The sequence below is a fragment of the Anoplopoma fimbria genome, chromosome 17 (genome assembly GCF_027596085.1).
Source record: "Anoplopoma fimbria isolate UVic2021 breed Golden Eagle Sablefish chromosome 17, Afim_UVic_2022, whole genome shotgun sequence".
In the NCBI taxonomy this organism is placed as follows: Eukaryota; Metazoa; Chordata; class Actinopteri; order Perciformes; family Anoplopomatidae; genus Anoplopoma; species Anoplopoma fimbria.
In genome coordinates, this window is record NC_072465.1 from 5,514,138 (window position 1) to 5,656,291 (window position 142,154).

General features: G+C 41.2%; 7 protein-coding genes and 8 non-coding genes across 19 annotated transcripts; 8 read left to right on the forward strand and 7 right to left on the reverse strand.

Moving 5' to 3' along the window:
* The first annotated feature begins 2,134 nt into the window (after positions 1-2,134).
* Positions 2,135-34,072, forward strand: fgd5a (FYVE, RhoGEF and PH domain containing 5a). 2 transcript variants are annotated; one of them, XM_054617044.1, is made up of 21 exons: positions 2,135-2,423; positions 4,307-7,088; positions 13,104-13,221; positions 14,203-14,261; positions 14,600-14,630; positions 17,827-17,981; positions 19,044-19,200; positions 23,331-23,421; positions 24,015-24,065; positions 24,278-24,336; positions 25,056-25,127; positions 25,299-25,367; positions 28,001-28,084; positions 28,172-28,251; positions 28,377-28,473; positions 29,280-29,417; positions 29,651-29,753; positions 29,895-30,031; positions 31,431-31,559; positions 31,928-32,079; positions 32,645-34,072. In XM_054617044.1, exons 1-21 carry the CDS (start codon positions 2,414-2,416, stop codon positions 32,679-32,681), a joined length of 4,611 nt encoding a protein of 1,536 aa, XP_054473019.1. In that variant the 5' UTR covers positions 2,135-2,413; the 3' UTR covers positions 32,682-34,072. The 2 variants fall into 2 exon arrangements, with proteins under 2 accessions (XP_054473019.1, XP_054473020.1); XM_054617045.1 differs by having other exon boundaries at positions 31,431-31,532.
* Positions 30,302-30,373, reverse strand: trnae-cuc (transfer RNA glutamic acid (anticodon CUC)). Its single transcript has one exon. It is a non-coding gene; the product is annotated as a tRNA-Glu (tRNA).
* Positions 34,073-35,168: 1,096 nt separating the features above from the next.
* Positions 35,169-35,240, reverse strand: trnae-cuc (transfer RNA glutamic acid (anticodon CUC)). Its single transcript has one exon. It is a non-coding gene; the product is annotated as a tRNA-Glu (tRNA).
* A 1,667-nt stretch (positions 35,241-36,907) lies between these two features.
* On the reverse strand, positions 36,908-36,979 carry trnae-cuc (transfer RNA glutamic acid (anticodon CUC)). Its single transcript has one exon. It is a non-coding gene; the product is annotated as a tRNA-Glu (tRNA).
* Positions 36,980-37,622: 643 nt separating this feature from the next.
* Positions 37,623-37,694, reverse strand: trnae-cuc (transfer RNA glutamic acid (anticodon CUC)). The gene has a single exon. It is a non-coding gene; the product is annotated as a tRNA-Glu (tRNA).
* A 1,009-nt stretch (positions 37,695-38,703) lies between these two features.
* Positions 38,704-38,775, reverse strand: trnae-cuc (transfer RNA glutamic acid (anticodon CUC)). Its single transcript has one exon. It is a non-coding gene; the product is annotated as a tRNA-Glu (tRNA).
* Positions 38,776-43,282: 4,507 nt separating this feature from the next.
* On the forward strand, positions 43,283-62,017 carry LOC129105230 (protein kinase C delta type-like). Its single transcript, XM_054616130.1, has 17 exons — positions 43,283-43,487; positions 52,693-52,814; positions 53,078-53,350; positions 55,567-55,735; positions 56,784-56,815; positions 56,914-56,999; positions 57,351-57,480; positions 57,612-57,712; positions 57,839-57,923; positions 58,134-58,255; positions 59,125-59,298; positions 59,421-59,512; positions 59,650-59,712; positions 59,896-60,034; positions 60,348-60,536; positions 60,681-60,809; positions 60,963-62,017. Exons 2-17 carry the CDS (start codon positions 52,706-52,708, stop codon positions 61,119-61,121), a joined length of 2,052 nt encoding a protein of 683 aa, XP_054472105.1. The 5' UTR covers positions 43,283-43,487; positions 52,693-52,705; the 3' UTR covers positions 61,122-62,017.
* trnae-cuc (transfer RNA glutamic acid (anticodon CUC)) lies at positions 53,766-53,837 on the reverse strand. Its single transcript has one exon. It is a non-coding gene; the product is annotated as a tRNA-Glu (tRNA).
* A 1,995-nt stretch (positions 62,018-64,012) lies between the features above and the next one.
* Positions 64,013-80,837, forward strand: sfmbt1 (Scm like with four mbt domains 1). Of its 3 annotated transcripts, XM_054616733.1 has the most exons (22): positions 64,928-64,990; positions 65,689-65,760; positions 68,162-68,219; positions 68,316-68,410; positions 68,908-69,151; positions 69,961-70,049; positions 70,803-71,055; positions 72,093-72,190; positions 72,339-72,440; positions 72,665-72,824; positions 73,018-73,100; positions 73,812-73,938; positions 74,652-74,765; positions 74,945-74,987; positions 75,091-75,161; positions 75,285-75,424; positions 76,274-76,383; positions 76,776-76,951; positions 77,643-77,821; positions 77,983-78,204; positions 78,661-78,789; positions 78,946-80,837. In XM_054616733.1, the coding sequence occupies exons 3-22, from the start codon at positions 68,195-68,197 to the stop codon at positions 79,084-79,086; spliced, it is 2,601 nt and encodes an 866-aa protein (XP_054472708.1). In that variant the 5' UTR covers positions 64,928-64,990; positions 65,689-65,760; positions 68,162-68,194; the 3' UTR covers positions 79,087-80,837. The 3 variants fall into 3 exon arrangements, with proteins under 3 accessions (XP_054472707.1, XP_054472708.1, XP_054472709.1); XM_054616732.1 differs by lacking the exons at positions 64,928-64,990; positions 65,689-65,760 and adding an exon at positions 64,013-64,089; XM_054616734.1 differs by lacking the exon at positions 65,689-65,760 and having other exon boundaries at positions 64,947-64,990.
* Positions 80,838-81,432: 595 nt separating this feature from the next.
* On the forward strand, positions 81,433-94,683 carry stimate (STIM activating enhance). 2 transcript variants are annotated; one of them, XM_054616577.1, is made up of 9 exons: positions 81,433-81,512; positions 82,014-82,407; positions 84,002-84,050; positions 84,150-84,245; positions 84,390-84,511; positions 84,834-84,946; positions 87,379-87,456; positions 87,752-87,895; positions 91,939-94,683. In XM_054616577.1, the coding sequence occupies exons 2-9, from the start codon at positions 82,197-82,199 to the stop codon at positions 92,050-92,052; spliced, it is 927 nt and encodes a 308-aa protein (XP_054472552.1). In that variant the 5' UTR covers positions 81,433-81,512; positions 82,014-82,196; the 3' UTR covers positions 92,053-94,683. The 2 variants fall into 2 exon arrangements, with proteins under 2 accessions (XP_054472552.1, XP_054472553.1); XM_054616578.1 differs by lacking the exon at positions 81,433-81,512 and having other exon boundaries at positions 81,527-82,407.
* Positions 90,871-90,943, forward strand: trnar-acg (transfer RNA arginine (anticodon ACG)). Its single transcript has one exon. It is a non-coding gene; the product is annotated as a tRNA-Arg (tRNA).
* A 2,085-nt stretch (positions 94,684-96,768) lies between the features above and the next one.
* Positions 96,769-96,840, reverse strand: trnae-cuc (transfer RNA glutamic acid (anticodon CUC)). The gene has a single exon. It is a non-coding gene; the product is annotated as a tRNA-Glu (tRNA).
* Positions 96,841-99,807: 2,967 nt separating this feature from the next.
* LOC129105525 (inter-alpha-trypsin inhibitor heavy chain H3-like) lies at positions 99,808-108,403 on the forward strand. Its single transcript, XM_054616599.1, is given in 23 exon segments — positions 99,808-99,883; positions 99,886-99,920; positions 100,190-100,219; positions 100,440-100,463; positions 101,037-101,191; positions 101,327-101,431; positions 101,573-101,735; positions 101,945-102,055; positions 102,196-102,324; positions 102,585-102,701; positions 102,790-102,958; positions 103,075-103,200; positions 103,551-103,732; positions 104,486-104,671; positions 104,759-104,898; positions 105,115-105,275; positions 105,456-105,482; positions 105,566-105,619; positions 106,107-106,220; positions 106,384-106,585; positions 106,684-106,856; positions 107,752-107,863; positions 107,980-108,403. Coding segments are annotated over 23 exon segments (2,730 nt in total). The 3' UTR covers positions 108,119-108,403.
* Positions 108,404-109,419: 1,016 nt separating this feature from the next.
* LOC129105427 (inter-alpha-trypsin inhibitor heavy chain H3-like) lies at positions 109,420-120,149 on the forward strand. Its single transcript, XM_054616447.1, has 20 exons — positions 109,420-109,689; positions 112,466-112,623; positions 112,707-112,811; positions 112,903-113,065; positions 113,250-113,360; positions 113,483-113,611; positions 113,753-113,869; positions 113,954-114,122; positions 114,688-114,813; positions 115,248-115,429; positions 115,543-115,728; positions 116,362-116,501; positions 116,660-116,820; positions 117,037-117,066; positions 117,202-117,369; positions 117,768-117,881; positions 117,972-118,173; positions 118,599-118,774; positions 118,880-118,991; positions 119,110-120,149. Exons 1-20 carry the CDS (start codon positions 109,582-109,584, stop codon positions 119,249-119,251), a joined length of 2,799 nt encoding a protein of 932 aa, XP_054472422.1. The 5' UTR covers positions 109,420-109,581; the 3' UTR covers positions 119,252-120,149.
* Positions 120,150-123,359: 3,210 nt separating this feature from the next.
* Positions 123,360-133,998, forward strand: LOC129105577 (inter-alpha-trypsin inhibitor heavy chain H3-like). The gene is made up of 18 exons (XM_054616672.1): positions 123,360-123,484; positions 125,326-125,361; positions 125,445-125,468; positions 126,061-126,218; positions 126,302-126,406; positions 126,498-126,660; positions 126,924-127,034; positions 127,158-127,286; positions 128,201-128,317; positions 128,402-128,570; positions 129,129-129,254; positions 129,680-129,861; positions 129,975-130,160; positions 131,818-131,957; positions 132,116-132,276; positions 132,485-132,514; positions 132,648-132,845; positions 133,077-133,998. Exons 1-18 carry the CDS (start codon positions 123,398-123,400, stop codon positions 133,235-133,237), a joined length of 2,283 nt encoding a protein of 760 aa, XP_054472647.1. The 5' UTR covers positions 123,360-123,397; the 3' UTR covers positions 133,238-133,998.
* The last annotated feature ends 8,156 nt before the right edge of the window (positions 133,999-142,154 follow it).

Below are 142,154 nucleotides of genomic sequence, written 5' to 3' on the forward strand. Positions count from 1 at the left end.
ATAGCTGTAGTCTCAGAGGGGAATAAAAACACTCATCCATTGAGTCCAGTGTCTAGTCGCTGGCAATGCAGGTGTTTATAGATTGTCTCAGCTCTGGGAACAAGTTGCTGACCCCTTTCCCTGATCCCTTTCCTGTTTGGCATTGTGTGTGCAGCCGAGTTGAGGGGAGATAGAGTCGGTTTGTGCCCTGCTACTACGGCATGTTTTTCCCTAATGTCTCCATTCCCCTTTTCTCTTCCAGTCAAGTCATGTTCCAGGTGGGGTGACAGAGCACAGCACGCAGCTACAGGCAGTCCAGGAAATTTGTGTCCCCCGTCCAAAAACATGTTTTGACCGTCTGTGCCACATCTGGAGGGATATTTACTCCTAAAGCCATTCTTTTCTGCAGCCACATGACACAATACTCTTGACAGGTTCTATTTGCGCACCCTGCAGAAGCAAAACATATTTTGCACAAATGTAACAAAAAAAAGGTTGTGTGTAGCAATTGTGAGAAGAATACTCTTGAGAGAGAAAATTTGGCACTGCCAAAAGTCCAGAGCTGAGCTATCTTTAGTTGTCCAGTTAAAAAACAAAAGGTTACTTTATGGCAGCTATAAATGTGCTACTACTGACACATTCAAAATTGTCTTGGCTTCAACACTCCGTAATGGTTATTACAGTGTCTCATTGTAACAAGGGGAAGCAAAACAATTGACTCACAGCGATTTCATTGTTTTGGTGATGTTGTAGCATATTGCAAAATACATGATTCAGCATCCTATCCACACAAATAAACAGCTTAATTACTGCAGCAAACACAATGGGCGCATCTTCAATAGAAGAATATCCTCTTCAGTGAAACGCTAAATAATTTAGAAATGGTATCATTATATTTAGTATTTAATGAGATACTGCAAAGATACCATGAGGTGATTATGACATGAACTCTCTCTAACCACCTCTTTGAGTCTAATAGAGCAATGCACCTGCAGCACAGCTTAATCCTTCCTGCACCAAACCATCTGGAGTGGGAATTTTGCTGTGTGTAAAATGTATGGGTCTGTATGCCGCTGCAGCAGCCAGGACCAGAGCCCCGTGGTGCTACAGCACTGTTGATTCTTTTGTTGAGCTTCTCAACATTTCATCTCTGCTAGAAGAAATCCCAGAAGTCTGCTACATTGTTTGACCTTCAAGATGCAGGTGTTTAACCAGCATTGGGAGCTGACAAATGAAAGACCCCAAGTGGACGACGATCAGCCTCCCCCTGTGTTGCGCAAGGTGCCTCCGTCCTTGAAAGCCCACAAGGAGTCCCAGACTAAAGCTGGTCAAAGTTTGTCCGTTCCTGGAACCATCAGGCTCTGCACAGCACCAGTCAATCAGCTCTGTTAGAGGTTACCTAAAGGGTTAACGCCGCCAACCTTTCCCATCTGTTGCTAAGGAAGTGTTGCATGTTGTGCAGGAAACAGGGAGAGCGGTTTCCTGTTATGAAGAGAGGTTTTTAAAGGCTCGCATTCATTCAATCATGCAACAGATGCCGGGCCAGGAAGCCCTGCCAATAGCAAAAGCTTTGGTGTCCTAGAGAAATTGTGTTTGGAAACTGCTTTAAGGAACCTTTCTATGCACCGTTCTGGTTCAGGAAATAATAGCATACATGGGCAAAAACAGGCTGGACAAAACACTGAGAAGGATATGCTTTATTTCTGATGAACACTGTATAATCCTATCTACACGTGTTCCTGTCCTTCCAAGCATTAAGATGTGATTTGGGAAAAAAGTATATTTTTTGGTGCAAAAAAAAAACACAGCTGCAGATTTAAAGCTCCCCATCATCACAATGAAACATTTAGGCTTATAGTCTGATATTTATGGTCCAAATCTCTCACCCTCAGTGGATTTGGTGTTAGGCTATACTGAATATGGCACCGATGTCCCACATATGTATAGTAGTGCCCTGAAACAGAACATGACCAGATGTGAATATGCAATATCCCAGATGTCATGATGTACATTGCAAAAGTGACACACACACACACACACACACACACACACACACACACACACACACACACACACACACACACACACACACAGAGTGGGTAGTGCTGTAGGCTGGTCCTGCCTCAAAGCAGCACCTCCCGTTTCCACACAAGAGAGCACCAGTTTACTGAAGCATCGGCACTGGAGGTGATGCACGCCGGCTGAGAGCTCAGCTGCAACTCTGCGAAACCCGGTCGTCTTCCAGGAGTGGACTTTTCACTGGAGAAAATCAAAAAAGCAAGACAACATGATCCGAAACTGTTCCTTTACTGCTTGATTTTCCCGCAATGTGTTTGTATCTGGATTAAGTTTCCCACGTCATTTCGAGCGACGGCGGTCGGTGTGGGCAAACATGAGGATAACTGTCGGTTCCCGTGGATGATGATGCCCCAGAATGAACACAGGTTGGTTTTTTAATATTTAATGTTCATGTTAAGATGCCAGAAAGAAAACTTTACATGATTAACAGCAAACAAAGTGAGGCAGCGTGAGTGTATTTGTGTGTGAGTGATTGGGGACGCTGGTAATTCTTGAAATTGGTTGATCCTGTCTCAACACAGCTGTTTATTTTCCACCTGTTTTACATACAAATTGATATCCAATGCAACTTGATGCAGAACTGCTGTATGATTTATTCCATAGGTAAAATAAAACGTCAGATTAATCATAATCAAATTTCATGGAAATGATACTGCTAGTTTTCCCATAACAACAATGCAAGTGGGATGAATTATATACACAGAAATTTGTAGTGAGTTTAAATCCATAGCATTGGATAAATTGGCTTTCCGTGGAAGACTCCACTTGGGAAATTTCTTTTAGGCTTAGTTTAGTAATAGGGTTAAAGCTAGGATTATAATCCATGTTTGTGAAATTAGACAGAGAAGGTCACCTGTCTTGCAAGTGCAGTGCCCTGTGAATTTATTAAGTGAAACATGTTGAAAATAGTTATTTTGTATGTGTTTTCTGTTGAAAAAAACATTTCTTTAGAAAACAATGTCTCATTATGTCCACACTTCTTGTCACATTGGATTTTAGTCAGATTGTTCAGACTTAACGTGGGGCATTTTATGATGAGGACACGATCTGAAATCATATCCTGTGAGTTTGGCACAACCAAGGTCCCAGTGTGTATCTCTTCCTTTGTTTTAAAACATTTGTTTTAATTGAATTCTTGTTGCATAATTCATATCCTGTTGTTTGCAGTTGGGTGCTTTGTCAGAGCGGGACCCTTGTTTTCCCTTCCAGATTTATTGTTCTTTGAGGCACTCAAAGGACCTTTTCAGAAAAAAAGTGTGTGTGCCTGTGTGTGTGTGTGTGTGTGTGTGTGTGTGTGTGTGTGTGTGTGTGTGTGTGTGTGTGTGTGTGTGTGTGTGTGTGTGTGTGGGTGTATGTGTGTGTGTGCGTGCTGCAGTGTGAGTATGTTTCGTGAGAATTGGGAAAGAATGACGAGAAGGTAGTTCATTTGTGTTGTGAAAATCTGTACTTCTAAAAAGATTCTTTGTAGAGTGATGGGGGCCATGGTGTTAATGCCCCCCCACCCCAGAGAAGAAATTATGTATAATTGTGGGCGGAAAGCTATATGGCATAGAAGGGCAGTTTCTTCAAAAGCTCATATTAGACAGAGAGTGAGAGAGAGACACTCAGAGATAGCCAGAGTGCACACAGGGTTTAATAGGATGTGCGTCAGGGCAGGTACTAAATAACAGGAAGAGACAAGGGGTGTACACACTTTATTAAGTACAGGGGTGTGTTTCATGACAATTCTAAATGTTTGAAAGCACTGCTCTTTAATGACTACACAATTTGTAACTGTAAACAAAACGTAAAGTTTAATTTCAAAGCAACACACACAGACGCTAAGTGTCAAAATTGGGATGTTGTGTATTCAGATTGAAGCTGCTAAATCATCCTTCATGTTGCCATTTCAATATAATTAAATGAATATAAGGACCAATAACAAATTATCTTTAAAGTTTACGATGGCAATTAGCCATCATTTGTTAAATCTGCCATAAGCATCCAACCTGCATGTGCCATTTCCCAGACAGGGAGATGTTATTGTTCCTCCTCTAAGTACCCTGTGTCTCTGTTGTTTTTCCTGCTGATAATGTCTCCTGCAGCATTCTGCATGTCACTGACTATTGAACATGACTTGACTTCCTTTTAGAATTCTATAGTAAAGCAGGACCCACATTTTCATCCTTGTGTAAGCTGATATAAAAAGATGGAAATATAATTAAGTATCTTTTACTTTCTTTACATTTTTTTTACTCTCTCTGCACAGATTTTCAAAATCCACTGCAAGGCCCTCGACCAAAGGTTCGCAGTCATCTGACCATCAGAGTGCAGTCCAAACTGATGTCCCGGCCGTGTCCCCCTGTTCGTGGTCCAAAACCTCTTGTCGCCCCAAAGCCCGGACCCCTGTGTGAGCCTCATGCACAATGGGAGTCCTGCACCCCACAGAGCCTGAGTAACGGAGACCTGGCTCACTTTGATGGGGAGACGGAAGATCTTCATGAAATGGCTGCGGAGAACCAGGACAAAGAGGAGAAAAGCGAGGATGGGGTCAATGACATGGACACCGGGCACAATGACAAAGAGGACATAGCAGAAGGAGAAACTGAGGAGGAAACAGAAAAAGAAGTAGACATATTAGATAATGATGGCGACAGCATTGGCTCTGAGGACACAGTGAAAGCTGATGATGGTTCTAATGTTGATACTACTGAGGATGAAAACACTGACAATGACTCGATCCAGCCTGAAGGTGGTAATCACACTGATGATGAGAAAACATCAACGCCTTTACTTAATCCTGCTGAGACAAAGGATGAAACGGGAGAGGAGGCAGAAGAGGAGGAACCAAGTTTTAGTGAAAAAACTGACATTGTTTGTGGCTCTTCAGGACACGAACATGTAGAGGAACAGAATCTTTATCAACAACAGTCCCTCAGTCAGGGTGACAAGGACAATGATACTGGACATAATGAGGTAGATAGTGAACAAAATGAGGACTCTGTCCCCTGTTTAACCACAGATGAGACTGAGCTGGAAGCTGGAGGATTTGCATTTGGATTCAGTGTGCTTCCAACTGTAACTGAGGAGTATCCCTACGATGTGATTGGACCCACAGATGATGCTAGTGATACATGTGAGTCAGTTGACCAAGCTGAAACAGGGGAAACAGAGGTATGGCAACCAGAACGGGCCACCAAGGACCTCTCTGGCTGTTTCCGTTTCACATCCAGCACTGAGGATGTGTTTGGGCCTTATTCGGTCATCGAAGCTGTTCGACCAGATATGACCGGCACCGCTGACCCAGAGTGGAGTCAGGATGATACCGATGACAAACCCTCGAATGAACTGCAAACGACAGGTGCTTCTGACCAGGAACCTTTCTATGTGTCATCAGACGACGTGGACAAGCTAGAGGATAAGCAAGTCCTCTCAGAACAGGGTGAGATTGAGGAGGGCACCGAGCAGTCGAATCAGCACAAAGACAAAGCAAAGGACAGCGAGTCAGCAGATGAGTATGCGGACATTGATGATTCACTCTGCTTTCAAGCAGAAGATAGGCAGCTGGAGTGTGTCTCATCGGAGGATTACGTTGAGATAGGCGATGATGACGAAGAGGAAGAAACGGAAAAGAAACATATCAAAGGGAAAAGTGCAAAAGAGAGAACAGCTAAACGAGAGCAGGCTTTCCTCAGCCAGCGATCGAGCTGCCAGCCTCGCCTCAGGTTGTGCAACATCACAGTGCCATCAGACCTAGATGCAGGCCGAACCCCAGAGCTCACCAACAGGGTGGTGTTTGCCCACACCACTGAAGCCTTCGAAGAAGACATTGAGGAACTGGACTGCCATATTGTGCCTTACTATGAGGACTCAGACTCAGACAGTGAGGAGCATATATACGAGGAGGCAGGGTTTGACTCAGAAGGGGAGAACTTTGTGACAATTGATCGGAAGACTATTGTCACACGGTCACGCTCTTATTCTGGGAAAGTTCCAGGTTATGTCCCAGAAACTGTACCAGAGGAGACTGGGACGGAGTGCCAGACTCATGACTACTGCACAGTGGCCTTAGATAAAAACAACGAACCGCTTAGCCATTCACAGCAGCCTGGGGTCAAATCTTTGATCCCGTCTATGAAGTCTCAACGTTTATTGTTTTATTCCCGATCTGCAGAGGGTTCAGAATTGACCTTGACCACTCCCACAGAGTTCAACCACTCTCTAAAGGGTGACAACAGGGCAAAGAGGAAAGATGATAGTCTTTCTCTCCCATGTGTCATAACCTCTTCTGGAAGCTTCTCCCAGCGTAGCCATCAATCATCCAGTGGTGTTTCCACACCAACCTCTCTAGTAGACATCCCACCCCCCTTTGAGCTGGCCTACATCACTAAAAGACCAGTCACCAAGAGTTCCCCATCCCTCCTGATCCAGCATGAACCCAGCGACATACCTAAGAAGAAGAAGTCCTCCTTCAAGCGCTTCCTGGCGCTCAAGTTCAAGAAGAAGACAGATACAAAGGGTTTTAGCGATGGCAGTGTGCGCTCTTCTCGTTCTTCCTCAGAGTCCAGCCACCATGGCCCAGCGAGAGTCATAGAGCTTGATCGTAGAAGCACCGGCAGCTCACCTCAGCTTCAGAACCGCATTGTAAACCCCCAGCAGCGTCCTTTGGAACTGCCATCCCCCTTTTTCCTCTACAAAGACAACCAGAGGAGGAAAGGTGACCCTAAAGCTTATGGCAGGAGCGTCTCCAGAGTGGAGTCCTTCGAGGAGCGTTCGCGGCGCTCTGCCATGCCGCTGCCTTTGACCAAACCCCGCTCCATCTCCTTCCCCAGTGCGGACACCTCAGAATATGAAAACATCCCGGCCATGAGCTCAGACTATGAGAACATCCAGATCCCAGGCAGACCCACCAGATCCCACACTGTCACTGAGTTTTTCGAGGACCCAAATCGCACTACAGTCGCATGCAATGAGAATGATGGCTATGTGGATATGAACAGTTTCCCTGGGATTGACAGCATAACCAACACATCAAAAGAAGACACAGAAAGGTATAGTAAAAGCTCTATAAAGTTAAAATGGTTTGTATCATCACGTGTTAACCCAAAATGATGGATTCACCCAAGTTACAAAAAACAAATATTACATTACCTTATGATTAACCTTTTTTGGTATCTAGTCACTTGCCCAGGTTTTGAGATACCTTTCTCTGAAATGTCTGCAACTCACTGGACCCAAAATACCCTCTAAATGAAAATTGTTGTTGAACACTTTACATGTAATCTTTTTTCAGTGTTTTTACCTTCCCAAATTTGACTCCATTCAACTTAATTGTATTGGGGCTGGAGCAGAAATTTCAGAGATCTTTTCAAATCTGGGCAAATAAACCCGGATTACCTGCATGACTGCATACCACAAACCTGGGTGTACTGACCCTGTAATGTATTAATGCACCATCCATAACTTCATAATGATTAGAGATAGTTGAATGAAACCATTTTCCAGCAAAAGTGCCAAATATTAACTGGTTTTGTCTCATCAAATGTGAATATTTGCTTGAACACATTTGGGTTTTGATTTTTGGACAAAACAAGCTATTTGAAGACATCAGATCAGACCCTGGGTAACTGGAATGGCCATTTTTCACAACATAATGACCTATTCTAGACCATACAATTAATCAATTTAATCTGCACAAAAGTCAGTAAAGAAAACAGTCCTCAGTTGTAGCATTAGATAAGATGTCTTTAACATAATAAGCCTAAAATGTGTTTTTGTTTCTGAATTTATGGTTTACAGCTAATCTTTTTATACATGCCAGGATTAAATTAAACAGCATATCCTGCATGTTCACTTTGTAGTCCATAGAAGAGGCAAGCGTGTTTATCTCTGGAACCACTCTTAAAGTAGTCAGCTGATTGGTTAGGCCTGGTTCTCTCTCCCCCAAAAGGCAATCCTGACCCCTGAACAGCTGACAAATATTCCTACACTGTATCTCAGATGAGCGAAGTACACCTGGCTGAGTAGAATCTGATCTCCCTCTTGTAGAAATGTGTTCAGTGAGAGATGAGCAGCTTGCAGTGTCAGGCATCGCAGGCTTTGGAAAGATGGACGATGCTTGTGGGAGAGCTTACTCCTGTTTCTCATTTGGTGGATTAAGAGGTCGCATCTGCTGCCGCTGCTTCCTATGCAAGTCTGAGGTGACAGAACAGGTCATAGCGATTGGGTAGCTCACTGAGCGCAGGTTACTCCTCACACTAGAGAAAGTCATTACGGGCTGCAATTAAAAGTGAAGAAATGTGGGGGAGTTCATTTCACACAAGGAGGTGAAGAAGGGTGAGGAAAAATGTGAGAGATAAAAAGGGGGGCGATGTGTTAATATGAAGGTGCAGAAGAGTAAGAATACAAGGAGAAAAGCGATAAAGTCATATAGCGGATGGGGGAGGGGGAAGTAAGAACAGGAGAAAGGGAGCAGGAGCAGCTCTGGTGTAATTGCTCTCCTGTACCTGACACTTATTGTTAAGTTTAGGAGGGCTTTTATTAAAGTAGCTCTCTCCTGAGTGCTTCTCTTTCATTGGACCCTTAAGGGGCCGCAGGATTTACTGCAGTGTGTGATGGAGTGAGGAATCACCGCGGTCAGACTTTACCAAATTACCCCGGCCTACACCTCAGCTTTAGCCACTACGGGCTAAAGTCTTTCCCCAGTTTTAATAAAATAGTTGTGTTTGATGACCTGTGTGTAGTCATAGAGACAGGCCAATACCAAGAGCTTTTCGAAAGGCTAAAGATAAGGGGCAAAATGCTTCTTTATTTGTTTTTATTTCTTGTGCCACCCTTTGTTTATATTTTAGGTGCAGCTAGCCTATTTCTATTTTGCACATACTGTCTTCATAATTATTATTTCATGTAGATACGGTTTCAGCTTAAGTTAAAATCATTTATACATCTTTTCACACCCATAAAGCTTGTCTCCTCCAGTCATTCTGTGCAGCACTAGACACTTTACCATGATTTCTTCACATTTTATTTACAATGTACTTTACACTTACCGTATATCTCAACATTTGAAACCCCTCCATTTCCCAGACAACGGCCCCTCAGTGAGGGCTCTTTTTCTCCCAGTGATGTTATCGGTGGGGATCATTGTGTGGTGGAAGTCTCACACCACTCACAATGATGCAAAGAACCTATCTGTCCTGTCGCCTTGCCTTCACCGCATTCCCCCCGGAGACGCTTTTGTTGCCAGGGCCACTCTTTGGTGTGTCTATACTGGGCTTTTTTATGTTTATTTGAGAGTAAGTGTATTCATGTGTGTACACTCAGTACACTCAGTTATGTGTAGTTAGTGTAGTCGTTTGTCCCTGCCTCTGTGTGTACATCTTACAATAAACTCTGTCCTAAGCTTGACATCGCCGCTGTCCCATAGCTCCATAGATGATGGCAGTGATTTATTGAGAACACATTCAATAGTCAACGTGGTCTAAGACCCACAGAGGAAAAAGTGGATGTTTGCGGTGAGAAAAATGACCGAACGGCCCCAGGGCACTGCACACAAAAGGACCGTGCCTACAGTAGCAGACATGCATTTTAAGGAGAACTCACAAAGCTGCTGTTCCTAAGGCTTGGCTTGTTTCCACTTTGTGTGATTAATGTATAGCACCATTCAGACACTACTTAAGCACAAACATGCAGAGTATGCAACGAGACACATTCATTAGCAAGCAGTGTACAAAGAAAAAAGAACAGGCACACTAATGATTCATCTCAAACCCAACCCAGGTGTTTTTGTAGGCGCGTGTGTGTGTGTGTGTGTGTGTGTGTGTGTGTGTGTGTGTGTGTGTGTGTGTGTGTGTGTGTGTGTGTGTGTGTGTGTGTGTGTGTGTGCATATACGTGCATGCACATAGCAGCACTAACTTACAACTTGATGAGGCTCCTGCTGATAATGCAGTCTCAGCAGAATTGCCCTCACCAAGTATCCTTGTAGCAACAAATTAGGTGGTTTAGCAAAGAAAGCCCAGAATTAGTGATTGTGCTCAACTTAGAGTCCATTAAGAGTTATCTATGTCAACTTTAAGCAGTTCTCGGTAGAATTACAAGAGGAATGCAGATGTGTTGTTGCCCCTAGTAGACACAGCTATGGTGTTCAGCGCAATACTGCTAATGTATGCAAAATTGTAAATCTCTAGCTTACCCTTTGGTGTGATTTTCACTTCAAACAGTTCAACACAAACCTTTTCAGAGTGATGTCAGAACCCTGCCATGGCCTCTAAAACAGCTCCTCCACCCACTGTTATGTTAGCGTTAGTAGTGATGAGGGAGCCATCTTAAGTACATTGTTGTACTGGGTGGTGGCTGTGTGCTGTGTGGCGAGGTGGTGGACAGGGCGTGTCGTTGGCTCGCCAGGCCTGGTGCCATGCGCTCTGAGGTCATTGCCAGGTCATCCCCGGGGAGGAAGTGTCCAGCCTAGGAGCTTCCCACCACTCTGTTTACAGGAAATGCAGGACGAGGGCGGGGCTGTGGCGGGAGGCAGGGAGGTGGAGACAGGAGAGGACAGATATGGCGGAGGGAGGAGAGGGGGGGTTACCATGGTGGGGTGGGGGTTCCCACAGACTCTCCCTTGAACAACAAGAGGAGGTGTGGTACCACCAGGAATGCCAGGTCTGCTGTTATTGTTGCTTGCGTTCATCAGTAATGCCTCCAGCCTCCCACTTCATACACACCCAAAGTACTCTAAGTACAGTGGCATAATGTGTTGAACAAGTGAGCAGAAGTTATAACACTGTTGCATGTAAGGCCCTGAATAACGGGATTGTGGGATTATTATTACACAAAGACGTCAAAGGTGGGACAGGAGCAGTTGAAGCGCCAGCGTCTTCACAAATCACATCATCACACACTGTCACAACCACAGCAGAACAACAGCCATAAGCTACATCTAATGATCATCACTAAAAGGAGCAAACAATTTAAAACTACCCCCAATCTTCTATAGTTAGCAGGCTAATGAGCCAATTCAGCTGCTCCTATTTCCTATAATAGTGGCATTACAAGTTGAAAAAGGCCTGTCTGATTGCACTTAATACATATTTCAATCCTGACTGTTTAGCTCAATTGAATTACATATTACAGGCATCATCAAATTCCCAGGAGAATGGTGGAATACAGGTCTTTTTCACAGAGAGTCATTGTGTCCTCCTCTGAATCTGACACGGTAGATTTAACTCTGCCATGTTATAAAAGACATTGCAATCTGCAATCACCTTAATGTTCTTGTTAAGGGGCTTCATGTTTTACCGTATAACATATATTATCATCTGAAGGTATCTGGAGCTAAATTAAGGCTTTATTTGGGATTTTATTATTAGTAATAGGCTATGTTGGTATAGAAGAAATTAAATTATAAACTTTAAATGTTATTGTTTTCCGTCAAAGAAAAGTGGATGTAATTTAAAGAACAAACTACTCTATTCCAACTATTTGCCGTAATTGTTTTTCAGTGGTCTGTTTGGCTTTTCTGGGAGACATTATTATAAATTGGACACAACCTTTCATTACAGCACAGAAGTTTTCAGAGATTGTGCTGTAGATGGTCGAGGGTAAAAGGGTAAAAGGGTGAAGGTGAGAATACACGGTGCATCTTCTTGAACATATGAAAGAATTCCCCTCACTAGCAGTTTAAGAATGAGTTCAAAGACCCATCCTCCTGCCCTCTTTCCCTCCCGACATTCCCCAGGTTGATCTGTCTGCTCCTAGGTCAACCATGAGTAATGGCCTGTAGGTGCTTTCTTCATCCCACCCAAAAGGGCTGATAGGTGTCTCTGTGTGTGGTTGTCTGTGTGTAATGTGAACCTCATCATAAGTGCGACTGAATGGAGATGAAGTCTGGTGGGTAACTCTGTTAACCTTTGGCCCTCTAATAGCCGTCTACTTCCTGCACACACAAACACACACAGGAGGCTGTTTAAGACATCAGGACAAAAATTAATTATCATGAAAATGCCCTGAAAAATTCCTGTAAGACCTACGTCACCACTTCAAATTGCTTGTTTTGTTGCCAAACAGGCCAAAACTGAAATATATTCAGTTTAATATCACCTTAGACAAAGAAAAGAAGCAAATTCTCACAACTGAGAAGTTGGAACCAGAGAGCATTTGCCATTTTTGCTCAAAAGGAGTTAAACCATTAATCCTTATAAAATATCACCCATTATTTTTCTGTTGATCGACTGATTGATACATCAGTTAGGTCGTAACTTGTTTGACAATTTAAGGGCAGACCTTATAAAATACTATTTTCTGATGTTCTGTAGTCTTGTTTCTCATATTCTTTGCATGCCTGTGGTCAAATATTTACAAAATTACACGATTAAGTTTAAAATCAGTTTGTTTGTTTTAATCAAATCAAAGAACAAGAAGGTGTTTAACAGACTCTTCACAGATGAGGTAGAAATTTGTCTTTGCAGCTATATAATCTTTCCATTTTTTGTGAAACAGCTATATGACAAGCTCTTGAATAGCTGCCTTTAGAATACCTGTTATCCAGTTATCATTGTGGCTATATGAGTTTGGTCAAACATACTGAATAGGTCTTAATGGACCAGAGTACATTAATAATTATCACAGGTAGCATTTAAAGGGATTACATGTGAAATGACCTACAGCGTGCCCCCCTCAGGTACAGACCCACACTAAAGGATTACCAGTGTACGAACCCAACTGCGCCATCTGTGACAAGAACTAATGATGAAAGAGATTACAGGGGGCCACTGGAGGACTCCATATGATGGGAGGAAATGTTCAGAGACACACACAGGAAGAGTGTATATTAATAGTATAGGGGACTTATGGCTGAGTGTTTTGAGAATACGCTGGTACTTGGATTTACTGTGAATTTGCTATTTGGAATTAGTGTCTTCAATATCTCCTTCTCATCCCCAACTGATGTCTTTCTCCATGGTTAAAGCAATGCTGTTCAAAACGTGCTGTATTTTAAATAGTGTCATAGTATTTAGTATTATTATTTACCATTTTGCTGTGTTCATACTGCCTTTTCTTCCCTTGGCAGTACCTACACAGAGCCTTTCCCAATAAACCCCATCTCCGCCGGGCTGTCAGCAGATGAGGACCACGGGCGTACGTCAGAGGAGGAAGAGGGAGTGGCTGAACAGAGTTATGACAGACAGGTGAGATATGGCACACAGAGACAAATGAAATCATGGTAGAAGTGGTTGAATCAATCTTTTGAACTACCAACTGGCACAACAATTCAGCATGATGAAAAGATGCTGCTGCAAGTCCAATTTATTGGCCCTAGATTGGATAGTTTTTATTGGGTAAATTGAATAAAAATGACATCATAGCATGTCAGCAACAGAACCTAATGATAATAACCGTGCACATTTCTATTGGAAGATGATTTTGAAAGCTATGGCTTACATTCACCAGACTACATTGCTGTATCGCCTCAAACTACCCAGACTTCCGTACAGTAAAAGGCAGCCATTTTACAGTAGCTCAGAGATGGACTCCGCCCGTCCTGCTACCATAAAAATATCAGGCCACAGCTCCCATCATGTGACATGCATTTCCTTGTTTTCTTCTTCTTTAAATAAAAACAATACACTCAATTGAGGGGGGAAAACAGTGTGGAAAAGGGCACCAGAGAGACCTAAGTTGTCCTCAGGAACAATTTAATTTAATGGAACTGTGTTTTGTTTTTATTTTCGAGGAAATGAGGATCAGCGTGCTTTTGATGCAGCATTTGTGAAATGCCCCACATAGGAAAAAATAACACTAACAAAGCACAGGAGCCTTGCCGGTAAACCCCTTAATGGCTTCAATGTTATGTTTTGGCTCGGATGTTTTGAGACCCTGTGATTAGCCTCTCAATCAATGGGCAGCATTGCTGTCGCCACACAGGCAGCCTCTCATACATAATGCATCTGCATTTAAAAGTCCCGTATTTGAGAAAGCCGTCATGTCATGCAGTACTTTAATGGAATAATCAGTCTTATTTTGACAGGAGAAAGAAGTGAATTTGCTTTTTCACCAGGCTCTGTGTAGATGTTCCTATGAATGTTTGAGAGGCGTAAGTGCCCACAGAGAGACTTTAAACATTAGCTGTGTTCATTCATCTACCGCTGTTCTCTCTCGCTGTCACCCAGATTGATGGCCGATCTCGAGCATTCTACGTCGCCAAAGAGCTCGTGGACTCCGAGAGACTGTGAGTATCCCCCGCTTGTGGATTTCCCAATTTGCACACTTCCCCTGCGTTTCTTTCATCACACAAAAACATCTGATGTTTTGTCTCTTTGTGGCCCAGTATCTACTCTCCCATTCCACTCGACTGTTTCTCCCCTGCTCCTTAGCTAATTCATCGTGTGCACCAGCCTTGCCTTTTCCCTGCTACACACTTAACCATTCATCTGATGCGGTTTTCTCATCATGCATAATTTAGATCATTTAATGAGTCTTGTAGAAAGATTAACGTAGTTGTGTAGAAAGTTGTGAATTACTTTCACAGTGTAATTAAATCTTGTGTTTCACTCATTGTGTTTTCAGACACTTCAGTGCCCTCAAGTACCTTCAACAGGTAAGAAAAGCCTCGCTGACACCACAGAAGTGGGTCACGTTGGCTTTAAATGTCTCCTGCCCATTAAACCTTCTCGAACCCTACTGATAACATCATCCTGTGTGTCTGCTCCCCAGTCTCTGTCTCCGTCTCTCCCCCCCCCCCCCCTGTTGTAAGGCTCTGCTCAGGTTTATCAGTGTTTTTGCAGCTAGATCTACTTCCTGGTCCTGACAAAGTTGACATGTTGCACTCTGGAGTGGTCAGTTGTAAGATGACGCAGAGAGCGTACACCAGGCGCTGTTGCTGGTATTGTCCTTGTATCCTTACTCAACTGATATGTGTATACTGATACTCGGCTCAGCTGGCAAACTGCCACCTAAAGGTCACAAAAAGGCTGTGGAGGTCTTTAATAGTGGTTTTATTGGATGCACGGTTTATAGCCCTGTAGTGCTGCAGTAATGAGACCTTTTACCTGGAAATCTCGGTTTCTCAAATTCAGTTGGTTTTATGAATGTGTTTTTGGTTAGATAATTGAAATAAGGTCTGTGGTAAACACAAGCTCAGAATACGTTAATTTCATGTTCAAATAGCATGAAAGTTGTGCTCATTTGTGAAGAGTAACAGATTCACAAAATGTGTAAGTATCATAAACCCCACAAAACTGTGTTTGCCACATAGTTTATTTTCTGCAATAATTCAAAATCCAAATTATTTATTTTTTGCTTTTTGTCGAGGGAACCAGTGCGCTGCTACCGTCCCACTGGTTTGGCCTACAAAAACATGTCCTCCATGCAGCACTCTATTACCTGGTTGGCCATAGAAAAAGGGTTTTTCTCTCAGGAGAGTAACAATCGTAGTTAATGCAGGACAGAGGATTTAAAGGTGAGCTGTGGTAAGCTTCTCAAGGTCGTCATTGCACCACTACCAACGGTTGTCATCTATTTCTATCGTTTCTCACTCACTGCCTGTCAAAAGAAAATCCGAAACCCGATAGAGTTAGAAACAAAGAAGGATATTTACCAAAAATACAACAAAAACATTTATTTAATTCTAATCAGAAAGGAAAGTCATACAGGAAAGGTCAGATAGGTAGCAGCTTTTGAAGGATGGCGTTGAAAAGTTACTATTAGGGTGATGGTTGCCAGCACAAATCTGACAGGTCGAGTCATTGAACACAGAGAAGCCCATCAGTCAGCCTGAACCTTATAACCTTGAACAGGTCATAACCCGAATGTCTTATGTGTCCCCCTCACCATGATTTATGAAAGCCTGATGTGGGTACAAAAGCAGCTGTCCAGTGTAATGTGTGATGTGATGCCATTAAACAGCAAGTAATGCAAATATTATACAATGGACGGCTCTAATAATCATAAATCTGCAATCTCATCATGATGTTCAATTATACTAATTAGCTGCTGCATGCCAAAGCACAGACAGAAACATACGCTGCAAGTCAATATGGGCATCAGTGCCGCAGAAGTGACATTTTGATAGCGTAGCCTGAACCAATTGATCTATTCTTCATAGTAAATTATCTGTTTTCACAAATTTCACACAGAGTAACCTTGGCTTGCGCTCCTCTTCAGTGTTACCATACCGTATAAGTGAATCTTTTTGACACCTTTCTAAGGTGACATTGAAGGCTTTTTCATCATGCTGTTGCATAATGCATTGGTGCAGTGTTAGGGTCTTATTATTCTTCAAACTTCAAAACAGTGATGTGTCGACATATTAGTTACTGTTTGATATACAGACTGATGTCATAATTAGCATGGAACTGAGACATTCAGCTGGGAAATACTCCAGCGGCACAACATGCACAAACACTGGGGGGGAGGGGGGGGACGACGACGACACAGGAGCAGCATTAAGTGAGAGGCACACAGGGGCTATTGTTCCATTGTTTGATAAGGAATAACAAGAATACAAAGAATTTCCAGACCTTGTCTCCACATAGGAAGGGAAGCCGTGCTCCTCTTTTTAAGGACTTTCCCTGTAGCAGCTTAAACATATGCGGCTCAGACTTATATTGTTTTTTTCTCGTTAGCCAGCCCGTTACCTATGAACTGATTCTCTGTGCTGAGTTATGACCGAGCATGACTGTATGCTCAACCAACTGCTTAACGTTGCTTCTTGACCTGCCTTACGTGAGGGAAATAGGGATAAGGTGGAGAAATTGAGAGCAAAGCTTTTCTCATTCATGGATCTGTGTGTGTGTGTGTGTGTGTGTGTGTGTGTGTGTGTGTGTGTGTGTGTGTGTGTGTGTGTGTGTGTGTGTGTGTGTGTGTGTGTGTGTGTGTGTGTGTGTGTGTCTGTGTGGGACCTGGGAGACAGAGTCAACCAGAGCCGTTACTGTTCTTCTTCCCGACAGATGTGATGAATGTTAACTCATATGCCATTTATTGTGCAGGATGAACGGCATGTTCTGAAGCGCCCAGTGTCACCACATTATTTTGCAGCCGACTGGGACAACTCTATTTGTTTTATGTCCGGGCTTTACTCAGAACTGGAATAGATGGGCTCAAGACACTTATCCCTTACAGACACACAGAAGCTTTATATATATATATAAATATATATATGACGTTAGTTGGCCAGACAGCTTGGCCCCACAGGGAAAACAGAGATTTTAGATAAAGCATGTTAACACACGATTTCACCTACTTTCATCCATTTGTTAATAACCTCTGCACCATAATTCCTCATATAAGTCCTCTTAGTCTCTGACACTGCAGCTATTTATGCCAATTGCTTATGTTTTATGTGTGCTGAATGGACTTCAGTTGACCTAAATTCATTGTATATGAGTGACATTTGCAGCTTGTGTCTTCAGTGAAATGGAAAGTGGGGACTATGTACAAAACAGCATTGTGTCATTGAGCACCAAGGTCTTTATGCAACAACACCTGGTGTGTAACTCTTGTGCAAGCAGTGCCGCCTTTCCTGAAAGCCTGGACAGAACCCAAAGCGGCGAGGAGGCACTGAGGTGATCTAAAGGGAGGGTGGCAGGAAGGATGTTTAGGAGGATCTGACCTTCCTTCCTTCCTTCCATTTTTCTCCCCTTTTCTTTCCTCATTCCTCTTTGCCTTTCATGTCTCCTGCTCTCCCTCACTCCTTCCTTTAATCCTAACAACCATTTCCTCCATTCCTCTCTCTTTCTACCCCACATTATTGTCTTATTAAAAAGCTCAAATTCTCGTTTGCCTTCCCTGTGCAGGACTTTAGGTCCGCAGTGACAGAGGCATCAGTGGGTGAGGAAGAGGAGCCTGTGCTGGAGGAGCAGAGGTTAGGAGAGATATTGGGCATGCTCCCCCAGGTCTACACCCTCCACAGCAGCATCCTTACTGAGCTGGAGGAGCGCATTAGTCAGTGGTAAGAAACACCATGGACATCACTGTTGGTTTGGATGGGGTCAGTTGTTGTGCACTACAGTTGCTGCTCAGTTTTCAATGTGGTAGATTTAGTATGTAGCCACAATACCCATGACACTCAGACAGATGTACGCAGTATGCAGAGGAAAGAGACTGCAGCTACAGCCATCATTCATTCTCTATTGAGGTCACAATAATCACTCTACACATACAAACATATCTTAACCCTGCTTTTAAATACATGTCAGGATGATATAATGATTTGAGAGGCCATTCTTTAACCAGGAGGCCTCGTATGTCGGCAAACTCCACTTCACTGAAGTGCTTGGGAGTCAAGTCATTGAATGCCGGTGGTGTGCTTCTCAGATTCTTGCTTTTTTTTTTTTAAGGGAAAGTTTTACATTTTCGGAAAAATAACCATTTATTTGCTTCCTTGGAGAAATGAAACATTCTACACCACTTTTATGTCTGTGCACTAAATATAAGAGAGCCGGCTAGCTTAGCTTAGCATAAATACTGGAAGTAGGGCAAAACACTTAGCTTGTCCCTAGCCTAAGTCCTACCAGCACCTCTAATGCTTTGTGCTAAGCTAAGATGATTTTATATAATAAATAGACAGATATGAGAGGTTTAGATCTTTTCATCGGACTCTAGGCAAGAAAGCAAATAAGCATATTTTCCGAAAGTGTCAAAGTAATTCCTTTAAACCAAAACATCATGCTCTAGTATCTGGAGTTTCTAAGCAATAACATCTTTCTAGACTCAACAACTTGAGATGTTCCACAATCATAAAAGGGAGGGATGAGAATCCATAGAAGACGATAATGTAGCACGGCCACAATTAATAGAGTTTTTTGTAAACTCTCTAACTCCCCCAATTTCAAACTGAAAAACTAAATGTTTGTTCAAGGTTGTCGAGCATCATTATTGAAAATGTTGGAAATCTGGGGGAGAATTAGGCTGGTTGGGGTTCATGGGAGGCACAGCACATCACAGACTTTGGAATTTTACATGACATGACTAAAGACAATGTACTTTATCTCTGATTTTCCTTTCTGTGAAGGGAGGAGAGCCAAAGGGTAGTTGATGTGATCCTGTCACGTCGGGAGGACTTTCGGGTGTTTGACACCTTCATCTCAGAGTATGATCGCAGCATGTCTTTACTGGAGGAGAGCTGCAGAGACAACCTGGCTTTCGCCAACATCGTCAAGAAATTTGAGGTAAAACACTGAGCAGTCAGACAACAACCTAACAGACAAGGGCAGTTAGTCTTTGTGTCCGTCCTGGTGTTGTTATGTTTTATTATTTAGCATACTGAACTTGGGTACGGAGCTCAGCTCAACAACATAAGATCCCCCCTTCAAAGGGTAACTGGAAGAAGTATTTTGACAGTCACATATTCAAATCTCGGCTTCAGTTTCTCTGTTTGTGGAGGGAAAGTTAAGCCTGGTGTTTGTTTCCAGGGAGCACTCACTCAGCAACACGCAACTTAGATTTTGTCACCGACCTTCCACGGGGTTATAATGGCCTTTCCAAAAACCCCTCAATCCCGCTCCTCTACACAGGATTGACCTTTCCACTGTCATGCTCGCATATTTTAACCCACTCAACACCAAATACTCATTCTTTGTCCAGCGTGGATCTCTTCATCCCTTTTACTCCCTGGAGAGCAGTGAAGTGGGATTTCAGTGAGGGGATCAAAATTCACAAAAAAAGCTCATTCTAAAGCCATCCACAGATTGTGTGCCTGGTCGACCTGAGTAACAATTTATTCTTATGTCAAATAGGAATGGGTATGGTCCAAGCAGGTAGCAATGCAATTTACTATTTCTTAACTAAGAGACAGGATATTAAGAGAGGCAATAGTTAAGACCACAGAGACACAGCAATAGATTTCTCATTTCCATGTGGCTGGGTCCTGTTCCAAGAATTGATTCCCAATTCACAGAGTTTAAAACCGCTGTGTAGCAGCACACAGGTCACCCTGAGTAAAGCAGTCTAGAAAGGCTAAGAAAGACTAAATTAAAGTTAACCAGGCTTCTGTTTATGTTAAACTTAAGGTTTCACAAAGCTACCTGCTCAGCTAGGCACCTTTCTCCCCAAATGTACGCATTACCAGTTTCACGCTTCACTGTGAGTCGCTGACACAATGGTTCCAGGCATTTCTAGTTTGATAAGTAAAGCCATCGGACAAGGCACCAACTGTCTCCGCTCATGAATATTCAGATGCAGCTGCCCCTTCCCAGCAAAACTTTGACTCAGCCAGACTTTAGTGGAGCTAATGTAAATAGGAGGGAGTGGAGGTGAGAGATGGAGACTCTAAACCGTCACACTGACCTTTAGTATCTTACAAACACCTGAACAAAGTCAGCTAATAATGTTGCCCTTGATAACCTCCATCAAAGTCAATAATTTGCCTCTCCATTTTAGCCTCATGAAGTTGGTTTAATATCTCTTTTCTCACACCATAAACCACTCATTTATATTTGGAGTAGCTATAAAAGGGTTGAATTGCAAAGAAGGATAAATGCATGAAAGGATATCATCTTGTTTAAGGACATAAGTTGATTTTTTTCCTCTGCAGAAAGGTTGTTCTGTTTTGTTCCTACTCCTCATTTGTGTCCATGTAAAGACTGCCATTCATCTTACACCTCTAAAATTAACACCCAGAGGCATATTCAATAACCTTTTCTCAGTCCGCTGGCAGATTCACCGCACCTGCCACTGCATACACACTGCAGATTGTATTTACGGTTTTCATATTGCATATAAGTGTATAATCTAAGGCCTGTACTCCCCAACCTCCCATACCAGGACATTGTGGTTGTATGATGGATGCTGCGTTGAATCAGAGCACTGCCTTGGGAATTGCAAGGTGTGTGTGACCCCACTGTAATGAGTGAGAAGGAGGGCCGAGGGAGAGCAAGGAGGATCATACGGGTCATGGGATACACTATATTTACTACTGTGAGGGACGGCAGTCATTTATCTGATGGCTGTGTGACGCCTCACAAGTTATTATACTTCATAGGAGTGGAAATACTAATTTGGCTGTTTTAATTAACTTATTGCAATGATTTTTGTCAATTCATCATCAATCACTCCCATTTCATCCTCTTCCTTTGTTACAAGACTTAAACCCTTAGCTCCCTCAACACGTCTCTCTCCTCTCCACCCTCCTGCTCCTCAGCAAGCCAGCAGTATAAGTGGTAGTAATTTCATTGTGGATGTGGTGATGACAGTGATGAAGTAGCCACAGACCCTGATCAGATCAGAGCTAGACCCTTACAGGCCTTAAAGCCTCCTCCCCACAGCCATTTGCTTGTTTACCGCACCGTCTACAAATATAGGCCAACAGAGTGCGATGTGTGTGTGTGTGTGTGTGTGTGTGTATGTCTTTTTGTGTGACAGTGTTTGCTCCTCGTTGTATTGGTGTCCGATCATGTTGCAGGGGCATGTGCATACACAAATGATTTGGAACTTTAAAAAAAAAAGAAAAAAAGAAATTATGTGCTTTGGAAATTTTCCAAAAGCACTTAATCTTGAGTTTATATTCATGCCATGGTCGGAGTTTGTGCAAAGTCCTGTGTGTTTTCTCCTGTGCAAGAGGCTGTGCAGCAGGTGGACGGAGAGCGATAGAGGGAGAGAGAAATGGAGTGAATTCCTTGTAAAGGCAGCTGGGCAATGAGGCAGACAGAAGCTAATTAGAGAAGCAGCCTCCTTTACAACTCCCCAATTAGATCAGTTGTGTATGTGTCTGTGTGTGTGTGTGTGTGTGTGTGTGTGTGTGTGTGTGTGTGTGTGTGTGTGTGTGTGTGTGTGTGTGTGTGTGTGGTGTGTGTGTTTGTGTGCAGGCAGAAAATCAGATGGCTGTGACAGAGTGTGAAAGATGTGTTTGTTTGTCCGTGCATGTGTGTGTGTGTGTGTGTGTGTGTGTATGTGTGTGTTTATCTCCCGGCACGAGGCATCACACTCTCCCTCTTTTCTCCTCCTCCATTTGGCTCGCTCACCCAAACAAACCACACGCTAATTACCATCTCTGGAAAGCCACTTCCTCTGAACAAGTGTCAATTGGATGACAATTTACAAGCGACACTTGAGGAGAGCAGGAAGTGCTGAAGCAAGGCGGGTTTAATAATGGAGAGCTGGTTATTATTGTTCTCCATGCATCATGCGGTGATCAGGAGAGAGGAGGAGGGGGGCGGAGAGGAAAAGTGAGAGAAACTCAAACAGAGGCTGTTGCTGAGGACCGAAGTCAAAGGATAAAAGGATGATGAGGCGGAAAAAGAAATAAAATGAGTATTCACGAGAGCCTGCTCATTAAAAGAAGCTCTTGGTTTTTCTTTGCCTCCTGCACTCCAGATTGTGATAATGAAGACAAAGAGTGGTGTGTTTTCCACTCGCCTCCCATCCCTCCCCTTTAGAGGCCAAGTCAGTGTTATCTCATCGCCAGCCCAAGGTCTGTGTGTGTATGTGTCTGTGTCTGTTTGTGTGCAGGGACGCATCATCAATAATATATTGTATGTGTTTGTGAATGGGTCCAGTGTGTGTCTTCTTGGGCTCTTGTGTGTGTGCAGTGTGTGCAGTGTAAATAAGATGAAGAAGCTGTTTCCCGCAGGGTGCTATCTGTGCCTCTCTAATGAAGGTAGGACTTCATTGGATTAGAAAAGACAGCGTGTGCATGTGTGTGTGTGTGTGTGTGTGTGTGTGTGTGTGTGTGTGTGTGTGTGTGTGTGTGTGTGTGTGTGTGTGTGTGTGTGTGTGTGTGTGTGTGTGTGTGTGTGCGCGCCCTGTCCCCCACTGCTCCTCCACCGCCCAGGGCATAAATACCTGTCAGAGACAATTAGATCCTGATTGATTTTCTAAAGCTCTCTTTGATTGAGCCCATTTCTATCCCCTTTCACCTGCAAATGACTTCTCTGAGAAGAAGAATGGGAGTTGTTCAGGTATTTTTTTGTGTGTTGGAAAGATGCATGAAGGTCAGCCAAACCAATAGTGTCCCCATGGTCACTTGTGACCTTGACTTGCAGCAGCGTATCATAGAGGTTACCTTCACAGAGCTGTGGTTTTCAGGGTGCAGCTCAGGGACGCCCCAAGGTCCTCGGATGGAACACCAAAATGAACGAGATTGTTTTATTTCACCATAATTTTATTTAGCAGAAATGATCAGATGACAGTTGTGTATTCAGTTAAACAAAATCAATAACTGACCACTTATAAAAACCCTTTTTTATATAGGATACAATGTGTCATGCTCAAGCATAGAATCTGGGTCTTTACTGTATCTGTCAGACATTTCGTCTGTTTTTGATATCTGTATATTTACCTCAATTTCTTTGTGTGTGCGCAGAAAAAACCCCCAGAGGAAGCTGAAGTCCCACTGAAACACCAGCTGCTGCAGGTTATTGTGAGAGTGCTTCAATATCGAATGCTTCTCACAGGTAACACACAAACACATGCACACACATAATAATCGCTGTTTCTGATTTCATATTAATCTGTTGTTTACTGTGTTTTACCACTGATTTTATATGATGTAAGAAAAATGTATTATTATTATTATTATTATTATTATTATTATTAATCTTTAAAGCAAGCCTGTGTCATTTTCTGCTCAATAATGGACATTGAGGCCAATAGATGCAATTCTAGGATAATAATAACTGCTAAAACTCAATACAACAGTAGCACATGAAGATAATAGTGAACTATTTTAATAATTCAGAATTCTGTTGGTAATTTTAACTTTTTTAACTTTTAACTTGAACAAGAACGAGAGAGTACATCCCCGTAGTATAGCTAACATACTGCACTTAGGATCGGTTTTAAAGTTATTTTACTTGTGGTAGCACCTTTTTTTTAATGTATGCGCCAAAACAAAGGAATTATCTACCCAAGGTTTTAGGAAATGCAAGCTGTATGAACATAGACATGTACTTTTACAGACAGTTATAAAATGTTCTCCATTTTTCTTAGTAGGCGTCACATTGCATTTAAATGGTATTTTCATGTCTTGAATATGTGTGTTCTCTAGATTACCTGAACAACCTCTCTCCTGATTCGAAAGAATACGAGGACACGCAAGGTAAAAACTTCAGAATATATCCAGATATTAGTAACCAGAACCATAATGCTGATGTTTTGTAAGTAGTCAAAGACATAATGACACACACACATACGCACTGCAGGTGCTCTGTAGTATCAGGCCCTATTTGTTGAGTCACAGTCACTGAGTGTGTCTGAATTGAATTGGGCTGTGCATAAATCTCTCTCTTTCTCTCTCTGTTTGTGTTGCAGCTGCCTTGGTGATCGTGTCCGAGGTGGCGGACCTGGCCAATGACAACCTGAAACAGGGGGTGAGTTTACTTTGGATACGCTCCATGTGTTTAGAACATTCAGACTGTTTAGCTCCTGTTGGGTTTGATATATTCACAGCCCAGCGTGTCGTTCTAGAGCCACCTCTTTATATTCGGCCCGGTAATGAAAGAGCAATTTTCGGATGGAGATCCAAGCGTGAAGAAGTTAGACAGCTGAGCTTCTGCTGTGTATGAATCCCTCTTCTAAATGACTCGCTGGAGTGAAGGAGAGGTCTATTCCTCTTTGGCGGCGGCCTCTGCAGCTCGTTGATTAACGCGAGGAGTGAGGAAAGATGATGTCATCAGAAAGTCCCAGGTGTATCATTACAAAGGGAGCAGTGTAAGGGTGGACATGACTTATTCTCCCCTTCAAACATGAGCCTGTTCATGGAGATAATTTACAAACCCCCCCACTGCCACTGTTTTTCTCACCTCTCACTGTCAAGACTCCCGTTGGCTCCCCTCTTCTGTTTATCACACTCTCTTTTTTTTCTTCTTCTATGCACATGCAGCGACACACACGCACAAGCTGACAGACAGTGGAAACACAGGCTCCCTCTATCTCTCTCCCTCCGCCCGTTCAGTTTTCAGTATCACATCCCTTTCCGCCTCCCTCCCTTTCATTCACGAACAAACAGGGACCGTTTCATTCTTTGTCTCCTCTTCTGTCCATCACTGGATAATCTCCCTCCATCTCCATGCTCTCTCTGCTCCCTCAGGAGAACTTGCTGCGTCTGGTCCACATAGAGTACAGCGTGAAGGGCAAGAGGGATCTTCTGAAGCCCGGAAGGGTGAGCACCATGTGGCCAGTGTTACTGTCTCACTCGCAAAACACACATTGTACTATGCTGAAGATTATTTGGAGGCCTTCACAGGGTCTAAAACATTGTGGATGTAAGCTGCAATTTGACAAACATGCTTTTCTTGTACTTTTTCTTTGTGCATTTTATTTCTTTTGGCAGATGTTTGTCAAAGAAGGCACTCTCATGAAGGTCTCGAGGAAAAGCAGGCAGCCGCGACACCTGTTTCTGGTAATATTCTTCCCAGATAACTCTGTCAGACACATTATTAGACTGTGTTAGCTAGCGTTTAAGACTTTACATTTTTTTTCACCTTCTGTTCCCTCCAAAATAATTGTTCAAGATTTTTAGGAAATATGTTTATTAGCTCTCTGCGGTTAAAAATGAGCCAACAGCAAACAGTCGATTAGCTTTGCTTAGCATAAAGACTGTAAGCTGAGGGAAACAGCTAGCCTGGCTCTGTCCAAAGAGCACCTCTAATGTTCAATAATCGCAGTTTATTTCATTTATGTTAAAATTACAATTTGTGTTTTTGGAAGGGGTTATGTTCCTGGATTTTTCTTGGCCAGGTGCAGTGACTCCCTGGAGTCTGTAGTTCCACCTCACGTTTTTGTACAATTTATTCAAACGAGATTTAACATTTTAATTAGTGAACTTCAGAGGTGTTTTTCACCTTTGGATAGGCCAGGCTAAATGTTTCCCCTGTTTCCAGTCTAAAAGCGAACCACCGTCTGACTGTAGCCTCAAATTGAACAGACAAATATAAGAGGAACATCAATCTTCTCATCTAAATCTCTGCAAGAAAGTGAAGAAGCACATTTCAGAAAATTGCCACACTGTTTCTTGTAGGTTGTTAAATCATTCAATGTCTTACAGTATATTCTGTATTAGCTTGTTCCATCTCTTCATTGGGGCTACAAGGCTTTTGTTTTGTTTTTTATAACCACGTTCCCAAAATTCAACCTCACATATTTGGTATCTATGGACACTTTGGGATTTCTGCTAGAGATTAAGATAAAATGATGTGGGATTTAACAATATTTGGATGAACACCATGAGTGTGTCATGACAAAGGGGTAAACAGTTGTTACATCAGTGCACAACAGTAGAAAACACCAGCCCTATTAGTGAAGCAAACACACAGCTAGCGTGGTCTATGAAGATATGGGGGAATGTTGGGTGGAGGTCGGTCTGTGAGGCAGGTTAGGTTGGGAGAGGGGGGGAGGCCAAGGCTGTGAGCGCTCCACTTGGCACCACACCCATCCAGAGAGGGCCTCCCTCTCCGCTCCTCTCCTCTCCTCCCGTCTCAGGACTTGTTTTCCAGGGCCCCACTTCCTTACAGGATGTTTGGTGTGGGTCACTGGATGCTGGCTTCCTGTGTATTGGGAGGGGACTGACAGCAAAGTGAAGGCCAGACACCCTGTAGAATGCAGGGAGGAGGAGGTGGAGGACGGGGGTGGCGGTGGTGCTACACAAACACATAGCGTGAAATAGAGAAGCCCACTCTATTGTTCCATCTGCAATCAGTGATGTGTCATGTTATGAATTATGCTGGAGCTACATTTTCGCAGGAGCAGCATTTACGATTTTGGCTTTTTCTAGCTCATCCAAATAGAATATAACGTGAAGATATAGATTTATGTATCTCTTTTTTTTTTTTATCTCCAAACAGAATTGCAGTTGAGCGATAACTAAAAAGGGTTGGTGGTTGATACTTGTAGACTTTTAGGGTTATAAAGCCATTTGCTTCCTTGAAGTTGACGGCTTCAGTGGGTCAGGTGTTATTTATGGGCTCTTAAGGAAAGAGAATCCAGACAACAGTGGAGATGAAAGCCATCACTCACCTAAGCGACAGAGAGAAGCTGCGGCCATGTCACAAGCCTGGGCTCGGAGTAGAAAGAGAAGCGAGGTGAATGAGTGAGGGAAGGGATTAGAGGTAGGATGGAGGTAAAGTATGAGTGAAAGAGGCAGGTGAAGCAGGTTAAGGCTTAGAGTATGAGATGAAATTCAGCGGTTAAATTAAATGTCTTAGTTGCCAAGGGGTCAAGTAGGTGCATGTTGTGTCTCATCTGGGAAAGTCGTTTCTGAAGTATTTTAACTTGGCACTTGTTTGGGTTTCTGTGGAAAGAATCTCTGTGTAAATCGGCGGCGCAGGGTGGAGCAGACGAAACTGTGGTGGCTGCAGCCCAGAGGTCGCAGGCAGGGCCCGGGCACACACACTGTTTAGTCTCCAGCCAGCCATGCTGCCGAACCCATAACTGCGTCCGTTTGTGTTGTTGTTGTCGCTGTTGTTGTGGTGAAGGTGGCCGGTCACACCCAATCCTGGTTCTGAGGGAGGGCGAGGAGAGGCCTGGAACCCGGAGCAGGGTGGAGAATTCCTGGATGCTGCCTTTACGGCCCCAGCGGATGTTTAGAGCACACATTAGGTGTGACCAATGATGTCATCTCTTTTGTCTGGGAAGAAATGAAATGCCTCACATAACACAATGGACTTCTCAGTGTGTTCAGGCAATCACAATACTTTCGGTCTGACAAGCAAATAAACACCTATTTAGTTCATGGGAATGTTGCACTGAAGGGTTGCACAGACATGTGTGAATGCTGTGAAAGGAAACATGATCTCAGTAGTTGGGCCCAGAAAAGTTGCTTTTAAGAAAGAAAGAATAAACGAAGAGGTGTTTGCTGTATTGTATATATTTATCTCAAGGTAACACCTCCGCCTTGTGGTAATTTGGGGGTATTACAATCTGAATAACTGGGAAACGAAAGTTTCACTCATATTTGTAACTTAGATTTTACAATCTCATTTATCTGCTACATTCTTTTAACTACCTTGAAATCTTTCCTCTTTCTACATTTATCAGATGAACGATATAATGCTGTACACCTACCCTCAGCAGGATGGGAAATACAGGCTTAAGAACACACTATCTCTGTCTGGGATGAAGGTACATTCATTTATCTCTTCTCTGACAATCTCCAACGTCATCTATGTTCATTGCCTGACCTGTGATGTCATTTTGCCCCTCATACAGGTGAGCAAACCTGTTCTAGACGACGTGCTGAACTGCCTTAAGATTGAGGTGTCTGACATCACTATAACACTCTCAGCAAGGTGAGCATCTGAAGCCAAAAACTTTGAACGTGTGTGAATTTGTTAATGACTCGCCCGGGACTCCTTTTTCTCCAGTCCAAAGCCTTCCAGATCAGGTGTGATTGTTTGTCTGCTTCTGTCTTCAGCTCAGTCGGAGAGAGGGAGGACTGGTTCCACACGCTGAGTCGAGCCATAGCAGACCATGCTGCAGGACTCTGTACGTTTGGTGGGCCCTGCAGTGAGGTAAGAGAAGTTAAGAAATGCTGTTTGGTGAAGCTAAAGCCATTTTTGATATGGGTTGGTTCTTAAAAGATTACTTTTGAAATGATTTCCGCAAAAATGTAGTTATATTGCTTTATCTAAGTGCAATACAGTTTTTCTAATTGACACAAAAACTGGTTTTCATCTATATAATATTCAAAACTAGAAGCGTGTGTGTGTGTGTTGTTTGCTAAACACTGCCATCAAAATACCATCCTAAATCACCAATTGTGTACACCCAGAATGCACCTGTGAAAACATCCGTAGTCAATTATGTCACTTAGAAATCAGCGCTTGAACACTTTAATGGTATTCAGGTTTGCTCTTTGGTGTGCACAATAATGGAGGCCAATATTTTGTTACAGTACAATACAGTGACTAGGTTCCTGTCAACTTCAGTTTAAGTAATTGTTTCTGATACAATTGTCTTTGTTTCCCTATTGCATTTATGTTCATAGTCTATATTTACAGAATACTACATATGAAAATGCCAAAGACTCTAGATAATAATAATATTTCATGCTTAGCACATTGTTGTGCAGGAGGTTGTTGTTTAGAGGAGTTTATATAGTTTTGAATTAAGTGTTTAACTTCTACACGAGTTGTAAAATATATAATTATTCTGTGCATATGTTTATGGTTTTGACATAGAAGGCCCTAGTTTCAGAAATTGTGTTTTAGCAATTGCAGAAAAACTGTAATTAGGTGTGTTTTACATATATTGTCTGCTTATAAAATCGCAACATCATTAGATGAGGCAACATCTAATACGTTATATGTTTCCACAGGCCCGTGAGAAGTTGTGGATGGCCCTGGGTGAGGCTGCCCCCGTACTGGTGCCAGTTTCTCATGTGATGATGTGCATGAACTGTACCTCTGACTTCAGCCTCACGCTGAGACGACACCACTGCAACGCATGCGGCAAGGTCAGATACCTAGAACTGCAAAAACTATTTTGACTCTCTTGTGTTTCACTGTGTAGTGTGTAGTTGTAGGAGATTACTGACCTGGACTAGATGTAGAAAGGAAAGGAAGAAAGAAACTGCTATGTATCCAAAAAACCCATGATCCTTGGTTCCTTTAAATAGACTTTTAATTATTCAGTGAGAGTATTAATTGCTTTTGGTTGCAAATCTTTGAATCTTGTGTCTGTGAGCAGGTGGTGTGTCGTGCTTGTTCCAGGAACAGATACCCGCTGAAGTACCTCAAAGACAGGGTGGCCAAAGTGTGCGACCACTGCTATGCCGAGCTCAGGAAAAGAGGTGACTCTCAGCTTTTCTTTTCTTTCATTTGTGGTAGGGCCCGCCGGGTTTGGCAATACAGCAGAAAGAAAAACATCTTGGTATGACTCTTCCTCCTTGATATGGTATTAATTGTATGTGTGTGTGTGTGTGTGTGTGTAGTGGGCAGCGTGTCGGGGGCGTGCGGTAACTCCAGCCCTCGGACTCACCGGGCCAGCCGTCCCCTCTCTGCTGTCTTCCAGAGTCTGCAGCCCCCGAGTTTGTGGAAGAGCAGGAAGAGCACCTCCTCTCTCAACCAGGTGACCTACACTAGTCATCTGATTTGAGCATCGCACATAAAATTCACTAACTCAGGTTCTACAGTACAGTACAGGGACAGAAGTTGAGGACTTACAGGTTTGACTTGAGTGTTTTGTTGGTCTGTAAACATGTTCACTTTCAACATAACTGTCTCCTGCATTAATTAATTCAATCAGTTTCTTTGGGTAAGTCAATGTTCCTTCAGGGCCGATGATCCACAAACTGTGTGTATGGCCTTTAATTATGTATCCTGAAGTGTCAAAATCTCGTTCCCTGACCGGGAATCGAACCCGGGCCGCGGCGGTGAGAGCGCCGAATCCTAACCACTAGACCACCAGGGACCTGATCGGGAACTATTAGGCTTGTCTACTGGAATCCATTTCACGTATGATAATTGATCTGCTTCAGGTGCTGATGTTTAGAGCAAAACAGCGACCAGAAGAGTTAACTATCTTCCTCTAGAGCAGGGGTCTCAAACTCAATTGCCTTGAGGGCCAAAATTTAAAACTCGGACAACGTCGAGTGCCAAACAGGGTCAACATTTTATAAAACAGGATAAAAAGAATTTGGGGTACATTGCAAAAGAAAACATATTTAAGTGAGCTACAAATGTATTCTCTGCACATGTGCCAGAGCCAGATGTTTGGCATCAATTTCGGAGCTGCAAAGTCGGCATATCGCCGAGTGAGTGCGCCCAGTGTATCAGCAAATTGCGCAGTCGGGAACACAGCGGTGGAGACGTGTTTTGTCAGTGTTTGGCAACACGGAAAGTGACCCAAGTTTCCTTGCTGCATCTGAGTCTGCCATAGATGCAGCTTGGCTTGGAAAGCTCTCACTGCGTCATACATGGCAGTGATCACACGTGCCCTCCCTGAAGCTGGAGGTTTAGCGCAGTGAGGCCAGTTTAAATTCTTCCTCAAATATGTAATTTCCCGTGGTTGTGCCATGCAAAAAGTTCCTCTGTAACGCATTAACTCGAGTCCACTCCACGTATGAAGATTGACAGCTGTGCAGTATCAGTCACGTCTGTTATGATGCACATGATATTTTCTCGCGGGCCGGTTATAGTTGTTCCGCGGGCCAGATGTGGACCGCTGGCCTTGAGTTTGACATGTGTGCTCTAGACCCTTCATTTTTATCTTCAAAGGTTGGACAAATAAAACAGTATAGTAATGTAATACTGCACCTGCAACAAAAACTACATGTGACATCCTTGTTGTCAATTCTGGTTGACACAGTCAGAAAAAAAGTGGAGATGGTTATTTTGTTGTTTGTGGTTTTGTTTTGCTGGGTTACATTTTATTGCAAAAGGTTTTGATTATATTATCCAGTCCCTCTGTCTGTGTATCTGCATTCATTGAGTCTCTTGTGTGTCTAATGTGTCATGCATTTCATCAGGTGTCGCTTACGGTGGAGGGATCCACCATGAGCGGCAGCCTGCAGCGCCGGAAGAAGAGCAAGAGGAAGTGGAAGCGGCTGTGGTTCATCCTCAAAGACAAGGTGCTCTACACCTTCACAGCCCGTGAGGTGAGGGGGCACAGAGTCTCCCGCACCAGCCCCAAAAACACTCGCACACTCTATCGATCACTCAACCACAGAGGCATTTCCTCTCAACCTTTGTCTAACCATTTTCTTCTTCACATCTGGCCAATGCAGCGCAGAATTATTTAACACTTACATTGCCACTGTTCAACCTTTTCCTTCAGGGCAGAACACTTCATTTGATTAATGAAGGGACTCTCTGTGCGCTCTCTGTTTCTCTGACATCTGGGTGTTGCACTGCTTTTGTCTTTCTTGAAGCATGACATTCTTGTTATTCTCATATTGCTGCTGACAGTGAAATTGGTGGTTTTAACTTGTATATCTGTTTAATGTCTTCACTCTGGTTCCTTCAGGATAAAGTGGCTTCAGAGAGTGTACCTTTGCAAGGCTTCACTGTCAAGCTAACAGAAAGGCCAGAGGGAGAGGAAAGCAATGTGTTCCATCTCTACCACAAGAAAACCCTATATTATACATTCAGGGCCGACGATCCACAAACTGCACGCAGGTGAGCATGTGTATATGGCGGTTAATTATGTATTGCAGCTGAAGTGTCAAAATCTCATTCCCTGACCGGGAATCGAACCAGGGCCGAATCCTAACCACTGGACCACCAGGGACCTGATCACAACTCAGTATGGGTAGCAAACCATCACTCAGGATGACCCATGTAGGTCATGTTATAGTTGGTTATAGTTTAAAGATCCTTTTTAAAGATGTGTAGTGGTTTTGTTGGACGTTCATATTTTAAAACGGATAGTCATGTAAATGATGAGGAAAAACTCTTCATAACAAAGTGAGTTATAGGCTTTTAATACTGTGTATTTAATTCCATATTAAACAATTCAATGTTGTATTTCCATTAAGTTTGGTTAGAGCAGCTTGATATTGGTCAAGGTCTACAAACACTGGATCCTTTTTTACAATGTAAACAGTAGTGTCTTTTTGTGAGACCCTCCATGCATAGTAAATGCAGTATTCAGGGACTAGATAAGGAACTCTGTCGTGTTAAATCAGTAGAGTGCCCATCAAAGTGTTCGTTGTCAAAAGGTCTCATGTTTCTTGTCTTTCAGATGGGTCAATGCCATGGAGGAGGCTACTGTTTTATAGCACCCGCTCAGTAAAATGAACACGCCCTGCTGTCTGTGACTGCTAGAACTCCTCTGTGGAGCACAACATAGCTACCTGCTGCTTCTGAACTCAGACCACCATCGAGAATTCATCACATGTGACCTGCTGTGTGGAATATTATGTGACAATTCAATCACCAGATAAGGCTGCCATCCAACTGTAGGACAGTAAAGGTGGGGGATGATGCTATCTGGGGAGTGAAAAGTGGAAACTTCTTGTAGGAGAACGATCTAACATATGAAACCTTTACGGGTTGCAGTGCGCTGGTCTGCAGGAAAATGTTACATCTTTCATTTTATATATGTGAAACATTAACAGCCATTGTTCTGTCAAAGGTATAACATCACAAACAAACTTTGCTTTGAAGTAGTATTTGCAGCCATTAAAAAAAAAAAAAATTGGTCACCTTTTTAGAAATTTGGTATTCTGAATATATAATATATCATATTGCAGATATGAAGTGAATTATAGGGTTTGTTTGTATAGAAATGCTGTTACATGATGTTCTGAGTAAGAGGTCATTTTAATCATCCCAGTGAGTGTACATTAAATTTGTTGTGAAGTTTTACATAATGTTACTATTATATTGAATCTACAAAGCTATGGAATGACCCTCGGCATGACTCGACAGTATTTCTAAGGATGAACACTTTCAAAGATACTCTCTGTTTGACTCAGTAGGTTTAAAAAAAAAAAAAGTCATACAGTTCTTAAGTGCCAATTGATTTCTTCCAGTTGAATGCAGTACAATTTGCAAATTGATGATGAATGTGCCTGAAATGAAATTGTACCCCTTTTTTCGTCTTTATATTATCAAAGTACTGTACTACTGTCTTGTCTCCAGAAGAGACCTTGATAACATTAGCTTTTTATCTACTCGCATATACTTAAAACCTCTAGTATTTTGAACAGTTCAGTTACAGTCCAGTAACATAAGAAAATACTTTTGTGCCATTTATATTTCTGCTCTTTTCATGCTGTATATACACTGCTGGAATAAATCCCACTTGGAATAAATGGAAAACACATCGTCATACTACCTATGAACTGCCAGTGTTAAGAGTCTCCATGTCTTCAGCAGTAGTGTTACACTGAAGTTTCACTCTTCTAAACTGCTTAACATAACCATAGATTTTCTTAAATAACCTACCTAAAGGCTTTTTTCAACTCCATTCGGACGTCGACTTTACTACATGTGATCTTTCAACTGTCAAACTAAATTATTTCTAAAGCACACATATGTTCATCAAGTACTGTTTGGCTTTTCTACCTGTTTCTTATTTCTATAATGGACTGTACCTCTTGCATATATTGCTTTGTAAATGTTTGTGTATATAGATACATATAGAAATAAACTCCTTTAAAAAGTGTACTTGACGTGCTTTCACATTGCTGTGCTTCCTGTTCTTGCAATTGAAGCTGTTTCTTTATTATCCGTTACAGAACATAAACTGAGTGGAAAACAATAACATGAACATCTGTACAATGATACAGCAGCCCCAGTATACGTCCCCTTTTTAAAGTGCAGTGTTCCTTTTTTTGACGAGAAAAGGTCAGATTAAAGGCAGTAATTTGAATAAACAAGATTGCATTTTACAAGTCAGTCTTTCTCATCAACCCTTATATCTATATTTTATTACAATAAAACACAATTTAGTATAAAAACACTATATACAGTCATTCAAACAAGTGTCTGACTCTATCTCAGCAGCTATAATTATGAGCCTGACAACAGCAGTACTTACGGAAGGGTTGATGCTATGCATTGTATTTATTTGTACAGGTGTTTGTGTTGCTGTAAGTGATGCATTCTGGGATGACGCTGAAATAAGAACATGCTGTACCTGTTTGTGTGCATTGTTTGTGTCATTAGCTCACATATTAGTTCAATGTATTTTTTCTCCAGCAGAGGGGAACAGTACTTCATGCCGTTTACTATTCCTAGTCCTACTAATCCAACTACTGCTAGTTATTTAGGCAGCACTGTTTTCTATCATTAATGGAAAATCAATAGAAACTTCAATTATCATTGTTGTTATGGAAACATGCATAGCTTTAGACAGTATAGGAAGGGAAACGAGAGAGATTATATTTGTCAAGTCATTTAAACCTAATGCTGGATCAGAATTCAACCAGATCTCATTCCATTAAATTTCACTACAGTGATTTGAGGTATTATTAAGGTGACATATTTGTATTGCCCAGAGGGATAATTACTGGGAACTGTTGCCTTAATGCTGATATAATTTGGCCAAATATAAAACACACATTCCCATCCTCTTCCAGTAGAGACCATAATGAGCCCCTCAGACTGCTGGGTAATATGAGCAACCTCAGATAAGTTATACCAAAGGCTTCCACCAAGTCACACAATGACGGTATGCGACTAAGAAAGCAGCGCTAGCATGTGTTAGCATGTGTGTATGGCTTTTAGTTGTGTATTGCAGCTGAAGTGTCAAAATCTCGTTCCCTGACCGGGAATCGAACCCGGGCCGCGGCGGTGAGAGCGCCGAATCCTAACCACTAGACCACCAGGGAGCTGATCGCAAATCAGTACGGTTAGCAAACAATCACTCAGGATGACCCATGTATGTCATGTTATAGTTAGTTATAGTTTAAAGATCCTTTTTAAAGATGTGTAGTGATTTGTGTGGAAGGAATCCAACGTGTTTAAATTCTCATGTTGGGGAACAAGATTTATGTAACATATGAAACCTATGTACGAAGTGCACTTTACGGGTTGCAGGAGAATGTTACATCTTTCATTTTTATATGTGAAACAGTAACAGCCATTGTTCTGTGATGGGTATAACACCACAAACAAACTTTGTATTGAAGTAGTATTTGCAGCCAGTAAAAAAAACCATATTGGTCACCTTTTTAGAAAATTGGTATTCTGAATATATATCATGAAATACACACTGCCGATATCAAGTGAATTATAGGGTTTGTTTGTAAAGAAATGCTGTTACATCATGTTATGAGTAAGAGGTCATTTTAATCACCCCAGTGCGTGTACATTGCATTTGTAGTGAAGTTTTACATATTGAATCTACATTACATTACATTACATTACAGTCATTTAGCTACAAAGCTATGGAATGACCCTCGGCATGACCCGACAGAATTTCTAAGGATGAACACTTTCAAAGATACTTTCTATTTGACTCAGTAGGTTTTTGAAGGTTGTTTTTTTTCTGGGAACTGTTGCCTTGATGTTGATTTAATTTGGCCAAATATAAAACACACATTCCCATCCCATTCCTGTAGAGACCATAATGAGCCCTTCTTTTCTCCAGGCTTTCACTTCCGAGCTCTGGTCAGACTGCTGGGTAATACAAGATTATATTTGGAGTAGTGTGGCGTCCCCTTTATGCTGCAAATCTTTTTAGACACACATACACACAATTAACACACATATGCATAAGATGACATTTCCGTTGATTTTCTTATATTACTGCTATTCATTTTCCTTGGAATGATGTTGGTGATTGTAAGGATGGCATATCGAGGTGCAATATCAGTGCAGATTTTGTTTAAGATTCAAACAACTCTACATTTTAATGTAATTTAATCTTCTAATTATTATTCATGAAAACAGTGGCATGGAGAAATATAAAAATGGGCAAACGGAACACCAAGCCTAATCTTTTACTCTGCAGGAAATGTGTCGGATTTCATTTTGGAAGTAGTTTGCAAGATTTCTGATCATTGTTGTACTTTTTGTGCTTTTTCTTTTCATTACTGTGATGACAAGGGGTTATTTTCAGCAACTATATGTATTATTTCAAAGGTCTATGATGCTTGACAAGATATATTATATTTGTCAAGTCATTTAAACCTAATGCTGGATCAGAATTCAACCAGATCTCAATCCATTAAATTTCACTACACTGATTTGAGGTCATATTAAGGTGACATATTTGTATTGCCCAGAGGGATCATTACTGGGAACCGTTACCTTGATGCTGATTTAATTTGGCCAAATATAAAACACACATTCCCATCCTCTTCCAGTTGAGACCATAATGAGCCCCTCAGACTGCTGGGTAATATGAGCAACCTCAGATAAGTGACTAAGTTATACCAAAGGCTTCCACTAAGTCACACAGAGACGGTATGCGACTAAGAAAGCAGCGCTAGCATGTGTTAGCATGTGTGTATGGCTTTTAGTTGTGTATTGCAGCTGAAGTGTCAAAATCTCGTTCCCTGACCGGGAATCGAACCCGGGCCGCGGCGGTGAGAGCGCCGAATCCTAACCACTAGACCACCAGGGAGCTGATTGCAAATCAGTACGGTTAGCAAACAATCACTCAGGATGACCCATGTATGTCATGTTATAGTTAGTTATAGTTTAAAGATCCTTTTTAAAGATGTGTAGTGGTTTGTGCAGAAGGCTGCCATCCAACGGTAGGACAGTAAAGGTGGGGGATGATGTTATGTGGAGAGGAAAAGTGGAAACCTCATGTTCGAGAACGATCTAAATATTTACGGGTTGCAGTGCACTGGTCTGCAGGAGAATGTTACATCTTTATATATGAAACAGTAACAGCCATTGTTCTGTGATGGGTATAACACCACAAACAAACTTTGCTTTGAAGTAGTATTTGCAGGCAGTAAAAAAAAAAAATATTGGTCACCTTTTTAGAAAATTGGTATTCTGAATATATATCATGAAATACATTGGAAACTGTTGCCTTAATGCTGATATAATTTGGCCAAATATACGCACATTCCCATCCCCTTCCAGTAGAGACCATAATGAGCCCCTCAGGCTGCTGGGTAATACGAGCAATCTCACATAAGTGACTAAGTTATACCAAAGGCTTCCACTAAGCTGAAACCACCAAGTCACACAGTGACGGTCTGCGACTAAGAAAGTAGCATTTGTGTATGACTTATAATTGTGTCAAAATCTCGTTCCCTGACCGGGAATCGAACCCGGGCCGCGGCGGTGAGAGCGCCGAATCCTAACCACTAGACCACCAGGGAGCTGCGTCGAATCCCGTAAGGATAGAAAACCACTTTTCAAACCTAATTTACAACGATACATTTATCTATACCTTAATTTGTCTCGGACGTCTCTTTTCTTCAGGTCCTAAAACACTATGAAATAATTCCATGGTGACATATCTGCAATTGAATTCCTCAGTATGTTTAACTTTTTATTCTATCTGTATTTGTGTTCTTTAAAAGCAAGATGCTTTGTCAAACATAATTTAATATATTTGTCATCCAGCAGAGGGCAACAGTACTTCATGCCGTTGACTATTCCTAGTCCTACTAATCCTACTAGTCCTAGTTATTTATCATATCGAGGTGCAATATCACAGATTGTGTTTAAGATTCAAACAACTCTACATCTCAATGTTATTTAAACTTCTATTCATGAAAACAGTGGCATGCAGAAATATAACATGGGCAAACTGAACACCAAGCCTAACCTTTTACTTTGCTGGAAATGTGTAGGATTTTATTTTGGAAGTTGTTTTCAAGTCTTTCAAAGGTCTATGATATATCTAATATAGTGATAACTATATATTATATATATATATTTATATATTATATATATATGTATATAATCTATTATATATAAACAAGTCATTTAAACCTAATGCTGGATCAGAATTCAACGAGATCTCATTCCATTAAATTTCACTACACTGATTGACCCAAGGGAGGCACTCTAATTTTAGGTCATATTAAGGTGACATATTTGTATTGCCCAGAGGGATCATATCATGAAATACATTGAACCGTTACCTTGATGCTGATTTAATTTGGCCAAATATAAAACACATTTCCCATCCTCTTCCAGTAGAGACATATATGAGCCCCTCAGACTGCTGGGTAATATGAGCAACCTCAGATAAGTGACTAAGTTATACCAAAGGCTTCCACTAAGCCAAACACAGACACAGACGGTATGCGACTAAGAAAGCAGCGCTAGCATTTTAACATGTGTATGACTTTTAATTGCAGCTGAAGTGTCAAAATCTCGTTCCCTGACCGGGAATCGAACCCGGGCCGCGGCGGTGAGAGCGCCGAATCCTAACCACTAGACCACCAGGGAGCTGATCGCAAATCAGTACGGTTAGCAAACAGTCACTCAGGATGACAATGTCATGTTATGTTAGTTTAAAAGATCCTTTTAAAGATGTGTAGTGGTTTGTGTAGAAGGCTGCCATCCAACGGTAGGACAGTAAAGGTGGGGGATGATGTTATGTGGAGAGGAAAAGTGGAAACCTCATGTTCGAGAACGATCTAACATATGAAACCTTTACGGGTTGCAGTGCACTGGTCTGCAGGAGAATGTTACATCTTTATATATGAAACAGTAACAGCCATTGTTCTGTGATGGGTATAACACCACAAACAAACTTTGCTTTGAAGTAGTATTTGCAGCCAGTAAAAAAATGGTATTCTGAATATATATCGTGAAATACACACTGCAGATTATAGGGTTTGTTTGTATAGACATGCTGTTAGATGATATAAGAGGTCATTTTAATCATCCCAGTGCGTGTACATTACATTTGTTGTGAAGTTTTACATAATGTTACTATTATATTGAATCTACAAAGCTATGGAATGACCCTCGGCATGACTCGACAGAATTTCTAAGGATGAACACTTTCAAAGATACTTTCTATTTGACTCAGGAGGTTTTTGAAGACAAGTCATACAGTTTACTGGGAACTGTTGCCTTGATGTTGATTTAATTTGGCCAAATATAAAACACACATTCCCATCCCCTTCCAGTAGAGACCATAATGAGCCCTTCTTTTCTCCAGGCTTTCACTTCCCAGCTCTGGTCAGACTGCTGGGTAATACGAGCAATCTCAGATAAGTGATTTAGTTATACAGAAGACTTCCGCTAAACTGAAACCACCAAGTCACACAGCGACGGACTGCGACCAAGAAAGCAGCGCTCGCATTAATATTTAAAGACAAAGAAACAGCACAAAACATTTGGGTCTGTTTCTTTTTCAACATCTGCAATATTAATGAGTGAGAGTTTGAACACAGCAGGCCCGATGTGATAGCTCACCAAAGAAAAGAAAAGGGATGTGGCTTTAATTAATTGGCCAGTCTTTTGAAACATTCAAAACTGGTATTTGATTTGCTCATTAATACTTTTAAAAGACTGTCTATTCTGATAATAACAAAGGAAGGATATGGAGTGGAGTGGAGTGTTTACTTTACACAAAGGTCAAAACCTAAAGATCATTTCCAATTAGATGAGTGAAGAGAAAGTGACTGCATGTCATACAGAAAGTAGGCAGAACAGAAAATAGGAAGATTGGGGTTGCTCTAGATACACGATCTCAGGAGAGTCAGTGACCCAATACTCACTTGAAGTACCAAAAGCGAGGGAGAAGTGAGAAAGGCACTGTGGAGAGTGTGGAAAGTTAAAGACACCTTGCTCCACTTCTCCTCTTGAGCATGAACTCCGTCACATGGGCTCTTACTCATGTAAAGGCATTCACAAAACCTTCCCCTCGGTAGCCAGGGAACCAGAGATGCACAAAGTGATTAGGTAACCGCCTGCTTGTATGAATCAATAGCCTTCAATTTCAGTAGTCTTGGCAAATTGTCAGAAAACGACCTCTTAAAATAGAAAAAGGACAGCTTCTCCTTGATCACAATCGAAAACTTTCAAATCCACATCCAAGAGGTCAAAAAGAAATTCAAGACAGAGGCCCCGTATTGCATTTCCAAAATCCTTTAATATGCAGTCACAAAAGTTCAGAAATCATCTGAGAGATCATTATGAGTGATCAATAGGAAAAGCAAAGAGGGTGTGGGATTGAATTCCCGATAAGACAGTAAGATACCTACTGTATGCTGGAATGTCAAAGGAGCCAGTCTTCCCAGGTTGAGTATGAACGACAGTATAAAATAAGAACATTAATGGACACAGCAGGATGTATTAAAGCCCTGCTGATATTTCAGCTCAGGGTGTTATCTGCACAGCATTTTAAAGCAGAGACAGCACAAACACTTGTAGATGTTCTTTTATCTCCACTCAAGAGGAAATTCACTTTGAGAGTGTCTAAAGGAAGAGAGTAAGGTTACGTTGCTTTTAGAGAGATAAGCCACCCTCCAGCTAAATGTAAGAAGACTGTTGAACATGTCTTTGTCTACAAACATGCAGTTATAAGCCTTGGAACATAAAAATGTAGTATAGGAAAGAGAAGGGGACTGTGAAAGGAAAGAAACTGAAAACAGCTGACGCGAGAGAAGGAAACGTAAATGAGGACAGATGGAGAAAGGCAGAGTTACTCCGTGGCATGTCTCTTGATGAAAGGACTATTTCTCTCCTTTTTTATAGATTGTTTTTTTTTTTCATCCCACCCTCCCTTTCTCTGTTCCTCTCATTACTCACTCTGATGTTTGCCCTGGCACTGCCGGGATGGCAGGAATGGGACTGTCTGGGTCCCCTGACCGGATACAGGTCTAATTCACAGGGAAAGTATCAAGCCAGTAGTTTCATACAGTTTGCTGTTACACTTCATGCTAACAGTGTTCTTACAGTGACATTACATAACCCACATTCTTTACAACAGTTAGTTTTTTTTCCCTTTCAAAGTGAACTAACTCAAGCTGGAATTCTTAGAGCAGACAACGATGCCAGGATTTAAACTTTAAAGCTGCATTGAGTAATTTGGCTTTTTCTGCGCACCCCGGTGTTAGCGAGAAATAATCTTTGCATCTGTCAGATGACGTGTGACACCAGAAAACTATGCATCCCTTTGTCCTACATTACCTCCTTCAGAAGGTGGTGATGGTGACAAATGTTTATTTTGCTTACTCATGTTACGGGGAAAGTCTTTCTTCCCTTATTTGATGAAGCTCCTGTTGAACCAGAATGCTGGGCAGGAAAGACTACACGGAGGGGTCACTCGAGTGCAAAGCCAGAGGCAGGTTTATATGATGGGAGTGGCAGGCAGGGGACACTGATGGAAAGTCTGCAATAGGTTTATTGAGGGGAATATTTCATTTACAACTACTGGTGATGCATGAGGTCATGGGTGAAGATAAGATAGTTTTGTAGGAAGTGAGGGTAATGGAAAAAGTCACACCTGGACTTGTTTTCCTGTCATGGGCCTATACGGTTTTTTTATGGATGTGTGTGTGTGTGTGTGTGTGTGTTAGATACTGGAAACCTTGCTAACATGGTACATTATGGTACACATGGTAATTAGTCTGGATTAAATCTTGAAATTACTAAACTGTAATAAATGCTTGACTGCAAATGTGTTTTCAGTTTTCAAAGCTCTGAGTGGTGGGAAATTGTCTTTGTAGTAAAAATCTATTGTCCTTCATTTGAGTTGTTGTCCCATGTGCCAAAAGCTTGTGGTGGGGATGACGTGACGAGTAACTCCAGAGTATTACTCAGTAATCTTTATCACCATTCAACACTGCCACCTATTCTGTACGTCATTGTTGTGTCCCTTTTTGGAGCTATAAATAGCTCTTTGGGAGTTGAGACAGGCCTTCTAAATTCACTGGCCCATTCTCTCTTACAGTCATCCAGTTTTGGTGGGTGGGGGCTGATGACTCAGCACCACATGGATCCCTCTGCTCTGCTTTGTGTGGAGGTGATGTGGGTGTGGCCAATATGGAAATGTTTGGCTGTTTGGATCAACCCACAACTAAAGTGTCCCTGAACCTGTGTGTGTGTGTGTGTGTGTGTGTGTGTGTGTGTGTGTGTGTGTGTGTGTGTGTGTGTGTGTGTGTGTGTGTGTGTGTGTGTAAGAGAGAGAGAAGGAGGGATATAACAGACCAGTTACATTACATTACATTACATTACAGTCATTTAGCAGACGCTTTTATCCAAAGCGACTTACAGGAAGTGTATTCAACATAGGTATTCAAGAGAACTACTAGTCACCAGAAGTCATAAGTGCATCTCCTTTCTTAAACAAGCATCTCAAAGCATAAACCAGAGCAAAAGTATAGTGCAGAGGCAAATTACTACGAAAACAATAATTGCAACAGACTAATCCGAATATAGTAAGTGCTACAAACTACTACTTTGGTTGTGGGTCCGAGCTTGCATATTTAATGGTTTGCTGGTTATCCTGACTTTTTTTTTTTATACTGGAGGGGAAAAAATAGTTGGAGGACATTAACACTTAATATGCAACTGCACAGCGTCACATTCACTTCATTGGTTTGCATTTCAAAACTGATATGTTGCCACAATGTCAAGTTCGAGACAAACTGGTTTCCAATCTTGTCGGTTCAGTCCTTCCAGAGAACTCTGCAGAATCAGAGCCTTACATGTCAATAACAAGTTCAGTCCTCAGTTCTATTTGAATGACTTCATGCCCCGTGAATCCACTGCAAAACCATATAGTCTCACTTCTGTGAATTATGGGTGTGTGTGTGTGTGTGTGTGTGTGTGTGTGTGTGTGTGTGTGTGTGTGTGTGTGTGTGTGTGTGTGTGTGTCAACGTGTATGTTTGGGAATTCACCTGGCTGACGTCACACGTGAACTGCTTTGCTTTGCGCGCTGCCACAGAGCCGCAGTACAGTCAGTCACAGACAGGGAGAGAGAGAGAGAGAGAGAGACAGAGAGACAGAGAGAGAGAGAGAGAGAGAGAGAGACACTGAAGTCACAGCAGCCGACTTGAACACTTCCTTAACCACCATTGAAGACTTTTGCAGTCAATTCTTCGGGACAAAACTGTGGTTTGAAAAAAAAAAACCGAACCGGCGACCAAAAAAAAAAACCCCCCTTGCGACGAACAAGACGCTTTCCGGATCAGCGGAAGAGGTAAAGTCACAGTTGATCGTGAACTGGTTTAACTTTTTTTTGTGGTTGAAAAGAAAAAAAAAGTCCTTGGTGTTGTTTGACAGTTGGGACAACAGCACTTGATCGCACGGTGCTGCGTGTCAGGAGTCAGCCTGTCTTTACTTTGGTCTCATGGAGAAGCAGAAGCTCGACTGCAGACCTCGGTGAACATAATTAAGCCAGCAGCAGTAGTAGTAGTAGTAGTAGTAGTAGTAGTAGTAATAATAGTGGTGGTAGTAGTAGTAGTAGTAATAATAGTAGTAGTAGTAGTAATAGTGGTAGTAGTAGTGGTAGAAGTGTGCCTGTCCGTCGGGAATGAGAGGGGCTGCTGTCGAAGAATGTTTCCCTGTCTCGCCGTGTTACAGTTGTAATGTCGCTGGGACTAAACTTACCTTGTCTCCCCTGTTACTGGGGAAAACAATGTCCAACACAACACTGGGAAACCAGTTTGTTTGCTTCAGAATCTCGTCTAGCGCAGTGTTGTATCATATAACAACAGACAGGTCCTGTTCGTTATGTAACGAAAGAGACCTTTGAAGAAAAAAACAAAAAAACACGTTGGCGTTCATCATTGTGCCAACGATCACAATGAACACATACCACATTAAAAGAACATTTAAATGAACCCCTTTTCCCTTTTAAACACTTTAACTCTAGGCCTCTAATGTCCATTAGTGTGATTCCGGCTTTGTATACAGTGATTAACTATTGACAGTTACATCTGATCCACATCTTTGATTCACTTTACACGAAGTCACAAAATGTGGAGATAACCCTAATTTCTTAAAGTTCAAATGCAGATAGATGAATTTTCTGGTATGGTTTTGACAGAATGCTTCTCAGTGTCACAGTCTTTACAAAGGCAATACCAGATGATTACCAACAGCACTTTGCACAATGTGGTCCCACTTGAACCGGAGGCCGGTTTGCCTTGTTTAGCTGAGCCTGAAGACATATGTCAAAGGTCCTCATCATTGCACTCAGGTGTAGCAACTAGAATTTCCATCACATAAGACCCTTACCGTCCTTCAAACCACTTTTCCGGGTAAAGTCAGTGATTGAGAAGCAGGTAAAACACAATGAGAACTATTTGTGGCAACAAAAAGAAGGTCCATGTGTCAGCAGGATGATTAAATAAGTCTCTGTTTGAACACTACCCTGCATTCTTGTGGGTGTAAACAAGTCAGACTTCTGAATCCACAGTAGCCAACGTGACTTGCCAGCTCTTCAGATACTATAAGCACATTATCCTATTTTTGAAATATTCCTTCCATCACTTGCGAAAAAAAAGAAGCTTGTGTCACAAACTACCATACAATTCTGCCTTTGTGGCAAGACTCTGTATCCTGTTGTTATGTTCTGGAGGCGATTGCTGCTTCGTGAGCGCAGGTAACACTATCTGCCTGCATCTGCCTGCGGTTACTGATGTGTCAATATTGGCTTGTGGCTTCATGAGCTGCTCGGAGGACACGGTTGGGACATCTGCTCAGCAAGGTGTTGCCCATGCATCACTGATCCCTCGATAGTACGAGAGTCGTATAAAAAAAAAATGCTGGACTAATTTAGACAATGTTTAAATTGGTATTGGGCTTTATTGTGTGTATCATTGACTGATCATTTATTTTAAGAGAGGACTGCAGAGTCGAGGAAGCTCAGATAGGTACGGCAAATAAAAACATTCAGAAACCATCAACTAGTCATTAGAGCTGGGTATTGAACCTGTATACTTTGTAAGTACCATCTAAACTGTGAACATTAGTACTACTGATTCTGAGTGTTAACTTTAAACTATATTATTTATTTTATTGAGATATTTACAAATTTGAATACATTTATTTTCTTCAGGTTTTCGCATGTTAAATACTCAACAAAGTGGTGTTGATTTCAAACTAAAGATACTTGAGTGACAGCATCATTTTGGCAAATGCATAAAATAACAGTATAGCGCAAACATTTGAAAGGGACTGATCTGCACTGCAACACTTGTGTTACAATGTACAAAATGTGATGCTTCTTAAAAGAGCACCTGCTGTTATGCATAACTACACACACAGGCAGCAGACACTCACAGAAACACAGTAGTTTGGCATGCATTTGGTAAATCAGCACTGGGAGATGATAGTTTGGCTCATTACTTGCCCTTGGCCTCTTGTCACTATACTTCTTTCTATCTGTCCCACACACAAACATGCACACGCACGCACACACGCACACACACACACACACACACCACATCATGCTATCCTGTCCTGCTCTCCTTGGTCAGACGCTATTTTGTCTGTCTTAACCAAGGCCTTGTGAACTGTGAGCGAGGCAGAAATGGACACCACTCTTAATGCATCGGGAGACGAGACACACACACACACACACACACACACACACACACACACACACACACACACACACACACACACACACACACACACACACACACACACACACACACACATAGTAGCAGCCGTATTCATTCCATGCTGGTATAGCAGGTTTGACAGTGTGCCAACAAGCTCAGCGATACTCAGGAGGAAGGGAGAGAAAATCAGAAAAGGTTCCACAGAAGTTTGTGTTCCTTTGTACTGTCAGTCTGAACAACCAAGCTTATTTACATCTTGTGTTGATTTTGTATTAGGTTTATTAAAGACACAAAGTGAAATTATAACACTATCACTGGATTCATTTATGTCTACAGCTATTCATCTGACTTTGACCTTGAACCATCAAAGTCAGCTCTGGTCTCATTCTACTTCAAATCTCACTCACTTTTTCTTCCTGTCCTACTTTGTCCTGATTGCTGTGTGTATGCACTGAGCTAGAGAAAGAGAAGGAGACTTCTTTTTTTTTTGCCTGTATGTGTTGGTGTCTCCCCAGACAACATCTGTAATATATCTGTTGACATGACCTCTGTGAGTGTGTGTGTGTGTGTGTGTGTGTGGTAGTAGGTGGGCGGGGCGATGGGGTGTTAGACATTAACCTTGGTTAGTGGAAGAAAGGAAGGCTTTCATTCTTTCAAGCCAGTCTCCACTGAAATTCATTAAAGCCTGCTTTGTTCAAGGTTATTAACGTGTGCACGCGCACAAGTACATCTATGTGCTTTTTGAGGCGGTGTTCATGCGGTAATAATACATGCCACCATGGCTCATTGAAAGCCAGTTTTGTGAGAATAACGTTGCATTGTTTGAATTAATTCTTCAAAATCAGGAATGAATAAAAAAATCTAGTTATTGTTTGTGCTCAAAAGTTACCCTCTCCTGTTATTACCTCCACCAAGTTAGAAAACTTCTGAAAATCATTCAAATGGTACATTTAGTGGATTGTGCAGACTTGACAGAGGCATAGTAGGTGCTTTCTAGTCATCCAGCAGATAACCCACAATCAACAGTGCTTTCACAGTTAAGAACAGTCCTTCTCCATGATCAATGTTTGATTTCCAAATACGGAGGGACTGTTTTTGTTTGAGCTATCATAAAGAGCACATTCATGATGCAATATATGTTTATTCACACAACTACACACCAGGTTATTAGGTTTCAGTGCGAGTGCGGCCTGGATGACTCCGCTTGTTCAGGTACATTATATTCGTGTGGAGCGTGTTTGTTCAGCTCTAATTTGCCAGGCGAGGCCATTGCCTGGCCCAGCTCCATCCAGCTAGGCTGGTCTGGGTCTCTTTCACTCACCCTTTTTTTCTGTCCTGTCTTTGTGAGTTGACAGCAGTCTCTTGAATTAACTGTGAAAGGGGCACAAAGTGGGAGGATAAGGAAACCAAAGTTTTTGTAATTCTTCAACTGAAGGTGTTTTGATCCCATGGGGTGCAAGGAAGGGATTGTGATTGTGACATGTAGTTTTGCAAGACTGAAATTGTCAAAACAGGTGGATCTGTTACCTGTGTCCTACTTTTTCATATTTTAGCGCTCAATATATTTCTCTGTTACCGAGGCTGACATCTTTTTCTTATTCTTTTTCTTTACAAAGCTCTCTCACGGCCTCATGGCGCCCTTTCTTAGTAGATAAACACTTGCTAATGTACCTGTATTGAAAGCATATATGTGAAGATAATGAGGCAGTAAAGGCAAAATACATCAATGTACTGAGTCTAAGGGGCCAGTTTGCTGCTGGTGTTGATCATTTCTCAACATTTCTCATTCATTTGAGTTTATTCAACTCTTCTGATATTCTGATTTAACAGCGGGCATTTTGGCTTGTCATAGTAGGAAAAATCCTAGGTGTGAGTTGTAACATTAACGATGGCCTTTTTTTTGTCTCAGTAAGCTGTGACTGTGAGCAAGCATACACAATACCCGAACCCTGAAATCGCAACAGCCAAAAGATATCCAGCCATGTTCTTTTTGGTTTTTTTTAATAAGACCTGTGCTATTCCATCTGTGACACGTTCAATGACGTCTTCCATGAAAAAGGCCTATTGAGTCAGCAGAATTTCAACCTGGGTATTAAAAGTATAAATAGACCTTTTTCACTGCAGACAGTTTGACAAGTTACAGTAGAAAAAGCACAGGTGTAATGGACAACATTAATAACGGCTGCATTCCCTTTAGGTGAGACTGTTTTCGGGAACCCGTTGTTGTGCTATGCTGGCTCACTGGAATGGCTTACTGCAAAATTGAATGACACTTACTGTTACTGAGCCTTCGTTAGAGTTATTTGTTACACCTGTGCGTTTCCTTATATGACAAGTCAAAATGTCTGCTGTAAAACCGGTTTGTGACCATGTTTAGGTTTAAGTGCCTTTAGCCCTGTATGTCTTCTATAATTAAAAAAAAAACAAACAAAAAAAACATCACTGCTGCCTTTGGTACTTAGATATACAGTCTAAACGTGTTGTGCAGTCACGAGGTACTTGTACATTGACACATTTCTGTTGCCTCGTACTCCGGCACATTGAGAATGTTTACCTTCCCATCACATGAACAATGTAGGAACTGTAGCCCATTCAATATCTAGACTCCCAATTCAAGGGGACATAATATAATCGGAGTTACCATAAACTCAATCTAAATCGTCATGTTTAGTATTTGGTTCCTTTGCAATCAATGACATCAGTAGACACTTAGTGTCATTCCTGCTGATGTACTAACAGGCCTGTATTGCAGCCATATTCACTTCTTGCTTGTATCAGGGGCTTTTTGCCTTGAGTCTGGGAAGGAAAACACTTACTCAGTTGGACTGAGGTCAGGTAACTGACATCAGGGTAAAGAAAATCCCACTCTCCGCCCATAAAAACTGATTACCTTGTCTACACTTTTAAGATTGTTGTCCTGTTGGATTGTCCTTGATTTTAAGAACTGTATAGTAAATAATGGGCTACAAGTTCTACACTGTTCCACTTATATAGATGCATGCAGGGCATGCTCTTTTTGATGGAAACAAACCTTCCTTATAATTATGAAGCAAAGGGGTTAAACGTTCATCAGTGTTGTGTTGTCAAACATTCATACTGTAGAATTAAAGTTTTTTTGAGACAGAATCACTTTCAGCTGTTTTGCAGGCGACTCTATGACTGACAATAATAAGTGCAATTTCCATATTGGGATTGATACTGTATATTAGAAAACTTATCTAATAATCTATTTCTCGTATTTATGGTTTTCCCAGACAACTCTGCTGGTAGCAGAATTCAAGGAGCTGGCGTTGTTGTTGCTCTCTGTGTAATCGTGCCTGTCTGCGTTTATTCCTACTGATTAAAGGTTGACATCCAAAATAAATACCCAACCTGCTAGACCGGCTTCATCACTTCTTGCACTCAATGACATCTCCACTAACTCAGGGCATACCAAACCCTTGACTAATTTGTGGTGCTTTGCTGTACATGACTTTGGTGATAGTCTATCTATTGTAGACAGTCACGCATCTCTGTCTCCAGCATTGTGTTGCGTTTAATGAATGCAATGTAATGGAATATTGGAATGTGCTTCTGTTGCTGAATGTGCTTCTGTTGCCCCGTTCATCACATGATTAACTGTTCCAGGAATCCGTTTTTGAAATTGTCAATATTCAATGCTGTTTCTGAAATAGTAGATATATAAAATAGTTCATATAACTTCCTCAGAGCTGATAAAATGGGTAACAGGGATTTTCTTGTCAAGTCAAACTGGCATTTAATAACATGTTGTAGTTACTTACATTTTTGTGGCAAGTTTCTTGCATACTGTGCCTTCTTCCAGTCAATGTCTCATTTATGAATTATTTTGAGAGTTAACACATAAAAATAAACTTTACACTGACACTTTGCAGTCCTTTTCAGTCTAGGACAAAAGCCGAAGAGAAGCTCAAGCTCCTTGAGGCCACACACATGAGCAAAATCCATCTCACTGGAGGTTGACTTCATTCTGGCTGTATCTTGTGAAGGCAAATCTGGTTCTATCATTGAGTCTGATTTCTCCTCATGACCACTGGCTTGCCTTCCAGTGTGTGTTTTTTTTTGTTTTTTTCTTTCCCTCCCTTTTGCTCTTTTACTCAACCCACCCCTTCCCCAATTGCATGTGCTCATTTTTTCCACTCCCTTGAGAATAAAGGCTCTCTTTTCTATGTAGCGCTGCCTGTGTATGTGTAGGCCTGCATAAGAGACTTTTTGTGTCTAAAGTGGAGAGGAAATGGACTCTAAAAATGTATGTCTAAGTGTGTATTTCACATCAGGCATACTCCATAGCTTTGATTAATATTATTTTTGTGTTTCTCTTTGTCTGTCTGTCTGTATTTAAGCATGCGTGGGCTGTATTATGAGAGCTTGGATAGTTTCTCAACCCTCCTAACCTCACTCAGAAACAGTTGCTTGTTTAGGAGTCTTTAGATCCCAAACAGGCTAAAAGGGTCAGTTGAGGCCTACAAGGCAACAACAGAGACGTGTTAATCTTCTGAAAATACACAATTTCCAAAATGTAATTAGCTGAAAGATGTTTAGCTAAAAGTAATAGATCCTTATCCCAAAAATACAACATGTGCTCTTTATACTGTTTTCATATGAAAATAACGTCTTTACTTCAGCTTAATAATGTGGTCCACTCTTTCGTTGGTCCAGTTTTCCTTTGCTGTAGCCCATGACGTATGACAGATGTGGTGATCTGCTGCAATCCTTAAATGTTTCCTTTATCGTCCATCTTAACCCCATTTAAACCTGGGCAGGGACTTGTGATTTTGGAACAGTACATGGTGGTATGATGGCTCTGTGGTAAGCTCTGTCGCATCACAACACAAAGGTCCTTGGTTTAAATGAACTGGCTGAGGGCATTTTTGTGTGGAGATGTTGGAGCGTGGACTGTGTAGGTTTCCTCCAAAGTCTTTGAATTAGAAAATTGCTTGTCTGGACTTTGATTTCACTTACATTTGAAAACGGATGTTATTTTTCTAAGCTGAAACCAGTATTGAGATGTCCAGTGTTAGTCAATCACTTCCCCATTCAGATTCTTCTTGCTTGTTTGGAAAATCCTGCCAGCAACTTGGCAGATCACAAGCCTGCCTCTGTTGGGCCCCTATGCCTCCTACACACTACATATCCTGAGTGAATTTACCAAACATTATGTTCAGCAGCACACATTCATTCTACTGCACGTACATTAACACCTGGGATCTGTTCAGTGCAGTCACGTCTCGTACTGCTAAGCAGCTCCACATACTGATTTAGAAAATTCAGCATACATGAACCTACATCACTGCACGCACCGGTTCAGTCACACGGGGCCAGAGCTTGACATTCAGCAATGTGAAAATGAACATGGACACAAACAAAACGTACCCTTTATGGATGATTGATTACGAAAGCAAACACGGTTGGGGCTGCAGTCCATTTCTGTCTAGGAGTTTATATGAGAGAAGGACATGTCTCCGTGCATTTTACATCTGGGAATTACTGATTACTTTACACAAATTTCATAGAGAAGCTAAACATCATTGTGTAGAAAAATAAGAGGCTGTTTGCCTTTAATCACAGGCGTGCCATGTTACTGAAATTACTATTAAACCAAGATTATATTAATGGAGCAAAAGACTTAAGCCACAAAAGATCAAGATAAGAAACTTAAAAGCTCACAAAAAAATGCAGTGTGGAGGAATTCTGTGGGATTTTGTTGCTGCTTTAGGAATTTGGATATAGGCCAATATCCCCTCTTGGTCCTACTAGTCTGTGATGTAGCATATAAGTTCAGTTGGAAACAACATTGATAACATTTCAGTAAGTGATTGTGAATGCAGTTCCATTGCAGAAACCATTCATTAACACTTTGTACTGCTTTATAGAGGGACTCTGCCACACTAACTGATAAGGATTGTGTTAGAATGTATAGAAGGAACCAGGGCAGCTAGGCGGGTTAAGAATGACTGGTAGGACTGCTGTTCGAACACCACAATAGGCACTTTAAGAGGAAGTGTACGGAAGACATGGAAACTAGTGCTGAACAAATCTATCAGTGGAGCAATTCAGCTTAGATGATGCAAGCGGGTGGACACTTTTGCAAGATGTGGTTTCTGTTTCAGTTTTGTACTTTTGAAATTAAGTGTAGAACGCTGACACAAATACCTTTTTGTGTAAGGTGAATATCTTCACAAATGAGTTGAAGTAGGTAATTTGGCTTTGTCAGCATAATAGATCTAATCCTGCATTTTTCAAATTTGGCCTGATCCTAGTATAGACTGATTCAGAACTAAGTAGAGACAGTTAAGCGACAGCATTATTTGTGATGGAAAATATCCCACAAAATCACTGTGAAAATTGAAGAGCAGCAAAGAGACTGCTTATCTTTCACCCTCGGTTTGTCTTTTTCCCTAACATTGAGAATGTTTGTCTTGTAAATGTGATCCTTTTTTAATTTTCTTTTTCTCTCTGGAAGTCCCAAACTGCACATGAGAGCAGGATAAAGGAATGAGTCAGTTTCTTCTTCCCTCATTGATGACAGGTAGTTTCCAAAGTTATGTCTTGAGTTGAAACTTCCTCTGTGGCTCACATCTTGACACAGTTGGCCACAGGCTCTCTTCCTTCTTGTTTTAATTGCAGAACTTAAGCAATACAAGTACAAGATGAATATGACTGTCAAGTAATTTCAAGTCAATTTTGATTATATAACCCAACGTCACATATCACACATTTTCCTCAAGGGCCTTTACAATCTGTGCATACAACACCCTCTGTCCTCTGACCATATTGTGTGTGTGACGTTCTAACTGTGGGTCTTTTTTCTTGAAGGTGAGGAGTCACCATGGCACCCTTCCTCCGTATCGCCTTCAATGCCTATGACGTTGGCGTTCTGCCTCCGCTATCTGAACCTCCCATCTGCGCCATCAAGATGAAGGAGTCTGTCAACACAGGTATGTACAGATGCACACACACACATATGCAGTCATAATTTAATCTAGATAGGAGAGCTCCACAGTGAGCAGGGAGACCTGACGTTCCAAGTTCAATTGCTTTAACATCCACCATCTGCTGGACTCACAAATCCACAAGCAAACTCTCTACCGGCTCCAGCTCCAGGCACTTTGAGCAGTAATCGCTCTGTTGCTGTGACTTTACTGAGAGAGTAAAAGACAGACGTTTTATTCCAAATGATGACCCTAATCTTTTTTCACAGAGCGAGGCAAGACCTTGGTCCAGAGGAAGCCCACCATGTATCCAGCCTGGAAGTCCACTTTTGATGCTCACATCTATGAGGGGCGTGTCATAGAAGTGGTCCTCATGCGGAGTGCTGAGGAGCCATTGGCCAAGGCCACGGTTGGAGTCTCTGTATTGGCAGAACGCTGTAAGAAGTCCAAGACCAGCGGCCGTGCTGAGTTCTGGGTGGACCTGCATCCTTCAGGGAAGGTCCAGATGGCTGTACAGTTCTTCCTGGAGGACACTGATGCAGGTAAAATTGCTGCATCTTAAAGCCCCTAGTAACCTGGTTCAAATCGTTAGTATTATTTGAACATTAGATATGGATGACTGCATAAGTCTGTTAAAGTTCAGAAAACAACATTCTTTGGTATATTTGATTGTATCAATCAAACATCTAATCTGCTTCATCAGGACGATGTGAGTGTGGTTTAATCAGGTTAACTCCACAGTGGCCCAGCAAATTAAGCAAGCAACTCCACAACTGTTATCACATTTAGATTAAAATATTGCTGTGCTGTTTGGAAAAAATGTGACATCACAGTCACATCTTCTAGATGATCCCAACCCAGTAGAAACCATTTAGAACAGCACAGATATAAATCTCCATTTTTTTCCTTTTTTAAATTTCTAAATTATCTACACGAAACCATGGCATCAAAACTCTGTTCCCTGACCGGGAATCGAACCCGGGCCGCGGCGGTGAGAGCGCCGAATCCTAACCACTAGACCACCAGGGACAGCTGTTTACAGATTTAATTATGTCGACTGGCCATAGCTCTGAGCAGAAATTCCCTGCCCCCTCTCATTTTTGTTCCCATACCCACCAGTTTCATGTAGATTGACAGAAAATCCCTCTCCTTAGATGTCTATAAGTGCCCTCTGCTGGCGGAGCGGATATCCTATCTATTGTTAATTTCCTTGCACTTTCCAAACACAACCACGGCTAATCATGTTAGTTATTGTGGACCTCTCTGTAGAGTACAGAGTCATCATTTTCTGAGCCAACTGCCCTGCAATAAACTGCCTACCTCAACCTGCCAAGGGTTAGTCTCATGCTGGCATGTCTCAAGTTAAGCTTGTCAGCTGACTACAGGTGTGGCCATATAGCCAATGCACTATCACAGTCCTTCAAGGTCATATAGGCAATTAGTTTAGATCTCCGTTGTCTATCCTTTCAGGAATGGGGGAAATTATTGAGATATTATGGTGTGATAAGGACACTTTATTTCAAAATCATATAACTAACATTTTCTGCTTTCCAAAACCTAATTCAGTTTCACTTCAGCTGTAAGAAGCAGAAGTTAAGCCTAGCAGTGCTGGCCAGCCGTGTTGTATTCAACTGCTCGCTCACCACCACAGACAGGGAACCCCGTCTATGGTTGTCACTGGTGTTGGAGTGGGATCGAGTGAGATTCACGAACTGGTTCTGTTCGGGCGGGAATTTCTGTGTGGGAGTGGCACAGTCGGGGGTTCACTATTCAGGGTTGGAGAGGGGTGTATGTGTCTGCTGTTATGAAAGAGCTCCATACTCCATCAGCTCCCTCCTACACTCTCCACAGGTTTCCTGAAAAGCAGCCCGGAGTATTTTTAGGCATGTGTGAACAGCCCTCAGTGCTGTCTGTCTTCTCTCTCTTGCCCTCTCTCTTTTACTCCCACTGTTTTGGCTCAGCTCACCAACGCGCTGGCCAAACATAAACAGTGGCAGAAAGGAAATTAGTTTATCTTGCTCTCCTCATCACTCCCAATTTTCCTTGTCTATCTATTGTCTCTTAAAGGCTACTCCTTTATTTTAATTGTCCCTCTATCTCTCCTCTCCCTCACCCCCCGTCCACCCATTTACGATCCTAATCTCTTTTTGAGTTTTTCTTTGTTTACCTCTCTCACGCCTGTTTTGCTGTGGTCTCTGGGTAACTTTTGACCCCACCCCACTGACTTGCGTCAGTCGAGGCCCCTTATACAAGATGGGATTTTTCTTTGTTTACCCTGCATTAAGCAGCAGTAACGGTGGCCTCCTTCTATAGCTAGTAGGGCTTTTAGACTAAATACCCCTTGGCTATTAGAGCTGATGGCTAATTTATGAAAATGTACACTGTGACGTCATTTAAGGAACTTCAATAAAGCTCATCAGCTAGATTGTAAAATATTTGGGACTCCCACCTCACTGCATCCCTGATATCCATCCATTCCATCCATTTTCCGTAACCTGCTTATCCAGTTAAGGGTCGCAGGGGTGCTGGAGCCGATCTCAGCTGTCAATGGGCGAAGGCAGGGTTCACCCTGGACAGTTCGCCAGTCTGTCGCAGGGCTGACATATAGAGACAAACAACCATTCACACTCACATTTTTCTTTTTCTTTGAAAATAAACAATAAAAAGTGTATTTGGATAATACTGCACTTTAAAGCTGTTTGAAAAACATAGAAATAGAAATACAGTAGTTTGATTTGATTTAAATCTCTCCCCTCAGGGACGTGTCAACCATCAGTGAAGGCTTCTTGCGAGGATGGAGTCACGACCCTCAACAGGAGGAGAGGAGCTTTCAAGCAGCCCAAAATTCACTTCATCAAGAACCACGAGTTTGCCGCCACCTTCTTCGGCCAGCCCACCTTCTGCTCTGTCTGCAGAGAGTTTGTCTGGTGAGATGCCGTGTCCTGCCCTGGTTATATTACTATTATGTCACTATGATGTTTGTTAACTTTAGCTGGTTGGCACATCAAATACTCCTTTTACTTTGAATGTCATCATGTTTTGAATAGCTGCTGCATTCCAGGGAGAGAATATGGTAGTCATTTCCAATGCTAATCTGCCTGGGCACAATTTATCTAAAAGCAGACCATTTTCCTGTCTCCTTGTTTTCCTGCATTAATATTACACTCAGCGTTGTGTTTATATTACAATGCCACTGGCACAGCTTTGATAATTCCAGACCGTTAAAGCAGTCACCTACTTTATGTTCTCTGGGTACCAAATGAGACAAAAACATCAATTCTCCAATAAGAAAAAGTCCAGCCCCCCACGGGTGCTTCTCAAAGGACCAATTAGTAGCGGTTCTAGTTTCCTTCATGGAGCAGTGTGGGGGTTTTGTAATGGTAGAAACAGCAGCGGGACTGCTATTGTGAGGATGAGTCACTGTCTTGGGAAGTCCCAAAAAGCTGTCATGTTTCGTTCCAACTCTGTCAGCAGCATTAACAAGCTCCTCTTACTACTTAGAGTCAGGTAGAAATAAATCTGATGTTTTCTTTAGTTTTGTGTATATGTGTGTGACCCTTTGGCCAAATATCATCTGAGCATTTATAAATATATATATAAAACTTTCAATCTCATGATCTAACATGTGAAAGATATCTTCCAGTTATGCTGTTAACAAATTCGTTTCTGTGCCAACTCCAGTAACGGGTGTCTCATGGTTTTCCCATGCTTGTTTTTGCACTTGCATAATACTTTGAATAAGAGATTACAGATGTAGTTTGGTAGCTGTTAAATAAGGAACTCTGTAAAATTGTTGTTTACTGCTGCCAATTATTTGCATGCTAGCCACAGTACATCACTGACATAACCACAAACCTACAATTGAAAAACCCTTCTGGCAATATAGCTTTGATATCAGCAGCAATATTTGTCTCTCTTTCTGCTTCATGTCCCCCATTACAAAGATTTAATTACATTCCTTTTCTCCCCATTCAGGGGGCTCAACAAGCAAGGTTACAAGTGCAGACGTGAGTGTTTTCATTAACTGCTATCTGCATTTTTATCACATTTTATCCTTTTGTATTCTTCACAGTTAACAAAATATTGATTCATTTATTTCACCCAGAATGCAATGCGGCAATCCACAAGAGATGCATCGAAAAGATCATCGGCAGGTGCACTGGGACAGCAGCAAACAGTCGGGACACTGTGGTGAGCAAAGTTCACCAACATCAATGCAATTCCTCACCTCAGTCCCTTACTGACATTCCTGCTCAGTCTTTAATTTATAGCATTGATGAATGTTATTAAGTATTCCATTAATCATTAATGTAGTCAATATGTTTTTTACTTACTCAAAACAATGCAAACATGAGTGGACTTAATACAGATTCAAACAAAGTTTAAAAACAACATCGGTATATAGATTCAATAAGAATTGGCTGTGGAATTGTTATTTAACTCAAAAACAACTAAAACTGGCGAAACATAGTCCCACATGTGTCTGCTTTATTATCAGACAGCGGCTTCCTGAGTGTTTAATGGATCTCTGTGTGTTTGTAGTTCCAGAAAGAGCGCTTCAAGATTGATATGCCGCATCGCTTCAAGCACTATAACTATAAGAGCCCCACTTTCTGTGACCACTGTGGCAGTCTGCTCTGGGGTCTCTACAAACAGGGCCTTAAATGTGAAGGTAATGTGTTCTTCTCCTTCGTATTAAATGATATGTCTGCCTTTCTCCTGTCTCCTTCCATGTCCATTACTTTTTTCTCTTTTTTTATTGTATCTCCACCTGACCAATCCATTTTTCATACCTTTGACCAGACTGTGGCATGAACGTACATAGCAACTGTCAGAAAAAAGTGGCCAATCTGTGTGGAATCAACCAGAAACTACTGGCAGAGGCTCTGTCTCAAATCAGCCAGGTTTGTACTGGAACAAAAATATGTTTATTTAAGTTTACATGAATTTTATGTTAATTTTATGCCAGTCAGTGATAAAAAATAAAGTAATGATTGTTAAAGTACAATGTTAACTCTTTTCATCCCTAGAAATCTATCAAGAAGTCTGATGACTCCAATGCAGAAGACATTGGGATCTATCAAGACATCAATAATGCAACAGCAGACCCTAGTGGTAAGATGGGTTCATTGTAGCGCACATTGTAATACAAAGTTGTTTGGTTTAAACCAAGTCTTGTCATTAAAGGTAAAATAGGAATAGTAATGTCACGTCTCTCTAACTTTAGTCACATCCTCAAATCTTTATCCTTTGTTTGAGTTTGCATGTATCTTTGCATTCAGGTTTGCATATGTATTAACACTGTGTGCAAATGTGCATTTCTAGCAGACAACGGGGCACGTGAGCACTTGGGCGCGGGCTCAGCCACACCTACAGTTCCCCGGGTTCGCCTCAACATGAACCACCTGGTATTCCAAAAGGTCCTGGGAAAAGGCAGCTTTGGAAAGGTAGGCCCCATGGTCCCCATATTTATGTCCTTTCCTGAATTTAACATGAAATGATTGTGTGGACATAGAAATTGAAGACACGTCAAACTTAAAACATTGTACAGACATGTGTTACACATATATGGTAAATAAAAACGCATTCATCCTGAAATTGTCTTCATGTGAATGTAAGCTTTGTAAATGACCATTGTCTACCAAATATAACCATGAAAATGACACTGATAGTCCATATCTTTATGTCTTCATGAAAGATGTGGGAAATGATGAAAGCTGAATTATAATTCAAGCGAGCTCCAAAGGGGCACACATTTTCAAGAGAAGATTCTTATCATATTATCATGTCTTAGTAATCACCATCATCCTTCCTTAAACCATATTTGATATTGTTTTTTATTTGTTTTAATTTTATAAGTAATTAATTAATGGCCAGCTCAGCTGTAGTTTACCTGTTTTTTGATCAACTAGGTGTGTTAAATCAATTCATCTACTCACTATTACATGACTTCGCTCGGAGATGATTTTCAGATGAGAAATGAGCTTGGTTATTTAATCATAACTACAGATGCTAGGCAGTATTTGACAAAGACATACACCCTACATGAAGGTTGACCTATTTTAGAGAACAGAGAAGCAGATGATGGAAGGTTCATCTGTATCCAGGCCCCGTTAGACCTGGTGGCCGTGCATCTCAGTGAGATCAAACATCCTGTGTCCTCACCGAGGTAGATTGAGCATGTAAGATCACCAAAAGAGGGGGAGATATAAATAACCTCCTCGTTTTGATTTCACCTTTTGCTATAAGTGTACTCCATGAAACCGGTGTCATCACACTGATGAAGTACTCACTCTAAGTGGTTTTGATACCCCAGGTGCTGCTGGCAGAGCTGAAAGGCCAGGGCCAGTTCTTTGCTGTGAAGGTCCTGAAGAAGGATGTCGTTCTCATGGATGACGATGTGGAGTGCACCATGGTGGAGAAGAGAGTCCTGGCCCTCGCCTGGGAGAACCCCTTCCTCACACACCTCTACTCCACATTCCAGTCTAAAGTAAGCACACATAACTGACACACACACACACACACACACACACACACACACACACACACACACACTTTTCATGTCTCATTTGTCTGCGACAGCGAGCTGACAATAATGTGTTGTTTGCACAGGAGCACCTCTTCTTTGTAATGGAGTACCTGAATGGAGGCGACTTGATGTTCCACATCCAAGACAAAGGCCGTTTCGATCTCAACAGAGCCACGTAAGTACACAGGGACACCACTCAAAAATCTATGAACAACACAGCAACTGTGATTTTCCACACTGGAGGATCTGTAACTAGCTCTTGAACACAGTAAAGTTGTGATTAATGGTTGTTTTGCACATTCCAACCTTCAGATTTTACGGCTCTGAGATAATCGTGGGACTGCAGTTCCTCCACTCAAAAGGAATAATCTACAGGTAAGATCCCACAGCCATTCTGCATTGATGTCTTCAGTCTCTATATTCAACAAGTTACTGTAACAGAGGAGGCTGGAACTGAATCTCTTTTTGGATTTTTTGACCACAGTACTCCAAACAGAATATACTGTACTGGAAATGGTTGTACATTATATATCTATCTATTCCTCTGTCTTTCCTCAGAGATCTGAAGCTGGACAATGTGATGCTGAACAAGGACGGACACATCAAGATAGCTGACTTTGGCATGTGCAAAGAGAAAGTGTTTGGAGACGCCAGAGCCACCACATTTTGTGGGACACCAGACTATATCGCACCAGAGGTTAGATTCATGGCCAAGCTGATATTACATATCATACCACTGCTTTTCCATTAAATTTCCCCCCCAAAAAATGAATTCTGCACTTTTGTTTAGAGTATATGTATTTTTTTAAATGTCACCTTGTCATGCAGCCCTCCATTCACTTAGTCTATAGCCCTCCTAGTCATGATTAGGAGGCATGGCAGGTTTTACACATGTTCTTGTGTTCACATGTTCATTTGCCAGGCAATATTGGTGCTCCCATCTAGACGTGTGTGTCCTTGTTCTTGTCACTATTGTCTAAAGCGTTTTGTGAAACTGTCTCTCCTCTCAGATCCTGCTGGGACAGAAGTACACCTTCTCAGTAGACTGGTGGTCTTTCGGTGTGCTGGTGTACGAGATGCTGATCGGTCAGTCGCCTTTCCAAGGCGACGATGAGGATGAGCTGTTTGAGTCCATCAGGTCGGACACCCCTCACTACCCTCGGTGGATCACCAAGGAGGCCAAGAACCTCATCGAACTGGTACCTGACAGAAACATGTGTTTTTATTAGGGACTCTTTGTTTCACATAGGCAGACACAGTGTTTACATTATTCACATTAACTGATTTCAATGCTGACATTCCTCCTCATCATTGTCTGTCTTCTTTCTCTTCCATCACTCCAGTTGTTTGAGCGAGATCCCAGTCGCAGGTTGGGTGTGGTGGGCGACATCCGTGCCCATCCGTTCTTCAAAACCATCAACTGGCCAGCACTGGAGAAGAGAGAAGTGGACCCTCCTTTTAAGCCCAAAGTGGTATGAGTCTATGTGTATTTTTTTTTCCGAACAAACTATGGAGGTACCTGAAATCCATTTGTGTAAATATGATTGTATGAATCCAGGAGCCTGATTACTTCAGTGTGCTTTGCTACATTAACCCAACTGAAATCCCTGAACTGCCACCCACAGAAATCCCCCAGTGACTGCAGCAACTTTGACCGAGAGTTCCTGAGTGAGAAGCCGCGGCTCTCCCACGCAGACAAGAACCTCATCGACTCCATGGACCAGGCAGCGTTCGCTGGCTTTTCCTTCATCAACCCCACACTGGAAAACATGATCAGCAAATGAAAAACTAAATGGCTCCTTTGGGAACATGGTCTTAGCCCTGGACTTGGAAATAGGCTCTAAATCCAACTGGATGGATGACATTAAATGAAAAGATTTGTACTTGACTAGGACTAATTAAGTTCCTCTATCAGAGGACGAGAGATAAAGTGAAACGAGTATGTTGGGTGGCGTCTAAAATAATAATCTTGTCTCAGCTGTCAAACTGTATAGGTGTATAAAAGAATATAGAGATCCAGGAGATTAAGGGAGATTCTTCTAATCAATGCTGGGGGGGATAGTCAATAATGCATTCTGTCTTTTCTTACTTTTCTGTCATTTTTTTCCTCGTGATGACACCTCGAATCTAAACAAATCATCAAATGTACTGTATTTGAATTCACAGGATTTAGATCGCTCTGAATGGAAGTGATGTTATTGCAGAACTGAATAAGTTCCTCCATCACTTACTGCTTACTTAAGCACATCCATCTTGGAGTCTCACATAACCTGAAAAGCGTGAATCTGTTTTAAATTTTTCACAGATTTTGTCAAGTATTTTAATATGCCATTGGTGTCAAAAAACACTTGCTGAACATTAAACTGAAGCGTCCTGCAAACAATCACTCTGCACATAATATTGATTTTTCTGGGCTGTCATCCCTTATTGGAAAAGCAATGGTATGGTACTTAACCTGTATTTGTGTTGAAGGATGTGTTATTTTGTGTGGGAGGTATGGGCATTCCACTGTAAGCATTGGGTCTTTAAAATGTGTTATGTTACCTAAATGTAGGGATTTTGACATGAAAATAATAGTGCTGTATATGTTTATTGACATTCCAATGAGCTGCCTGTGAGTTATGGGTGTACTTTTTTTACTCATCTTTTACATCTGATTATAAATAAATACATTGTAAAATCTTAAATCCCTGTCAGCCAGTCTCACTTGATCACATTTTGTGTTTTTTACAGGTGTCGGAGACTTGTATATATCACACAGCTTCATATATAGAATATCATTCAAAACAAAAATCCTATTGTAAAGAATGACATACCATAGGAAATCTAGTACTAATCACAGCATTCCTGCTGTTATGGTGTGGTCCTCTGGTCACTGCTGGTTTCCAGCCATTGTTTGCTGGATTTTAAGGAGCCAACATTGGACACTGGTGGAGAGTCTGTAGTGCCATCACCTCAGAAAAAATGTGTAGCCCTTTGGAAGGGCACCAAAACATTTCCAAGTACCACAGGGATGTTGTCAGTACCTTAGAGAGAAAGATCTGCCTGGCTTTACTGACATCTAGCGGTCAGGTGACGTTACTGCAGCTCCTAGCGTGGACCAAAGGCGAGGAGACATTCCTGCAGTGCGCACGGCTTATGACCTGTCCTCGTCCTCTGTCCCCAGCAGTAGTAATCCCCTGCCTACTGGAGGATGTGGACAGTGAACAAATAACTAACAAAAAAAGGCAAAAAAAAACAGCAACGTGCACTGAGCAATAACCCTAGCCAAGTTGTTGAGGCATTTGCCTTCATGCAAACAGCATCATATGGACCAAAGCAGCATTTAAGTTGTAGACCTTCAAAAAAATCAAACGACCCTGCATATTTAAAAACAAAAAAAAATAAAAGCAAAAAAAAATGTATATTTACTGAACCTTATTCCCTTATAATAGTCGCCTCCAGCCTTGTGTTTGAAAAGGCTATATAGTGGGAGCACCCCCACAGTTAAATAAAATGACTGAATGAATTTAGGAGTAAATGCCTGCCACCTTTTTATGTATTCATGGCTCTCCGATTGTTTCGGGTGTTCAACATCCGATCGTTTTTCTGTAACCCACATTTATTGTAGGCTTCTGTTTTCACCTCAAGGCGTTCACATTTTTTTTCTTTTGTTATAAGGGTTGGTCTATTGTGGTGGATTATCTGAGACAGTAGCATATATATATGGTCCAAGTGAGCGGCAAAACCTGTTTCAGGCTCTTAGAACGCTTTAGAAAACGAGAAATACGCTTATTTAATTAAGAAATCACATGTATAATACGAAATGGATGTACTTTGAGCGTTGCACTCACAGTGTGAAGGCATATTTCCAGCAGTTTCTCCCGTCCTCTCCTCCAGAAACCCCGACTTGACAGCCTTTTGCAGCAGAAGTACCGCACCAGCACTGACATATAGAATTGAATTCAGTCACAATGACAGGGCGTTATTGTGATTGATTTAAAAAAAAAAAAAAAAAAATTGCCCATTCAGCCTTATATTGAGAATTGTAGGGCTATTTTGTGTACTTAAAAAAATATTACAGTGAATGAAAATTAAGCAACTCGAGGTCACCTTCAATAACACAATTTATAGGCTACTTTATTAAAGAACGAATTGCTTTTTATTGGCGAAAAGCACTCCACTTATCGAAAGTGGGTCGATTATATGTGCAATTAATTCCAGCTCAACCATTAACTAAGTGTTGATTCCGCTGGGGATAAAAACCCCCATTTAAACAACGAGTGGACATGTTACTACCCCTCTGTGTCTTTGTGAGAAATAAAGCAACCTGAAATCATTCTGCTTTATTCTGTTCTTTTCTTTTGTGAAGGTTTTCTACATTTAGGTCTTGATTCTGACTGTGTGGTATTTTATTGTGTGTGTGAAGATGGAAGTCAGCGTGATGTAGCCGGGCTCAGAGGCATATAGGCGGCAGAACATGCGCAGTGGCCATTTGTGCCATATTGGAATGAGGTCGTGAACGAGAAGCGCGTCAAGTTAGCGGCCCGCAGCCAGAGCCACACCGGAAGTACCTCGAGTTATCCCTCCACACTAAAAGCACCGGCGTTGCTCCGGTGACGGCGGTGACTTCCGCTCTTGTTACCATTTTATTTTTAAGCGTCCGACCGGGGCTTTCTGTTTTCACTCGCGTTAACTCAACACTGCTGCGAGCGAGCGAGCAGACGGAGAGGAACGGCATCTAAAAAACCGACTTGGAAAAACTACTTAGCGGTAAGGGGCCAATTTTGCGACTCAATATTCACGTACTTTGTGTTGTTAGGGACACGTCCCCCGCGGTGGTTAGTACGGTGGCGGCGCACTCGTCGTTTTTCCCGTCTCTCAAAAAGATGAGTCGGGCTCGGTCGAGTGTAAGCGCCCTTATTGCTCGTCAGCCTGCTCTTATTGCTCAAGCTGTGACGTTCAGTAACTTGACTCGGACACAGGCGATGTTTAACCATGTGTCCAGTGAGTCCCGCACGGCCGTGATGCGTTTACGACCGCGTGTTTATTTATCAGACAGCCATGTAATAAATGCTCTCAATCGGTTTATCATGTTCTCCTCATTGTGAAAGTTAGACCGTCGGCGCTGTAGTCTCTCTCCCCCTCTCTCTCTCTCTCTCGTTGCGTTAGTGGCCCATCAGTGTTACTAAATGCTGCGGCGGTTAGTCTGTAGAAGCTGAGCACTACTGAGCTAGTTTCAGTGAAAGGATTGTGTGGGTATCTCCAGTGATTTGCCCTCGTATCTCAGTTTTTTTATTTATTATGTCGAAGCCTTACATAATGACGGCTGTGTGTCTCTGTGCAGCTCTCACCAAACAGCCAAATAAACTGCTTTGTTTATAAACGCTCATTGCTTTGTCGTGCCTTTTAACAGCTGGGTGGACAGGAGCTCTCTCTGAGGGCTGTGTCGTGTTGTTGTCATATTGCAACGTTGACTTATTGCAACCTTATTCTTTTTTTTTTGTTTTTTTTCCTCCTGGCGCTTAACTTCCCTATTGTGCAACTTGAGTGACCCGCTGGCAGCGCTGCCCCGGTTTTGACGTGCCGCTATGCAATGGGCAACGAGCAACATGATTGCATTTGCAACTGAATGGAAGCCTCTTGTTATGTATGCATGCTGTGTGGAGGAAAGGTGGGTTATTCATTGCAGCGTCCTTTTCTTTTTTTTTTTAATGCAGTTATAGCAGGTCGGCCTGAACTGGAGGTCAGTTTGACAGATATGAACAGGCCAGCTCTTATTGCTTGGTCTTCAGTGCAACCATGACGTTATGAATGATGTTTACGGTATTTTGAAGTTGTACATTTTTTTTATCACTATTATTATTTTCCAGCCTTTTTTTAAAGGGTCATGTCACCTAAATTACAAATAAGCCTCCATATTTTCTCACTTAGTGCTATTGACCCATCATCAGCCAGCTGCTTTTGGTTAATGGTGTCAAGCCATGAGACATCAGTCAAAGAGATTTCTGCTAACACACCGATTTAAAAAAAAAAAAAAAAAAAACTTTTGTTTCTTGGGCTCACAACATTGACTGCTGTTAAAAAAAGAATACACATGCGTCCCTGTAAACGGATTTCATCAGAACTACTTCCTACCAAAAAAATAGTTCCTATGAAAACTTTTTTTTAAACCAGTGTTAAATATTTATAGAGTTTGGTTGACAGAGTCTCTGGAAAGAGATGTTGAATTTAAGCCCTCTGAGGCAAATTTGTAATTTGTGATTCTGGGCTATACAAAATAAACTGAATTGAATTGAATTGTTGCATTTTTTTTTTAATGTAACTTTTAAATGGGATTGAGCACAACAAACTAAATTGGAATCTATTCAGTTTTATAAAGGTGATGGCTGAATACCTGGCACCATAAAACCCAAAATAATGCATGGCTTGATAGTACTACGGGTAAGTGAGAAAACATGTTTTTGTACTTTTAAGCTTTGTATTAAAACCATTTCATAACATACACCATGGTATAAAAACAATGCAGATAATAATTTGAAAAACAAGTAAGTGTTCCTCTGAAAATAGGTTTTGTTAATGTTGGAGGACATACTCATTTTCTGCTACATTACTGCTTATGTTATTCTGGTGATCAGCAGATGCCATTAAATAGTGTTTGGGGGAAACGTTTCAACAGCTTATTTCATTTTATTGAAAGTTGACTTTGATTTTATTTCCTGTAGAAGCCGTACACTGTGTGTGAATGCATATTTTGTCCGGTTGCATTTCCCACCCAGGGACCTCAGACGTTCAGGAAGGCTTGTTTAGCAATGCTCATCCTCATTGCATGCTAAGTGCAGATGAGACTATGATTCAGTGAGTGCTTGTAAAGAGGATGTAGTGTGGATATCAGTTGTCTTTGTGTGTGTGTGTGTGCGCTTGTTTGTACGTGTGTTTGCGTGGGTGTGTGCACATTTGGCCCTTTCTCTTTCAGGTTCAGTCAGTCTCGGGTGGTGCAGAAAGAGTCAGGCAGACTGCTGCTAGCCGTTGTCCACACAGACCACTTGCTGTATATGAAACAGGGGAAGTTGCTTTTCTTCCTGTCTGCCCTTACACGCTGAAGCCTTACTGTTCTGCAGAGTTAAATGCTGCAGAAACCTTCAGCTTGGGCAGAGCAAATACTGAAAGCTTGTCTGCAGAAATTTGAAATGATAGTTCTCGGAAGTGTTTACAGACACCTTTTCATATTATTTTTTTTTTAGAATGACGGGTTCAGTTTCATCTTGTTTGATTTAAAATTAAAAGATTCACATACAAAGAAAAGCCACACAATTGATTGTAGAGGAAAAGAGTTTGTAGGTAGAGCTATCTGAAGCATAAAACAGAATCAGTTTAAAATACTGCCACAATCTCATAACTTATCTAATAGTAAGCGCAGCATCAGATGTTAGAATACTGCTTCTTGACTTTAGGCCTGTATTTCTACTCCACTGCTCTTTTTTTCCACTCTTAAGTCAGGAGTGTGACCCCCGGGGACAATAAGGCCCTCTGGTGTGTGTGTGTGTGTGTGTGTGTGTCAGAGGGAGGAGGGGGAGAAAGACAGAGGGAATCTGGGGCAGGGTCGCGGGTGAAAGGTGGCGCTGATCCCGGTGGAGCACGGGGGTCGCGGTGGCAGTCCGGTCGTCGAGAGGGAGGGGGGTGGTTTCTGATGGCGGCCCTGGTTTTAATAGAGACGTCAGACATGACAAAGACGGGCCTGACAGGCGGGTTGAATGGAGCTGCGGTGACAGAGCAGCTCTCCTCAGCATCCCATACACCGCTCCCTCCACCTTCGTCACCCCCAGCACTCCCTTCTGTCTCATTCATGCCATCTCTCTCGTTGTATTAACTTATTTCATCTGCTTTTCACATTGCCCTCGGTCAATTTGATGTGTCAAAGCTTGATGCGTGTGTCCACATTCATGTCAAGGCACTGTTTGAGGTCTTCACAAGGGGCAGGAAAAGGTTTGCGATTACAGGAAAAGCAAAAGAAAGACGAGCCCAAATGAGTTTCACAAGTGGAGGTGGAGCTGGATGAGATTAGCATAGTTTCAATATATTTCCCAGCGCTCACGTAGCATACCATCTGGTGTGTTGCTTAGGTTGTAGCCTGTGCCATCCTAATGAAAGGCAAATGTACGGCATATAATTTGGGATTTTAATCATCACGACCACTCTCCTGTTTTATATTGGTGAGTCCGGAACCAGATAGAAGCAGTTGGATATTGATCTAGTAACTTAACCACATCTATTTTTAAGGCGTAGGTCTTGATTTTAGAAAGGCTGAAAAAATCGAAAGAAATGCTCAGTCATTTCCTTTTTGCTTTGAAAAACGGTTTTTAAATGAAGGAATTTTGTCTTTCATGACCTTGCGTGTGTCTTCGTTGCTGGTATGTAAGTGTGAATGTTGACTCATAATATTTTTATCATCCATAGCTGTGGGTTGACACATTGCATGCTGATATATGTAATTTGTCTTGTTGTCGTAAATATAGTAGCCAGTTGTAGTTAGTCAATCTCTGTTTCCGGCTCTTTTGTGTAACTTTTTGCTGATACAGTTTGGCTTGTGAACTGCTGGGCGGGCTGTTAAAAGCAAACGATACAACCTGTCTCATTAATCTTATTAAAACCGTGGCGAGTTCACAGAATATTTACTGATGTGGAGTTCTTCGGAATGTGATTTGATCAAGTCACAGCATAGTGTGCTGCAGACGACTACCATGGGTGCAATTTTATGTTTTCTTCTTTAGGTTGCCAGATTTTTGGACCAGTGCTCATTCATTCACTCGCTGGAAAATAATTCTTCTCCTCTGTTCCTCCTCAGAGCTCCTAGTCTCGGCCTTGAGGGGGCACCAGCATGAGTCAGGAGTTGCTGGAGTCTGGTAAGACCTACTCTGTGAACAGCTGCGTGAAATGAGTAAGATAAAATAATGTTGGAAAGCGGGTTGGAAAATGGAAATGTGTTTTGTGTTTTCCAGACAGAGACTCTGCTCAGGATGCGTCTGACTTTAACTGGGATGACTACCTGGAGGAGACTGGAGCCGTGTCCGTGCCCCATCACGCCTTCAAACATGTGGGTGCTGACAGCTTCCACAGCTAACACACAGCGAATGATAAGCCTGTGCCAGTTATTTGTTATCAATTACTAAACATCTGTGTAAAGTTCTGAAGAAATCGCAAGTTAGAAACTATGTATTAAATCTGAAAGTATGACTCAAATTTATGAAATGTGTCAGCTAGTAAAGCCCCTAGAAACGGCTGTAAAAGTAGTTAACAATCAACAGCATGAACACAGAAGTCACTGTGTTATCACCAGTAGTAACTAAGCTTCTATAAATAACGGTTTTCAAACGTGACACTCAGCTGTGTGCTGGCAGGTAGGTTTACTAAAATAATAAAAGCCAATGCCAGCATAACATAAAAGTCGTCCTTTCTCTTCTTATCTGCTCTTTGTCCAGAAAGTTATTTTTGTGTAACCAGCTGCATAATACAAATAAATGTGGTTAACCTGCGAGTGTGCAAATAAAGTAAATGATTCCATGTATCTCTGTTCTTCTGTCCTGGTTCCAGGTGGACCAGGGCCTGCAGACTGGACTGACTCCAGGCATGAAGCTGGAGGTGTGTGTGCGCTCAGAGGCCGACAGTCCTTACTGGGTGGCCAACATCATCACCACATGTGGCCAGCTGCTGCTGCTACGCTACGAGGGATTCCAGGACGACCGGCGTGCCGACTTCTGGTGCGACTTAATGACGGCTGACCTCCACCCACTGGGTTGGAGCCGCCAGCATGGGAAGACAATGAGAGCACCCGAGGGTGAGGCACTGGCAGGTGTTAGTTATGAGAGGTGTGGTGAAAGTAGGGATCCACCTTGACGCACAAAAAGTTGTATGGTGTCTTGTCTTTCCTGTAGAGCAGAGTGATCATGTAAACAATACTGATGAGCAGAGGAATATGAAAAGCCATCAGCCATGAAAAGTGAAATACAATTCTCTCACAGTTATTTTTTATGATAAATTGCAGATGTCAAATATATACATCTCTAGTGTTAGATTTGTTCCCGTCTTTGTTTTTCTGTGAGTGCTTCGGGGACAGATGAGCCGTGGAGAGAGCACATCGTTTTTTGTACTGTGTACACAAAATGCTATTTATTTTAACTAGGAAATATTACTCATTGCATTGCAAGGAGTAATGATTATTTCTGTCTCCCATAAAGTGCTGCCACAATTGTCACCTTCTGATGTTCTAGTTTCATGATAAATAGTTTTCTCTGGGAAATTGACTGAAGGGTCTGAAGCACTCTCACTGTTTTTCTTCTGTTCATTTTTAGTTTATGCCACCTTATTTGCGCTTAACTTGTTATTTTTTGAAGAAATATTATGAAGCAAAACCCCAGCTGATACCAAACTGAAAAGCTTTACCCGTACAGATTGTGATGTCCTATTATATGTAATAATCTATTATTTTTTAATCAATTCCAGTATTTATTCTTATTTTATAGCTGATGCTGTGATTCAGGGTGACTTAGAGAGACCGGGCACAGGAGTGCATGTGTACGTGTGATCCTGATCCCACTGCCCTTTTTGGTTGATAAACTAAACACTGTATGTGTCTGGTCCACCCAGGTGTGCGTGAGAAGCACCAGGACTGGGAGGCTCTGCTGGAAAAGGCACTGGCCGAGGAGGGCAGCGCTCCTGCCAACCTGCTGGCATTGGTAAGGCAGAGGAACACAGCAGCTGTCCTTAGAAACTCCTCACACACCACATGTTAGCTCTCGTATTTCTCTGTCAATGTCAAGAACAATCTCCTTTATAGGTACTGATTTGATTAAACTGACGACTTTAAAAACACATAATTCAGTAAATAAAATTGCTGAGGTTTTCATAATCAATTCAGAATTTCCCCTTTACTGTTCTAAAGACAGTTGTTAATACATCTGACATTAGAAAAACACCAAGTTGACAGTTACTTGTGGTCTTAAAACACACACAACTGTCCAACTGTTATGTTTAGTTCTACTTTTATTTGCCACTTTTATAGTGTAGATTTAAAAATCCAAGAGATCGTCATGTTTGCGCCCATTTTGATATGATAAAAGCACAGGGCAAAAACTTCACATTAAATATGTCCTTTTGAATATAGGTGATCTTGAACTAAATATGATTTTATAGCAATTTTGCATGCTTGCATGCGAACACCGCCTGAAGTCCCAAGGCTGGGAGCTTTTGTTTACAGCCCCAAGGTTGTGCTGAAAGCAGATTTGCAGTAGGAACAGCCTGTGAAATTCTTTAGAGCCATTAGTTGCTTTCAGTGACTGTGCTTCAGTTCTGCCACTTAGTCATGCAGTGCATTATCTCCTAGTGCAAATTCCTCACCTTGCCTCGGCGTGTGTTCATTTGTGTTTGCGTGAGTGTTTGCGCTATCAGCGTCTCATTTACCACCCTTCACTGCCCCCCCCCACACACAGTCCCAGCGTGGTAGAGACCCGGTGGAGCTCCTGTCTGCCGGCTGCTACGTGGAGCTCCAGGACAGCGTTGATCCGGGGCTTGCCTGGGCTGCTGAGGTGGAGGAGAACGTCGGAGGAAGGCTGAAGCTGCGCCTGGTAGGCACAGAGGGCCTACCAGACACGCCCGCAACCCTCTGGCTCTTTTACCTCCACCCATGCCTCCACCCACCAGGCTGGGCCAAAGAGCACGGTTGCACCCTCAGGCCTCCCTCAGGTCAGTGGCACTGACACGGGTCAGATTTTACATTTAGAAACTAAAGGAAGAAAGGAAAAAAATGTCGAATGTCTTTATCTTAAGGTTTAACTGCCAAAGCAAGCATGAGTAATGATGGAAGGACACATGAATGAATCACATGAAAATCACGCACTAGATGCATGTCCAGTTATATTGTGTAATCCTGCGATTACTTATGACACTGTTTCATTTGTATAGAATCACCACATCAGAATGAATGTGTTATTACTACAGATTTTGTGACTTATATCAGCATTTTCCAATACTTTGAACCAATATTAAAAGTGTGATGGTATCAGTAGCACTTGAAATTGATTTTCCATGCAGGATTAAATAGATTATTGTTTTCAGGGCCATGATCTGCTAATGCTCTTCAAGTGAATAAAGTTTGTTAAAATGCAAGATGTGAGAAACTAAGGCTATATCTCTCTCCTGGCACAGCTGAGCTACCTTCTGGTACCACTACAACTAAGCTTTGTTGATATTTAATGCCAGGCTTTTATTATAACTGGATACCTTGCTTTTGCAAAATGAAGTCAATGTAGTGAACAGTAGTGGTGCATTTATCTGATTTGGAAAATTGATAGCATTAGTGTAATTTTAGCCTTTTGTATTACTTGTATTTTACTGCTTCATATGGAGATATAATGTATTTTTTATATGTAATTAAGGGTAACAACAGAAGTTCATCCTTATTTCTTTTGTTCATCATCTTGTTTACAAGGCATCAAACCTCATTCTGGGTAATAAGAAGTAAATGTGTTTTGTGGTTGGAAAACATTTTCGGAGAGACACTATTTTGTTTGCTTGTTTAATTAAATATGGCGACCTAATTTGAGGTCCAGAACAAAGATCAAGCAACACATAAAGGTTCAGTTATTTACATAACAAAAGTGTGCAGTGTAATATTCAATCAGACGCATGTTTTACCATTCTCGTTAAATATCTCTTTGATGATCAAATTATACCATTGTCATCTCTTCAGCAGCTGATTTGTGTGTATTGGTTTGTTTCAGACCTGTTGGCCTTGCGCACTGAGACAGAGTGGGAGGAGGTGAGACAGAGGATCAGTGACCTTCCTCAGGATGAAGCTCTGACTGCAGAGTTCAATAAGGTACTGCCAACCATGCTCTTATTTCCAGTTTATGTTCCTACTGGCCTAAACACATCCCTGCTTATTGCTGGTCCGCTAGTTAAGATTTGATAATTATGCGTTAAGAAAATAGTTGTGACTCTGCGTGTGTGCTTGTTGTTTGTCTCAGGATCAGCCTGCCATCGCTGCTCATTGTTTCAAAGAAGGAATGAAACTGGAGGCTGTTGACCCTGCGGCTCCTATTTCCATCAGGCCTGCCACTGTCACCAAGGTAACAGACTTTCCTATCAAATCTGTCTCTCCTATTCTACAATGTTTATGTCTTGGTAGTTGCTTATTGGCCTTCGTTGTTTACGCTTTCTGGCTTCATTACCACACTGTCTTTACTAGCTAAAATATTGATGATCACCCCAGAGTCTGGAAAGACAACAAACATGACAGCTGTCAAATAAGAGTGTCTGAAAGTTTCCCAAAATGACCTACTCTCCACTTCAGGTGTTCAGTGAGCAGTACTTCCTTGTGAAGATGGACGACCTTTGTGGTATTGAGGAGTCAGAGGGTGCTGGGAGGTCCTTTCTGTGTCACAGAGACAGTCCAGGGATCTTCCCTACTCAGTGGAGCCTCAAAAATGGACTAACTCTCAGCCCTCCACCAGGTCTGCTTTGTCAAATGTTGTCCCTTTTTATAACTACTGACTTTATCAGTTACCGGTGATATCAGAAAGTAAGGAATGGCAGTGATTAGATCCCTCATGCTTTCTTTCCCTCTCTCTCTGTCCATGTCTTTATTTGTTTCCGTTATCTGCTTCTCTTTCTCTGTCCATTCTTTCTTTATTTTATCATGTACAGGATACCAGGGTGCGGACTTTGACTGGGCAGATTACCTGAAACAGTGTGAAGCTGAGGCAGCTCCTCAACATTGCTTCCCAACTGTAAGTCAAGCTCCGTTTAAAGCCTATACACTGTTTACACTGGTCAGGCTTCAGTGTAGAGGGTTATTTAATGTCGGAGACTCGTGTGCAAAACCTCCACCAGATTCAGAACAGACTTTTAACATTTGCTGTTTCGTGAAAGTGTCAATGTGAGTGGAGCTAAAGTCTCCCAGTATACTCCTCTCCATTGGTCATTACCAAAATGAAATTGTAGGTTCTGTTATTATACTGCTGTCGCATGAAGGCTGCATGACATCTGTGCTATGAATTACTAAGATGTTTATCACTGTTAGCAAGCTGTCAGAGCTAAAGCCTCCTTCTTACTACTTGTGTTGTATTGTCCAAGCAGCAACTCAAGCTACTATAGGAAACTACTGTAGTATTTTAATTGAAACTAAATTAAATATTTACTGTATACAACTTGTATGTGGTTCCACTTCTTGTGTGAACTGCTTGTCACATGGGCGGGTTTGGCCCACAAACATCCTGTTGGGGAACAGAGGTTTAACATTGCTCATATCAAAGCTATAATACTCTGAAGTAGACAAGTGAGCATATTGTCATTGTATACTTTGGAGGAAATACATTTTATATTTCGGTATGCCATATCATGCCATGGCACTTGTCAGACCCACTTGTCAGACAGCGTAACAGCTTAGCCTAGCACAACCCTCTCACACACAGTATTTTCCCTCTCTGTTTACCTTCCAGGAGCAGTGTGACCACAGCTTCAAAGAGGCCATGAAACTGGAGGCTATCAACCTGCTGTCCCCTGAAAACATTCACGTGGCAACTGTCACCAGGGTCAAAGGGCAGTACATTTGGCTCAACCTGGAAGGTGAGAAGCGGAACTTAAAGAATGTGTTTATTTTAGTGGGACGTAAGTAGAAAATGAACATGTGTAACTTCTGTGCAGTCCCAAGCACCGGTTAATGCTTTACATGTAATGTATGTGGAAAGGAAATCTGAATTTCCTGGCTCCCTAGTAGAGTAGCTACATTTCTATTTTTCATAGGCTGGAATTTAGGAGACATTGGTTTTATTATTTCACACAAGTTCGTACACAAGATCACTGCTTCTGAAATTATGCATATACTAGTGTTGCACACTTCAGACAACATGAACATTTTCTGCGGTTTCAAGCATCTTAAAGTCTTTACAGATGCAGATGTGCTGATGATTATAAGATAGTCCTGATGGCAGCCCCAGCCATCAGTGCATGAATGGGTGTGAATGGGTGATTGGCATGTTAAAGCTTGTGGTCGAAAGACTACAAAAGCGCTATACAAGTACAAGTCCATCCATTTACCATATTTTCCAACCCCTAAATGTGGACCCATAGGTTTACCCCACATTCATACTTGTGCATGCACCATAGGCGTGCCATTGTATGATGCTATCTGGCCACCTCAAGATAATCTTTTATATCGAAATTCCAGTTGCTCTAGCTGAATTTGGTAATAACGCCAGTGTAAGAATATAGTCTGTTATTTGTTAATGGCTACTCACTGTCAGTGATTGTCTAATAGCTGTGTGTGTATGTTTGTACAGGCCTGAAGCAGCCCATGCCAGAACTGATAGTTCATGTGGACTCCCTCGACATCTTCCCCGTCAGCTGGTGCGAGACAAACGGCTATCCACTCATCTACCCAATTAAACCCTCAGGTATACAACATGAGTCATCATAGTGGACTCTAATGATCTTCACACATCTGCCTTAACGAGACTGTTACTAATTCTTTAACAAACGCAATACAATCAATTTTATTTATCCTGACCTCCAAATTAGTGCCATAATGTAATAGCGTGACCAGGAACAAATTAGTCTGTTCTTGTTTTTCCAGTTGAAAAAGAGAGGAAGATTGCTGTGGTGCAGCCTGAGAAACAGTGAGTATAAGAGGAAGGGTGGGGGTGTTGACTGGTTTAATGGTTTGAATGGTTTGTTTCCTCTGGCCTTTCCACATCTGACTCAATTTTCATCATTTTACAGCCGAATTCCACCGAAGTCATCATCGTCACCTGACAGTATAAAGCAGCAGATGGCCAACCAGTCAGAGACAGGTTAGTGCTATGTACCACATGTCCCATTGAAGGATTCGAAACTGTGATGTGTCCAGTTTACTGACTTTGTGTACAGTCTGTGGTTGTTACAGAGTTTGTATCCAATTATGTGTCCAACCATAGGGCAGGGCAACGGGAAATACTGCTCTCCCAAGATTTACTTCAACCACCGCTGTTTCTCTGGGCCTTACCTTAACAAGGGACGCATTGCAGAACTTCCTCAGCTCATTGGTCCTGGAAACTGTGTCCTCGTGCTCAAAGAGGTGAGAGTCGCTAATCCAGCTGCTTACTGTACAAATAACGCTACGCAAGACGCGTTGAATGGATGTCACAAAGTTTGGTACAGCACTTCATGGTTCCCAGAGGATGCATTGAACAATTCGAAGGATCCTTAACTTTCCATAAAGCATCAGGTCAATTTATAATTTGTCCTGCAAAATGTCCCCAGCTGTTCTTTGTGTTTATGTTAGCATGCTAACACGTTAAACTAAGATAGTGAACATGGTAAAATTACACCTGCTAAACATCAGAATTTTTTGATGGAACTGGTGTGACAAAGTCACAAAGCTCCCAGCATGGCTGTAGTCTTATTATTGTTCAACTAGTTGTGATTCCTTTGTCCATGTGTTTTGAATACTCAAACAAATGAAATTATGTTGGAGACATGTGCCTAAAGTGGAAAAAAAATAAGTGCCAGTACTCCTCTCACATGTTGGCGTGTTTATCGGCCAGTATCAGCCGTCTCTTGCTACTTATTCCTATTGATTTATTGGGTTTTTTAAGCATGTTATACTGTGTCAGTCATAACCAGTTGTGATTGTTTTGTTATATTATTATACATGGGCTATGCATCTTCTATAGAATGCCTATAATACTCCAATAACAATGGCGCACAATGTAATTGCCAGTAAAGACTGCTAATCTACTTGCAATCAACAGTCACATGATGACGATAATGAAAGTCCTGTCTCATAATGAATATGGAAGCTGTTTGATGTTACAATTCTACACATAGTACTGATTAAAGAATAAAAGACATAACCCTGGAACCTGCAGATAACCTGTAAGTGTTTTAATTCTCTACTCTGTTCTATTCCCTGTCTTGTGTCCAGGTTTTGAGTCTGCTGATAAACTCTGCATACAAGCCCAGCCGTGTGCTGAGGGAGCTGCAGCTGGACCAGGAGAGCCGCTGGCAAGGCCATGGAGAAACACTCAAAGCCAAGTGAGTGGAAGCACCATTTAATCTTTAGCTCAAAATGCTATTCTCTGTAGAGAACCTGCAGGAATAGCAATAGTGTTTACAGTTGGCCTTTTTGAGGACATGTGCTGCTGGCTTCAACGAGTACTTGAATGCACAAGTAGAAATAAATATCTGCACACAGAACCCAGCATAAGACACTTCATTAAAGCCAGGATTTAGCCGACGACAGCATCCGCAGTGCTTTTAAGAGAGAAATTGCATGAACATAATTGGAGATTCAGTGACTGACGAGAGACTTCAATAGATTTTTGTTTTTAAAATTATACCTGTCATATTTTTAAGCTAATATTGTGTGGAAATACGAAAGAGTTATCAGAAATAATTTATTGTTCAACCTTGCTTTTTTATGTCAGGTACAAGGGAAAGAGTTACCGGGCCACTGTGGAAATAGTCCGCACTGCAGACCGTGTGGCAGACTTCTGCAGAAAAACTTGCATCAAGCTAGAGTGCTGCCCGAACCTGTTTGGACCTCGCATGGTTCTGGAGCACTGCTCGGAGAACTGCTCTGTCCTCACCAAGACCAAATACAGTAGGTGGTTTACAGAACTAGAGACTGCTGATTGTCCAGACTTCAAATCATTAATTACATGATCTGAGGTGACAGACAATGAACATTACCTATCATTTTCGTGATTGGAAAAGCTTTGAGATCTCTATACTTGCATGTCAGTTGTGACCTTCGTTCAAAATGTTATTCAAACATCTTCAAATTCAACAAAAAGCTCATTTATTTCTCCTCTTTCAGAAACCTTTGATTCTTTTCATTTGTGTAGCTTATGAATAGAAATGATCAATGAGTACACAATTGCACCCTTTATGAAAAAAGAAATTCTGTGAAGCAGAGGGATAGAAATTGTGATTTGCAATAACTTTCCACAGGCAGTGAACGAATGGTTTTCAGAAAATATGTCAGAATTGGCCTCTTTTGCCTACTGCTGAATTATTTTTTTGACGGCACAATGTCACAGATTTGTTGATATTTTTACTCGATGCTGCACTGCGGTGTCAGGGTTAAGAAAGTGATGCAATTCGATAGCAACAGACACTTACTTGTGTTTTCATTTCGCTCCAGACAGCACATATCCTCCACAGACATGCTTTAACATCCTATTTAAAGTCAGTTTGATCGATTTAATATCCATCTATTTAAATGACTAATTAGAATCTTTCAGATATGTGAAAAGCGTCATTTCACAATAAGCCTGTTGTCTTGTCACAAGCATATTACTATGGGAAAAAGAAGAGTAAACGCGTTGGCCGTCCACCCGGGGGCCACTCCAACCTGGAGAGTGGAGTGAAGCGAAGAGGGAGGAGGAGGAAGAGGAGGAAGCAGCTCTTTGTCCACAAGAAGAGACGCTCCTCAGCCTCAGTGGACAACACGCCTGCTGGGTCTCCACAGGTAACACACACTTGCACACTCATTTTTTTCTTTAAACATTAAATTAAAGGAAACATAAGTATTATCCCTTCTAAACCAACATAGTTCATTTTAATTCTTCCTCACAATTAACTCAAATCCGTCCTAATAGACTGTTTGTTGTCCCTGTCTTTGGCTCACAGGGCAGTGGAGAGGAAGAAGATCTGGATGAAGATGACTCCCTGAGTGACTCTGGCTCTGAGCTGCAGGACGATCTCCAGGATGATTCTGAACAATCGTTTGGGAAGTCTCAGCCCACCACGCCGTCCCCCTCCCCACCAGCAACACCCAGGCCCACCCGCCGACGCCGGAAACCTCGCTCACCCTCATTCTCGGATGATGAAAACCGACCTCCTTCACCAAAGGTAACGGAAGTCACCAAGACTTTTGAAATGACTAGGTAACAATAAATATGCAAATATTTTGAAAATGTTCATCTTTTTTTATATCAAAGTTTACTTTCCAGACAATGTGTCTTTAATGAATACTCTAATGTGTACCACTAGGCTTTAAATAAAGATTCCCTCAAGTACGAAATTATATATTGTATGCACAATCCAATCTTTTTGCCCCTCCCATCAAATACAACTGCCTTTCTTCTGCCCAACTAAGCCATTATAAATTTATTTTGAATGATGTTTTCACTCTGACCCAAACTTGCTCTAAACGGCTAATGAGGAAATCAGCAAAACTGAAACAGCCAGTGTTTGTATTACAAAATGTTCAGGTTTGATACCCTTCTCAGCAGCATGAGCCTCTCCACTTCAGCTCAGAGATCTCTCATTGTCTCTGTCTGACTCACCCTGTTTGTGTGTTTACAGACCTCAAAGGTTGAGCCTCCTCAGAAGCTGTGTTTGGACACCAGCCCCCTGGAGTGGAGCGTTACTGATGTGGTTCGCTTCATCAGGACCACTGACTGTGCACCTCTTGCACGGATTTTCTTGGATCAGGTCAGAAATACTCACAGACTTAATGGCCACTCCATTCTACTGCTATAAGGGCATTACACACTTGAATTGTATCAATGGTCACAAATACAAAACATCACTTCACCGGCCAAAACTCATTTAAGAAACTGCATCTGATATGAATTAATGTTTTCATAGGAGATTGACGGACAGGCACTGCTACTGCTGAACCTCCCAACAGTGCAGGAGTGTATGGACCTGAAGCTGGGACCAGCCATCAAGCTGTGCCACCACATTGAGAGGGTCAAGCTGGCTTTTTATCAGCAGTTTGCAACGTAGCTGACGGGGAATGAACATGGACGTGACTACATACAGTTCTGTGTATTAATTCTGTGAAAAACACTGAATTTTCCAATTCTTACTTTTTCAACACTGAACATCCTTCAATTTTCAAAAAGAATCCTGAATATACCACATTTTGTCCTAAAAGCTTGGACATGAGGTAAACGAAGCAACATCTTCTGATCATTGGAAAAAAGAACAAAGAAGAAGAGCTACAAGGGTCCAAAACTCATTAGGAAAGACACAGGGGCGGACTGAAAGACAGAAGAACTGAAGACACTTTGATATCATAAATAAGTATAGAAGCCTTTATTGACATGAGCACGTTTTACAAAAAACAAACACAAGAAAAGCCAGCCACCATCAAGGACTTAGTTCCAAGTTTTTAGCTATGTCCTAATAAAGGCTTCTTAATTTATTGTGTCTTCAGAGTGTCTCGGATTCTCCTCTTTTATTTCCTTTTTATTTATGCGGATGAATGACTACCAGTGCTACAACTCTCTCTGTCCATTCCAGCCTGTCCTTAAATGGAATACCACTGAATCACAGCTTTTACTTGTCATACTAAGGCCTAAAATATTTGCTGTCTGCTAGTTAACACTTGCTAATGTCTGCCGGAGTCAGAAATCAGGTGGTCTTGCCTCATGATCTGGTGATTTCCTACTGAAGTCTGATTTTGTTGAAAAGATGCTCAACATTTTTGATGCGGATGAGGCTGAACGCAGTATATGACAGCCCACTTATGTTGAAGCACTTGAAAACAAACATTGTTTTTTTTACAGAATCCAAGCTGTATCTTGGAGCCTCTGTTTTATGCGTTCTAGTTTTTAAGAGACTTGTTTGTATCCTTATATCTATTCTATGTTTGGACCATTAATTTAGCAATCAAAATAACTGTTTGCACACTGATAAAACTACAAGTTGCAGAGAATACAGTTAGCAAGTTTCTTGAAAGGAGGTCGTATTCTATTAGATCAATTCAAAGTAGTTTGGGAAGAACAGTGTTAGTGTCCTGTTGCAAGGTGAGGAATTTGATTTTAGTGTGAACAGCAGGCATGTATACTGTACTAACATCATTCGCAAATGTTATCGACCTGAATTAAGATACACTCTGGTCAACAACAGATATAAATGGGGCCTTCATCTCAAGAGATCAAATTGCTTTTTTGTTCAAGCTTCTACAGTATGTAAGAGCAGTTTACATTGTAAGGACTCCAATGCAAGCACAAGCAAAACCATGTACTGTATGGTTGTATGCAAATATGAATGCATGTTTGTATATAGTGTATATAGTGAAATATCTTCTAGTGCAACAGGGTGATTAGAAAAAAAATTACATAACTACGGAGCAGTTCACTTTCTGCATAAGCAATGTGTAAATCCCCTAAATATAGGCTACAGTATATTTGCACAGAATACGCCGGAACTTTCTTGTACGGGGTGTATTATTAAAACTAATCCAGCAACAGTTGATTAGAGCTATTTCATTTTTAATAATTACTTTAATGATAAATGGGCAGTTTTAAAGCAAGACGATATTGTCAAACTGCTGCTGTAAATCAGTTTCATCCTCTTTTTACCTGTTCTTGTGGTGTGATTTAATGTAATGTGCTTCATTATTTTGTGAAGAAAAACCTTTGTAGTTTCTTTGTTCACCGACTTGCTTGTGGAGCAGCTTTTTATTCATATTTGAAAATTATAACAGCTATTTAAAAGAGAAGACTGCAATTAAAACTGTGAACAACCAATTGTAGCCGACTCCTGATGTCTTTTTTTGGGGGGCAAAACATTTCTTTGCAGCACATACAGAACATCTAGAATAATAAGATAAGATAAGATAAGATAATCCTTTATTAGTCCCGCAGCAGGGAAATTTGCAGACTTACAACAGCGTAGCGTAAAGTGCACACAAGAGACATAGTAGAAGAAGACAAGCTAAAAATAAAAAATAAAATAAAACAAGTATTATAAATAAGCAATAAAAAAAAAACAGTAGAAAAAACAACAATAACTGAAATATTATATTTACAGACAGAAAAAAACAACAACTTTTTTAACTATTTATTGCACAGTGTAATGTGTAATGTATTGCACAGGTTTTTATTGTCATGTTATTATTGTCATGTGGTCATGTGGTCTGCTGGGAGCAGAGTTGGTTGTGCATACACACTTAATATGCATACACACCCAAATAAAGACAAAATACAGGATTAAAGAACCGTTATGTTACATACAATAATAACAAGTATAAACATATTTTATGAACAAATTCCCTTTTTGGGAAAATGTGATAATTTCCCAAAAGGGTTTTCCTTTTTTTTTTTGACATACATTTTCCAGCATGCAATTCGTGGTTACGCAAATCACGTGACCCGACGTCTGTCAACATGAGTGGGCACTGTCGGCCAGGGAACCAGCTGAATGTAAGCAAGCCGTGACCTGCAGTTTTTGATTTTTTAATTTCCAGATGTATTTAGCCTTGTTTTAGGCGTTAAAGTCCCGATGTACCCGTGCAGCCGCGGGCTTTTAACGCGAGGAAACATGTGTGCTATCCTTGAGCTAGCTTAATGGAGCTGAGGGTTTAGCTTGGAGCTAGCTAGGGAAGCAGCGGTAGCATCAGCCGCTGGCTCTCCTCCTCTGTCACTATGGACGTTGTCAGTCGCTTCTGGTTGATCTTCACTGAACACTACATTTAAAACAAGTTATAGCCATTGTTGTGTGTGTTTAGGTAGGTACATGACAGGCTTAGCCGGTGTGTCTGATACCTGATACTAATGTTAGCTCCTACTCCAGGTGGAGGCTGTACGGACCTTCTACATTGACTGATTGTTTTAATGCTGCACCGTGTAGACGAGCAGGTTACAGTTCACAGCTTATTGCAACTTCTGGTTAACCCCTCTGTGGCTTGACTTATCACCAAACAGCCATGACTGCTTGGATGTCTGCAGCAGGAGGATGAGTGCTCGCTCGGAGGGGAGAGGATGCGACCATCTTTCACCGAACACTGTCCGGCTTCACATATCGATTAGCTGACCAACAATTCAACACACACACAAGCTACTGCCCCCCCGGCTTTATCAACTAGTCTCATCCAGCTCTTCTGTCCCATGGCCGCTGTGAGTGGTGTCAACATGCTGTCCCAGCTCGGAGACGTGGCACCGGCAGGTCCGGGAGCAGCGTCCGTTGCCAACACGTCGGTGTCCGCCACACCTACGCCAGGTACTGATAGCCGGGGGTGCGAGAATGGCGCCTTGATGGACTCGTTTGGGATTTTCTTGCAAGGACTTCTGGCTGTGATGGCTTTCAGCACCCTGATGTGTGAGTATGTCCCCTGGTCTGCTGATGTGACTGGGCAATCATCCAACAGCTTCAGCCGGTTAATCAATCCGATATTGATATCAGCTGTGAGGCTCATGCCCCAGTGGATCACAGGAGAAGACAAACAATGACACGATGGACAGAATGCTTGTGTCTTTTAAAGCAAAATGCACTGAGACTCCCTGCACATGTTTGAAACTTCCCTGCTACATAATAGTAATGCATTCTGCTTCTATCAGGTTCAATTGAGATAGGAGTTTTGTTTTGCAGATTGTAAAAAAAAAAAGTCATAAAGTCAAGGGAGCAATATCATTTTCTTTACTTGATATTGTGTGTTCAAAATGTAATATGCGCGTGCACTTCCAATTCACTTGCGTATTACTGATTTGCAGACAAAATACTGTCCCATTGTAGATGTAGAATAACTTTTGCAAAGTAAGATACATTACCAGCAGCTTCACAGTAAACTCATAATAATCTCTCTTTACCGGGAGTGTAATGGAAGAATTGGTTAGTCTGCATTTCAAGGACATACTGCATTTCACACACTTGTCCACGACAATTATTCATCCTTAATTTCCCTCGATGAATCATCTGCACCGATTTGTTTCCACCTCAAGCTTTACATTACAGTTGGGCAGCCAAACTCATATTTATATAGAGAGGGAAACATATTCGTAGAATGAAAAATCACACTCGGGCTTAAGCCTAGGTTTAATCTATCAGTGTCTCGCACAGGACTGACAGCTGTGCGACCTAATGAGAGAAGCCTCAGTTTTGTGTGTCCCAGCAGCTTCACAGCTATGAGGAATGTTCAGCATTTTAGTCCTGCATTTTCTTCGAAGCAGCTCTCTGAGCAGAACGGGGAGGCCTTTGCCTCCATTCACATCACACCCAGCTGAACACAGGGTGTGTTTAGTCTGAAGTCATACTCGAAGCTGAGGTCACAGCTCGCAGTATAGCTTGCCTGCATGAAAACAAAAAAAAAAGAGTTGGGCAACACCAGAGTATTTAATGCAAGTTTTGAGAGGGGAGATTGTTCTCTTTTTAAAGTAAGGGGCTTGTGTAAAAGTCTGTTCTTTCAAAAGAAACAGAAACATGTTTTAGCAGTGAACTGAAAATACGGGTATCAGATTAATCATTTCACAGCTGCTGCACTGCATAGTAGGTCATGTCTTAGGGTTCTGTTCTGGGCCGATAGTTCTGCTTCCTCTGTGACCAACAACATACTGCCATTAGCCTGTATTGTTCAGTCTGTCTCACTTTAACTAAAATAGATGCTATTCAGTTTTACGGAGGTTCGATGAGAAACTATTGATGTCTTCTGATGGTTAAACTGCACAAAGGGAATGTCAGCCCTCATTTTCGAAGCATAAATATGTCAGTGGAAGGCAAGAATTTCAGTGAAACAAAACGGATAGACTACTATAAAACCAACAAAATGCCCATTGGACCTGTAACGGCTCGCCTGAGGGTTGTAACTGGGTTAAATAAAAACAAAATATATTTATTATAAAATATATGTTCCTCTGTGTTTTATGAGTGATCTGTATTAAAATCTCACTGTCTTTGTGGTACACTCTTTCCTCCACAGTGAAACGCTTCAGGGAGCCGAAACATGAGCGGAGACCCTGGAGAATCTGGTAAGGCTGAGCCAACTCAAAATCTTTTCTCTGCAAAGGCATCAAATGGATCCCACTGGAGTGCCTCGTAAGCGTATAAACTGTCTTCTCTTTTTGCAGGTTCCTGGACACCTCAAAACAGGCCATTGGGATGCTGTTTATCCACTTTGCTAATGTCTATTTGTCAGACCTGACGGAGGAGGATCCTTGCTCTCTGTGAGTCAATTTGAATGTTCTAAATTTAACTGTGTTATTTAGATTTGAATGAATGGTTGAATTATAACTGTGAATCACTAGGCTGTCCAGTAGGAAAGCTCTGACTGCAGATTTAAATTACATTCACTCTTCTGTCTCTCCCAGATACCTCATTAACTTCCTGTTAGATGCCTCTCTGGGCATGTTGCTGATCTATGCTGGGGTGAGAGCCGTCAGTGCTATTGTAGAGTGGAGGCAGTGGGACTCTCTGCGTTTTGGTGAATATGGTAAGGATGGTGTGTGTGAGTTGTAAAGTGGGAGCTCCAGCACATTCCTAAAATGCCTATAATGCCCAATGGAGGGCAGTAGATAGCTCCCCTAAGTAATGCAGTGCTGCAATGTCATTTCCTACATTGCCAGTGCCTTCTTTTGTCCCTGAAACACTTGGTGTATCACTGAAGCAGTAAAATCGAATAACAATCTGTACTACATAAACTGTACATATACTTAAGCAGATTTTTTTTTTTACAGAAATCTGTCTCTCTTTTCCTGTGTGTGTGTGTGTGTGTGTGTGTGTGTGTGTGTGTGTGTGTGTGTGTGTGCGCGCAGGAGAGCCAGTGCAGTGCACAGCGTGGTTGGGCCAGTGTATCCTCTACATTCTCATCATGGTGTTTGAGAAAGTCCTTATCATGCTTGTCCTCCTCATCCCCCAGTGGAAGAAGGTCAGAAAAAAAGGAGTTAAACCGATTTGAAAACAAGAGTCCCTAGATATGACTTCATAATCTTTTCCTCAATATTCCAAAGTGTTGCAGCACTCTCCAGAGTTATTATTAGCCTGTTTTTTGGACCCCCTCAGTGGGATTTGTGAAGGAAACATACCCGTCATTTACACTATTATAAAGACTATACATTAACTATACAGCAGCCACTCTCACTCCCCATGTTGCTTGGTCAGCTCTCGTCACTTTACTGTTTGCTCCTTTTGCAAATATTTGCCGGGTTTTGCATTAACTTGCTGATGATGCAAGTAGGTTTAGGTCAAACAAATGTCAGGAGTGCTTTTCTAAATACTGGGAATTATGCTCATTGATATAGAGTCTTAAAAAATGACCAGAAAAACAGGACAGCACCTACAGTCACTAAAACGTGTGATGAATTTGGCAAAACTCATCGTACATTTTAACACACTTTTGACACTTTTACTTAGATTTCACACAGTAAGCTGGTTTCGTGAGTGCATGTACTGTGTGAACACATGCTCCTTTGAGTAAAAAATAAGTGTTTTTACATTGCGTGCAACACAGCATACTCTGTTCCCTGAACCCAGGCCAGCGCGGTGAAAGTGCTGAATCCTAACCAATAGACCAGTGATTTTCAACCACTCTGCCGCAGCACACCTGTGCTCAAACTGTGAGCTCGAGGCAATACAGCGAAAGTTATCTATCGTTTGGATTTACTCTCACCGGGGTCCGACTGCACCGATGCTTGGTGTGTGGGGAAAAGCTATCCAACAGTGCCATGGTCCCAAGCAAGCTCAACAAATTGAGAGACTTGTCATTCAATTGTCAGCATATATGCTGTATTAGGCTACAATGTGTCATTTTGTAACTTTTTGGGTTGTTGGTGTGCCAAGGGATCTTTTTAATGTAAAAAAATGTGCCGCGGCTCAGAAAAGGTTGAAAAACACTGCAATAGACCACCAGGGATAAGTTTGTTTTTCCATTCCCGCAGTACTGTGCCGTGGTACTTATTGCTTTCATATGCTTCACAGTCACATTGTCATTATTGGGAACCTGCAGGAATTGTAAATACATTTTCCCTTGCACACAATGACAAGGTGGTCCCTTACTACGTTTCGATCCACAACCCTAAATAAAAAAACTGAGTTGTATAGTTTGTCTACAGTTAAGTTACCATGACAGTGGATCTTTAGCTTAAAAAAATCAAGCCATCTTTGGGACACCAGAAAGCTATGATTTAGCACAAAGTTCTCAAGCAAACCCACTAATAAGCAAACCCACTAATAAGCAAACCCACTAATAAGCAAACCCACTAATCGTCCCTTGCTCTCTCACAGAAATCTGGATTCTTGTGTGCGAGTAAAAATGGATATCTTTGATATCTCTCTGGAATCCCTGTTGTAAATGTGCCATAGTTTCTGCCACATTAATGTGAATGTAGTAGGAGCATAAGTTGTCCATTTCTCTTCGCACATAAATGGCGAGGTGATCAAGTCATCTCTGTGCAAAAGACAAATACTTAAGCACTGTTCACATCCATATACTGTATATTTCCTTTCAGTTTTCTGCCGCCTTTCTTTGCGTGCTAATATGTTTCTTTGCATGTTTCCTCTAGCTGTAGACCAGCGTGAAACATGATTGTATAGCGCTACACCACTGCCTCTATGCAGGTGCTTCTGAAATACTACACAGTGTGATATCCAGAGTTCTGATTATAACATTACAATTAACAAAGACATAATTGGGTGTTCCCTGACTGGGAATCGAATGCATAGGGCAGCTGTTGAAGCATCATAAAATGCCCTACTAGTGGTCTTCAGAAACACCTCTAGAAACAGTACCAATATATATAAATGTGGTATCACAGTAGTTATTTTGAACTTGATAATAAGTCCTGTTTAGTGCCATCTACCATGCACATGCAGAAATGTTTGCATTTTGGTAGCATGCTAGGCTTTCAGGATTTCTTTTGTAAAGGTCCAAGGACATAATCACCAAGAATCATTTTAATCTTTTATAGATCATTTTTTTCTCTAGAAATCAGAATATCAATGAGAGTTATAAAATGCTTCAGGTAAACATCACAATCAGAATAAACCAGCTCATTCGCTAACAAATATTCAAAGGGGGAATTTAAACCTTTATTATCCCTTCGACAGATTTGTTCAGCAAATGAGTGCCTTCCTTTAGATTACTTTCCATTTGCAGACCAGATCCTCGTTCTGATGATGTTTGGGTGTTTCTGACAGATTCCAAGTCGTGGTGTGAGCTCCAGTAGACCATCCTTCTACTTTATTAATGCTCCTACCGAGCTTTAAACTTTCATTCTGAAGCTTGGTGTGCTGTCTTTGTTGCTGTGTATATGCTTATGTCTGTGCTTGTGTGTATTTTGTTTATGTTATTATTTGTCGCAGCTGGCTCTCCTCAACCCCATAGAGAATCCTGACCTGGAACTGGCCATCGTCATGCTCATCGTTCCGTTCTTCATCAACGTAAGTCTGCTGTTACCATGTGTTTTTCTTTGCACCCTGATTTTACAGCTCTGGCTACACAAATACCTCATAAGCTTAGCAAGTGACTTAATCATTCCTGTTTGTTCAGTTACCCTGGCCACTCTAGAGAGAGTGTGCGTGTGCGTGTGTGTGTGTGTGTGTGTGTGTGTGTGTGTGTGTGTGTGTGTGTGTGTAGAAACAGTGTCTGAGTTTCAGCTTGTAAAATAAAAATCATCTCTTTTAATCCTCCATGGAGAATTATCATTCACCACAGTATTTTCTGCGTTTCCTTTAGGCCCTCATGTTCTGGGTGGTAGATAATTTCCTAATGAAGAAGCACAGGACAAAAGCAAAGCTGGAGGAGAGAGAGGAGGACTCACGGGGGAACAGCAAGGTGCGCTACAGACGAGCTCTGTCCCATGACGACTCAGAGTCAGAGGTAAGTCTCACTAGTAATGCAGACACATTAGTGATGAGAAAAGATCACAGCTAAACAGTGTCAGTTTTTATTAATAATGCATACATAGTTGAAGTTGACCAGCTATCAAGACTTCAGAGTTTACCATTGAAAAAGACAGAGTGAATGGCAATTGGAATACAGTATGGCATACTCTTTTGACTTTTGTCAGCTGTTCCATGTCTCCAGTACTGATTGGTGCTCTGTTATGGACGAACTTGCTCGGTATTAATTCTTCACTCACTCTGTCTGAAGAGGAACATGTTCTAAAGCTGTTACAGTTGCCTAGATCATAGTTTCCCAGTTGTTTTATAAGCCTGTAAAGCAGGTGAGCCCAACGCAGAGTTCTGCTCTAGACACACTACCACCCATTCATACGCCCACCAACACATGAAGTCATGACACCAGTCTGGCATAAGCTTATTTTTATTTCAACATTTTCCCTTGATTTCTCACAAAATTCTGTGAAAAAATTCACATTGCAGCACAGAATGTAATGTAAAAACACACTTCAGTTCTTAACTAAGGAAGGTTCTTAACTGAGTTGGCAGCTATGACGACAGCTGTTTGAATTTTCTAAAGGCAAAGGTACGATGCTTCATTGCTTCCTTTCTTATCTCCTTTAGCTTAGGGAACACTGGACCGTCCTTTACGAAAGCAAAGGACATAATACCACCCCACAATTCCTTGTGGGATCAACATTTAAAGTGACGCACCATTTGGCCGTCCATTAAAACAAACAATATGACTTTCTATCGTGGATTTAGAAATGACTTTCATACAGTCATATACTAATGGGATTCATGTTGATAAATTTGAGTGGACAGTGATAACCATTAATAGTTTCATTGTATTCGTATTTATTTATTTTGCACAAAACAAAACAAGAATAAACATTTTTATGGTAAGTAAATATAGCAAACCGTCAATAAACAAATTATCTTAAACCACATAAATAATCAACATAAATACATTACATGAAGGAAAAGGAGTAGGGGGAAATACATATATTCCCCGTTTGAACCGATTAATAAATTATTTCCATACAGTTTAATATTAATGGGATTCATGTTGAAAAATAGGAGTGACAGTTACAACCATCTTTTTTCATTGTATTCATATTTACATTGCATCATAATTACACCATATAGTGAAAATGGAGTCGGAGTCCCTGAGCACCGCTTTTGCCTTTTCCTAAATTCTCCTTCACATCTTTCCTCTACCTCATGACTTTTCGTAGTAGCCCTGGTCTTATCAAAGGCCGCATGTTTGAATGCTGAATTATCACACTGTTTCTGATTAAGCATTCTTGACACATAACATGCTGTTCCCGGATCGTGTGTCGGATCCGGGCCGCGGCAGAGAGAGCGCCGTATCCTAACCACTAGTCCACCAGGGACGACTGTGTATGTTCTTAAGGCGTGCACTGTGTAATCTCTAGCCTTGGACAGAGTCGACAGTGGTCGGAGAATTGCATTCTTTGTGATATCATAGTTGTGATATCACAAAGAAATTCTATCACAAATATTTCCACCACCTAAGGGTAAATAGGAAGGTGGAACGTGGAAGGGCGCTCACACTGATATAATTATACCGAGGTTTTTAAATGTATGGATTTCAACCACTTATTCATCAGAGTCGGAAGCTCTGGTCACAGTTGCTCATAGCAAGTTGTGGCACTATATTTCTTGTGCTATCATTGTAATTTAGTTCTTTTTTTTGTCTAATTGTGGGACCAGTAGGCTAGTAAAGAGCAGGCTGCTGATTTTAATATTGTTTCATGTGTACATGTAGCTGTGAAACCCTTGAAAGGCTCAAAGATTTGTTCCCTGGGCGGGAAACGCACCCCGGCCTCGACGGTGATAGCACCGAGTCATAGACACTAGATCAACAGGGAGCTGTGAGGGCCTTTGTTAGACCATGACCACTGACTGAATCTGTCATATCTTATATAAAGACGAGACGCTGACTTAAGAAAGACACTCATATCACACTTTTATAGTTAAAAACAATGAAGCAGTTAGGTAGTAACAGTAACAGAGTAGTTTACTGTTTGACCAGTTTAACAATACAAATACATCATTTACGTCATTTCCTTTCTGTTAGAGTTGGAAGCAGCTCGTCATGAATCGTCCACTCATTTGTTGCAAGCGATGTTGATTTATAACCCAAACATGCTGCACTTCCCTTTTTAACTGCCGCTAAACAGGCTGTTACACATGTGAAATTGTTCTTTCTGTGGTCGGATACTGAGATAGATATGAGAAGTACGGGTCTGACAGAAGTCAGGAGGAAGCAATCGGGTGTGCAGGTTGATTTTCTGGATAACTTTTGACATCGCTGTGTCCGTTCATTGACCGATTCAATTGAACTGCATCTCTATGTTGTTTGGGTATAGCAGACACAAGCTACAAACTATTCATTACTACAACTCTTCGTGTTTAGAGGGGTCAAATGATTGCAACAGTTACACGTAGGCTTGTCTTTGCATATTGGATTTGTCATCTCCTATTTTGGGCATAATCAGCAAACATCATCGAATCCAATTTGTGTCTGAGGTTGAACAAACGTCCAAAAGTCCAGTGACTTCCAGTCTCAGAGGGAGCAACGGTTGGGATCATTTTGCTGTCTAACTGCTGATGTTGTTGTGCAAAAGGATTCAAGCAACACAGTGTTCTTTTTGTTATTAATACTAGTTGCATTTATTGTCAGTGGGCCACATGTTAGTACATTTTAGAACATGAAAGAAAACGTAAAGCTGCTTTACAAGGCTTTTTAACATTTAAATGGTCAGAGCAGAGCAAACAAAAGCCAGCTTCATGGTCTGTTTCACTCGCAGCTTGTGTTCTGCAGCTAACCGTGGGGAGCAGGCTTTCACTAGAGCGCTGAGTGGAGGGGGAAGGGCGAGCTGAGCTGTGCTGAGACACATGTTTTTCCTTTCAGCGTGTGAGCTCAGCGGGCTAGTGGCGCAATGGATAACGCGTCTGACTACGGATCAGAAGATTCTAGGTTCGACTCCTGGCTAGCTCGAATTTTGGATTTTTTTTTATAGCCTTATTACGGTGAAATATTTGATTCTCTAATATCATGGAGAACATAAAATGCCTCAGGTATCAAAATATGGATAAATAATATAGATAAATAACTACATTCAAGGCTTCTGTTGAGGTTTTTGAATGAAGCTTTGAAAGTCTGGTATTATTTGGCAAGGAAAAGAGAAAAGATGAACAGAGACACATCGCTTTTCATGTGAACACTCATGAATCAGTTGAATGTCTTATTCTACTGTATTTGCCTCTGGCAGACAGCTTCTCATGGCCATTTTTATTAGGTCATGAAAGCTGAATCCGCCCTCTGCTGCCACACTTGAGACTGGACTTGGTAAACTCTCTGACCGTGGGATTTCCAGTTCCTGCAAGCTCTAATTTCACCGGGAGGAAAAGCATACTTTGTATCACTGCATTGTGTCACTGCTATTGTATCATTGCTATGAATAATTAATTACATTTTGGTTGAAAATTGTATGAAATGATTTGCCATTAATAAGCCTGGGCCCCCCTAGAACTGCCCCTTCGAGCGAGGGCAACTCTGCTGCTTTGATTTTTATCATTACTTTTAAAATATTTTTTTTGAGACGCTCGACTTAATGGAGGTGAAATACTAAATTGCTGGACCTTTTTGATTAATCACAGCGAAGTCCTATAGTTTTACGTCGTATCCTCAGTGCAAGTGGACAAAATCAGGCGATTTTATGGCTCTCAGAGAAATCCTCTCTGCAGTTTATCCTTCCCCCTTTAATCCAGTATCTGAGAATCAAGGATGTACCTGTGATTCGTGTTACAACATTCAGCAATTAACTACAAAGCTGAATATTTTTTACCAACTAACCATCATTTTGCAAAGATTTGGCATTTCTTTTTGTCTACGTGTGTAATGCAGTGAGCATTTATAGTGGAACCATGAACCTGTCTGCCACTCAGCCAATCTGGCCTACTAACTGTCCGTTTCTCTCTCATGTTTTGTAGATCCTTTTCTCGGCAGACGATGAAATGGATGAGTCCGATGAAGACGATGTTCGACGGCTCACTGGCCTGAAGACGGTGAAGAAGAAGAAGCTTCGCATGGGGATCCCTGTTTGACCTGTGTGCCTAGCTAAACTGCTGCGATCGAATTTCCTCCGGTAGCCGTTCACCTTGCAGGCCCGCATAAAACGTTCCCCGCACCTCCACAGATTCAGGGTCAGCCTGAGGAGTTGACACAGTCTTTCCAGACGTCAGATGCCCTTTGATGACGGAAGAATATACTGTAGTTGAAGTCCTTTTATTGTTGACTCCTGGAGGACTTCTGCAAAAGTCTAACTTTGGAATTCTTTTCACACACTGGGAGATATTTTTTACGGTTAACCAGGTACATCGGATCACTGTTGCATCTTGACGTGGCGCTCCTGGGCTGAGTGTTGTGTTTTAAAAAAGAAAGGGGGGGGAAAAGGATCCCACCATGAACAAACAAAACATTGTTAAATCCTTCATGTATGCATAATAGGAAAACCGTAACACTGGTCTAATACTGTTTGGACTCTAGTGGCAGTGTGAATGGGGACTATGGTCCTGGATCAGGTTGGTCGGATGAATCTAAATGGCCACAACAGAACCAAACATCATGCAAACAGAACTGTTCAATGGGTTTGTTAAATGTGGAAATCTAACATGTCCTCTAAAGTGATTGTATTCCTGATGTAGATTCCATTTTAACTTTGTCCTTTCTGTTTTCTCAAATAGATGTACCAACATGGCCTGTGACGTGTGTGCGTGTGTGCGTGTGTGCGTGTGTGCGTGTGTGTGTGTGCGTGTGCGTGTGTGTGTGTGTGTAAGAGGGTGTTTACAGACACACCTCTAATTTAGATGAGCATCACGTCAGAGTGCTTGAATCACTGTATTGATGCAACTCCGAACACTTTCCAGTTACACGCTTAACTACTACTACATATCTTGTTTGTACTGTTACTCATGTTAAAGGGAGCACATTTATGCTTGCAGCAACCTTCCATTTTTATCTCCTGGCCTTTCAACTGTTACACTTGTAGGACTGCAAGTACCACAATGCAACATCCGTCTAATATCAGCTCAGCATGTGTTGTCCGTCTTTAGACACAAGACAGCAATATCCGTTTGTTTGTGACCGTTCTTCTGATGTGCTCTGATCGTGTGTTCTTTGTCTTTGAGTGTCTTTTGTCTCATTCTAAGGTGTCAGGTTGTTTTATATAGTTTTTGAGTGTTATTTTTGGGCCAAAAAGGTGACTATGCTTGTTCCAAAAGTGTTCTTTATTCCTTAACTCCAACAGGGAGAGTAGATATGGGAACCATCTCTTGCACAATTTCCAATTTATCACAGCTTTCACCTTTCCTTTTTGTGTTTGTGTGATTTTAATTTGTTTTTGTTTTTGTTACAATAATGTGCCTGACATTACCAGCAGGTGTTTTTCTTTTTTTTGGGGGGTTAGATATATATTTTTAGACTGTTTTATCCAGAGCTCCAGATGTTCAGGCATGAAGCAGCATTCAGCTGGCTCTGATTTAAGAATGTGACATGCATAGACCTCGAAACTGTTAAGTGACTGTGGACCAGACAGTTTGGAGAAAGGGGGTGTGTGTGTGTGTGTGTACGTGTGTGTGTGTGCGTGCGCATGCCGTGTATATATACAGTATACCTGCATGTACTGGCGTGTGCTGGATGCATGTGTTCAAGTGTGTGTTGTTGCCGTGACTGCTGGTCTTCTTTAAAGAAAATGGAGAGTGACATATACTGTGACTGTGGCGAGTATGGTGATGGTTATGATTTCATTTTGATGTTTTTGGCTCATTGGCAGGGAATAAATGACGTGCATTTTAAAGGAGGAAGGTGCAGCATCTTGCAGCAGTTATTGTAACACTCAGTGCAGCCAGGGCAAAGAGGGCTTTAAGTATTTAGCAAAGTGAAACTACTAGATGATGATTATAATGGCAAGTGATGGAGTTAAATTATCATTCTAAATGCTTTTCCAATAAAGAACGTGATACATTATCATGATAGCTGATTAATGTCTACTACAGCTTGTATGATAGTTAGAGATTTGTCCCGTGTCAGTACACTAAAAACGTAGCAGCATCCAATTAACGCAGGATATCTTCGAGAGATGGAGTAAGCACAAATAATTGTGCATTGTGATTCTTTACCACTAGCGATTGACACACACACACACACACACACACACACACACACACACACACACACACACACACACACACAGATTTGGTTAGAGGTGCAGTTGCCATTAGAGCCATCCGACCTTCAGTCATGAATGATTCTATGTCCAAAAATAAATCCAGCTGGTAACTTCTTACAAACAGTTATGGGAAGACACACATTTAGCGTCAGGCGTCATTGTCCAACTTCAGAAGCTCTTAGAAATACATTACATCCTGCCTCATCAGCTGCAGTTAACACACACACACACACACACACACACACCATGTATTATCACCCCTTGCCTGACATAATTATATAATTTGTTGTTTTTCCTCCATCCCCAGTAACACTATTATCATGATTTTGAAAGCCACTGGTGTAGCTTCAAGTACAGGTTGTAGTAGCTACTATGGCCTGTCATAGTTTCAGCTGCTGGAGGAGTTTGAGAGAGAAACTAATTACCTTAAGCCTTCCACTTGTAAGGACCGTATAAGGACCTACACAAATGTGTATTTTATTGTGAGACATGCAGTAATGACAACTTTGAGGAGATTGATTAGAAATAATCACATAAACATGAGGTGTGAGATTGTGTGTCTTTGCCTTTTTTCATTATTCTTAGTTTTTAAGTCTGTGTCAGTACGGAGGCCATACTCTCAGATTGAAGGACTTTCCTGGGTCTGTGACGCTTCTTGAATGTATCCTTCAGATTCTCTCTGCGTCGCCCAGTTTGTCATTTAAAATAGTGAGTCAGTTCTTCCATCATCACACAGTTAACAGTATAACCTCAGTTTCAAATTATGATGCCAGGTGTTTTGACTGCTCAGTATTGCCTAAACTATCTGCTTTACTCGAATCAAATTTGTAAAAAACTCAATGTGGCTCAAACTAAATCTGTCACGTACATTATGTAATGTAGTAAAATAGTTATGAAAACAGAATGATGATATATTTCAAATTGAGCAAAACAACATGTTTGCATAATTGCTGTTGGTGCTGTAGATTTAGCTAAAGGTGTAATTTTTATGCAAATGTGACGAAAGCTACTCGGGTTCCACAGCTGAGCTGGAATTACATTACATTACATTACAGTCATTTAGCAGACGCTTTTATCCAAAGCGACTTACAATAAGTGTATTCAACATAGGTATTCAAGAGAACTACTAGTCACCAGAAGTCATAAGTGCATCTCCTTTCTTAAACAAGCATCTAAAAGCATAAACCAGAGCAAAAGTATAGTGCAGAGGCAAATTACTACGAAAACAATAAGTGCAACAAACTAATACGAATGCAATAAGTGCTACGAGGAAGGCTCAGGGTAGTACTTCTTGAAGAGGTGAGTTTTCAGCCTGCGCCGAAAGATGGGCAGCGACTCTGCTGTCTGACGTCAGTGGGGAGTTCATTCCACCACTGTGGGGCCAGGACGGAATCAAATTAGAAAAGCATTGATGGCCCTCATGTAACTCAAACAAGACAGCTGGATAGTTCTCTTAGCTCTCTTGGTGGTTCGGCCCTCATTTTTTGGATCATGTGTTAACTTGAAACAACATTTTTACAAGTCACATAAAGTCCTTTCATTAGGCTTGAATCAAGTTGTATCAATGGGCAGTTAGAGTCCCAACAACTGAAGCTCCAGGGAGGTGGTGTTGTGGACAAGTCCCACAACAACATTTAAAAAAGAGGGTATTTCTGCCAGGGGCGTAGCGGGGGGCGGGGAGGAAAGGAGGCAAACAGTCCCTTGTGTTGTGTCCTGAATTATCAGCTGTTAGCCTGTAAGCTTATCGTTAGAGATGGGAGACCCTCACGTCACACCTAATAATACACACTGACAACAGGCAGAGTGGGACACAGGGTAGGGGGCCTGACTGACTCACTGGGTCTGGACCAGGACTATATATAATGTCAGGCTTGCTGGGAGACAAAGAGACACACTAGAAAAACAACCAGGGAATCTATCTCACTGGAAAGAGGAGTCTGTGGAATTAATACACCAACTTCAATCACCATGTCACAGGTAAGTTAGCTTAAATACGGTGTTTGGATATTTACAGGAATTGAACATAGTGCTTATAGTGTGAAGACAGACCCTCTTCTCTTCTGCTTTTCACCCTGAACAATCATAACCTTCCCCTCTTTGTTATTCACTCCAGCCAGCCGAGATGAAGAAGAAGAAGCGTCCCCCAATGAAGGTGGAGGACCTGAAAGGAGCACGCAGTAAACTGGGACTGAAGGGCGAGGTCAAGAGTAAGACCTATGAGGTCATGGTGGAGTGTGGTGAGTAAAGCCTTTTTCTAAATGTTGTGACAGTGAAAAACAAGACATGTGGCATAACACCATGTCAAATGTAAGTAAAAAGTAAAATAAATAAATAAAAGACGAAATTAATACGCATATAAATACTTAAATGCATCATTAAATGAATAAATAAATGTGAAGTGTATAGAAATGTAGGAACAAATTAATGTATTAATTCATCTTTCACCCTTTTTTTTTTATATAAGTAATTTATCATCCTTTAACCTAACATGAGGTAAAACTGGCATGTTTAGTTTCGAGTATAAGCTTTGGTAACAGCATATCTACTTACGATATATTACACATTATGACATAGTCATAAGTCATAAAAAGCGTTCCCTGACCGGGAATCGAACCCGGGCCGCGGCGGTGAGAGCGCCGAATCCTAACCACTAGACCACCAGGGACGGCGCTAGATTTTGACAAAGTCCAAATTTTAAAATAGGAGAAGGAAAGGAAAGTAGTGAGAAGTACTTTAGACGTTTTCATCGAGAAATGACTGTTGGAGTTTATTGGACTTTTCCACCGTTAACGGATGTAGCACATGTAGCTTCAGTTCTAGCCTACTTCTACCCTACTGCTCCACTTACATTTATTTGACAGACACATTTACCTTAATGTTTGATTGAAGTTGCTTCAAATACTTTTAATTTTTACAAGTAGGACCATTTTAGAGACACAGATATGTGACACTGTCTAAATACTGTGCAGCTTAGATATCAGCTGAATATTTGACTAAGCCAGGGGGGATTTATAGTTGCTGACTGCTGTGTTGATGCTGTAATGCCTGTTGGGGGTTTTGCCGAATTGTTAAGACAAATTTAGCTGGAAACAAAGCAGGCATATTGCAGCGTTTCAACACATAATCCAGTAGCTGACTAGTTCATTCTTCCTATGCTAGGCTATTATATTTTTTATCATTTATTGATTAACTTATTGATAAATCTGCAGCTGCCTTAATTAAGCAATGTACTCTTGTTGACAGAAGCTAAAACCATCCCCCTCACCCCTGCTGCACTTTACCCTCTAAACTTCACCCATCCACACAAATAGTGTTTACTTGTGTGTGTGTGTGTGTGTGTGTGTGTGTGTGTGTGTGTGTGTGTGTGTGTGTGTGTGTGTGTGTGTGTGTTTGGTCAGTTTGGTCAATCACTATTAGCAGCCAACATTCAATGTGTGCAGATTATTAAATCAAACTTGCTTTTTGAATGTGACTTGAGAGAAGATGTAGTTTACATGTACTTGTATGCAAACTAACTGATAAATCACAGCATTTTTAAATGTGTGTCTCCCTCTGCTTTCAGAACGTATGGGCAAAGTGGCTCCGTCTGTGTTCAGCGGTGTGAGGACGGGGACAGAGACGGCTCTGGGTGAGCCTGCTGCTGCCAAAGCTCCTGGAGCCAGTGTGTTCAGCAAGTAGACACAGTGCAGGATTAAAGAAAAGAACTGAGTCAATTATGATGCTGCATTATATGGATGCAAACATGTTTTTTAATGAAGATACATTGTATAATTGTATGCCAGTATATTATGTTGATATTACTTTTAAGTAAGCAGTTAAGTTACTTTGTAAATTGCACAGTGCTACTGACATTTGTTATGGATTGGATTGTAATGTGGATGATGAACTGTAAACGAGCTGTGAGATTTATTATCCGTGCTGACAAAGATTCTTTGATTATTTGTTCTTTTTTTTTTAACTGACCATTTTTCTTAAATAAATGATTTCCCCCTGTATTCAAATTTAAAGTTGAATTATTGGTAGTTGACTACAAAAACAGGGTAATTTCTATATAAATGGTAAACCCCATCAAGTAAACTTGTCAACTTGAAGATCTCTATTTTGATGCATGAGTGTGCTGTAACATGCTAAATTATGACTACAAGCACAATAAGCCATAAGAGCACATAGCAGCTGTTTGCATTCATATACACAAAAATACAAATGGGTTGATTAAAATGGAATATTCATCTTAGTTTTATGGTTAGTGTAGGTGAGCTTGAACCTTAAACTCAAACAAAGTTAGCACCTCTACCCAAGTTGACCAACAATTTGTTATTACTGGTTTGGATTAGTTTGTTATTACTGTCGGCACTTCTTAAACCATGGTATAAACTCAAATGATAGGGGCCTTAAGGAAACACAAAGGCCTTTATTGTTTCAGTTTATAGTATACTTACATGGTGCATTGTACCAATTTAAGTGTAACTTAATCAAGTTACCACAAAGGATATCTTTGCCCCCTGGGGTCCCTTGTGGGTTAATCCACAACTGGCTTCGACAGTTAAATCGTTAAACCAATACTCCAAGCAATCTGGTTAACAACAAAGCTCCAAATCAGCTGCTCTGCTCTGTTGTGAGAGGAGCTCTGAATATATCAACACTTTATTATGACATCCATGCTGCAGATTGTTAAGGTTAAAAAATAGTGGTGCATTTTGTGCCCAGTGCAGGTCTTGAACCCTTTTAACATTGCATGCCAAATGCAGTGCCAACTGATGAAGATGACTCATCAAACAGCGTTAAGTAAACTATCTTAAATAAACATGTTTGCTCAAAAGGTTCAAAGTGTCATAAACATGCAGCCAAAATCTGTCTGTTAAAGTGAAGTCAGTGTCTTCAGCATTGCACAGATTTCCTTTCAAAGACGCTCTGTAGTCAAGTTTATTTGTCCCAGTGTCACTTCACAATGGTCTGATTCATCTACATGCACTGTGGCTGTTGGCCGAATCTAAAACCAATGAGTTTAATTTTTTGGGGGGATAGTTTAACTTAAAAAACATACACAAGATTCTGTCTGATTTTCTTACAGTGCTCTTCTGTTTGCCCACCATGAGTAAAGCAGGGAAAGTTGAGCGAGAGAGTACAGCAAAGGTCAAAAACAGCTGTACACAGCAAAAGACATTGTGATACGTGTATAAACCTATATCTTGTAGTAACTGACGGAGCTATTTAAACATATGGACAACATGTATTGTAAATACAGATACAGCAACACAGATATCTAGTTACAATTTGAACTGACTGCTGTGACGTATTCTACTGTGTTTGTATTTCCCTACACTAAATCATTTTTCTTATTACTAATATATACTAATGCTAACGCACTTGGTACTTGTCATGTTGCCAAATGTCTTGTTAAGTTTCAGTTCAGTGTCAGTTCAACCAACATTCAGACATGTTTCAGCCTGAGCACAGATGGTTTCACCAAAGTTTGCACCAGATGGCCTCCTGCACATTGAGCTCAGGCCTGTTGGTCAATACTCAAGGCCAATATACACACAAACACACATTTCATCCCTCCCCCTGGGCAGAGAGCTTTTTTCTCAGCAGCAAGCAGCAAAGGCAGACACTGTTCAGTGGAAGTTTGATCATGTCTGGACTACAGGGTGTTGGACTGCTGCTGCTGTGGGGCAGCGCCTGCCTCTGGCTGCCCGGCCTGGCTCGGGGGCTCTGGTCATCTCAGGGGATCGTGAAGCTCTGCAGGTAACTTCACACACTGATCTTCATTTGGAAACCACATTGTTTTATAGCAAAAGTATTCTTTTCCCCAGATTGTTACATGTAAACTTTTTTTTTAAGGAGTAATCTCTTTTACACTAACTAGGTTGCAATTTAAATCCGTCTTGGTTTTACCATCATGTAATGCCTTCTAACTTCTCCTCTTTGTCTGTTTATGTGCGAAACAGAATGTTGTTTTATTTTTTAGTTGGTTATGTTTATCTTGGCATCATCCTGCTGTATTTGCATTTCAGGACACAAGAGAAGCTGTCAAATCCCTTCAGGTACTTTTCAGAAACATTTACAGACCTTTAATATTATGTTGAAAAAGTTGTGCTGAACTTGCATCATCCTGTTTGTACATTATAACCCTTGAGCTAAATTGAATAAGGCTGTATTGATAATTCATATAATTAGGTAGCATGAATCAAATGTCTCAGATTTGCGCACTCTTGATTTTTCCAACTCCAAGAAGAATCTCACTTGTGTTTGTCTTTGTTACAGAAAAGAAGTACAAATGAGGCCACGGTAAGAAAATAATCAGTTTTTATCTCTATTGATGATAATAGTGATGAAAAATATTCAAATCAATGCAACTTTATTTATCCTATAAGGGCAATGGTATACATCAGCTCATTAACAGAATAGGACAGAAAAAGATAGGAGAAGAATTAAAAACTCTATTAATCAATATATAGGTCTTTCTCTGGCAGGCTGATACAGATAAAAATACTATCAGTAAAATGATTGAGAATAACTAAACTGACCGAAAATGAGTTTAGTTTTTATTCAGATTACAACATTTTCCTTGGCTAAAGGGTACAGAACCAAGGTTGAGTCACCCAATCCGTCTCACACAACACTCCCAATGTGGAATCAGTGACATAATGTCCTTTACAAAAAAAAAAGTCATTATATAGTTTTCTTTGGCAGCAATCAGGGCAGCATGCTGTGGACTGGACCAAAGTGCAGTTCAATTTGAAACAACATGAAAAGAGCAGATCTTACAGTGCTTCATTGGATAAAAAATGCTCTATTTGAAGTGCTTGTGGTAGGAGGCTTTTACTAGTGTTTCAATTTCTCCCTCTCCTTCTGTCTCAGGTGGAGGTGTACAGCGTGAAAGTGGACTGCACGGTGACGTCTCGATTCGCTCACACCGTCATGACCTCCAAGGCTCTGAACAAAGCAAACTCCTCCCAGGAAATCTTCTTCGAAATGGAGCTGCCAAAGACGGCCTTCATCGTCAACTTCAGCATGTCAGTCTCCGATCTGCTTTCCGCTCTGTCCATATTCCTGCTTGCATTATGACCATTTGTGTGTTACAGCCGTCCTCTAAAGATGAGATTTCTCATACAGTTAATTAGTTAGTTCCTCATGTTTGTTCCTCACAGGGAAATTGATGGTGAGATATATGTTGGGGAGGTGAAGGAGAAAGAGAAAGCCAAGAAACAGTATGAGAAGGCTGTTTCCTCTGGAAAGACTGCTGGACTGGTCAAGTGAGTGGGTCCAGATGAAAAATACATAAACACAGTACAATATAAGCATTGAAGAAAGAATACTGTATCTTAACTTTTACTGAATTGGGGCAGATCATTTGAACATTCAAGGCTGTCACTGGTGTCTGTGTTTCATTACAGAGCTTCTGGAAGGAAGATGGAGAAGTTTTCAGTGTCTGTCAACATCGCAGCCAAAGGTAACGTGACCTTTATTCTGACCTACGAGGAGCTCCTTCAGAGGAAACTGGGCCAGTATGAGATTCTGACTCGAGTTAAACCCAAACAACCGGTGCAGGAGTTTCAGGTGATCAATGTTCATGTTCAAAGCTCTCTTGGTCATTTAAGAAATTCTGAATGAGTAGTTAACCTTACATATGATCTCTTTCTCTCTCTGTGTGTGTGTGTGTGTGTGTGTGTGTGTGTGTGTGTGTGTGTGTGTGTGTGTGTGTGTGTGTGTGTGTGTGTGTGTGTGTGTGTGTGTGTGTGTGTGTGCGTGTGTGTGTGCGGATACAGATTGTGACAAACATCTATGAGCCTCAGGGCATTGCTTATGTGGATGCCCACGCAACCTTCCTCTCCAATGAACTGCTCCCCCTGGTGGAGAAAACTGTCACCGACCACAAGGTCTTGATACAACAGGCCTTTAAGAAGTTGTCTCTGATCTGCTCTTCAGATCCTCACTTCTTTTTCTCCACATTCAATAAAATGATTAAGCCCAGAAACAAGAGTAAGCTAAACTAGTCATGTCTTTATCCCTTTGTCAGGCACACATTTCTTTCTCACCAACTATGGAGGATCAGAGGAGGTGTCCAGATTGTGATGGAACGCTCATTGACGGAGATTTTGTCATCAAGTATGATGTGAAGCGAGCAGAGCGCCTCGGGGACGTTCAGGTGAGCTGTCAACAAAAACTCAGTATCTGTTTGATGAATACACGTTTGAATCAGGTTTCACTTGTGAAACTATGCAGGATCACTGCAATGCTTTTTTTTCTGGATGGTAAGTTGTATAATAAAATTAACAAATCTATGATTAGATTGCCCAACAGAATGAAATGAATCAACAACCTTTTTGAGGTAGAACATTCTTGCTGTGTTTGCCTTTTCATTATTTCGTGTACATTACTGCTCTTCATTGATTCTCATCTCTTTAGATGGTGAACGGATACTTTGTGCACTTCTTTGCTCCACTGGCCCTCGTCAGAGTGCCAAAGAATGTGGTGTTTGTGATTGACAGGAGCGGATCAATGATGGGAACAAAGATGGCACAGGTGAGGGACGGTCCGACAGTTAATGTGTCTCCATTTATTGAGGCCCGCATGCACACATTTTGACCTTTGACCTTGATACTGCTTGCAGACACGAGAGGCATTGCTGGCCATACTCAAAGATCTCCACGAGGAGGACTACTTCGCCCTCATCCCGTTTGATTCAAGTATCAATACTTGGAGGGAATCACTCACCAAAGCAACCAAGGAAAACGTGGCTGAAGGCATGGATTACGTCAGAAGGATAAACGACAGAGGAGGTTAATAAAAACAAGTGATACAACTTTTATGCTAAATGTCATCTTAACTCCCTAACTGATAGAAATACATTCTCAGAACTAAACATTTTATGATTTGTTGTCTATTTTCCTTCAAGCAACCGATATCAATAGTGCACTGTTGAGAGGCGTGAGCATGCTGGTCAACGACAGGCAGGAGAACAAGCTTCCAGAGGGGAGCATCGATATGGTTATTTTACTGACTGATGGAATGCCAAATACTGGTGAGCATGCACAGTGTGTACATTCTGTGGGGCCCACTGTATATTTGTGTGAGGGCATATTTGATAAGTAGTTGTGTCAGAAAGTAGTTAAAAGGGTTTTGTCCTTTCTGGTTTCTTTTTGTTTGTAAAGGAAGACCTGAAGAAGAACATCCTTTTAAGATTGAAAAGTTTTCTGTGAATTTACACAAACCTTTAGTGTGCTGAATGCCCTCCAGTTTTGAGAAAGCAGCAATTCGATACACAAAATAAATAAAAGTTTGACTTAGAAGTAAGTTAAGTAACTTAAGTCTAATTGAAACTGCAAGGCTGTCATTACATGCTCACCAATACACTTGTGTGCCTGCTTGTAGGGGAGTCCAACCTGCAAGTGATTCAGAAGAATGTACACTCTGCTATTGGAGGGAACATGTCTCTGTTCTGTCTTGGATTTGGAAATGATGTGGAGTACTCCTTTCTTGATGTGATGAGCAAACAAAACAAGGGAGTGGCCCGCAGAATTTTTGAGGGTTCAGATGCAGCCATTCAACTTCAGGTGGAGCCTCTAGGCTATGAATACATTTTTCAGCCAATTCTTACGATTAAATTAATACCAGCTAATGTATATAGAGTGCTGCAGGAATGAGTCCTAAAACCCGAAAATGAGTAATTATTTTGCACTTCCTGGTACTTCGTCTCGATGGTAATGTTTTTTTGATGGGTTTTTGGTGAGATGCCCACAAATCAAGTCTGTGGTTAACACAAGCTTAGGATATTTTAATGTTTTGTTCTACGATATAAAACACGTCAGTAAATAACCCTTTTGAAGCTTTTCCGTGTCTTAAAAAAAGGCGGTTGCTAACAAGTGGCTAAATGGGAATACTAAACACTATCACATCGACTGATCCTCCTTCACAGCCAAGATATTTATTCTCGCACTCATGCGACTGTGGTGTAGTTCCCCTATAGGCTAACGTTAGCTTTTTACTTCGGCTACTTGTATTTATCCTTCAAAAATAAAAGAAAGCTGTGTTCATTTGTGAAGATTATCTTACTGAACAAAACATGTAAGAATCATAAACTTGGGTTTGCCACAGAGCTTTTTTTCTGCAACCTATTGTCAAGGGAACCAGTGGGATGCTAACTTCAGGGGTTGGCCTATAAAAAAATGTGATCCCTGCAGCACTCTATAACGTCACATTCATCTACAATTGTGTAAATACTATTTTAGGAACAAATCAAATAAAAACTAGTTAGATAGAACATTTTTACACACATGTAATTCAATGTGTGTATGCATTTGTTCCAGGGTTTCTATGAGGAGGTGGCCAGTCCTCTACTTTCAGAGGTGGACCTGCGTTATACTGGCAATGCAGTAGACTCCCTGACTACCAACCACTACCCTCGGTTGTTTAACGGCTCAGAGATTGTGGTGGCTGGTCGGCTGATGGACAATGACCTGAACAACTTTATGGTGGAGGTGTTCGCCCAGGGGGTGAGGAGAAGGAAATGGCAGAAATTTAAAGACAGTGCTGAGTGCGAGAGAATACGCGTATTTATTACTTTGGACTCTCCGTTATAGTTTGAGGAGGAATTCAAGGTGAAGGGCCGGGTCAGTACTGAGGACTGGGGCGTGATATACCGAGATGAGGAGTACATCTTTGGGGATTTCACAGAGCGTCTATGGGCGTACCTCACCATCCAGCAGCTACTGGAGAAGAGGTCTGTTATTCAGTAATTTCACTCAAGCTTATACTTGGATTCACCTGATATCTTTGTTTCCTATTGGTCGCATGACCATCTTTGTTAATGATACTTTTGGGGCAAATTGTCTGGGGGTCCATGATTGATCTTGTAATATCAATTTATAGATTCCGTGCTGGTTTTCTGAATGTTAGTGTCATAAGAGGCAACTTCAGTATTTTTTCTTTTTTGCAGCAAGAGTGGTGCCCCAGACGAGAAAGCCAACGCCACAGCCAAGGCCCTGGACATGTCTCTGCACTACAACTTTGTGACCCCACTCACCTCCATGGTGGTCACCAAGCCTGATACTGAGGATGGACCAGACAGCCCTTTCATTGCTGATAAACTGACTGAGGGTGAGGGAGGGAAGAGAGGGTTTCAAATGTAATAACTGGGCAGGCTTTCCTGATAATGGCTGCTGTCAAGCTTTTTTTCTGAAAAGCAATACTGTGATACATTCACCACCAGCACTGACTATTTTATTCATGTTTTCAACATATTATTTACTCAACTTGCCCATCTCTTTTTTTTGACAGAGCAAAGACAACAGGCAGAGAGAGTGTGTAAGACAGTTGTTGTTTTTACCATATAGCATTAAAAATCACTGCTTTGCATTCAATTTTAATTTTACTGTTCCTTTTTCTAGCACATCAATATGTACCCCCTATGTATACTCACTCGCATCAACCCACATATTTTGGTAAGTACACTTTAAGCAATGGTGGTTTGTCAGTTGGTCTATCAATCCATCACGACATTAATTAGATAAATTGCCAAGAAATTTAGTGCAGGCGTTCTTGGTCCTAATGACTTTGGTGATCCCTGACTTTTCAATTAGCGCCATCAGCAGGTCAAAATCTTTACCTATGCAGTGGTATATCTCAACATCTACGTGATAGATCCAATATCTTAGTTTATGACCAAACACCTGCAAAACTAATGACATTCCCATCAAATTCAACTATATTTTCTGTTAAGCGCATGCTAACATGTTAAACTAAAACAGTGGCCATGATAAACATTACACTTGCTAATTGTCCAAATATTATCATGCTGATGTTTGCTAACATGCTGAATTTTAGCTAGAAGCCCCACTGTGACTGTTAGTACAGCCTCACAGAGCAGATAGCATGACTGTAGACTCTTAGTGTTGTTTGCAACTGTCATTCTTCTGGTGTCACCCACAGTGGATGGAGATCCTCATTTCATCATAGAGCTCCCTGACAGAGGCGATGCACTGTGTTTCAATATCAACGAGAAACCAGGAACCATTTTAAACCTGGTCAGAGACCCAACACAAGGTCAGCCTGATTATCATTCACTTTCTTACTTTCTTACCCCTGGGCTTTTCACTACACATGTATATTCCTTGTAGACTGTTTTTTTGGACACGTCTCATATATATGTGCTAGTAAATCATACCGGGCAGTTAAACAGTGACTGAATCCCACATTGTTTCCTTAGGTATTTTGGTCAATGGCCAGATCATCGGAGACAAGAAGATTGCTCCTGATGGTAAAATTAACACCTACTTTTGGCGTTTTGGCATCGTCCACCGGCCACTGGGGGTGAGGCTGGAGGTGAGCACTCAGGACATCTCAGTGCTCCAGGACGGCAGACAGGTCCTACTGTTGTGGTCTAATACAACTTCTGTCAAAGGACCCAAGTAAGGAAGTCAAAGAGAGCTGTCTCAATACATGTGAAAACTAAAATTTCAGTTCATGAGGAATAGTTGTCATCTCCCTACCCTTATTTCTCCTCCAGTGTGGATCTTGTCTTGACCAAGGATCGCAGCCTAACAGTAACTCTAAAGGATTCTGTCAAGTTTGTCATCGTACTACACAAAGTTTGGGCGAAGCACCCGTACCACCAGGACTACCTGGGTTTCTACACCCTGGACAGCCACCTCCTGTCCCCTTCTGTTCACGGCCTGCTAGGTACAACATGACACACATTTAAAATTGAATAGCAGGTCAAAACAAGTGATATGGATTCCATCTCTGTATTCTGTGGATGGATTGCCTCTATATATGCTACCTTGTTCAGGGATTGGCCTGATTTAACTCTCTTAGTACTTGATTTCATAGTTCACTTTGTAAATAGTATATGTAGTCACAGTCATGGAAATTTGACAGTTGCACATTGCAGTGTCAGCTCAGGCAGGAAGTCCCCCTCATCATGTACCCACTTAGGAAAAATATTAAATAAGAACAGTGCTTTCACTGTTCTTATCTGCAATCTGAATCTGCAGCTCCCCTCTGGGTTACAGAGCTGTATAGTGAGTTTTACCCTGTTTTGCTGTTTGGTTTTGACTTTACTGTTTTGGTTCACTCTGACTGCTCTCATAGCGTCGTTTTCAGATGCAGTAGGGAGCTGTTTTCAGTGTAAAAGCTCTAAAAGAAACATTGTACACTACCTGCTCAGAAAAAGAGCCATCTATTTCCCTCAGGTATTTGTAGAAACAGAAACAGAGGTAAAATGAGAGTTAATATTGAACTTACATGTTTCAGTTGGCAAGAAACAAGACTCCAAATGAATGAGAATGTTGATTTGTGTCTGCTGGATGTGTAGATGGGAACTTTTTGCTGATGATTGTCATAACTTTATAAGGTTATGATTATATCAATCAATATTAACAGCTTGCTGCTCTCAACTCTAATGGTCCTACAGTATTAATAGAGGGATACTTCAATCTTTTTGACGTTACAGTATAACAGATCTAATAATGCTCAAATTATTTTACTGCAGTTGGCAATTACTGGTGGAGAATTACAGGGCCAGAATGATTTGATTTCAAATTATATTTACTTTAAATGGTGGGTCGTCCTCCAGGTCAGTTCTACCACGGGGTTGAATATGAGGTGTCAGACCTGCGTCCAGGTGAAGTCCCAGAGAAACCGGACGCCACCATGTATGTGAAAGGACAGGAGCTCAATGTGACCAGGTATACTACCTACATATACAGATAAGTGTGTCCCATCTCAGTATGGGAGAGTTTGCATGCAATGAGTGTCCTAAATGAATAAATGGTCTGTATGTCGTTTCTGTCTCGGTTCACAGAGGTTGGCAGAGAGACTTCAGGAGGGATGTGAAGAGAGGAGAAAATGTTCCCTGCTGGTTCATTCACAGTAATGGAACAGGCCTCATCGATGGAGACACAACAGACTATGTTGTGTCCGGCCTTTTTAAAACTGTTTAAGAAACAGGTTACACATCCATGTCTAACACAGAAATAATTAACTTAAATTCATAGAATAAATATTCAAATCTGCCTGTACTTACACCACGAATGCTCTGATATCTTGTACCGAAGGGCAAACAGGCTTTATTCACAGCATTGTATTGATGATTTCACAGTTCCTATCAGTTAAGTTGCTGGAAATATGAAATGGTCAGTAACACCATTCCAAAAACAGTGAGACCATCTGAGGGTGAGCAGAATAACTTGTACTAAAATAAATGGGACTCAGATCTTTGAGTTGGACTCGTGGCGTGACTTTGTCATTTCATCTCAGTGGTTCATTGTTCCCAACATTGTCTAGCACAACAGAAAAGATAGTAAATGTTTGAGAATGTGTAAAAGCTTGCTACTTCAAAAACCATTGTATGATGACAGTGCAGAGGCAAATTACTACGAAAACAATAATTGCAACAGACTAATACGAATATAACAAGTGCTACAAACCACTACGAATAGGATAAGTGCAGTAAACGAATACGAATTCAATAAGTGCAGCGAACTGATACTAATATAGTAAGTGCAACAACTAATACGAGTGCAATAAGTGCATTAAGTTGATATAATCAAACTTATTAACATCTCAGCATGTGGAGAAGAAATAAAAACATTCCTGAAAGACAAAACCCCGAGATTTACGTGACCTTAAAGCATACAGTAAACACATGTACTAGGCTAAACACATACACACACACACACACACACACACACACAAACACACACACACACACCCAACACACACAACCATTTTACGGGTAAATCCTGAAATCAGCCATAAACAATTCTTGACTAGGGGAGCATAATTGTAGTTGAAGAAAATCTCCTGCTGCCTATTTATTTACTTCACTAACTAAACAAAAAAGGATATGCAGAAGCAGGGGCGCTGAAAATGGGGTAAAGGACAGGGGCCCATGATGGAGGGGGGCCCATAAAAATGATGTGAAATTATAATTCAGAAAAAATAATGACACTAAGTTATTAACTAACATATAATCACACATTCTCTCCACTGATTATAATTGCTATTTTTTCATGGAAGAGTTTATTTCCAATTTAAGAATCAGTGGTGCAGCAAATAAATTCAAAATGAATTCCATTGTATTCAGAGTGCACACACACACACACACACACATGTCAACTGTCATGCTGTTCTTCTTTCACAAACACGGTAAATCCTGAAATCAGCCAAAAAATTCTTGAAAGCATAATTGTATGTTGCAGAAAATCTCCTGCTGCCTATTTATTTACGGGAAACACTAACTCAAACAAAAACAGGATATGCAGAAGGTCCCTCCTCCGGGTGAGTGTGGGTGGAGTAAAATCCTTACGGGAAGACCGAAGACTTGGTCCCCACATGCCTCGAATTCCCTCCACACTCGTATTCAGCCATCCCGGGGAAAGAGGCGCTTCTGTTTTCCCCAGCCATGCCTGCGCCGTGGAGAGTCATGCTGCTGTGGATTTGTGTCTGCATCTGGCTTCCAGCTCAGGTGTGGGGAGCTCTGCTCGATCCTGGCAGGAATGCTCTGACACAGGTATTTAACACACGTGCAGCATTTAAATGTAAACACAGGTCTGTTTTGTTTTTTCCCCCATGGTCAGCCAGCGATCAGTCCATAAACAGTTTATAAGACCCTGAAAGTTCAGTTTTAAGAGTGGATTCAAATGTAATGGAAATTGTTGATTAATTGGCACGCAAGTGACGTGCTGAGCGTGTCTTTTCATTATATATGTTTTTTTTTGTTTTGTATGGGGTTTTGTAGGCTTTAAAAAAAATTAACTGTTTGTATCTTTGTTTTTGTCTTGAAATCGGTATTTTAATAGTTATAATAAATAAACGAATCTTAATTTGTTTTTACCTCATATTTTATTGGTACTGTTTCTCCACTGTGTGCATGCGCATGCTGCTCTGAAGAAGAAGAAGGTAATAACCAGGTTCATCAGTGATGTCAGACTGACTGTGGCCCATTATGAACGTATGAGAGAAGTGCACGTAAATAAGGTTTCCTTCCATTAAGTTGGTGAAACAATTTTTTTTCGTCCTGTATTTAAACATGAAAGTACAGACTGTGATCCTGTGATGCACTATATTATGAGAGAAGACAATAATTGGCCCTTTAATTTGACATGCTCACATTGTTCAGCGACCTCTAGTGGCCTTGGTCATCACAGCAGCTTCATTAGTGGGCCTAATCTTTCAAATTATTACTGCATGACTTGGTGCTCTCCTCCCACGTGCGTGCAGCGGTCACGTTCTACGTAAAAATAACGTATTTATCTAAGGTTTTTTAGATTTTTGAGACTTATGGTATTTTTATACTTTTCTTCATTGTGCTCATGAGCAAAAAGTGACGGCTGCACACAACTCGCAGGACTTTGCAGAGCGAGAAACTGGAATAGGCAACTACCGGTATGTAGATAAATAAATATAGACATTATTAGACCAGAAATATCCCAAGTTATAGGCTACAGTAACTGAGCACTATAGTGATAATAATAATCCTGCAACAAAGGGATCGATAAAGGTGTTTTTCTTGTTTTACTAACAAAGCTGATGACCACGGCCACTAGATGCCACTATGTAACGTGAGCATGCTAAAACAAAGAGTCAATGAGGGAAGAAGAGCGTTATTGGCTCCTTTCATACTATTGAAAATGCATCACAGGCCCACTTTCTAAATTCTCGTGTTTAAAAAGTCATCGGTGAGGCTTAAAAATGATTTAATCAACAATATCACAATTAGAAATCCATTAAAGAAGAGGCAGGGACACCAGCTTTTTTTTTTTACTGCCCTTATAGGCTCAATAGACCAGAATGCACTACAGCTGCAAGAAATAATGCATTTTTACCAAGAAGGAGCAAGAAGGGTGTGTCGTTGTGATGCTTGTGCTCTCATCTCCCTCCTTTCTACTTGTGGCCTCCAAACTACCTACGCTTCAGTCTCTTTACCTAACAATGTCCTGTAGTTTCAGACTTTGTCATGACTCACAACTTCACTAGTGGCCCACATGGAGTTTTTCTGACTCTTGCCCACATACATGCCTACACAGTCCATCAGTGTATTCATGTTGCAACCAGCCTTCTTGCCACTACCTGTTTATTCCAGCTTAATTACCGTGTGACCTTTACATCCAAATCTCTGTTCCCATGCCTGTCGCAATTTATTTGTCTGATTCTTGGGCCACACCTTTCTTGCGAAATCTGCTTAAAAACAAAGGAGTTTATTGGTCATCCCAAAAGCATTGATGCTTCAGAAAGGGACTACTGATGCAGTGTTTGTACAAACTTGTTTGAAAATCTGTGTCTATCATGCCTCGGTGTAACTAATTGGAAACATTCGGGGAAACATCAAGTTTAGTGAAGGCAATTGTTATTCATTTGGTGCACATCTCTCATATCCTGCTGTTCCTTTCTCAATAACCGTGCAATCATGCTATGTTGTGTTCCAGGAGACCAAAGAAGCTTTGGGCCCCAGGTTAATAATGGTACTCAAAATTAAAATAGTTTCTAACAGAAGTATAAAGTACCATGCAGATGTTCCTTTCCATCCTGCTGAAAATAAACTGCATATTCTTGATATTGTTTAAAACTATAAAGTCTTTTCAAATGAAAATCTGTTTTAACAACAAGGCATTTCTACATTCATGTTAGTGCATTACTGGGAAATTAATTGTAAAACCTGGATATTACAATTCAATACACACAAGATGAGTGGTAGCTTCTATCTCACAGTAGTGGTATTGTTACCGTTTTCAAAATGAAGACCACATTTTCTATAAATCCTCATTGCCTCCAGATGTCTCTTGTTCCGCTCTTGCCCCTGCAGGGTTCCTTTGCCATTTATTTCTCTCTTCTCTTTGCTTTTCCTGGAGATAATAAACCTGCTGGAAATGGTTTGTCGATCTGTGCTTTATTCCTTTCTCTAAAAGTTTCAACTAGCATTGTGCTTGCATTACTCTGACCTCTCTGGGTTTTGGTTTTTTGTGGGTATGATTTATTATTGACTCCTCAACAAGCATGTCAAGTTTTCCTCTTTCTATCAACAAGGGGAGGAGAAAGTAGACAGACCAGACCGACAGGAAAGTTTCGGTGATGAAAATACATCAGCCAGAGGTTTACTGGCATGAGGGGCAAGTCTGTATAGAATCAAATTAGGGTCAGGGAAACATGAATGAAGCAGACGGACAGGTACAGGTTTAGAACATTGTGACTTCAATGATCTAGGCTGAGAAGGGAAAGGTCAGGTGACAGGGACTGGTGGGAAATTGGTAACTGCATGAGGCAGAATGTGACACTGTCCATCCTCTCAGATGGTGGAGGTGTACAGCGTGAAAGTGGACTGCACGGTGACGTCTCGATTCGTTCACACTGTCATGACCTCCAAGGCTCTGAACAAAGCAAACTCCTCCCAGGAAATCTTCTTCGAAGTGGAGCTCCCCAAGACGGCCTTCATCGTGAACTTCAGCATGTCAGTTAGAATAAAGTACTTTTTACTGTTAGAATTGATCCTGTCTTTCTTTGCCTTTTGACAAGTGTCTTTGTTCCTCACAGGGAAATTGATGGTGAGATGTATGTTGGGGAGGTGAAGGAGAAAGAGAAAGCCAAGAAACAGTATGAGAAGGCTGTTTCCTCTGGAAAGACTGCTGGACTGGTCAAGTGAGTCGGACTGAAAGATGTTACAGAGGGCCCTGAGCCTGTGTTGGTGGTGGTGTGAACAACATAAAGTTATACATGGATGTTATTACAGAGCTTCTGGAAGGACGATGGAGACGTTTTTAGTGTCTGTCAACATCGCAGCCAAAAGTAACGTGACTTTCATTCTGACCTACGAGGAGCTCCTTCAGAGGAAACTGGGCCAGTATGAGATTCTGACTCGAGTTAAACCCAAACAACCGGTGCAGGAGTTTCAGGTGGGACAAGGTTTCCTCAGTTAGTTTTCTAAATAATGACATACTGTTCAGGAGCAGCTGAAAAACTGCATGTCCAGTGTTAGGAGGAATTTGTGTCAACATTTATGAGACTTGAAAATGACTGCACACTTGATCTGCCTCAGTGATAACTTGTGTGTGTGTGTGTGTGTGTGTGTGTGGACAGATTGTGACAAAGATCTATGAGCCCCAGGGCATTGCTTTTGTTGAGGCCACTGCAACCTTCCTCTCCAATGATCTGCTTCCCCTGGTGGAGAAAACTGTCACAGACACAAAGGTAAAGGGTTAGAAAGATTTCTATTCGGCTGTTTATAGACTAATAAGAACGTTATGGTTTTGTAAGCATAGATAATGTGTCCTATAATGTCAACTGAAATTAATCTCTTTTTTTTTTCTTAGGCACAAATCTCTTTCTCACCAACACTGGAGCAGCAGAGGAAATGTCCAGGATGTGAAGGCACCATAATTGATGGAGATTTCATCGTTAAGTACGATGTGAAACGAAAAGAGAGCATTGGGGAACTTCAGGTCAGCGACAAGCAAAGACTTTGCTTAGTATTTTACTTCTGATCTTAAGTTTAATTTCCTAGCCATTTAACGGCGAGCACAGCTGTGCCCTTTTGTTATATTTCCATATTAGTATTAATCAAATTCTGTATTTCCCTTTAGATTGTGAATGGATACTTTGTGCACTTCTTTGCTCCACCTGACCTCGTCAGAGTCCCAAAGAATGTGGTGTTTGTGATTGACAGGAGCGGATCAATGAGGGGAACAAAGATCAAACAGGTATAACACTTTTTGTGTTGGTAAGCCCAATACTGTATACATTACTACACACATGTTCATGTGTGGATTTGGGAACCTTTGCAGACCCGCGATGCACTGGAAGCCATTCTGAAAGAGCTCCACGAAGAGGACCACTTTGCTCTGATCCTGTTTGATGAAAGAATTACCACCTGGAAGAAATTTCTTACCAAAGCAACAAAGCAAAATGTGACTGGAGCCATTTCCTACATCAGGAAAATGAGTGACAGTGGAGGTAAGAGGAAACCTACTAAAACCACATTTTCTGCCATATTTCTTTGCACTAACTATTTCAGATGACTAGAATCCCCCTTTGAATTCATGCATTTTACAATATGTCATCTTTTTATTGGTTAATTTGACTTCAGTCTTAATGTCAAAGGCCTATTTGCACTGCATTATAAACCTACTATACATACATCCTGTATAATCAAGTTTAATGCTGATAGCAGTGAAGGTAAGATGTGATTGTAGCAGGGTCTGAAAAAGGAGGAAGTTCCCAGAAGCACTCCAGGAAGTCAAATTGTTGTATGTTTGCTCATTTTGTTTAATAAACCAAAAAGATACAATGTATTCATTTTTTAGAGGTGCTGATGGGTGTATTGTTACTTTTGGATCCAGCCAGGTTCCCCCTATGCTTGCAGTCTTTATGCTAAGCTTAGAAAACAGCCTGCTGGCTTAGTTGTTGAACTATTCCTTAGAAGAACACATTGAGGAACTATCTTGTAGTTATTTCTTACATGAAAATGTATCTCAAGAAAAGTCCATGTTAATCTGCTCATTGTATTGTTTCCTTTCAGCCACCAATATCAATGACGCTGTACTGAAGGCCGTGAGCATGCTGGAGAAAGAAAGACGAGAAAAGAACATTCCAGAGAGGAGTGCCGACATGATTATTTTACTGACTGATGGGATGCCGAACAGTGGTAAAATGTCTTAATTTGGAAGATTATAGTATTTTAATCTCCATGTCTAGATTAAGTACAGCAGTTTAAAACAAGTTTGACATATATCTAACTGTGATTTTAAACAAAGGGTCAGTTGTCTGCACTGTGCAAAAACATTTTGATAAGTAGTTGTGTCAGAAAGTAGTTAAAAGGGTTTTGTCCTTTCTGGTTTCTTTTTGTTTGTAAAGGAAGACCTGAAGAAGAACATCCTTTTAAGATTGAAAAGTTTTCTGTGAATTTACACAAACCTTTAGTGTGCTGAATGCCCTCCAGTTTTGAGAAAGCAGCAATTCGATACACAAAATAAATAAAAGTTTGAAAAACCTTAGAAGTAAGTTAAGTAACTTAAGTCTAATTGAAACTGCAAGGCTGTCATTACATGCTCACCAATACACTTGTGTGCCTGCTTGTAGGGGAGTCCAACCTGCAAATGATTCAGAAGAATGTACACTCTGCTATTGGAGGGAACATGACTATGTTCTGTCTTGGATTTGGAAATGATGTGGATTACTCCTTCCTGGATGTGATGTGCAGACAAAACAAAGGAGTGGCCCGCAGGATCTATGAGGGTTCAGATGCAGCCATTCAACTCAAGGTTGGGTATTTACAGCAAACATAATGTCCGAGCATGTTTGTAGATACGAGTTTGCACATCCAAGGACATTCCAAAGGGGTAAATGAATGATTTGGAGTGTGTCTTTGTTCCAGGGTTTCTATGAGGAGGTGGCCAGCCCTCTGCTCTTGGAGGTAGACCTGCGTTATCCTGAGAGTGCTGTGGGATTCTTGACCAAAAACCACTACAGCCAGTTGTTTAACGGCTCAGAGATCGTGGTGGCCGGTCAGCTGACGGACAGTGACATGGATAACTTCTTGGTGGAGGTGTTCGCCCAGGGGGTGAGAAAAGGACAACAATATGTCAATTAAAGCATGAGAAAGACACTATTTTGGTGAATATAAGATATGTGAGACAATTCCTGTGCCTTAATATTTAATGGTAAGAATGAAAGTACAAACACATTGAATTTAAGTAGATTATCTTAGTCTAGGTATTATTACTTTAGCAGTTTTAGTTTTTTCTGTCCTATCTCAGGCTTCAGTAGGGATCAAATGACTATGCCATGATTGTCCTATTTTAGTCTGCCATATTTTAAGGGATGGTCTCTGAAAATCACAAGAACAATTTGGATGTTTTTTGGTCCCCAGAGGATGAATCCTACTCACTTGATCCCTTAACTTTTTTCAGTCTTAATCATCAGGTAAAAAAATCCTATTTGTCCAATACTTAAGTTTACGACCAAATACCTGCAAAACCTATCAACCTTAGCTGTACTTTGTACTGATTAGTAAAATGTTAGCGTGATAAAAATGCTTAACTAAGATGGTGAACATAGTAAACATGTGTACATTAAGTAAACTTTTGAAACAGTTTAGTAGACTCTTAGCCTCGTTATCAAACAATACTATGAATCCCCTCTCCTGTCAATAACACTTGTAATTTAATCTTTTCTCTTTCTCCTCTTTCTATAGCCTGAGGAGGACTTCCAGGTGCAGGGAAAGGCCAGTGTGGTAAACTTGGATGTGACCTACCCAGAACAGGATTACATCTTTGGGAATTTCTCAGAGCGTCTTTGGGCCTACCTCACCATCCAACAGCTACTGGAGAACAGGTTTGTTCTTCTGAATCGTGTCTTCCATCTCTGTCTGTACCTGCACCGAGATTTTAAGCAGGCTTCTCCATGAACTGTGACAGATGTGCTTTTTATTGCACATCATGTGCGTCATAGGTCATTATAAAACAATCAACTAATCCTCATTAATCTCCCAGTGACATTGGTACTCAGCAAGAGAAAGAAACTATGACAGCCAAGGCCCTGGACTTGTCTGTGCGATACAACTTCGTCACCCCTGTTACCTCCATGGTGGTCACCAAGCCTGAAACTGAGGACGGACCAGACAGCCCTCTCATCGCTGATAAACTGACTGAGGGTGAGGGAAATGCAACAGGCCATGTTTATTTAGTTTGCAGCTGATGAGGAAAAATAGTTGATAGTGATCTGCTAAACTGAAAAGTAAACCTGTATATTATTTATTTCAAATGTATAGCATATTGTTACATAATAAGAAACGTGTTATATCATTAAGTAGAACATGCCAAAGAAAACTTTGTGTTGTGTGTTTTCTAATTGTTGCCCTGTTTCACAGACCAGCGACAGGAAGTGGAGAGAAACAGTGGTACGACACTCTCTTTTAACTTAATTATGTGGAATACCTTATTTAACCTTTATTTGACAAAATGTTTCCATTTCTTATTCTCATTTTGGGCTGAACAGCTTTACTAAAGTATTCTTTTATTATTTCGGGTGGCAGGTGTCAGTTCCCGTGGTCGCAGTTCCAGTGGTAGCAGTTCCCGTGGTAGCAGTTCCCGTGGTAGCAGTTCCCGTGGCAGTTCCAGTGGTAGCAGTTCCCGTGGTAGCAGTTCCCGTGGTAGCAGTTCCCGTGGTAGCAGTTCCCGTGGTAGCAGTTCCCGATCAGATGGTTAGCCTTTAATGCAGTAGAAGTTTAACTATTACATCATTCTAACATATTTACGGGTTTGTTGTTCGGGTCACTTTACTTAAATCATCTATTAATATGTTTCTTGGTACATATAAGACCAGACTCTTAAAAACAGGAATCATATGTTTTATTATTTCTAAAATGAAATCAATACAGCCTTATCAGCCATATCAGATCTAATGATATGACAACTGTGACATATATTTATTCTATTTTGGGATTTTTTCTATTTATCGTTAGTTTTTTAGTTGTTATTTGAATTACCACATATGTATATAAATATTTCATACTGAAGAAATCAGCAAAATAAACAGTCTTCAGTTTGACTGTTATATATGCATTCTGTCCGACATGATATTTTAATGATGCTTTTGCAGTGGACGGAGATCCTCACTTCATGATAGAGCTGCCAGACAGAGATGACGCTCTGTGCTTCAACATCAACGACAAACCAGGAACCATTTTCAACCTGGTTAGAGACCCAAAATCAGGTTAGCCCTGAGTTTTTTAAAAATATAACTTTTTATTTGTGAGAAAATGTTGAGAATGGCAAACAAACTCAAACCTGTCGTTATTATCAGGCTTTGTGGTGAACGGACAAATTATTGGGAAGAAGAAGGTCGTTCAGGATGGTAATATCAACACCTACTTTGGCCGCTTTGGTATCATCCACCAGAAGCTGGGGCTAAGGCTAGAGGTGAGCACTCAGGACATCTCAGTCTTCCACGAGGGCAAGCAGGTCAAGCTGCTGTGGTCTGATACGGCCTCTATCAAAGAAAATAAGTGAGTAACACTGCCTTTCAAATACTATTGGACAACGAAACATGTATTAAAGTAAATGAATAATACAATTATTTAATAGTTATTTTGTTTGTCATTTGTTGTGTTTATCACACTAAGAGTATCTGCAAATAAACACACAACACAACGCTCTATTGTTATACCATCCAAATACCACTCCCAGAGTAAACCAAGAAAAAGGGAAACATGGGTACAACTCCATCTAAATAAAAACTGAAAAAGATATTGGATCAGTAAAAACTACAAATAAAAAAAACTGATTTTAATCATCAAACCTACATGGAAATTTTTCTTCAATTATAGTTAAATCACACTGACAAATAAATATTCACTTTGTTCCACATTGCTCCTGAGAATCACAAAGCAAAAAAATGCTATTTTTCACAACTGTTTTGTTTTTTCTCCAGTATGGACTTCAGGTTAACTAAGAACCAGAGCCTGACAGTGACGCTAAGGCACTCGGTTAGATTTATGGTCATTAGACACACAAAGGTTTGGAAGAGACGCCACGACCATCAAGACTACCTGGGCTTCTACACCCTGGACAGCCACCACCTGTCTGACTCTGTTCATGGTCTGCTAGGTAAATAACAGCGAGAACGTTTCATATATTGATCCATTGATTGTGTAGCTGTTTTAGGTTTGCTGATCCTTATTTTGAAAGAAATCTAAAAATGTCTTCCTCCAGGTCAGTTCTACCACGGTGTTGGGTTTGAGGTAACAGAACTGCGTCAAGGTGCGGTCCAGGACAAAATGGATGCCAACATGTATGTGAAGGGACAAATACTCAACGTGACCAGGTGCACATGCTTCATCAAGTTTAAACACGCATACACATAATGCGTGCAAGGCAAAAGAGCAGTTATTTTTTCATATAAACACTTCATCATTGTTGTTTTTTTACAATCTTTTCCACAGACACTGGCAGAAGGACTTCAGCAGGGATGTGAAGGATGGGGAAAGTATTCCCTGTTGGTTTGTTCACAATGATGGAGCAGGCCTAATCGATGGAAGAGCCTCAGACTACATTGTTTCTGGGCTTTTCAAGGCTGCTTTTTGAATCTTAAAAATTCAAAAACTCAGTGGCAATGCATTGACAAAATGTATGGTTCTAGATGTTATGAATTGACATTACTCACCAAAAATGACAGTGTAACTGATAATATATGCGGTTTGTGAAAGTTAAAACGCAAGCCGAAGGATTTACTGATAACATAAATAATATGGTAGGAAAAACTTTCCAATATTAAGCTCTCATAGAGTTATATAAGTCTTCATACTTCACATACCAAATTAACTTCTCTACACTTCTTTGCAATCAAATAAATATTTAGCTGTAAAAAATGTTTGCCCCCTGTCAGTACAGGAGTTACACTGGATGTATTTTGCTTAGCCCAGCATATTTTGGTTTAATGTATTTGCACTTTAGGTTCACTTCAAGGTACATGACCTTGAAGTGAACCCATGACCTCGGCCACAACTGCACCAATTGTGTTTTGCCTCACTCTGTGCTTTGGGAGCTGCACATTGATTCACAAAAATATTGCCCTTCACCACCTCAAGAAGGTGAACAATAACTATTATGCATACATGTGACTGTAGTGTTGCCTCAAAAAGGAGGAAACATCCACACTGGTGTAAAAACCCACCCACATAGTACTGTAGGACTATAATAATTTCTGGTGCAGAAAAATTTTAATAATATTCAAGCCAGTAGTTATGAAACAGTTTGTGATGCTGTTTGCATTATGTTCATTAATGTTCCTTTACCAATTATTTAAAGTGGAACAATCATTATTGACAGATTCAGCGATCCATAATTAAGTCACATTTGACCTCTATTCACTCACATTTAGGCCTACTCCCAGAACAGCTACATTCAAAGCATTTCATCTGGGTGCTGTTTTTCAAGGAATATGTATTGTTTCCCAGAAGACATCAGGAAAGAAAGGTGGCACTCCAATGATAATAAAAAAAGATCACATTTTATCTTTGTTTTATTTTTAACCACAGGCAACAAATGTGTTTTAATATAAAAAGCCTTTGTTAAAGGCCCTGAATGCTGTTGGTACACCCACACAGGTGATTTCAATTGACTAGCTAATTAGTTGTCCTGTCTTCACTTCATGGGCTTAAAGAGACTGACCTTTTTTACAGCAGACTTTTTAACGTGTCAGAGTCAGAAAATCACAGGTGTTTCTAATAACATTAACAATGGCTCTGTTCTAAGTGTCCCAGTAAGCCACTACAATGTGAACATGAGCCAGCACGTATCATACTAGGACCCTGAAACTGAAGAAACTAGAGTTCAGGCTTTTGTTAATGTTATTATTCAAACCTTTGCTTTACCTACTGTGATTTGTCAAAAAGTCTTTGTGAAATATTGTTATTGAAATCTCTTGATTCTCTTTTATCAATATTTTTAAGTATGAAGGGTTGCCATGTAATTTCCCTGCATATTTTCACACAACTCCAACTTCAGCAGAGGTTTCATTTAGCCACACCTAATGACAATACACACTCATGTTTTGGTTGCTTTCTTTTTTCTAAATGTCTTTTTGGGCAATATCATAATGCAATTGTTAATCTATCTAAAGCAGGGGTCTCAAACTCGCGGCCCGCTAGACGATATTTTGTGGCCCCCACCTTAATATGAAAGTTTAATGTTAGTGCGGCCCGCGAGTTTTATATGAATGGCACTTTACAGTGTTGTGTGCGGAGCTGAACGAACCTACCAATCACGGTGGGGTATATGGCTCTCGGGGGCGGGACATCGACCGGGCTTGATGCAAGCAGAGAAACATTCTCAATGAGTGACAGTGACAATAGCGTTGCCATGGAGAGTTACAGCAGCGTTGCCATGGAGAGTTTTCTTCAGTGCCTGGCTGGCTGCCTCGTTTCTATGAGGCAAACGCGGACATTCGTCCCAGCGCTGCGTTCACAACACCTCCAAAAAAAAGTTTTTTAAGTTGCTGCCCAGCGGGACATTATACGTATGTCTCTCTCTGACAAAATAAATCAAAGTGATGCGTACGCGGCGAGATAAAAGAAAAGTAAGAAAATAATGTAGCCTAATGTGGTCTGCAGTCACATACCGACACCTGTCCGTCGGCAATAACAGTCCCCGATAAAGCAGAAGAGCTGCTGAGTTTGTGTCCACAGCCAAGGATGTATGTCAGGAGCTGTGCGAACAGACTGGTGGGCATTACCACGGATGAGCCCGTCTATGACCGACTGGAAAATGCAGATCCAGCATCGTTCTGCATCGTACACCAACAGGCACTGTGCAGCATGTCATGTCTGCTGTCCTGAGATGTATCAGTTACATCAGGTCCAGGAGTTTACAGCACCGCCAGTTCAGGGCCTTTTTACAACATATGGTGATGTACTTTACTTTAGTAAAAGTACATCATTTAGTAGTGTCCTGAAGAGATTTTTTGACTTAAGAGCAGAAGTGAAGAAATTCATGGAAGATGACAGAATGGATGTTCCTGAACCTGATGATCCAGGGTGGGTTATGGACCTTGCATTCCTAGTGGACTTAACACAGGAGCTGAACATCCTTAACCTGAAGCTCCAGGGCCCTGGTCAGCTTATCACTGCAGCTTATGAAAATGTGAAAGCCTTCTCCGCTAAACTGAAATTGTGGAAAACTCCGCTTTCTGTAAAATATCTCAGCCATTTCACAACATGCAGGTCTCTTGTGGAGGAGGGCACAGCCTTCAGTGGTGGTGAATATGCCTGTGCTAGTGAAAACCTTCTGCAGGAGTTTGATCAGCGTTTTGCTGACTTCAAGGCACGCTGTGACACTTTCCAGCTGTTTGCTGACCCAGCTTCTCAGCTGATGTGGAGAGTGTCCCAAGTATGTTGCAAATGGAACTTATTGACTTGCAGTGCAACAGCGATCTAAAAGCTAAATTCAGAGAGGCACAGGGAAAAGCAGACATGACTGGACAATTCATGAGAGAATTACTTCCATCCTTCCCTGAGCTGTCAAAAATGTTCAGTCGGGTAATGTGCCTTTTTGGAAGCACGTATCTGTGTGAAAAACTTTTCTTGACTATGAACTTTAATAAATGCAAGTACTTGTTGAAGCTGTACTCAGAGTTTCTACTGTAACCTTGATCAGGGCAAATGTTGCTCAGCTGTGTGAGCAGAAGCGCTGCCAGGTCTCTGGCAAGAAATAGAATAAAGCACAAATGTATTCAGGGATTGTATGTGTTGGTTCAGTGCAATGTTTCAATAAGTTATTAAAAACATGGAAATAAAAAAGTAAATTTTCAAAAATATTGCGCTTTCTTGTAGTGCTTGAACGTTGAAGTGGCCCTCCTATGAGACGACAATAACAGCAGTGGCCCCAAGCCAAATTGAGTTTGAGACCCCTGATCTAAAGGATGCACCTTTATGTATCTAATTGTCAGGTAATTGTGGAAAGTTGACATTGGCTCTCAGTATTCTCTTTTCTTTTTTCTTTATTTCACTATTTCCATTTGAGTCCATGAATGGCATACAGTGGTGGTGTTGTTTTTCTGTGTAATTGATCAAAGCTTTATCATTAAGTTCACGCATTTTTGGCATGGCTCAAAATGTAACCCCTCTGCCTGCCTCTGGACATTTTTGACCTCTACCTTTTGAGCTATCAGATAATCAAACAGCGTTCCGATCGCATACTTTATTTTTAATTTTAGTACATACTGCATCTGCCCTTACAAACTATGCACTGTTGCATGTTGTATTTCATCATGGTTAAACAGCCCAAAAGAAAAGTCCTCTGTGTACCAAATTTCTCTGATTATTGTTTTTACTACAGGAAATATTTTCATATAACACTTAACTGGTGGTTTACACTGTGTGATGCCGTGGAGAAGAAATAAAAACCCTCAAGATTCATGTGAATTTAAAGCATGCAGTAAACACACACACACACACACACACACACACACACACACACACACACACACACACACCACACACCACACACCACACAGCCTGAGATCAGCCAATAGATAAATAATTTTTCACTGGAAGTTGACTCACACAAACCCAGGAGTTGCAGAGGGTCCCTCCTCCTGCAGAGTGTAGGTGGAGTAAAACACTTACGGGAAGACCGAATACTTTATCCCCACCATTACACAATCCATTATCCCCGCCTCCATACTCAGAAGCAGTCTTGTTTTTCCCAGCCATGCCTGCGCTGTGAAGAGTCATGCTGCTGTGGATTTGTGTCTGCGTCTGGCTTCCAGTTCAGGCCCGGGGAGCTCTGCTCGTTTATCGCAGAGATGCTGGCCCGCAAGTATTTAACGTTTGCAGCATTTTCATGTTGACATGTCGTCTGTTATGTTATGATCGATGGTCATGCTTGCACTTCATTAGCGATCAGTCCATACACTGTTTGAAATAACCTTTATCTGCAGTAAAGTCATATCTATGTATTACTAAGTTACTAGTAAGAGTTGATCTTCCCCATGAAAAATCCCTAGGAACGCAAGTGGCGTGCTTAGCGTGTCTGACAGTAGCAACTGTTTTCCTGGGAAAAAAAGGAAACTGTCCGCTGTATCATGCGATCTTTCTATAAGACTATTTTATTCAATCTTTTGTTATGTTTCCTGGGCTTTAAAGAAATAAATTGACTTTACGAATCTAATACTAAGAATAAAATAAAAAAGTCCTAATTCTGTTTTTCTTTTATTTGTTTTGTACTGTTTTCCCTATCTGATCTGAAGAAGACGAAAAAAAGAAAACAATTGTAAAGCATGTTTGAAATTGAAAATGAAGTTACATTTTAAGCCTCAATAGTAGGCCTAATCTTTAATACCTGTAAACTGATTACTGCATGACTTTGTGCTCTTCCACCAAGTGCATGCAGCGGTCACTTTCATTGCAAAATATAATCTATTGTTCTTGAGATTTGTGGATATCTGACATTTCCTCATTATGCATGCGCTGAAAATGACCACTTCACGCACCTTGCAGGACCTTTCAGAGCGGACAACTGGAATGGCCTACTACCTCTATCCATGATATCAACGATTTCTTAGGCCGTTTAGGGTTTATGACAGATGTGAGCCTTTTCTGTCCACTTCACCAGTGGTGACAGATGGCGTGTAGCCTGTAAAAAAATAAATATAGGCATTATTAGACCAGACATATCCTGATTTATAGGCTACACAAGCTAAGCATATTAGTAATAATGTTAAAACAACAGAATATCACCACTGTGGATGAATAAAGTTGTTTCATATTTTTACAACCAAAGCTGCTGTGAAGACAGAGGCCACTTGATACTGCTGTGCGATGTTACCATGCACAACATTGGTCCGCGGTCTAAACTCTCATGTTTAAAAAGTCATGGATGAGGCTGAAAAGTGATTTTATTAAGAATATCACAATTAGTAATCCATTTAAGAAAAGATCGGGACACATCTTTTTAAAAAAAAATGTATGTACTTAGGCGTAATAGACCAGCATGCAATGCAGCCGCATGAAATAATACCTTCCAACCCAGAAGTAGTAAGATGGAGGTGTGTAATTGTGATGCTTGCTGCTCTCCACTTCCTCCTTTCCTTTTGTGGCCTCCAAACCACCTACGCTTCAGTTTCTTTAACTAACAATGTCCTGTCATTTCAGACTTTGTCATAACTCACAAGTCCACTAGTTACCCGCATGGAGTTTTTCTGCCTCTGCCACCTGCCCACATACATGCTTTCACAGTTTATATAAAAAAACAGTCCATCAGTGTATTCATGTTGCAACCAGCCTGCTTGCAGCTACCTGTTTATTCCAGCCAGCTTGATAGCCGTGTGACCTTAACATCCAAAACATTTCCCATGCCTGTCTCAATTTCTTTGTCTGATTCTTGGGCCACACCTTTCTTGCGAAATCTGCTAAAAAAATACTTGCTTTAAACGACATCTTGCAAAACTGAGAGGAACTTCAGAAAGGGGACTGCCGATTCAGTGTTTGTACAAAAGTGTTTGAAAGTCTGAGTCGAACATGCCATGGTGTGGATAACGGGAAACATTTGGGTAAACATCAGGGGTAGTGTTTGCCAATGTTTATTCATTCGGTGCACATCTCTCCACAATCCTGCTGTTCCTTTCTATAATAAACATGCAGTCATATGTTGTGTTCCAGGAGACCAAAGAAGCTTTGGGCCCCAGGTTAATAACGGTATGCATAATTAAGTCTTATGCTGATGTTTGTTCCATCCTGCTGAAAATAACCGCATTCCTTGTCTTTTTTTTCTTCTCTAGAAAAGAAGCACAAGCTCTTTGAATGTAAGGAAACAATTTTGATATTAATATAGAATTATGTCAAGACAGAGGTAGGACCTTTTGTAATAACAAAGATTTTCTACATTCATGTTAATGCATCATTAAAAATAAAAAAACCTGGATATGATAATTCAATACACACAAGGCCATGGTCAAGATGACTGGTAGCTTCTATCTCACAGTAGTGGTATTTCTACTGTTTGCAAAACTAAGTTCACATTTTCTATAAACCTCATTGCTTCCAGATGTCTCTTGTTCGAAAGCATTTTACTCAACAAGAATGAAAAGTTTTCCTCTTTCGTTATCAGCTAATGTGAATTCTACCAACAAGGGGAGGAGAAAGTAGACAGACCAGGCCGACAGGGAAGTTTCTGGGATGGAAATACAGATGCTTACTGGCATGAGGGGCAAGTCTGTGCATATCGAATTAGGGTCAGGGAAACATGAATGAAGCAGACGGACAGGTACAGGTTTAGAAGGAAAGCAACATTGTGACTTCAATGATCTAGGCTGAGAAGGGAAAGGTCAGGTGACAGGGACTGGTGGGAAATTGGTAACTGCATGAGGCAGAATGTGACACTGTCCATCCTCTCAGATGGTGGAGGTGTACAGCGTGAAAGTGGACTGCACGGTGACGTCTCGATTCGCTCACACTGTCATGACCTCCAAGGCTCTGAACAAAGCAAACTCCTCCCAGGAAATCTTCTTCGAAGTGGAGCTCCCCAAGACGGCCTTCATCGTGAACTTCAGCATGTCAGTTAGAATAAAGTACTTTTTACTGTTAGAATTGATCCTGTCTTTCTTTGCCTTTTGACAAGTGTCTTTGTTCCTCACAGGGAAATTGATGGTGAGATGTATGTTGGGGAGGTGAAGGAGAAAGAGAAAGCCAAGAAACAGTATGAGAAGGCTGTTTCCTCTGGAAAGACTGCTGGACTGGTCAAGTGAGTCGGACTGAAAGATGTTACAGAGGGCCCTGAGCCTGTGTTGGTGGTGGTGTGAACAACATAAAGTTATACATGGATGTTATTACAGAGCTTCTGGAAGGACGATGGAGACGTTTTTAGTGTCTGTCAACATCGCAGCCAAAAGTAACGTGACTTTCATTCTGACCTACGAGGAGCTCCTTCAGAGGAAACTGGGCCAGTATGAGATTCTGACTCGAGTTAAACCCAAACAACCGGTGCAGGAGTTTCAGGTGGGACAAGGTTTCCTCAGTTAGTTTTCTAAATAATGACATACGGTTCAGGAGCAGCTGAAAAACTGCATGTCCAGTGTTAGGAGGAATTTGTGTCAACATTTATGAGACTTCACATTAAAACTCCAGACTTGATCTGCCTCAGTGATAACTTATGCGTGTGTGTGTGTGTGTGTGTGTGTGTGTGTGTGTGTGTGTGTGTGTGTGTGTGTGTGTGTGTGTGTGTGTGTGTGTGTGTGTGTGTGTGTGTGTGTGTGTGACAGATTGTGACAAACATCTATGAGCCCCAGGGCTTTGCTTTTGTTGAGGCCACTGCAACCTTTCTCTCCAATGATCTGCTTCCCCTGGTGGAGAAAACTGTCACAGACACAAAGGTAATGGATTTGAAAGATTTCTATTCGGCTGTTTATAGACTAATAAGAAACTTTTTGATGGTTTTGTAAGCATAGATAATGTGTCCTATAATGTCAACTGAAATTAATCTCTTTGTCTTTCAGGCACAAATCTCTTTCTCACCAACACTGGAGCAGCAGAGGATATGTCCAGGATGTGAAGGCACCATAATTAACAGAGATTTCATTGTCACGTATGATGTAAAACGGAAAGAGGGCATTGGGGAACTTCAGGTCAGCGACAAGCAAAGACTTTGCTTAGTATTTTACTTCTGATCTTAAAAGAAAGAGGTTGGCTGACATTGGCTTCTCTCAAAACTAAGGTTCTGGAAATCACCACCCACCACTGAAGTGACTGGTCAAATCACAAATAGTCCCGTAGTTACAGATAGAACACTTTATTGTTGAGTTTTGGCTTGACAGGGTGTACAGAAATGCCTTTGTAGTCGTTGTAAATATGTGAGCGTGGTTTCTGAAATAGAAACAATAAACAAACACTATTAAGCTCAAGCACTATAAGGAACATGTCATGTACCGCTATGCTTAACACGGCCACAAGGTGGAACTATGAGGCCACAATGGTGACAGCTACCTACTCTAAATGCTAACAGTAAGCATTAACTATCAAGACATTTATACACATTTAGCAATATACTGAGTTTACACATGCGCAATGACCAAACAAAGGCGCATTGAATGTAGTAACTTTAGCACACTCTCTAAACAGGTGGAAGCTAACACAGCAGACACTGAATGGCTCAAGTTAACCTAATTAGCATGACCAGTATTAACAGAAATGAAACTAAACAAGAATCACCAAACAGGGATGAATTCTGTAGATATACCATGGCAATATGCAACTTAATTACTTACAGTTCAATGGACGCACGCCAAACAAAGGTAGTAACACCCGTTTTGGGCTTTGTTGGCCTAATTACAGTGACTCAGAAAAAACTCTTGTGGCCTTTGTGAACTATACAGAGGAGACGGAACATACCACTCTTAGAGGGGGGGCGGAATAGTCCAAGTGGTGTGGCCTTTGTAACAGATCTTAAGTTTAATTTCCTAGCCATATAAAGGCGAGCACAGCTGTGCCCTTTTGTTATATTTCCATATTAGTGTTAATCAAATGCTGTATTTCCCTTTAGATTGTGAACGGATACTTTGTGCACTTCTTTGCTCCACCTGACCTCGTCAGAGTCCCAAAGAATTTGGTGTTTGTGATTGACAGGAGCGGATCAATGAGGGGAACAAAGATCAAACAGGTATAACACTTTTTGTGTTGGTAAGCCCAATACTGTATACATTACTACACACATGTTCATGTGTGGATTTGGGAAACATTGCAGACCCGCGATGCACTAGTGGCCATTCTGAAAGAGCTCAACGAAGAGGACCACTTTGCTCTGATCCTGTTTGATGAAAGAATTACCACCTGGAAGAACTTTCTTACCAAAGCAACAAAGCAAAATGTGATTAGAGCCATTTCCTACATCAGGAAAATGAATGACAGTGGAGGTAAGAGGAAACCAAATGGTAACTACTTTCCTATTTCAGATGACTAGAATCCCCCTTTGAATTCATGCATTTTACAATGTGTCATCTTTTTATTGGTTCATTTGACTTAATGTCAAAGGCCTATTTGCACTGCAGTATAAACCAACTATACTTGCATCCTTGAAACTAAGGTTAATGCTGAAAGCAGTGAATGTAAGATGTGATTGTAGCAGGGTCTGAAAAAAGAGGAATTGCCTAGAATTAAGCAGAGACTCCAGTAACCAAATTGTCATATTTACAATTTTTTTTAAATAAACAAACAAGATACAATGCTTTTTTTTTTTTTTTTTTTTTTTTTTTCAAGAGGTGCTGATGGGTGTATTGTTACTTTTGGATCCAGCCAGGTTCCCCCTATGCTTGCAGTCTTTATGCTAAGCTTAGAAAACAGCCTGCTGGCTTAGTTGTTGAACTATTCCTTAAAAGAACACATTGAGGAACTATTTTGTAGTTATTTCTTACATGAAAATGTATCTCAAGAAAAGTCCATGTTAATCTGCTCATTGTATTGTTTCCTTTCAGTCACCAATATCAATGACGCTGTACTGAAGGCCGTGAGCATGCTGGAGAAAGAAAGACGAGAAAAGAACCTTCCAGAGAGGAGTGCCGACATGATTATTTTACTGACTGATGGGATGCCGAACAGTGGTAAAATGTCTTAATTTGGAAGATTATAGTATTTTAATCTCCATGTCTAGATTAAGTACAGCAGTTTAAAACAAGTTTGACATATATCTAACTGTGATTTTAAACAAAGGGTCGGTTGTCTGCACTGTGCAAAAACATTTTGATAAGTAGTTGTGTCAGAAAGTAGTTAAAAGGGTTTTGTCCTTTCTGGTTTCTTTTTGTTTGTAAAGGAAGACCTGAAGAAGAACATCCTTTTAAGATTGAAAAGTTTTCTGTGAATTTACACAAACCTTTAGTGTGCTGAATGCCCTCCGGTTTTGAGAAAGCAGCAATTCCATACACAAAATAAATAAAAGTTTGAAAAACCTTAGAAGTAACTTAAGTCTAATTGAAACTGCAAGGCTGTCATTACATGCTCACCAATACACTTGTGTGCCTGCTTGTAGGGGAGTCCAACCTGCAAATGATTCAGAAGAATGTACACTCTGCTATTGGAGGGAACATGACTATGTTCTGTCTTGGATTTGGAAATGATGTGGATTACTCCTTTCTTGATGTGATGTGCAGACAAAACAAAGGAGTGGCCCGCAGGATCTATGAGGGTTCAGATGCAGCCATTCAACTCAAGGTTGGGTATTTACTGCAAACATAATGTCCGAGCATGTTTGTAGATACGAGTTTGCACATCCAAGGACATTCCAAAGGGGTAAATGAATGATTTGGAGTGTGTCTTTGTTCCAGGGTTTCTATGAGGAGGTGGCCAGCCCTCTGCTCTTGGAGGTAGACCTGCGTTATCCTGAGAGTGCTGTGATTTTCTTGACCAAAAACCACTACAGCCAGTTGTTTAACGGCTCAGAGATCGTGGTGGCCGGTCAGCTGACGGACAGTGACATGGATAACTTCTTGGTGGAGGTGTTCGCCCAGGGGGTGAGAAAAGGACAACAATATGTCAATTAAAGCATGAGAAAGACACTATTTTGGTGAATATAAGATATGTGAGACAATTCCTGTGCCTCAATATTTAATGGTAAGAATGAAAGTACAAACACATTGAATTTAAGTAGATTATCTTAGTCTAGGTATTATTACTTTAGCAGTTTTAGTTTTTTCTGTCCTATCTCAGGGCTTCAGTAGGGATCAAATGACTATGCCATGATTGTCCTATTTTAGTCTGCCATATTTTAAGGGATGGTCTCTGAAAATCACAAGAACAATTTGGATGTTTTTTGGTCCCCAGAGGATGAATCCTACTCACTTGATCCCTTAACTTTTTTCAGTCTTAATCATCAGGTAAAAAAATCCTATTTGTCCAATACTTAAGTTTATGACCAAATACCTGCAAAACCTTAGCTGTACTTTGTACTGATTAGTAAAATGTTAGCGTGATAAAAATGCTTAACTAAGATGGTGAACATAGTACACCATTGATGATGCCGTGGTGACGCCAACTCGGACTGTGAGGAATCTGGGTGTGACCCTCGACGACCAACTGTTGTTCTCAGCAAACATTGCATCGGTCACACGCTCCTGCAGATTCCTCCTCTACAACATCAGGAGGATTCGCCCCTTCCTCACTGAGGAGACGGCGCAGGTGCTCATCCAGGCTCTGGTCATCTCCCGCCTGGACTACTGCAACTCACTACTTGCTGGAGCCCCGGCGTCGGCCATCAGACCTCTGGAGCTTGTCCAGAAAGCTGCAGCACGTCTGGTGTTCAATCGCCCCAAGTTCTCTCACACAACTTCCCTTCTCCGTTCCCTACACTGGCTCCCTGTAAGAGCTTGCATCCAGTTTAAGACTCTGGTGCTAGCCTACAGGGCAGTGAAAGGAACAGCTCCTTCCTATCTCCAGGCCTTGGTCAAGCCCTACACCCCTGCCCGACCACTTCGCTCTGCTGCCTCGGGGCGACTGGTTGCCCCGTCGCTCAGAGGTCCCTGCGGCCGATCCACCCGGTCACAGCTTTTTTCTGTCCTGGCCCCTCAGTGGTGGAATGAACTCCCCACTGACGTCAGGACAGCAGAGTCGCTGCCCATCTTTAGGCGCAGGCTGAAAACTCACCTCTTCAGGAAGTACTACCCGGAGCCTTCCTCGTAGCACTTATGGCACTCGTATTAGTTGCTGCACTTACTGTATTCGTATCAGTTCGCTGCACTTATTGAATTTGTATTTGTTTACTGCACTTATCCTATTCGTAGTAGTTTGTAGCACTTACTATATTCAGATTAGTCTGTTGCAATTATTGTTTTCGTAGTAATCTGCCTCTGCACTATACTTTTGCTCTGGCTTATACTTTGAGATGCTTGTTTAAGAAAGGAGATGCACTTATGACTTCTGGTGACTAGTAGTTCTCTTGAATACCTATGTTGAATACACTTCCTGTAAGTCGCTTTGGATAAAAGCGTCTGCTAAATGACTGTAATGTAATGTAATGTAATGTAATGTGAACATAGTAAACATGTGTACATTAAGTAAACTTTTGAAACAGTTTAGTAGACTCTTAGCCTCGTTATCAAACAATACTATGAATCCCCTCTCCTGTCAATAACACTTGTAATTTAATCTTTTCTCTTTCTCCTCTTTCTATAGCCTGAGGAGGACTTCCAGGTGCAGGGAAAGGCCAGTGTGGTAAACTTGGATGTGACCTACCCAGAACAGGATTACATCTTTGGGAATTTCTCAGAGCGTCTTTGGGCCTACCTCACCATCCAACAGCTACTGGAGAACAGGTTTGTTCTTCTGAATCGTGTCTTCCATCTCTGTCTGTACCTGCACCGAGATTTTAAGCAGGCTTCTCCATGAACTGTGACAGATGTGCTTTTTATTGCACATCATGTGCGTCATAGGTCATTATAAAACAATCAACTAATCCTCATTAATCTCCCAGTGACATTGGTACTCAGCAAGAGAAAGAAACTATGACAGCCAAGGCCCTGGACTTGTCTGTGCGATACAACTTCGTCACCCCTGTTACCTCCATGGTGGTCACCAAGCCTGAAACTGAGGACGGACCAGACAGCCCTCTCATCGCTGATAAACTGACTGAGGGTGAGGGAAATGCAACAGGCCATGTTTATTTAGTTTGCAGCTGATTAGGAAAAATAGTTGATAGTGATCTGCTAAACTGAAAAGTAAACCTGTATATTTTTCTTTTAAAATTGATAGCATATTGTTATTATAAACCTTTTGAATAACTATATGTTAGTAGAAGATAACTTTGTGTTGTGAGTTTTCTAATTGTTGCCCTGTTTCACAGACCAGCGACAGAAAGCGGAGAGAAACAGTGGTACGACACTCTTTTCACTTAATTATGTGGAATACCATAATGAACCTTTATTTGACAGAATGCTTCCATTTCTAAATCTCATTTTGGGCTGAACAACTTTACTGAAATATGCTTTTATTATTTCGGATAACAGGTTTCAGTTACACTGGTACCAGTTCCCGTGGTACCAGTTTCAGAAGCATCCCCAGAAGTAGAAATTTCTTTCTTGCCGACCCCGTAAATCACGATAGTTTTGGATCAAGAAGTATCAGTTCCGGTAGTAGCAGTTCCCTAAGGATCATCCCCAGAAGTATCAGTTCCTGTGGTGGCAGTTACCGTAGCCGATCAGATGGTAAGCTTTCCATGTAGTCGTAGGTTTTACTATTACTATCATTCTAGCTCATTTATGCTTTCATTGTTCAGATTACTTTTACTTAAATCTTCTGTTAAAAGTTTTTATAAAACCAGACTCATCAAATACAGGAATCATATGTATTATTCTTTCTAAAATGAAATCATTCCAGCCATACGACTGTTATATATGCTCTCTGCATGACATGATACTTTTATGATGATTTTGCAGTGGACGGAGAACCTCACCTCAAAATAGAGCTGCCAGACAGACATGACGCTCCATGCTTCAACATCAACTACAAACCAGGAACCATTTTCAACCTGGTTAGAGATCCAATGGCAATGTTACTGATTGTAACACTGATAATATATGCGGTTTGTGAAAGTTAGAACGCAGACAGGGGGATTAAATGATGACAAAAATAATATGGTGGTAAAGCTTTCCAATATTAAGCTCTCATAGATTATATAAGTCTTCATACTTCACATACCAAATTAACTTCTCTACACTTCTTTGCAATCAAATATATATTTAAATATAAAAAATGTTTTCCCCCTGTCAGTACAGGAGTTACACTGGATGTACTTTGCTTAGCCCAGCATATTTGGGTTTAATGTATTTGCACTTTGGGTTCACTTCAAGGTAACATGGGTGTGTACATGACCTCGGCCACAACTGCACAAATGTAATTTTGCCTCACTCTGTGCTTTGAGCTGCTCGTTGATTCACAAAAACCCCTTTGACCTCTTTGAGAAGAGGTGAACAATAACTTTTTGGCATATACACATGTTTACTATGTTCACCATCTTAGTTAAGCATTTTTATCACGCTAACATGTTACTAATCAGTACATAGTACAGCTAAGGTTGATAGGTTTTGCAGGTATTTGGTCATAAACTTAAGTATTGGACAAATAGGATTTGTGTGACTGTAGTGTTGCCTAAAAAGGAAGAAACCTCTACACTGGTGTAATAACCCACCCACATACTGTACGTCCTCAACTCTCACTACAGCTCTAACTGGGCTGAATGGGAAATTTAGATTTGAAATACAAATTTGAGGTCTACATTATATTAAGAGTTCTTGATGCTTTAAAACCAAAGTTGCTTTGACCTTGGCTCTTTAAGTGACTACAATAAATACACATTTACACCAGTTTCTGTTTGATTGCCGCAAGAGTTAACTAATCAATTCAGAATAACTCATAACTCATAAGCTCATTATAGCCAGTGTGTCGGCTTGCTTGAGGCTTAATGGCTGGAGACCCACTGAGGCTGCCTTGAGGGCGGGAGGCACAGAGCCTGAACACACTTACGCCGCTTCTCTTGATGAGCACCAGCCTCTCTCTCTGGTCTCTCAAACACCACGTGAAGATGCCAGATGCGTCTCCTTGGGATCTGGAGCAGCATGGTGATTTCAGCACTGGAGGTGAGGGTGAGTTTGGAGCTGGTCCACTTTGAATACATTTAGCACTGGGTTGTTGGAGGGGTAGAATTAGGCTACAGCTATCACTTAAATTTCCTCAACCTCATCATCACTGTTCACAAGAAAATGTTAAGAGCGCCTACCTTGAGGGCAAGGGGTGGAATGCATGTTTAACTGTAGTAAACTTACTTTAGCAAACATTAAATGGAGTTGCTTTAAAGGAATATTTTTAAAGTGGAATTTATTCCCCGCTGTATTTATTTCTCCAAATATTTGTTGGGCATATTTGTTCCATTTTCATTTTTGTCGAATATCATTAAGAGTCAGGTGTGGAGAGGAACTTGTGAGTACTGTTATGGCCACAGGGGGCAGCAGTGAGCTCATTGAGGCTTGTTGCGCCGCCAACCGGAGCTAAAGAAGACTCCGCACTCAAAAACAGAATTTTACAAGCCACACAAAAGGTGAAATTTGTGCTTTATTGGAAGTATTTTTAAACAGTGTGGTTCACTCCTAGAAACAAAAAGACCACAATGAGACTAACCGACGAGTTTGTCAAATGTACTGCTGCGAAAAGCAGGCAATGTTAGGAAAAAACTACCCGGGACGATGTGCTGATGTTTTTAACGTATCGGCTACAACAACGTGGGGCCGTATTTAAAACTACCTACCTGTTATACATGAGTTTGCCCGACTTGTTGTATTTAGGGTAATGTTAAATTTACCTAAAATGTGCCTATACTAACATTTTTAAATGTGTAACTTGAGCCCTAAAGAAGCTTCATGGGACCAGAAGCAGGTGTTGAATAAACGTCAGACGGAGGTATGACAACTGAATGTGCTCACCAGAAGCTCACAAACCTATATGTATATTGTTACAGTACAGTATACTGTTACCCACATACAGTATGTTACATAGTAGTGAAGGACTGAATTTCCGCTGCAGTAAGTAAAAAAAATATTGAAGTTAGTACTTATGAAACCTTAATGCGGTTTGCAATATGTCCATTACTTTTCCTTTCCAAATTATTTAAGGTGGAACAATCCTTATTGACAGATTCAGTAATCAAAATTGTAGTCACATTTGACAGCTATGTACTCACATTTAGGCTTAACTCCTGTCACAGCTACATGCAAGTAGAAAAAGAAAATAAACTGGTGTGGTTTTCTTTCAATACATTTCATCAGGGTGCCGTGCTTCAAGGAATATATGTTGTTTCACAAAGGAAATTAGGATTAAATACGTGTCACGAATAATAATAATAATAAAAAAGGATCACAATTTATCTTTGTTTTATTTTTTACCAACAAGCAACACATCTAGAAATGTGTTTTAATATAAAAAGCCTTTGTTAAAGGCCCTGAATGCTGTTGGTACCCCCACACAGGTGATTTCAATTGACTAGCTAATTAGTTGTCCTGTCTTCACTTCATGGGCTTAAAGAGACTGACCTTTTTTACAGCAGACTTTTTAACGTGTCAGAGTCAGAAAATCACAGGTGTTTCTAATAACAGTAACAATGGCTCTGTTCTAAGTGTCCCAGTAAGCCACTACAATGTGACAATGAGCCAGCACGTATCATACTAGGACCCTGAAACCAAACAGTAAAAAGGACGCACTGCTGCATGCAGTATACATTCAATTGGGACATAATACTCCACATAACATGTCAACCTGAACATTAACCCTTGTGCTCTTATAGCTGCTGAGCTAAGGATTGTGGGTCAGAATTGCCAGAAAAGCTGGCTTGCAAACTGCAAAATGTGACCAAATGTAGTAGAACATCCTGTTGTTGTTGTTTTTTTGCATACTGCATTTGACATACTATATATATTTGGACGTCCTAAATCTTTTTCGGGCATAATACATTGTATGGTAGTACAGGTATTGAGACGCGCAGTCAGTCTGCACTATAGCCACTCTGATTGTGTTGTAGTGACTGGTGTGGTATATTTTTATTTCATCAACAGCTCAGAACACACCTTCTTCGTCTCTGTCCACCTTTATATATGTCATTTAAATGTTTGTATGTTTTTGCATTTATGGTTCTTGCCCCTGTGCATAGTCTAAAATGTATTTTGTGATAGTTGTGTGTGTGTGTGTGTGTGAGTGTGAGTGAGTGAGGACACCGTACTGTAACAACTCACCAGCTCTTATTACATGGCTCTGGTGTTTGTACTAATGGATCCAGGGCAAGTGTGTTGACCCCAGTCATGTCGGAAGTTCAGGAGTTGAGAGGGATTTTCTTAAGGGGATCTTTGCCTGAGTGTTTGCTTGTGTGTGTCTGTCTCTTTGTATGTGTGTGTTTGTGTAAGCTTTGCTGATTAATACCAGATGTGCGGGGCTCAGGGTGTCAGCAATAGCTTGAGAGGGCCCCACTGTGCTCCATTGGCCCTGGTTGCAGAAAACGCTCGAGCGACTTCTTCACACATGGCTGACATTAATATCTCTGCTGTTTATCCCCCAGATCCCCACAAGGTTGGAAACATCAGGTCAGACGAAGGGTTTTAATAAGGAGGTTGTGCAGCAAACGCAGTCAGTTAATGTAGGTCTGCTGCTGCTGCACTAGAGGGCGGGAGAGGGCTGTAGAACATCAGTGGCGTCTCAACTCAGGTCCTAAAGTCGGGTTTGACTGCTGTGAGATAATATTTATTTTCAAGGATCTTTTTAGTTCTTATAAGGCACAAGAACTTTGTTTAGTTTTTTTGTATTGCGTGTGTTGAAATTACATATTCAAGACACATAATTTACTTAGAAAGTTCCAAATAGAAACTGCTGCAATATTTTGAGAAAGTGACTGAATCAAAGTTGTGATTAGTGAAGCAACTAAGAATTATTTTCAATATTGTTTAATCTCTGGATTATTTATTTTTTTATCAATCTTTATATACTTTATTCTAGAAAATGTTGGAAAACTGTGAAATACAGCCATCACAAGTTCCCGGAGCCCAAAGTGACATTATGAAACTGATTAATTTGTCTAACCAACAGTCAACAACCAAAGACATTCAATTTACAATCATGCAAAAGAGAGAAGAGCAGCAAATCTGAGAATCTGGGATGTTTTCTTTTATATATATATATATATATATATATATATATATATATATATATATATATATATATGACTTAAACAATTATTTGATTATTAAAATTGTTCGGTCATAGTTATGATTATTGCAATAGTTTGAATGAAAGTAAATGTAGTTGTATAATCATACTAAAATGAACACTGTTTATTACCAACGACATCTTACTTACAATAGAGTATTTTTAAAGCTCTTTTGTCAAAGAACATCTCAAAATTAATGTTGCATTTTGAAACAGCTGTCCCAAATACACTTTCTTTTTTTTTTTGTTGAATGCTAAACTTGAAAATGCAAAATTGCCCACTTTCAAACAGCTGTGCAGTGAACATTTTTCTGAACACTCAAGTTTGACTTAAGTGATAATGTTTCATGTCACCTCTTTCATTTCAACCCAACTTTTTGAACTCTTTCCTCCGTCCTCACCTCCCAGGTCTCTCCCCCCCTCAACCGCCCGTTTCTCTACCTTTTGTCCTTGTGTGAATATTTCACATTGCTGCTGCCGCTGGTGCGTGATGCGGGGGACTGAGCGCTCATTGTGTGCACGCAGTGTGGGTGCTGCGGTATGCGGCTCCTCGGCGTGTGGTGTGTCGTGACGGGCGTGTGGCCGCTGACGCCAGCCGGCCGCCTGCCCGTCTGTCTGTCTGCCTGTTCAGTTACACCTGACCGACGCTGACACTGCCATGCCCACACACACGCACATGTAAGGACATGTGCCCGCTCACATATACATTGCACTACTAGTCATGGTGGCCAAAAGTTAATTGAAGGGTCCTCGACTCCCCTCCACTGTAGTCCACCCACTTCTCCCTTTCAGTACAGGAGGTTGACAAGGGTTTTTGGTGCCAACTTTGATCTTCTGTTGACTTTGTGAGTTAATGTTTGTCACCAAAATTTCATCAAAATGTAGTTTGCAAATAATCTGACTGAAAAGATTGAACCTACATGATTTGAATGTAATTTAAATACTGTTGCATATCTGCTGCAGTTAATATTAGTAATATTTATGCAGATTTGCACTCATATTTTATTTTGAAAATGTGCCACGTTTGTCTTTTGCTGTGGCATTTATTTTACACTGAGAATGCATTATTGAATTTTGTGGTTATGAAATGTGCTGTCTGTCTGATCCGGAGTGCAGTGAAGGCCAGGCGATACTGCAGCACACTGTGGCGTAATCCTTGGTATTTAGTGTGTTCTCTCAGGCTGCCGAGGTGAAAAGTTGAACCTGGTGTTGACCTTCTCTTGAGAGAGGGCTTAGCTCTGAAGTCAGGCGCAGGCCAAACGCACAGGGAGGATATTCTCAAGTTCCTCTTTCCCTCCCTCACGTGCACCGCTCGTCTCCACGGCCACGGCCACCCCCCTCCCACACGGAAACAATTAGCATCTGTGATAAGATGTTGTACATATTTTCAGCATTTTATCTCGTCGGTTTTGTTTGTTTGCTTTTCCTTCATGACAAAACTCTTGTGTCGTCTTGTCGTGGCGCTGTTAATCAAAATTACATCTCATCTAGGTGCAAGGAGTTGGAGAGAGAAAGAAGGAGAAATAGATTGATAGGGGCCTTATGTTTATCACTGCAGGGAGTTGAATTCCAGATGGAGAGATAATGAAAAGAACAAGCAAACAATTATGCAAAAATAGACAAAGTGGGGAAAAAATCCAGAGCAGACTGACAGACGACGGGAATGACGTTTGGGGCAAACTGTACACATTTGTATTTGTACTTCCAAGAGGCCAGTTCAAGACAGGTCTGCATTGTCACCAGAAAATAAGAGTACAGGTCTCTATTCTACTTCATAAAAAGCTGGATACCTGTTGTTATTATCAAAAACCCTCATAACCACAGCCACTACTTTTACATACCTTTTCTCTCAAATTTTTTCCTTGTCTTGTTGTGCATCTTCTACTCGAAGGGAAATTGTTATAGGTGTGTGTTTGTGTTTAAACACTTCAGTACGATGATATAAAAAGGTATATATGTGACCATCAATTCACAGAATGAGGTGTTTGTGTGTGGGCATCATTTCTTGTTACTATTTATTTTTCTTCCTTCGAGGGACAGAGAGCATTAACCGCTGTAAGATTTACACGTCTTGTGTTATCATGAGTCGTATCTTACGTCTCAGACTTGCTGATCCACACTATATTTTGTTAAAGCAACTTGACCCAAAAACCAAAACTAAGTCTGACATTCTTCCAGTCCAGTGGCGCAGGAGAATACATGGCCTAAAGATATGAGGCCGACAGTAGATGTTGAGTCGTGCTGCACTCCGTTCTCCATCTGTTTTAGTTTTGGAGTGGTTGTGATAACCTCATCCTGACCCCTGATTGGGCTAATCTCACCCTCATCTTCTCTTGCTGGTCAGCTGACAGAAGGCTGCGCTGCAATTGGTGGGTGCGCTGCTGAGGAAGAGGAATTTGTTTAGCATTGTGTTGTGGTTACAGCTAGCCTCTCAGAAGTTTAGTCTACTGGCTAAACCATAGCAAAGCTTCAAAACACAAAAACAGAAGGAATGTTTAGGGTGAGCATTCACGGGGCCAGAAACATGTTGGCTCTCCCAGGCAAGTAGCCTATTAAATACTGTTCCCCTGCAGTCAGTAAATGTACATTTGTGTTTTCGGTACAGTGCTTGAAGTAGTACTTGTTTTTGTTGTTAATATCTGTAAATAAGTTGAACCCGCCCGGTGTCTTCAATCTTCAGAAGTGAGCGCTTCAAAGCAGAGAATATTGCAAATAGCCCCTGATGCGTCTGATATATTTATGTAAATTAGTTTCATTTCCATTTTTACTTTTTAACTCTTGATGGAAAGATCCTGTAAAATGATGTTATAGTAGTTACAGTACTGCTAAGTTGCTGGAAGGGACAGGACAAGCTGATGTGTAGTAGCTGCTCCAGGCGGTCTGTTTGGAGGGCTTTAGTCCAGCCAGATTAGATCAGAGGACCACTCTGTTTGTTTGTTTTGATTTGGGAGGGGCCAGGCTCCTGAGGGAAAGCCCCCCCCTCCCCCTCCTCTCTCAGCTACCTCTCTGCTATCCCTCCCCAGGATTCCCCCTAAGGGCACAGTCGACTGGAGCCCCTCTGACCTCTCCATCACCCCTTCCTAACCAACGTTAGCCAAGGCATCCTGGGAACAAAAAAGAAAACGTAGGAAGACTATTCTGTGTCTTAACGTCCGCAGAACCAAATCACAACCAGACCCGTTCATCTGGGGGTGTAGGCAGTGCCACCCAGGCAGGCAGCGCCTCTGGCCCTGGTCAGCAGTAGAAGAGGTTCACCGCAACGGGTTGACCTTTCTTTCATCTGCTTGTGGGTCTGATGTGTTCCCTCACACCAAGAAGTGCTTCAAGAGAAAGGTGTTAGCTAAGCTAAGATGTTGGCTAAAGGCCTATTCAGCTGTAGTCCTGTTGTGTGTGTGTGTGTGTGTGTGTGTGTGTGTGTGTGTGTGTGTGTGTGTGTGTGTGTGTGTGTGTGTGTGTGTGTGTGTGTGTGTGTGTGTGTGTGTGTGTGTGTGTGTGTGTGTGTGTGTGTGTGTGTGTGTGTGTGTGTGTGATGTAATCATCATATCAACTTTACAATTTAAGGAGGTACCAGTATGGATGGAGTCCAAATTTGATTAGAATAAGTGTTGTTCTTGTGAATCTGCCATTGGCTTTAATATAGCAAATTTGGTGTCTTTATCACATGATTTTCTGCTACTGTTTGTGCTCTGTTGTGTAGCCTTCTGGGTCCCATGATTGCAATACACGCGTCTCTCTTTCCACTTATTCTCTTGTCTTTCCATTGACACACTTGCCATTTCTCTGCCTTTCCATGTATCTCTCCATCCGGACGCGAGGAACAACCATGGGCGTACACCTCACACACACACACACACACACACACACACACACACACACACACACACACACACACACACACACACACACACACACACACACATGCGCACACACACACACACACACACACACACACACACACACACACACACACACACACACACACACACACACACACACACACACACATCTTCTGACCTCTTCTTCATCTCCCATAAGGCCTTAGGGTGAGGCAGCCTGGCACCAGACAGTTATTCAAGCCCTCAGGCAGCTTCACAACAGGTCAGAGAGAGAACCAGAGAGAGAGAGAGCATTGTTTGCTGGATTTACATCATAATTTCCTTTAGAAATGTATAAATACAAAATAGAATTAAAAGTCTAAGGAACTATTTTGCTTCTCTGACTTTAATTGTTGCCTTTGTAGATCCCCTTTCAGTCTTCAAAACCATCCATTTAAAACAGAAAAATATGTTATTCAGCCATAAATTAATTTGGTTTTTTAATATGTTTCATTTAATTTTAATCCCATGAAACGGGAAATAAAAGCAGGGGGATGCTGTGATTGGATTAAAAGTCGTCTTTGTAAACATTTTGACCCAAGTCTTTGACACACCTCCTCTCTCCTCTTTAAGAAAGTCTCTTCATAACTGGAACGCCAAGAGATGAAGGTCTCTTTTTAAAAGAGGACATGGGATGGGGAGGAAGACTTTGGAGTCTTTGTTAGGCACGTGGGCCTGTGTTTTTTTTTGTCAGTTCTGTTCTTCTAAATCCTCATTGGTCTGTGTTTGTCTCCCGGCTCTGCTTTGAGCGATTAGGGACGAGGGTTTGAACAGCTCAGTTAAATGAAGTCACCATTTCAGCCCTTTTATTGTAGCTTTGAATAGTCTTTCTTTATATCAATACGTGACACTGGTTTGAATATTAGCTACATTTAAAGTCTGTCCTTTAAAGAGAAA

Bases quoted from the DNA above. Each gene is read 5' to 3' on its own strand.
- fgd5a (XM_054617044.1), top strand. The intron at 28,085-28,171 runs GTACATTCATTT...CCCCTCATACAG, and splicing joins TATCTCTGTCTGGGATGAAG to GTGAGCAAACCTGTTCTAGA. The intron at 30,032-31,430 runs GTGACCTACACT...GCATTTCATCAG, and splicing joins GCACCTCCTCTCTCAACCAG to GTGTCGCTTACGGTGGAGGG.
- LOC129105230 (XM_054616130.1), top strand. From the start codon at position 52,706: ATGGCACCCTTCCTCCGTATCGCCTTCAATGCCTATGACGTTGGCGTT. The intron at 57,924-58,133 runs GTAAGATGGGTT...GTGCATTTCTAG, and splicing joins TGCAACAGCAGACCCTAGTG to CAGACAACGGGGCACGTGAG. The intron at 60,537-60,680 runs GTACCTGACAGA...CCATCACTCCAG, and splicing joins CCAAGAACCTCATCGAACTG to TTGTTTGAGCGAGATCCCAG.
- sfmbt1 (XM_054616732.1), top strand. From the start codon at position 68,195: ATGAGTCAGGAGTTGCTGGAGTCTG. The intron at 73,101-73,811 runs GTAAGTCAAGCT...TTTACCTTCCAG, and splicing joins CTCAACATTGCTTCCCAACT to GAGCAGTGTGACCACAGCTT. The intron at 75,162-75,284 runs GTTAGTGCTATG...GTCCAACCATAG, and splicing joins GGCCAACCAGTCAGAGACAG to GGCAGGGCAACGGGAAATAC.
- stimate (XM_054616577.1), top strand. From the start codon at position 82,197: ATGGCCGCTGTGAGTGGTGTCAACATGCTGTCCCAGCTCGGAGACGTG. The intron at 84,051-84,149 runs GTAAGGCTGAGC...CTCTTTTTGCAG, and splicing joins CGGAGACCCTGGAGAATCTG to GTTCCTGGACACCTCAAAAC. The intron at 87,457-87,751 runs GTAAGTCTGCTG...CGTTTCCTTTAG, and splicing joins TCGTTCCGTTCTTCATCAAC to GCCCTCATGTTCTGGGTGGT.
- LOC129105427 (XM_054616447.1), top strand. From the start codon at position 109,582: ATGCCTGCGCCGTGGAGAGTCATGCTGCTGTGGATTTGTGTCTGCATC. The intron at 112,624-112,706 runs GTCAGTTAGAAT...TGTTCCTCACAG, and splicing joins TTCATCGTGAACTTCAGCAT to GGAAATTGATGGTGAGATGT. The intron at 118,992-119,109 runs GTGCACATGCTT...TCTTTTCCACAG, and splicing joins CAAATACTCAACGTGACCAG to ACACTGGCAGAAGGACTTCA.
- LOC129105577 (XM_054616672.1), top strand. From the start codon at position 123,398: ATGCTGCTGTGGATTTGTGTCTGCGTCTGGCTTCCAGTTCAGGCCCGG. The intron at 127,035-127,157 runs GTAATGGATTTG...TTTGTCTTTCAG, and splicing joins AAACTGTCACAGACACAAAG to GCACAAATCTCTTTCTCACC. The intron at 129,862-129,974 runs GTTGGGTATTTA...TCTTTGTTCCAG, and splicing joins ATGCAGCCATTCAACTCAAG to GGTTTCTATGAGGAGGTGGC.